General features: G+C 42.8%; 3 protein-coding genes across 4 annotated transcripts in view; 2 read left to right on the top strand and 1 right to left on the bottom strand.

Annotated features, from left to right (window-relative positions):
* The first annotated feature begins 41743 nt into the window (after positions 1 to 41743).
* rrs1 (ribosome biogenesis regulator 1 homolog) lies at positions 41744 to 42915 on the top strand. Its single transcript, XM_041189129.1, has one exon. The coding sequence runs from the start codon at positions 41780 to 41782 to the stop codon at positions 42785 to 42787; it is 1008 nt and encodes a 335-aa protein (XP_041045063.1). The 5' UTR covers positions 41744 to 41779; the 3' UTR covers positions 42788 to 42915.
* An 8706-nt stretch (positions 42916 to 51621) lies between these two features.
* adhfe1 (alcohol dehydrogenase iron containing 1) lies at positions 51622 to 118839 on the top strand. 2 transcript variants are annotated; one of them, XM_041190492.1, is made up of 14 exons: positions 51622 to 51687; positions 60334 to 60371; positions 61289 to 61332; positions 61469 to 61522; positions 69173 to 69327; positions 80679 to 80875; positions 86826 to 86903; positions 92646 to 92751; positions 95021 to 95173; positions 108877 to 108975; positions 111726 to 111804; positions 116208 to 116304; positions 117065 to 117222; positions 118151 to 118839. In XM_041190492.1, the coding sequence occupies exons 1-14, from the start codon at positions 51635 to 51637 to the stop codon at positions 118232 to 118234; spliced, it is 1395 nt and encodes a 464-aa protein (XP_041046426.1). In that variant the 5' UTR covers positions 51622 to 51634; the 3' UTR covers positions 118235 to 118839. The 2 variants fall into 2 exon arrangements, with proteins under 2 accessions (XP_041046426.1, XP_041046425.1); XM_041190491.1 differs by lacking the exon at positions 61469 to 61522 and having other exon boundaries at positions 61289 to 61395.
* A 20579-nt stretch (positions 118840 to 139418) lies between these two features.
* Positions 139419 to 144179, bottom strand: part of LOC121279101 (dolichyl-diphosphooligosaccharide--protein glycosyltransferase subunit DAD1-like) — a 5795-nt gene continuing 1034 nt past the window's right edge. The window contains exon 3 of the mRNA XM_041190031.1: positions 139419 to 139546. The gene's annotated coding sequence lies outside the window, so the exon portion shown is untranslated. The remainder of the gene's footprint in view (positions 139547 to 144179) is intronic.

Here is a 144179-nt window from a genome sequence, read left to right as displayed (position 1 = left end):
TGCAAATTAATTGCCCATTCACAACTATATTTCCAGGAGAAATGGGCCTCCTCTCAATTTGTGAATATTTAATCAGAGGCCCAAAACATTTTAGAAGTTAAAATGGATTTTTTTTATATAAAACCTTTCAAAGGTCTGCTGAATCATGTTAAAAAAATAAAATATATGATTAATTAGATTTTTTAAATACCACATTTATCTGATCAAAATTATTGTACTTTTTAAAGATGTAATAGAAAAACGGAGCAAAAAGGAGAAAGGAAGTTATTAAAACAATCCCAATTACTAGAAAAAAAATACTAGGAAAACTAATGGGGCTAAAGGCTGAAAAGTTGCCTGTACCTCATGGCCTGCATCCCAGGGTCGAAAAGGAAGTGATTGCAGAGATAATGGATACATTAGTTGTAAACTTCCAAAAGTCCCTATATTCTGGAAATGTCCCAGCAGATTGGAAAACTAAGTAACACTTCCATTCAAGAAAGGAGGGAGACAGAAAGCAGGAGCCGATAGGGCCCGCTAGTCAAATATCTGTCATTGCGAAAATGCTAGAATCCGTTATTAAGGAGGTGAAAGCAGGACATTTAGAAAATCATAATATAATCAGGCAGCATGAACATGGTTTTATGAAGGGGAAATCATGTTTTACAAACTTATTAGAGCTCTTTCCGGATGTAACAAGCAGGTTGTTTAAAAGTGAGCCAGTAGATGTAATGTATTTGGATTTCCAAAAGCCATTCAGTAAGGTGCCACATAGAAGGTTACTGTACAAGATAAGATCTCATGGTGTTGGGGGTGACAACTAACAGAAAACAGAGAGCTGAGATAAATGGGTTGTTATCAGGTTGGCAAACTATAATAGTGCTGGGCTCCTCCATCATTGAGAATGGGGATATTTGTGGATCCTCCTCCTCCAGTGAGTCTCCAGGGATATGTGCGAAGGCCTCAAAAATTTACAGTCTATATTAATGACTTGGATGAAGAGACCAATTGTATTGTAAACAAATTTGTTGATGATACAGGGTAGCATATTCTGGAGCACAAGTCTTCAGTACTGCTGCCAGAATATTGTCGGGGCCCATAGTCTTTGCAGTATCCAGTGCCTTCAGCTGTTCCTTTATATCACGTGGAGTGAATCGAATTGGCTGAAGACTGGCATCTGTGATGCTGGGGACCCCCAGAGGAACCTAAGTTGGATCATCCACTCGGCACTTCTGGCTGTAGCAAATGTTTCAGCCTTGTTTTTCCACTGATGTGCTGGGCTCCTCCATCACTGAGGATGGGGATATTTGTGGATCCTCCTCCTCCTCCTCCTTTGAGTTGTTTAATTGACCACCACCATTCACGACTGGATATGGCAGGACTGCAGAGCTTAGATCTAAGATCAGTTGGCTGTGGGATCGCTTAGCTCTGTCTATCACTTGCTGCTTATGCTGTGTGGCGCGCATGTAGTCCTGTGTTGTGGCTTCACCAGTTGACACCTCATTTTTAGGTATGCCTGGTGCTGCTTCTGGCATGCCCTCCTGCACTCTTCATTGAACCAGGGTTGATTCTCTGGTTTGATGGTAATGGTGGAGTGGGGGATATGCCAGGTCATGAGGTTACGAATTGTATTCGAGTACAATTCTGCTGCTGCTGATGACACACAGCACCTCATGGATGTCCAGTCTTGAATTGTTGGATCCACTCGGCACCTTGTAGCGGTTTGATACAACTGAATGGTTTGCTAGGCCATTTCAGAGGGCATTTAAGAGTCAACCACATTGCTGTGGGTCTGGGGTCACATGTCGGACAGACCAGGTAAGGATGGCAGATTTCCTTCCCTAAAGGACAGTAGTGAACCAGATGGGTTTTTACAACAATCGACAATGGTTTCATGGTCATCATTAGACTTTTAATTCCATTTTATTGAATCCAAATTCCACCATTGAACCCAGGCTCCCAGAGCATTACCCTGGGTCTCTGGATTACTAGTCTAGCGACAATACCACTATGCCATCGCCTCCCCTTCTAGGTCTAGGAAAGAAAAGTTGTGAGGAGGATACAAAGAGTCTGCAAATGGCATAGGTAGGTTAAATGAATGGACAAAAATTTGGCAGATGGAGTATAATGTGGAAAAATGTGAGGTTGTCCACTTTGACGAGAAGAATATAAAAAGCAGTATATTATTTAAATGAAGAGAGACCACAGACTGCTGCAGTACAGAGAAATCTAGGAGTCCTTGCACATGAATCATAAAAGGTTGGCATGTGAATACAGCAAATAATTAGGTAGGGAAATGAATGTTGGCCTTTATTGCAAAGAGGATAGAATATAAAAGTAGGGAAGTCTTGCTACAACTGTACAGGGCATTAGTAAGACCACACTCAGAGTACTGTATGCAGTTTCAGTCACCTTACTGAAGAAGGCACATACTTGCACTGGAAGCTGTTCAGAGAATGTGCACTAGGCTGATTCCTGGGATGAAGGTATGGTTGAGCAGGTTGGGCCTATGCTCATTGGAGTTTAGAAGAATGAGAGGTGATCTTATTGCAACGTATAAGATTCTGAGGGATAGGTTCAGGATAGATGCTGAGAGGATGTTTCTTCTCTTGGGGGAACTAGAACTAGAGGGGCGCAGTTTAAAAATAAGGGGTCTGCCATTTAGGGTGGAGGTGAGGAGGAATATTTTATCACAGACGGTCATTAGTCTTTGGAATTCCCTTCCACAGAGAGCAGTGGGGACTGGGCCATTGAATATATTCAAGGCTGTGTTACACAGATTTTTGATTGATGAGGGAGTTAAGAATTATGGGGGATAGATAGGAAAGTGGGGTTAGGGCATGAGCTTATTGAATGGCAGAGCAGGCTCAGTGGGCTGAATGGCCTACTCCTGTTCTTATTTCATACAATCGTATAACCTATGTTTAATTTTTTAATTTTAAAGAAATGTTTACATTTTTAATTTTATAACATTAATTATGGGCAGTATTTTCCCCCCTCTTCGGGGGGGGGGGTTCTGCGGGAGCGGGCGCAGGCGGGCGGGTTCCCAATCAGCACCCCCAGTTGGGGGCACGCCGCCACTTTACATGGGTGGGCCAATTAAGGCCCGCCCAGAGTGACATCCACCCAGAAGCGCTGTGCAGGCGGTAGGTGGGGGGGGATTCCCTGAGCCGGGAATGTGTTCTTTTGCGCATGCTGCCTCAGGGAGATCGCCTCAAGTATGAAGACATTATTAAAGGCAGAAAAAAATATTCCTGACATGTCCCCTCTTGTGATACTGTCACATGAGCTGGGACATGTCCATTACTTCTATTTAAAAATTTTCCAAACATTTTAAATCCCTCATGAAACCTCATCCCGCCCATGGATGAGGTTTCATGCCTTTTCTGGAGGCTGCCTGGGCTCTTTGCCTGCCCACCAACCTTAAGGTTGGACGGGCAGGCCCATTAATCAGGTAAATTGCTTTTTTTGAGGCCTTAAGTGGCCGCTGACAGTTCGGCAGGCACGCAGCCGAATCGGCTGCGTGCCCGCCGAACTGAGAATCTAAATGACACGGGGTGACGTCGGGACACATGCCCAATGTCACCCCATGTCATTTTACATGTTGGCGAGCAGGCCCCACCCCCGCTTTGCCAACTGGAAATTGCTGCCCTATGTCTACTAAAAATGTCTTTTTGAATATGATCTTCCAACTTCTTTTTACTGCAGCAGCCTTTCCTTTCTCAGTTTTTCTGGCGTTTCATTCAGAGACTCCCAACACTCAAGTTCATGACTCCAGGATTCCAAATGTATGAATTGAACAGAATAACCAGTGAGACAAGCTTCTTCTGATAACTCACAGTCACTTTATTGAATTATCCACAATCCTTAGAGAAGGGTTACATTTAGCAATCACAAGTTATAGTTGAAACTACAGTTTTGTTACCCAGGACCCTGTCCTGTTAGGGCCAAAACCTCCACACATCCCCACCCCCACCCCCACGCCTAACTTAATTACATTCATTCCACCATTCCCAATGTACCAGGCTCCGGATTTCTATAGCCTTTGGTTGTTTGATCTGTGCGGCACTTACTGCATACATTTTTCATTGATTATCCATTGGGGCAGCTGTACAGCATATGCCATAGGGCTAGTCATATGGTCCTTTGTATAGGAGCACAATGTGCTCCTATACAAAGGACCATATGACTAGCCCGGGTGTAGTTTCAAACCATAACTTGATCCTCAATATCCCATTCCTGAGCCCAGTGAATTCCATTCTTAACTTATTCTCTCTTTGTTTTCCTCCCATATTTTTAACAGCCTTTAACTGAATCTCACTTAATTCCTGCACATACCTACCTCTGTTAGTTTCCTGTCCTAACTTGTTCTTCCACCCTGGGACCAACACATACGTAGCAGTCCTCAGTTCTCTACCTATAAATAATTCATATGGGGAACATCCTGAAGTTTGAGATACTCCTGCCCGTATTCCCATCAGTATAAGAGATAAGGCATCATCCTATTTATTCTGTTTTACTCCCCCCAAACTCCTTCCTTAGTTTCTCCTTGAAAGTTCTATTTATCCACTCAGCAATCCCTGATGACTGGATTATTGGCCACATGCCGTTTCCAATTGATTCCCAACATAGCCAAAGTTGCTCACGTTTCTTCCCCTGTAAAATGGGAGCCTTGATCTGACTCAACTGTATCTGGTGAGCCACGTTGAGAAAACACTTCCTTCACTAAAGCCTTAGCAGTGAATAGAGCAGTAGCTGCTTTGCATGGGAAGGCCTCCGCCCACTTGAAGTTGTCCACTAATACAAAACAATACTTATTCCTTTTCTTAGTGGTGAGGAGGTGTCCAATAAAGTCTATTTGTATACTTCTCCAAGGCCCCTTTATTCTGCGGGTGTGTCCCAGTGACGTCTTCCTTCTCTGAGTGTCCGTGTTATTAACTGCGCACATACTCTTCCATGCTCCTTCTCATATCGGGCCACTAAAGCCACAGCTACAACCTTCTTCATTGTGTTTTCCATTCCCTGGGTGTCCCATTCCCAGTCCCCCATGTGCTAGCTGTATGAAATCCTCCCTGCTGCCTAATGGCACTACTCACTTATCCTCCTTAAACAATACCCAATTCCTTACCTGGACATCTTGGGCTCCATTAGGGCCTTCCACCTTCTCTCCTTGCTGTTTCACCTTTATCACTGCCCTTACAGTTACATCACTCATCTGTGCTTTCTTTAAGTTGAGGGTTCTGGTTCTGATTCTATTAGGCCTTGTTTCTTATGTGCTGTCACTACCCCCAATTCACAGGGGTGCCATGGGATCCCGTCCACTGCCCTCCTTTTGGCCAGCTTGTCTGCCCTCTTATTCCCTTCCCACCAGAGTTCTGTCTCAAATGTGTCTTACCTTGTGGATGTAATAGTCTTGGTTAGTGCCATTGGTGACCTCTAATATGGCTCTCAATAAGGGTGTGACAGTCAACCCTTCTCTAAGGATTGTCCATCTGCTGAGGTAAAGCTGCACTTGGCCCATATTGCCAAATACTCAGTGCAGAAGTTGCATGTAAACATCGAGTCCGAGCAGAGGGTGTATGTGGTTGGGAATTTTTTAGGACGTGTTACCACAGACACTACAGCCGCTAATTCAACTTGCTGAGCACTCATAGCCACAGGTAATTTTAATTTGACCTCCGCTTGCCTCTTGGGATCATATATCCCACATCCTGTCTTCCTCCCATTATTTTCCACATAACTAGACCTGTCACTATAAATGTCCTTGCCATTGGGGTGTATCTCCGCCTGGAAACCTCCCTTGGAATCCCAAACTTCATCTACAGTGCACATGCGCTGTTTCCCAGGGCACAGTAAATTTGCTGCCAATTTAGGTTCTGTCAGGAGTGCTGTGGTGATCTGATTCTGACTAAGTAATAAGGTCCACCTAGCCACCCTGGCACTACTGACGGTGCCATCCTGTATTCTCCCTTCCAATAATAACCTTGTTGGGGTGCGGCAGGTGATTGGCGTAATCAGTTGCCTTCTGATGAACACCTCAAAATGTTTAACAGCCCAGTAAGTGGCTAGCAGATGCCTCTCACAAATGGAATAGGATTTTTCCACATCAGTTAGCACCCTAGAGGCACCCCACTGGTCTCTGCCTCCCATCGCACTCCTGCAAGAGGACTGTATTTAAGCTTGCATCTAAGGTGGCTATCTTAAGTTGAAATAATAACAAGGGGTCCACTGTCCTCAGCGCAGGTGCTACCTGGAGCCTCCTTCTAATTTCTTCAAAAGCTTACTGTTGTTCTTCTCCCCATCCCCAATCGGCTCCCTTACTCAGCAAAATCTGCAAGTGCTTGGTGATTACTGCATAGTCCTCGATAAGCTCTTGGCAATACGCTGTTGAACCGATAAAGGACCGCAGCCCATGTGTGTCTTCAGGCACCAGGAGATCTTGTACCCCTTGTCATTTGGCTACTCTCTTCTCTCCAGGAGAGAGAGTAGGCCCAAAAGCTGTACCTTCTCCTGTCCTATTTGTGCCTTCCTTGGGTTTGCCTTAAGCCCTGCTTCTTCTAACAGTCCTAGTAATTCCCCTGATAACTGTTTGTGTTCCAGATCCCCTTCCATAAACAACAGTCCGTCATCTACGTACTGTATCAGCTGCTTTGGCTGACCAAAACCCTGTATGGCCCATGCCATAGGCTGGTGAAAAATGGAAGGCTATTATGCAATTGTTGCAGCAGGCAAATCCAGGTATATTGCTGCTCTTTAAATGTAAATGCAAACTTGTACTGGTCTTCCTTTCTCACTGGGATGGGCCAGAACCTGTTCAAGATATCCAGGACACCGAACACTAGAGTTGATGCTGGGATCTGGGCTCTCACAGCCGCAATGGTAGGGGAGCAAGGGGGGTGTGTGCCATCAGCACTCAGTAATCAATGGTCATCCTCTATGACCCATCGGGTTTCTTTAACGACAAATAGATGAATTAACATGGATAGCTACGGTTGTCAGGACTCCTTACTTCATCAGGGAGCTTAAGACGCCTCCTATATCTTCCTCTGCCTCCCTACCATATCAATACTGTCTCTGCAGCTTGTTCATGGGCTCTTCCTCTATGTGGACCTCCACTCCTTTTATTCTGCCACAGTCATTTTTATTGACAGCAAAAGCCTCTTGGTGTTCCTTCTACACTGACCAATAGGGAGTCTCCATTAACTATTCCATGTCATAGTTCCCTACTGCCATCTGAATACACCCCATTTCCACCTGGTATCACGATCAGTTCTTCTGTTTCTTCTCTTGCCTACAGACACATATTACACAAATCTACAGTGATGTTATTGCCGCTTAACCAATCTGTCCCCAGGATCCTCTGTCCAATTTGCATGGCATTCATCAATATTATTTTCCATTGGGTCTTAAGGAGTCCTTCCTGGAGCTCCAAAGGTTTGGATATAGTCCCAGTCTTGGATCTACCCGTGAAGCCCTCTAAACTATATGGCTCCCAACTTTACCTTGGTAATGAATAGGGCCCGTTCACATGGACCACAGTGCTAGAGGCTCCCATATCAACCAAAAATCTAAAATCAATCAGGCTAATGCTCAAGTCTACACACGGTCTACTCCATGGGTCATACCTGAGGGCACAGGTATTCAGGCTGTGTGCGGCTCCTTCAGATCGCCGGTGTGATTCCTGTTCCCAATTCCCCCTGGGGACTGGTCGCAGTATTCACTATCCCTTGGTTTTGTTGGTTAAGTTGCATGGCTGCCGTCAGCATTTTAGCCACTTCATCCTGACCCTGACTTGGTTTGTTCCCCAGTGGACACTTCCTGTTCCTCCTTAGTTTTCCAATTTGCCTGGCTTTTACCTCCCCTTTGGGGTGTTCAGCAACCTCAGGCAAAGCGTCCTGCCTTTCCACAATTATAACAGGACTCCTTGTCCTGAGGAAGCTGCCTGAGGAGAGGGAGAGTTTTACCCATACAACCACACCATCTTTTCTATCTTCTTTCGCCTTTGGGATGATTCTGTCCACCCCTCAACCCATCCTAACGAATCCTCTGATCTAGCTATCTCCTTTCACCAAGCCTTCCTTGGCTTTAACTTCGCACAGGTATGCTTCTGTAAACTCACTTCCATTGTTATGAGAAGATCACTTTTCTTCCCCCTTCCCCCCTTTGTCTGCAGTACCATCTGTTCAGCCATATCACCTACTGGTGTCCCTTCATGGTCTGTCAGAAAACTGTAGGGAATTATCTTCCTCACTCAGAGACTGTCTACACTCAAGCTCATGACACTAGAATTTCAAATGTATGACTTGAATAACTCGCGAGACAAGTTTCTTCTGATAACTCACAATCACTTTATTGAATTATCTACAGTCCTTAGAGTAGGGTTACATTCAGCAATCACAAGTTATAGTTGCAACTACAATTATGTTGCTCCGGACCCTGCCCGGTTAGAGGCTAAAGCCCCCACCCACCACTCCCCCTAAAATTCCTAACTTACTTTCCTAACTTAATACAATCGCCACTTGGTGGTCATCCAATGGTGTCTGTAGGTCTCTCAATGGAGTTGACCAAGCTCTACCACCTTCCTTTCTGTCTGCAGGAACAGCATAGTAATGTCCCCTGATTTTTGTTCATGTTTATACCATTGCTTGTTGCTGGCTTGGCCATCTCCTCTCGAATTTTGGAAATTCTCCCAACCTTTAGTTCTGATTGGCAACTTATGTCCTCATTCTTGATATCCTTTTTATAAATCCTCTGCAAAAGACACAAAATCACCTATTTCAAGAAGGCCAGTCTTTCACACTTCTTCCCCTGTGATGTACAGAGTACTTGAACAGACCTCCCTCCATCGCCTGGTTGTTAAGGCCATCAGGCCTTAATCTCTTCTTCTATTGTGTTTGCAAAACATATATGTTTATTGCACCTTTAATTCTCGACTGGGCTATGTATGACTGTCTACTTCCACTTAAGCTTGTGACTTCAGCATTTTGCCCTTCACTATAAGCCATGCCCTGCGGCCTGCCATGTTTGCCATCACTAACCTGCACAGCTGGGCCTCACTGCAACCCATGCCAGGAGGGAATCTTCTCTCAAGGCAGCCAAAATCCTGCCATTCAGTTCACAGTACGTTCAGGTGAGATTTAGTCAACGTCAGCAAAGTGTGCTGCCATTGTGCTGTTGACCACAAAATCAAGGCCAATGAGATTTCACCTCTTGGTTAAGCCTTAAACTGGAAGCAGGAAATAATGAGATGAAGGCAAGCACTGTCCCACTGCAAATAAGAAATAAAAATCTCAGGTACCTACTGTACCTTCTAATGACAAAAAAGGAAAAAACTTTGGAAATAGAACTACTGTTTATATGGAAGATAAACAACACACAGACTGATTGGGCCTATGCAATGTTTCTATGTTGTAATTTCTATTTAATTCTATGTATTTTTATGAATTATGAGTAATGGTAGAACAGTGAGAGAATTGTTTTTGATTCATTTCTCTAATCACTATTATTATTAATAAGCATTTAGTTCCTGCCTTTAACCTTTTAGTCCTGGTTGGATTGTGTTGTTAAGTTAATTTTTGTGAAATTTTGTGACACAAGATATCAGCCTTATGGTCCTTCTTTGCATTAATTCCATGCTTTGAATGTTTCCCCTATGTAGTGGTCACCAGAATTATATGAAGTATTCAAGGTTCAGTCTAGTGGCCAGTAGTCTTAGGAAAAATAACTTAATCATTATAACTGAATGATCGCTACAAGTGGTATCACTAAAACTGAGTTCACTGAACTGACCTTGCACTTAGATTAATAAGGGAAAAAAATCAGATTCCTAATCACTATTCAGTGATGCCTGCTGGAAAATGTGTGGACACACCTGAGGTCGGCAATGGTGGAATTTTAACTGTAGCCTGCAGTTTCTGACAGCGTGACAGGAAGTGGGCACCATTCCCGCTCTTTTGGTTTTTGCTGGTTCCCACATGACCACAATTAAAATTTAAAGTGCCGGCTGCATGCACAAGAGCCACATGTGATCATGAAGCGGGGGAAGCTTTTCAATGGTGAAACCTGCCTTCACCTGACAATGCTACAGCTACAGCTGGGCTATGAAAGAGCTTCCTGGACAAACAGGCTCTTCATCATGACCACAAATTCCCTGCCCAACTCCATTACCATTAGCATAAGACTTAATGAGAACACAAAGGTGTTTTTCAAATTTAAAATTCACTTGTAAATATTTCACATTGCACTGGTTTCATTTTTTTCATGTGTGCATCATCATTATTTGTCAAGGCTAGCTTAGTCAGAAAACTAAATGTACCGCCATGCCTCATGGTTGCCACACATTGATGGTTTCAGGCTTGTTAAGGGCATTTCTTTATCGTGGATGAAACAATGTTGTGTTTTTGCATTCAGTCCTCATTGAATGTTCTTGTTAGTATCCAATGTTGGACTCGCCACTCTGTGGGACATGTATTGTAAAGGACATAATGCGAGATCACTCTCAGTGGGGATAATTGAAATGTAGGTGGTCAAAACACTGTAAGGACTCTGTCAGTCAACACCCTGTGATGCACCTACATGTGGTCTGTACTGACACTGCCCTTTAGGCTCTTCATTTTCTTACCTTGACTGACTGTTCCCACTACCCATGACACCAGGCCCTTCCTATTGCGCTCCTCTGTGCTCCTGACCCCATCCTTTGTTCTCCCTTGGATCCCCCTTCCACTACTCCATGCCCCCAACCTCACGTCACACCACCCCTCACCACTGACTCAGCCTTGCCAGTCCTGAGCCACCACGCAAGCTGCCATTCTCCTGCTCCATTCCCTTATGCCGTGGAGTTCAAAAAGGAAAACTACTGCCCTGAGACACAGCTGCAGAAAAATGACTGTTGCATGCCACCTTTAAATATATGTGAACCAGATGCCATGAGATTCTCATGCACCAATGACTTTATCTTGAAGGTATGATGTAATTTTTAAAAATGTTTTATGCTAATGAGTATTCATAACATGTAAATCTATTACAAGTGGGAACACACCAGAGGACAGCGTGAGGCCCAACACACCACAAACACGCTGCTGACTTAATCTCTGCCTCTCAACCCACCTCAGGAAGTCAAAATTTCAGATCCCACATAATTCAGTCACCCTGCTGTTTCCCACTATTGTGGGAAAATCCGCCCCCCAAAACTCTGCTGCCCATGTCTTAACTCGCAGCAAGACCTGTTCACCTCTCATTCCTGTGCTTGCTTGCCTACATTAGATGCCAGTCAAACAACATCTTGATTTTAAGGTTCTCACCCTCATTTTCAAATACTTCCATGACCTTGGCCCTCCCTTTTGCTGTAATCTTTTCTAACCCCACAACCCTCCGAGATGTATGCACTCCTCTAATTTTTGTCTCTTGTGAATTCCCACCTTTGGTGGCCGCGCCTTCAGTTGCCTAGGCCCCAAACTCTGGAATTCCCTCCCTACACCTCTCCACCTTTCTACGTCACTTTCCTCCTTTAAGACGCTTCTTAGAACTTTAAAACCTACCCCTTTGATCAAGCTGTTGGTCATTTGACCTCATATCACAATAGGTGGTTTTGTGTCATGCTTTGTTTTACAACGTTCCTGTGAGGTGTTTTTGAATGTTTCATTTCATTGAAGCAGATATATAAATTATAAATTGCTGTTGTTTGACAACAATAAGGAAATGATCAGTCCTTGTTGTGGTAGCCATCCCCGTTGAGATAGTATTGCAACATTTATTGCATTGGTTCATGTGTGAAAGTCACTCTGTTGAGCCAGATATTGGAAGTTGCCAGGACTAGAACTTTACTGACTATTGTTACAGTTTACTTAATATTGCTTGATAAAACCATGCTAGCAAGACTAGAAAATTCTTTGCAACTAATTACTGTTTGTGTCAGTGGTTTCATGTAAACCAAATAGGGAAACTCATTGTTACATGATTCCATGGCACTTATAGAGTAGAATCATACCAGATTTGAGGATGAATGATCTCACATGTGCCACCAGGGTAAGGCAACCATCTCATCACTCTAAACTCACACACCCACAAAGCCATCACACCTTCACTGGCATCACCCATTGGCTGCAATGACGGGTTTTCGTGCCAAATTGCGTCATTCCCACCACATCACCTCACCACTTCCTCACACTGGGCTCCATATTTAAAGTGCAGCCATGACCACACCTCTCAGTCCTTCCAGCCAGGACTGCTGCACAGAAGACATGGCCCCAAAAGGCATGAAGACTGCACCCCCCTGATTCAGTGACACATCCCTGGGACACTTTCTAGACACTGTTGGAGCCTGCCGCGATGTCCTCTAACCCCACTAAGGCTGCAGGAGGCAGATCAATGTCACCATTCCAGCTTGGCAGGCAGTGGTAATGGTGGTCAGTGCCGACACCGCACAGAAGTGGTTCGCCATCCAGTGCAGAAAGAGATGATCTCATCTGTGCCACCAGGGTAAGGCAACCATCTCATCACTCTAAATTCACACACGCACAGGGCCATCACATATTCACTGGCATCTCACTCACTGCCAGCTCAAGGGACATCACCACTCATTCTCTCACACATACCTTTACATCTCCATCTGGCCTCATCTCCTCTGGAGACTGCCTCCTCAGCACTCACCCAATTGAGGCCACGTGCGCAGATCAATAAGTGCCCCCACACACACCCTGGGATACCCCCCTTCCAAGTAATGCCCTAGCCCTGCAGCCTCTTCCCTTGCCTGAGGCCACTTCTCCCCCTTCCCCAAGCAAGCCATAGCCCTGCAGCCGTTGAAAAGCTGTATCCCCCTACGGCTGGTCTCATAAGTAGAGACCTGACCATTAGCTCCCCTAAAAGTGATGTGCTGCTGCCTGCGAAGCTGATGACCATGAGTGCTGCCCAAAGCAAGGTAAGCAAACAAGCCTCAAAGTCCCGAGTGAAGAGCAACTCACCAGGTGCGCATCCCTTATGTTCATTTGTGAAACACATCAGGATGCAATTACACCAACATGCCCGGAGGATCCAGCATGGGGGGATGATTCCAGCTACTAGGGCTTATAATGATATGCAGATGTATTAAAATGAAGCTCCTGGCATCCAGCAGCGGGATACACCACCCCACCATTAATGGGTGGAGCAGACAATCGCAAACTGGTTTCATGATGGCATGAAACCAATTTTTGGCCTTCCTGCCATATTGTCCGCTCACACCCACATGACGCCCAACACCAACAGGGACAGAAAATTCCACCCATAGTTTATTGAAGTATATAGGAACAGAGGACTTAGGATTAGCCTCTGAAAGAAAAAAATTTCTCCTCATATCCTTCTTAAAAGGGGGAACTCTTATTTTTAAACTTTGCCCCCTAATTTTACTCTCCCCCAAAAGAGGAAACATCCACCCAGTATCCACCATATCAAGTCCCCTCAGGATCTTATGTGTTTCAATAAGATCACCTCTCATTCTTCTAAACTCCAATGGGTATAGGCTCAACCTGTTCAAACTTTCTTCATATGATAAGCCCTTGATCCTGGGAATGAGTGGAGTTCTCTAAACTGCTTATACTGCAATTATATGCTTTTTTTTCAAATAAGGAGACCAAAACTGTACACAGTACTCCAGATGCACCAAGGCCCTGTGCAGATGCAGTAAAACTTCTAATTTTTATATTCCATTCTCCTTGCAGTTAATGCCAACATTCCATTTGTCTTCTTAATCACTTGCTGCACCTGAATGCTAACTTTTTGCACCAAGTTCTGCAATCTCTCTCCATTTAAATAATATACAGCTTTTCTATTCTTCCTTCCAAAGCAGACAAGTTCACATTTTCCCACATTATATTCCATCTTCCAAATTTTTGCCCATTCACTTAACCTACCTAACTCTCTTTGTAGACTCTATGTACTCATTACAATTTACTTCCCTATCTATCTTCATGTCACCAGCAAATTTAGCAACCATACCCTCGGTCCTTTCATCCAAAGCATTGATATAGATTGTAAATAGTTGAGGACCCAGCACTGATCCCTGTAATATTCCACTGGTTTCAGCTTGCCAACCCAAAAAAGATCTATTTATCCCTAGCTTTTTGTTAGCTAATCAATCCTCCATCCATGATAATATGTTACCTCCTACACCATGAACACTTATTTTGTGTAGTAATCTTTGATGTGGCACCTTATCAAGCGCCTTTTAGGAAATCCAGTACACCACATCGACAGGTTTCCCCTTATCCAGGTTCCTTGTTACTTCCTCAAAGGACTCTAATAAATTAGTGTTTCTCACGTGTTGGTGCAGACTCGATGGGCCAAAAGGCCTCTTCTGCACTGTGATTCTGTGATTATGATTCTGTGATTAGTCAAACATGATTTCCCTTTCACGAAACCATGTTGACACTGCCTGATTGCATTAAGGTTTTAAAAATTGAGTGGGGATACAAGATACACCAGTGTATATAAAATACAATATGGCCTGATGTGCTTTTGAAATCTATCATGAAGAAAGCAGATTGGAAATGTTGATATGCTAAAATAATTTGAATTAGTATATCCTACCATTATCTTAATAGGGTACACTTTAGTCCTACATTATTATTTTATGCCACCTAATCTTTCCTGTCTCTTATGACAGGTTTACAATAGAATGTCATTGGAGGCCATGCAAGATCTGTCCATTATAGTGCACTTAACATCAATTAAGTTGACACAAGCTTTCAAATGATTAATGTATTACATCTGCCACCATTCATTCAAGAATACTCGAAGCAAAAAGGTTACAAATAAGATGGTCTCCAAAGTTTATTCTATTCAACAGCCTAGATGGAAAGGCAACCTTTATTTTTTAATGATCAATTGAAGAACTTTTAAAATGAATGCATTTCACAATGATTTACTTTACTTTTTTGTATTCATTTCAATATATTTTATTAAGATAGAGAGCTAATTTAAGCCATAACTGACCCATTTTGAAACTCAGTGTTGTACATTTAGCCTTAGTTTTTAAATGAGTAAATTCCCGTTAGAGCCAATGTGCATTATTTTGACTTATAAACAAGAAGACTATTGTACCAGAGTCCTGTGTCTTCTCAGTCCGACTCTACCATAAAACCTGACCACTTTCTCAGCATCAGAGAGGGGTAGTGAGTGGGATTTTCCTGCCCAAAGTCAACAAACTTTTGGCTGCTCTCCAAATTTTCTGATCCCACCCGGGCTGATTCCTGCCACATGTGGGACTGGAAAGTCCCAGCCAGTGTTGAACAGAACTAAATAAGGTGAAACACATAACAAAGAACCAGGCCCCAACGCATGCCAAAACCCACTAAACAAAGCATGGAACTAACTTGCGTTGTCTAGCTCAATTTTGCTGAATAAAGCCAAAAAGTAAGTTTACTAAAATCAAATGCTGCATTTGTATCAGTAACATTTTCAGCAATTAACATTTACTAGCCAATTGCACATCACTGTCTCCAGAAATAATGGGCATTGCTTTATGATGTGTCATGCTCATGCAATATGGACTTCTGAAGTATAAACTTGAAATGGATACTTTACTTTGAAACAAAATGGAGCTGAGAGGTTAGGTGACCTTTTTATTTCCTGCTAATACATATGGAACAAGACCCCTGAGCTAAACCTCATGTCTGGATAAGTCATTAAAATGCAAATGACCTTTCTAGGCATATCTTTGAGAAGTCGGTAAAATACAGAAGATGTTTCCTGTGGTCAATGGCTGCCCTTCTCCAAATAATGAAAGAAACTGTTTTCACAGTACTGTTTGCAGACTTTGCAACTTCAGAGTTGAAATCCAGAGAATTGGTGTGAAAAAAACTCTATTCTATCATGAAGGTACATAAATGGGTGAAACATTGTTTAACAATGGCCTAGCCATCAGAAACCACTTGTGAGCACAATGGAAAGAAATACTCTGGTCACATAACAGAAACTAAGGGTGGGATTTTTAGGCTCCTCACACTTGTCCATTCCATATTTTATAGAACATGGTCAGTGTATTTTTCCTTCCTTTGCCGCATTCCCATTCCAAATATTTGATCAAGGATGTGACACTGGTATATTTCCCACACTGATTTGTGCAGAATCATGCAGCACATCTTTGGATTGCTTCCACCTTATTTGTATCCCTCACCATATAAGGATCCCACACATAACTTGCATACTCCAGAATTGGATGAACAAATGTGTGGTAAGCTATAACTCTGATATTTTTGTTGCAATACCAAAGATTGCTCCTCAGAAATCCAAAAACCCTGTTTGCTTTGGATGTTATCTGCTGAATGTGGAATCCCCATTGAAGATTATTTTTAAGATAAATCCCAGGTATGATTGTATACTTCCTTGTTGAAGAATTTGATTACAGACATTAAAACAATTTGTTGGTGCATCCTTTTTGTTAGTAATTCACATGGCATAGCATTTTTGGCAATGAATACCACATCCCATTGGTCCCTCCATTTTCAGCACTCAAGGATCAAAGCACTTTTTTTAATGTGTTGTCTTTGGTCATTTGAGAGGTCACAAATGTCACAAATCCCTATCATCTCTTCCCTGTCTGTAACATATGAGACAGAGGTTTCCTAACTGAAACTGACCAATAGTTTCAGCATCAGACCATGCTGTCAATCAGATGTTATTGGAACAACTAATAAGACAGTCTTCATTTGCAGTACCCTCAACAACTTTAGAAATGTCAGGTATCAACAGTAGCTCTTTAATTAGCTTCTTATCCCCATTTTAGAGGATAGATTAAAAACTTTGCTATATGATTTGCAAATATCTTTCACACCTCATCTTGTGCCATTCACCCATTCATACACAGACTGATCAATTTTAAAGGTCCATAAATTATACTTAAAATGCATATTAGTCCAAAAATCTTAATCTATCAGGATAGGCTTGGGGAACTGGGTCACTTTGTGCTAGAAAAGTGTAGACTTCACTGAGATTTTATTGAAGTATTTAAAATGATGTGGAGATTAGAAATTCCATCCAGAAAGATTATTTGAATTACAGGAGTTGAGGAGAACAAGAAGACAAGAGCACTAGCTGTGTAAGCATAGAGCCTGGTCAGATGGCTTTTCTCAGAGGTTTATTGACCTTTGGACTAGGTTAACCAATCATTCAGTGGATGTGAATTTGCTGCAAAAGTACAAAAGGCAGCAGGACAAAGTACCTGGAGGAGGCTCATATGACTACATACAAAAGGTAGGTGCATTGCCAAATAATGTAGCTCAGCAGAATTTTACAGCAGCGGGATTTTACATTCCCAGTGAAGTCAATGGGGTTTATAATGGCTCGCTTCCATTTTACGGCCCCATCCCTGCCAAAACAAGGCCATGAAATTCTGCCCATTGTTATCCCCGGAACTTGTTTTTGATTGCTTTCAGGGATCGGAGAGAAACTTCCTAGAATTCTTTTTCCTTGAATTGGTCTAGGGTTTTTTAAAAAGTTTCTTTGCTTCTTGTCAAATCCAGGGGCAGAATTGTCCCAGATTTGCAGTAAGTGCGATAGTAGGCGGGAAAAATTACATTTTACCCATTGGCCGCAATGCAGCTCTTCATCCTGTATCGTCCCAGTCCCGCCGCATTAATTATACATTCCCGGGAAACACACATTTCAATGGCAGGTGGGCTCTCTTTCACCCGCCGTGCCATAACCTCACCGCTTCCTTACACCAGGCATCACATTTAAAATGCATCCGCGCGCACACCTCTCAGTGCTTCCAGCCCAGGGCTGCTGCACAGAGGACTTGCCCCAAAAGGCAAAAAGACTGCAGCCTCCCAGGTTTAATGAAGCGTCCTTTGAGCACCTTTTGGACACAGTGGAGGCCCGCCGCAATGTCCTCTACCTCCGCTCTGACCACAGGAGAGGCAGCAACATCACTAATCCAGCATGGGAGGCGGTGGCAGTGGTGGCTAGTGCCAATGCCCTGCAAAAGAGGACAACCACCCAGTGCTGCAACAAGATGAATGGTCTCATCCATTCTGCCAGGGTAAGTCACTCTTCTCATCACTCTCAACTCACATACTCATAAACCCATAACACATACAGAGGGATCTCACACCTCAAGGGAAAACACCACTAACTCTCACACACACACTCACAACACCATCAGGCTCATATCCTGTGGAGCTCACATCCCCATCCCATTTATGCCTCCACTTGCCACACAAATAATCCTCACAGTGCTATACGTCCTGCTCACACTCTCTCCATCTGTTTTCATGCAGGAAATGCTGGCTCACATCAGCAGGGAGAGGTCCCAGACCAGGGGGTTGGAGTGGCCCACATTAGACCCCTCACTCACTTTGAGGATCGCGCCATCGCACTGACTGGTGAGGATGTGGACCGTGCCTGTGATGACGGTGAGTTCAGGGATGAACACCCTTGTGAGGATCCTGCACCACATCATCCCTCTCTCAACACAAATGTGAGTGCTCTCTCTCCTGCTTTTGACTCTGCTGCCATGCACTACTTATCTCTACTTCAATTCACAGGGAGCTCTGCCAAGTGACCGACATCCTCAGTCAGCCAGTCCCTCAGCTCCATCCCCATTCTCATCTCCAGCCAAGACGATTCCTCCTCCATTGAAGGGCTGGAAATAAGCAGCCTGGAAGACCCATCACAACACTTACCCACACCCTCCACCAGCGCAGGGACACACACTTCAGTGGGACCTAGATGTAGAGCAGGCTCAGGTTCACAATCCCCACCCCCTGGCCCACTAGCAGCTCAGCTGCGCGCAGCTGGCCCATGAGTGATTCCGGATGGGGAAGTATGTGGCCCTTTAGAAGCTTCATGCAAGCACTCTCCCACACTCGCAGATCCTTCCCACATTGTACTCATCTCAATGTCCTGGGCATTTTCAATGCTGCCTGCTGGGATTTTCTTTCAGTTGTCCATCTGAGCTGACCTGCATCTTCCCCCACCCACTGATCACACTCCCATGCAGCACTTGATCTCACCCACGACTCTTGTTTCATTTTTAATTTAGCCAGGATGGTAGCAATACAGTTTTTCTTTTGCTCCCCATCCTTTCCCCTCCCCCAGTCACCCATTTCCTTTACCCCATCATTACCCCCCTGGCATCACCTTCCACCTCTCCTTCCTGACCTACCAGCCACAGCCCTTTTCTTTTGGGGATGTCCAGGTGAACGAACACATTCCCTTCCTTCCCGAAAATCCCACCCCCATCAACATTAACTTACCCGACCTCCTCCTTTCCACCCCCAGGGTCTATGTCCCCTCCAAATCCCTACCAACCACCCACTGCTGTCCCTTGTACAGATACCATCGAACCCTCACCAATCTGCCCTACCGCCTCACTCTGTCCTCGGTCATTCTCACCATTACCTCGTACTACGCCTACCCTCAGTTCGCTCCCCAGGAGGCAGTCACGGACTCATCAGAGCCCTTCCTTGCACGTTCACCTGGACATCTCCCCTCTAGATCCTTTACTCCCTCTTGGAACTCCAGTCCCCCTGGATTACCCCCCGCCCCATCCTTCCCCCTTCCTTACTCCTTCAGACACCCTTATTTCTTCCTCCAGCCTTACTTCTTCCTCCATCTTTATTCCATCCCCCTTCCTGACTCTTTCCTCCACCCTTGCTCCCTCCCCCTCTGCAGTCCTTGCTCATCCCAGACTCCTTCCTCCCCTCGGACTCCTACCTCCCCCTGGACTCCTTCCCCTCTCCATACTCCTTTCCCCCTTTGAACTCCTTCCCTTACATCTTCCACCCACCCCTTATACCTACCTCCCCAATTGTCATCTTTGCCCCGTTACCCCTCCTCCCCCCTTAGTCCATCTCGCTTCCCAACATCCGTACCGACACTTTTGCTCTCCCCTCCCTACCTCAAATCCCCTGGCACCTTAGTTCCCTCCATCCCTACCTCACTCCCACGACACCTCTTCCTCTCCAAGTCAATCTTAGACCTTCCACTCCCACCTTGCCCTCCCCCAGTGCATCTTCCTCTCCTAAACACAGCTGGATCTCCCTCTCCACCCCCTCAACCATCATCTATTGTGAGCCAACCCTCAACGGCGGCTTTCCACTTTCCACAAGCTACTTCATGGCACAGCCATATCCATGAGAATCCACCCAGCATGCCATGGACATTCTCCAGTGTCCCATGGCTGTTGGGCTTCAGCATCTTCTGCTCTTTGGATGTCCATGATGTGAGCAAGGCCCTGGCACTATGTCCCGAATTCTGCACATAGTGCTTCTCAAGATTAGTTCTGCACCAGCATGTTTTCCTGCCGATTTGGGCGGATGATCCAGCATGGTGGGATGATTCTGGTGGGCTGACCTTATAATGATATGTAGATCTATTACAATGAGGCTCCCAACATCCGACAGCGGGAAGCGCAGCCTGCCATCGACAGGCAGAGCAGATGATTGCAAACTGGTTTCACGATGACTTGAAACCAATTTTTGGCTTTCTCACCATATTGTCCTCTCATGCCACCAAACACGCCTGACGCCAGCAGGCACGGAAAATTCCACCTCAGGAGTTTATATGGCCACTTTACTGAATAGAGAGGAATGGGGGTTAGGTCAATCTCTGAAGTTGAAGTTTGATTGTGCTGCCTTTCCTAGATTCCACTATGTACTGAGGATTTTCTTAAGCGAAGAGGCCAACCGAGGAGCAGACTTCCAAATGCTTTTCACTTGTATATCGAAGGGCCAAAAATTGGCAAATGCTTTGATGGATTTCAACTGCAACTTTAACCGCCCAGCTGAATTACCATCCCTCAATATCCATATTCAGCTTTTTAACCTTTTCCAGCTTTAATTCCCAATGGCTGGTAATTTACAATTAATTTAACACATTCACATGGATTTGTTTGTCTGCCATTTTAAAGTAGCTGTTAGTCCCTTTATTGAGAACCTGCCTTATTTTAAACCTTCACTAAAATAGCTGACAATGGGGTGTGTTACAAGTACATTAAGCATTTGTCCACTAATGATGCATACAGTAATTTATAGGAGAATAAAATATTCTTTATTGTCTATTTATATTACTGATTTTCATAATCTACACATAGCAGTTGAAATATACATCTGTTGCAGCATATGGCAATCTATCATCATCCACGGCTTTGTTGTACCAGTAACCAGGGGTGGCATTTAAATATTTTCATCCATTTAAAAACGCTCCTCAGATTAAAAGTAATGATCACCATTTTCAGCATCATGTATGCATTACTGTAGAATAGAACAACTGTGCCTGTAATAACAGTCTGTGAATTTACACATGCTGTTTCAATGGTTGAACAGCTGATGGATGGAATAATTGAGAATAGGGATGTTCATGGAACCTCCTGCTCCCATTCATCATTTAATTGTCCACCACCTTTCACATCTGGATGTGACAGGACTGCAGAGCTTTGATCTCTCTGATTGTGGGATTACCTAGCTCTGTCTATAGCATAAAAGCAAAATGCTTCAGATGCTGGAAATCTGAAACATAAGCAGAAAATGTTGGACAACTCAACAGGTCTAGCAGCATCTGTGGAGAGAGAAACAGGGTTAATGTTTCAAGTCCATATGACCCTTCAGAGCTCCGAAGGAGAGTCATATGGACTTGAAACGTCAACTCTGTTTCTCTCTCCACAGATGCTGCTAGACATGTTGAGTTTTTCCAGCACTTTCTGTTTTTGTTTCTGTCTATAGCATGCTGCTTCTGCTGTTTAGCATGCAGCTAGTCCTGTGTTGTAGCTTCACTGAGCTATCACCTCATTTTTAGGCATGCCTGATGCTGTTCTTCCACATTCCTTATTGAACCAGCATTACTTCCCTGGCTTGCTGGTAGTTGTAGAGTGAGGGATATGCCAGGCAATGACAGTGTGGTGGAGTATAATTCTGTTGCTTCTAATGGCTCACTGTACTTCATGGATGCCCATTTTTGAGCTGCTAGGACCACAAGGATTGTGCAGTAGTCATTCCTACCAATACGGTCATGGATAGATGCATCTGCAACAGGTAGATTGAGGACAAGGTCAGTAGATTTTTCCCTTACGTTGGTTCTCTCACCACACATCCAGTCGGGCAACTATGTCCTTCAGGATTCAGCCAGCTCTGTCAATAGTGGTGCTACCAAGTCTCACAATGATGGACATTGAAATCCTCCTCCCACTGTACTTCCTATTCTTTTGCTACCCTCCACTTCTCTCAAGTGGTGTTCAACATTGCTCACAGTAAATTTTAAGCTACAGAGAAAATGAAGGTATTTCCAAATGGTGCAAACTAAGTGAAAGGGGCAAAGCTATGAACTACTATTCTTTTTAACTATACGCATATATATACAAATGCGTGTTTCTATATTTAGGATATCATTTATTATTGCTGATTCATATTTTGTCATTCTGACTCACATTTAGAGAGGGTTGCGTGATGTCATTAATTTGGATAGTTAGAGAAACATGGAGAGGACATGCCCAAATGTCAGTTATGTGCCCCTGAGTTTGGAAAATTACAGTTAATGTGACCATATAGAAAATACATGATTACCACTTTAACACATTTCTCTTCTGAATTACTTTAAAATTAGGCTCATTGATTAATTTCAGCATTGTACACTGCCATCTGCTGTATTTTGGATATATTCCAGATACCATCATGCATTCTGTATCTAATGTGTAACTTCTTCATTGAAAGCAGTAAAATGAATACAAGAACATGCATTTTTAGATTTTTTGACTATAATAATTACACTAACAGAAAATAAATGCTCAATTCACATTGCTATATAATGTATTGGCATATAAACCTCTCTGTTACTTTTCCTTCCTTTCCAGAAGTTATTGACATGCTAAGATAGGCTTCCTTTGACCCCAGACTTCCTGGTACTTCATTCAATTACCTGTGATACTAGACAGAGTGGGTAGAAAGAAAGATTTGCATTTATATAGTGCCTTTCACAACCACAGGATGTCCCAAAGTACTTCATAATCAATAAAGTATTTTGAAGGATTGTAATGAAGGAAACATAGTTGCCAATTTGTGCACAGCAAGCTCCCAGAAACAGCAACGTGATGATGACCAGATAAGTTGTTTCTTGTGATATTGATTGAGGGATAAATATTGGCCAGGAAATTCAGGATAACTCCACTGCTATTGTTCAAAATAGTGTCATGCGATCTTTGACATCCACCAGAGAGGGCTGATGGAGCTTCAGTTTAATATGCCACCCAAAGACCACACCTCTGTCAGTGCTGCACTCCCTCAGCAATGTTCCCTCTAACTTTTTCCACCCATATGGAATGAATTTTGTTGTGTGCACCAATATCAAGGTAATGTGAAGATGTGCATCACCAGTAGAAACTAATAAAACTATATATAATATATATTTTTTAGAAGTTACCATAGGTATAGAAGAAGAAGGAAGAATCCACCCCCACCTCCAACCCACCCATTGGCACAGTAACATACTAGTCCACAAATTACCAGATTTACTGAACTCAATTTTAAATTTACCATGGTGGCATTTGAACTCACAACTTCTAGGTTTCAAATTCTGTACCATAACCACTATACTGCATACATTTTTTAATCATTTATGAGATGTGGGCATTGCAGGCTAGGCCAGCATTTATTGCACATCCCTGTTTGCCCTGGAGAAGGTGGTGGTGAGCTGAATTCTTGAACCGCTGCAGTCCATGTGGTGTAGGTACACCCACAGTGCTGTTAGGGAGGGAGTTCCAGGATTTTGACCCAAAAGGATCTGCAATATATTTCCAAGTCAGGATGCTGTGTAGCTTGGAGGGGAACTTCCAGGTGGGGGCATTCCCATACATCTGCTGCCCCTGTCCTTCTAGTTGGTAGAGGTTATATGTTTGGAAGGTGCTATCTAAGAAGCCTTGGTGAGTTCCTGCCGTGCACCTTGTAGATGCTACGCACTGCTGCTACTGTGCATCAGTGGCGGAGGGAGTGAATGTTTGTGGAAGGGGTGCCAATCAAGTGGGTTGCTTTGTCCTGGATGGTATCAAGCTTTTTGAGTGTTGTTGGAGTTGCACTCATCCAGGAAAGTGGAGAGCATTCCATTGCACTTCTGACTTGTGCCTTGTAGATGGTGGACAGACCTTTAGGAGTCAGGAGGTGAGTTACTCTCGGCAGGATTCCTAGCCTCTGACCTGCTCTTGAAGCCACTGTATTCATATAGCTAGTCCAGTTCAGGTTCTGGTCAATAGTAACCCCCAGGATGCTGATAGTTTGGGGATTCAGCAATGGTAATGCCATTGAATTTCAAGGGGCAATGGTTAGATTATCTCTTGTTGGAGCCTGGAAATTGTCCAGGTTTCACTGCATTTGGACATGGACTGTTTCAGTATCTGAGGAGTTGCAAATGGTGCTGAACATTGTGCAATCATCAGCGAACATCCCCATTTCTGCCCTTATGATGGAAGAAAGGTCATTGATGAAGCAGCTGAAGATGCTTGGGCCTAGGACACTACCCTGAGCAACTCCTGCAGTCATGTCCTGGAGCTGAGATGATTCACCTCCCACAACCAAAACCATCTTCCTTTATGCTAATTATTACTTCGACCAGTGAAGAGTTTTCCTGCCAATTCCCACTGACTCCAGTTTTGCTAGGGTTCCTTGATGCCACACTCAGTTAAATGCTGCCTTGATGTCAAGGGCAGACATTCTCACTTCACCGCTGGAGTTAAGTTTGTTTATCCATGATTGAACCGAGGCTGTAATGAGGTCAGGAGCTGAGTGGCCCTGGCGAAAAGCAAACTGTCATTGAGCATTGCTAAGCAAATGCCACTTAATAGCACTGTTGATGACCTCTTCCATCACTTTATTGATGATGGAGAGTAGACTGGTGGGACAGTAATTGGCCAGGTTGGATTTGTCCTGTTTTATGTGTGCAGAACATAACTGAGCAATTTTCCACATTGTCAGGTAGATGCTAGTGTTGTAGCTGTACAGGAACAACTTGGCTAAGGGCACAGCAAGTTCTGGAGCACAAGTCTTCAGTAGTATGCATGAGTGAGGCCTTTGTTAGTTTTTGTATTGTACCTTGTATTTTCGTCATTTGACAGAAGACAAGTTGAATTGGTAGCAATGGCTCAAAACAAGACAAGGATCTTTTGTTTCAATTTGACAAGCTTAAAATAGAGCTTGTCAATTCTTTTAAATTGATAAAGAATGTGGAATAGGTAACTTTTACTTTTTTCAACTTAGTGAGTGTTTTCTTTACTTACAACTGCCATAAATAGTGAGGAAAATAGCTCAGTAATTTCTTCACATCAACAAAAATAATCAGGCAGAGGTATAGTGTCTCTGTGAATTTGGAGAGAGTAGTTCTTGTGAAATGAAGGGTGAAGCTGAGAGTCAAAGGCCAAATTTTTATGTGAACTGGGGAAACTCCAACATGCACTCTTGCACAGTTTGCAAATGCACACCCGACCCATGTGTGACTTTATAAGGGATTTTCGTCTTTTCACACAGGGTGGGTTTGCAGTGCAAGCTGCAATGGACTACCTGAGGAGTATAGGTGCACAGGCAGGCTGGTTAGAAGGCCTTCCTTGGCCTTCCTGCAGCACAGCAGCCCAGCTCCCAACATCACTTAAAGGCCCCTAATCTCCCTCACCCACTCTCCATGCAACCTCACATTCCCCTATGCCACCACATCCCCCATGTCAACCCACACCCTCACAGATTCCCCCATGGTACTCCATGCCACTGCACATTCCTCATGCCACTCCATGCCACCTCACATTCCCTGTGTCACCTCATGCCACCTCAATGCCCCCCATGTATCTTTCACAGTGCTTCTTCCTCAGAGATCTGTTCTTGCTCTCACCTTTACTCTTGAGGCTGCAGTGTAGATTAATATGGAATTATGAATTCAGAAAATTCTGAGAAGCGAGGCATGAATTTTAAGTAAAGTAAGATTCCAATGTATGGGAAATAGTAGAAAGAAACTGTCACGCTGTTATAAAAGCCTGTGTCAGAAAGTATTCTGACATTTGGTTGATTGGAAGCTGGGATAAGCATTTTTGTCTGCTAATCTGTGTTATTAGACACTAGCAAAGATATCAGAAATAGAAAATGCTGGAAAACTCAGCAGGTCTGGCAGCATCTATGGAGACAGAAACAAAGTTAACATTTTGAGTCTGTATGACCCTTCTTCAGAGCTAAAGAGAGTAGAAATGTGATGAAATTTATACTGTTTAAGGGGGGTGAAGCAGGTGAAGCTGGATAGAAGGCCAGCGATAGGTGGGGACAAAAGAGAGATTGTCAAAGATGTCATGAACTAAAGAACGAAGGGAGCGGTAATGGTAGTGTTAAGGGCTAAAAAAGATGCTGATAGTGGTGTAAAGGTAAGAAAGCAGAATGTGATAATAGCAAAACAAGGGTAGCATTGTGTGAAAGAACAACATGGAACATAAACAAATGGTCCTTTGGGGGATGGGGTGGGGGGAGGGTAACTGGTGGGGAAAATAAGGATAGAAAATGAGATAGAAGGGGATTAAAAAGGGGGATAAAATGATGAACAAAAATAAATATAAGTGGATAAAAAATAAAAATAAATGTAGAAGAAGGGGATTAAAAAAGGGTGAGGATGGAGGAGAGAGTTCACGGTCTGAAATTGTTGAACTCAGTGTTAAATCCAGAAGGCTGTAAAGTGCCTAATCAGAAGATGAGGTGTTGTTCCTCCAGTTTGCATTGAGCTTCACCGGAACATTGCAGCAGGCCAAGGACGGACATGTGGACATGAGAGCAGGATGAAATGGCAAGCGACAGGGAGGTATGGGTCATGCTTGCAGACCGACCAAAGGTGCGTTTAGTCTCCCCAATGTAGAGGAGACCACATTGGGAGACTAAATTGAAGGAGGTGCAAGTGACGCACTGCTTCACCTGAAAGAGTGTTAGGGCCCTTGGATGGTGGGGAGGGAGGAGGTAAAGGGGCAGGTGTTGCATCTTCTGCAATTACATGGGAAGGTGCTGTAGGAAGGGGATGAGGTGTAGAGGGTAATGGATGAGTGAACCAGGGTGTCCAGAGGGAACAGTCCCTACAGAATGCTGACAGGGGGCAGTGGATGAGGGGAAGATGTGTTTGGCGATGGCATCATGCTGGAGTTGGAAGAAATGGCAAAGAGTGATCCTTTGAAATGCGGAGGCTGGCAGGGTGAAAAGTGAGGACAAGGGGAATCCTATCATAGTTCTTGGAGGGAGGGGAAGGTGTGAGGCCAGAGGTGCGGTAGATGGGTCGGACACGGCTGAGGGCCCTGTCAACCACAGTCGGGGGTAAACCTCTGTTAAGGAACAAGGAAGATATGTCAGAAGCACCACTTTGGAAAGTGGCATCATCAGAAAAGATACAACGGAGGCAAAGGAACTGAGAGAATGGGACGGAGTCCTTACAGGAAGTTGAGTATGAGGAGCTGTAGTCGAGGTAGCTGTGGGAGCCTATGAGCATTGGTGGACAGTCTATCACCAGAAATGGAGACAGAGAGGTCAAGGAAGGGTAGGGAAGTGTCGAAGATGGACTATGTGAAGGTGATAGAGTGGGGGACATTGGAAGCAAAATTGATAAAATTTTTCCAGGTCCAGGCGAGGGCATGAAGCAGCACCGAAACAGTCATGGATGTACCGAAGAAAGAGTTGTGGGAGGGAGCCTGAGTAGGACTGGAAGAAGGAATGTTCCACATACCCCATAAAGAGACAGGCACAAACAGGACTGTCCCAGTAGGCCGATCATGTCAGCCTCTTCCTGCCCCACGGAATTCATTTCTTCTTATCTTGATTCCATTCTCTCTCCCCTTGTCCAGTCTCTTCCTACCTACATCTGTGATTCCTCTGATGCCCTACATCATATCAACATTTTCCAGTTCCCTGGCCCTAACTGCCTCCTCTTCACCATGGATGTCCAATCCTTCTACACCTTCAACCCCCACCAGAATGGTCTGAGGGCTCTCCGCTTCTTCCTCGAGCAGAGGCCTGAACAATCACCATCCACTACCACTCTACTCCACCTGGTGGAACTTGTTCTCTCACTGAACAATTTCTCCTTAAACTTCTTTCATTTCCTTCAAATAAAAGGTATGGTTATGGGTACTTGCATGGGACCCAGTTATGCCTGTCTCTTTATGGGGTATGTGGAACATCCCTTGTCCAGTCCTACTCAGACCCCCTCCCACAACTCTTTCTTCAGTACACAAATGCCCTCTCCCTCTCCATTTCTGGTAATAGACTGTCCACCAATGTTCATTACAAGCCTACCTATTCCCACACCTACCTCGACTACAGCTCCTCACACTCTGCTTCCTGTAAGGACTCCATCCCATTCTCTCAGTTCCTTCACCTACATAGCATCTGTTCCAATGATGCCACTTTCCAAAACGGCATTTCTGACATGGCTTCCTTAGCCAAGGTTTCCCCCCCACTGTGGTTGACAGGGTCCTCAACCATGTCCGACCAATCTACCACACCTCTGCCCTCACACCTTCCCCTCCCTCCCAGAACCATGATAGTGTTGCCCTTGTCCTCACTTTTCACCCCACCAGCCTCCACATTCAAAGGATCATCCTCCGCCATTTCCGCCAACTCCAGCATGATGCCACCATCAAATATATCTTCCCTTCATCCCCCCGTCAGCATTCTGTAGGGACCATTCCCTCCAGGACAGCCTGGTCCACTAATCCATCACCCCCAACACCTCATCCCCTTCCCACGGCACCTTCCCATGCAATTGCAGAAGGTGCAACGCCAGTCCCTTTACCTTCTCCTTCCTCACCGTCCGAGGGCCCAAACACTCCTTTCAGGTGAAGCAGCTGACTGGGTGACCACTTTGCGGAACACCTTTGGTCTGTCCTCAAGCACGGCCCACGCCTTCCTGTCACTTGCCCTTTCAACACCCCCTCCTGCTCTCATGTCCACATGTCCGTCCTTGGCTTGCTGCAATGTTCCAGTGAAGCCCAACACAAACTGGAGGAACAGCATCTCATCTTCCAATTAGGCACATTACAGCCTTCCAGACTTAACACTGACTTCAACAACTTCAGACCATGAACTTTCTCCCCTATCTCACCCTTTTTTAATCCTCTTTTTTCTACATTCATTTTTACTTTTTATCCACTTATTTTTCTTTGCTTATTCATCGTTTTATCCTCTTTTTTATCCTTCCTTCTATCACATTTTCTATCCTTTCTATCCTTCATTCCCGAAAGGGTCATTTGTTACTTGTTCCACGTTGTTCTTTCACACAATGCTACCCTCGTTCTGCTATTATCACATTCTCTTTTCTTAGCTTTATGCCTCTATCAGCACCGTTTTTAGCCCTTACCACTACTGTTAACACTCCCTTTGTTTTTTTGTCCATGACATCTTTGTCAATCTCTCCTTTGTCCTCACCTATCACTAGCCTTCTATCCAGCTTCACCTGCTCCACCTCCCTTAAACAGTGTAAATTTCATCACATTTCTACTTCTCTTTAGCTCTGAAGAAGGGTCGTACAGACTTGAAACATTAACTCTTTTCTCTCTCCAAGATGCTGCCAGACCTTCTGAGATTTTTCAGCATTTTCTGTTTTTGTTTCAGATTTCCAGCATCGGCAGTATTTTGCTTTTAGCAAAGATCAGGAACTGTGCTATGTTAAACATGTTAGCTAAAGGCTCTTCTGTTTAATAACCAAAAATGTCATGCATGAAGGACATGTAACTCTTTCGAGTACAAACCCGTTTCCATCTGTTTCAGATGAAGTTACATAGTTTGCCATTGTGAGATTTGAACTCTTGACCTTGGGGTTATAAACCCAGTACCATAACCACTTGGCTATTTAGGCCAAGCATTAAACAATTGATGGCAATGAAGAACATGTAAAATTAACAATACGGTGATGGACAATAATGAAATAATGGTAAACTAATCAGGTCAGTTATGAAATAACAGTGAACTAATCATTGGCTAAAATAAGGTTTCAATCTCCTCAAGGGTAAACTAATCAGTCAATTAATAAGGCACAAGGCTAGACCCAAGAAGGGTAAAAGAAGAAGTCTTGAGACCCTCGACGCACCAACAAGAGAAGAGGAGACAAACTATGGTCAATAAAAACACAGCAAGAGCCAGCATCCCAATCAACCAGCGAGCCTGGAGCCAGTGTTCGTAAGAACAAATTGTGACTACTGCCTTGTTAAGTACCATTTTATTTTACTACTTGTGATTCTGCTTATAAACTTACAACTGCTTATACCAAATGCCTTACACCCAAAGTAGTCAGCGACTGGTCACAACTAAAGGTCCCAAACATTGACTCAAAGTTAGAGCAGTGGCTGATCAGGTGGCAATTCATAACTATCTGAAAGCACAAAACCATGAAGGAAGATTAAGGGTGGGGTGGAAAGCAGGAGACCCACAGTCACTCCATCTGCAGTTTCTATTTCATGGCACCTTTCAGGATGAGGGTGAGGGGTGAGTAGAGAAGGTTCGTAAGGCAACAACTTCCAATCATGATCAATGGCCTTGCCAATACCTCGTGCCACTGGCTCTCTGGCATTGATGCCGATAATCCTAAGCAACATCTCTTCCAGGGCACTGAGGGGGTGGATCCATGCTGGTCTTCTGCTGGTCCTCCGCTATTCCTGTGGATCTCCCTCTTATTGAGGGCTGCCTTCTGCAAGAGAGAGGGCACAAAGTCAGTGATTTGCATGTCAGTGTATTGGGCGATGTGCTTGCATAGCGAATAGCTGTAGCTTTGTGGAGCTATGTAGAGATGTCTGTGTGGCTGTCATGATTGGAAGTGTGTGGATGAAGTATAGGTTAAGGGTGTTCAGGGTGAATCCTGAGTGTCAGAGAATGTTGCTTAGGTAGTGATGGGAGTGTGCTGCATTGAGCAGTGTGAGAGGTGGATGGTGTGCAGATCCATTTACTCATCCCGAATACCCAAGTGAGGTCATTAAACTTTTTCCTGCGCTGCTGCCATGCCTTGGGAGCTACACTCTGAGCATTGATAGCCTTACTATTCCCTGTGGAGGCTCAGTCTTGACAACTTCCTGCCTCCCTGGCCTCTTTCCTGGCCAAACGTCTCTAATTAGTGCAACCAGGTCGGTGTCACTAAAATGGGAAACTTTCCGTTACACAGTGTGCCATCCTCTTTCTGGCTCAGTGTAAGAATCCAGCAGTCTACAGTGCATTGCTGCAATTTCCTTTTTAGAAGGACTGGGCATTTGAAAGCTGAAGGCTGCCTGGAGCATATGGTTTCCTCATAATGCTATACAGACCCCTCTGGTGCACAGAGGACATTGACAGCACAGTGGAGTCCATGGTAAACAGTAGAAACATTTTTAATAATGTCAGGGCATTTCTGCTCCATTTTAGATGTTCTTTGCCCCTACAGGTACTGCAGCAGTATTGCATTACCATCTGATTTCCCTTTTCCACAGCATTGGCCTTCCACATGTTGGTGGATATCACGCTGGAAACATGCTGTGCATCATTAAAGCATCCTCAAAGCATCCTCAGGAGAATACGTGAAGATCATGACAGGTTCAGGCAGGAGATGGGAATCCCACCCGATTGCAATACTGCCAATGAAAGGGAAATCCAGCCCTAAATGTTTCTACTTCCAAAATATTTCCCTATTTTTGACAACATGTTCTCAGTTTTTAATTTAAAATATGACACAGCACATTTCATGGGTCAAACAATTTATATATGTGGTTTGAAAACCTTTATTCTAAATACGGTGGGGAGAATTTAACCCCACTCCCCATGTCAGGTGAGACAGCGTCGTGCAAGGGTTAAATTGGCAAATTTGGGAAACTCAGCCCCAACCCATGTCAAACGTGCCTGCTTCTGATTTGGCAGCGGCAGGTTTGAGGTCATCCAAGTAGCCCTTTATCAAGGAATCTTGGAATTGGTTAATGAATAGAAAGCAGAGGGTGGGCATAAACAAGGCTTTTTCAAGTTTTTCAAGGCAGGCAGCAAATAGTGGAGTGCCGCAACGATCAGTGCTGCGGCTTCAGCTATTTACAATCTATATTAACGACTTAGATGAAAAGACAGAGAGTAATGTATCAAAGTCTGCTGATGATACCAAGATAGGTGGGAAGCTAACCTGTGGGGAGGATACAGAGAGGCTGGAAAGAGATATAGACAGGTTAAGTGAGTGGGCAAGGTGGTGGATGGAGTATAATGCAGGGAAGTGTGAAGTTCTTCACTTTTGTTGTAAGAATAGAAAAGCAGAATTTTTTTAAAAGGTGTGAAACTTGTAAGTATTGATGTTCAGAGAGACTTGGGTGTGCTTGTAAAGGAATGCAGAAAGTTAGCATGCAGGTGCAGCAAGCTATGAGGAAGGCATATGGCATTTTGGCCTTTAATGCAAAGGGATTGAAGTACAAGAATAAAGAAGTCTTGCTACAGTGGTACAAGGTTTTGGTGCGACTACATCTGGAATACTGTGTGCAGTTTTGGTATCCACTTTTGAGGAAGGATATACTTGCATTGGAGGTAGTACAGCAAAGGTTTACTAGATTGGTCCCTGGGATGGGGTGATTGTACTATAATGAGAGGCTAAGAAAATTTTGTTTATATTCTCTGGAGTTTAGAAGAATGAGAGGCGATCTCATTGAAACCTATAAAATTCTGAGGGGGTTTGATGGGGAAGACGCTGAGAGATTGTTTCTGCCGGTCGTGAAGTCTAAAACATAGAGGCACAGTCTCAAGTCAAGGGGACATTTATTTAGGACTGAGATAAGGAGAAATTACTTCACTCAAAGGGTTTGAATCTTTGGAATTTTCTACCTTGAGGGTTGTGAATGCTCCATCATTGAATATATTTAAGGCAGGGATAGTCGGATCTCTCAGGGAATTAAAGTAAATGGGGAGCGGATGGGGGAAAATGGAGCTGAAGCCAAAGAACAGCCATGATTGTATTGAATGGCAGAGCAGGCGCAACGGGCCATATGGTCTACTCCTGCTCCTATTTCTTGTGTTCTTGTGTTCTGCAATTCTAAAATGGAAATGAGGCTTCATTCTGGATATTTTGGCAGCTAATTGAATCTAACACTGGCTGGCCGAGCTTCCCAGGGCTCGGAGCTCAGGAACCTGTCAGCTAAAGGTTGATGGGAGCAGCCAGATCCAGCAGCTAACAGCTTTAAAGCACTGCCTGTGTACCAGAGAAGCAGAACTGCTTTCCCCACCCCCAGTCCATCAAGCAAACCTTCTGTCCTGATGAACAAACCACCACCCCCTCAAAACCTAAATGTCTCCCAGTCACCCCTCCCTCCAAATTACAGTGCCGACACCCTACCACCCCACCACCCCACAAACCCATAAAGTTTCCCAGTTGCTAATGACCATCCCCAAAAGTCCCAGCTGCAGCTGTCTACTTCTGGCTTTACTGCCTGGCAGCCGCCCAGCCTGTTAATCTGGCCAGCTGCTAGGCAGGAAACAGAATACAAAAATGATGATGTATTGATGCTATTAAATTTGGCAGGACTTTCATGTTCGCAACATTTCCAGGCCTCCCCTATGCACTCCCCACATCACCCATAAACTGGTGCCCACACTCCCTTCCTGTAGCTGATCCTGAATGATTCTGAAAGGCATGATTTTATTGCCACCAATTGTTGGCCAAGTGCAACTGCATCATAGGCACCAAAACCATTGAGATAAACATTGGCTGGAACACAGCATTTCCCTTGTGTTTCAAAGGTGGATTACTGTTTTAAAACTGACTTTGTTTAACCATTGATCGCCAATGTTTCTCATTCAATTCCTGCTGCCAACTTTTTGGATTTTAAAAACATTCTCGTTAGAGACAATCTTGAAACAAACATTTTGTGCAATCTCCACATTGCTTTTTATCCCAATAAAGTAACCAATGGGGATTATTGCCTGGAGTGCACTGATCATATCTGTGATGGTACAACTCTAAGAAAAAAAAGTCCCTCACTTTAATAGCAGCATTAATTTGACAAGCTCCTCAGAAAGACCAACATTGAAAATATCAAAATACTGATAGTCTTATCATTCTAAAAATGTGAGGGCTTGGCAAAAGCCCATTGATGGGTGAGGAACTTTTCTCATATCCCATTCCTTTACTCATACCTTATTACTTTCTTCAAAACTTTTCATAATCCTTACATATTTCCAGTAGCTTTGTTTTATTCATTCATGGGATGTGGGCTTCACTGGCTAGGACAGGATTTAATGCCAATCCCTAATTGCCCTTGAGAAGGTGGTAGTGTGCTGCCTTCTTGAACCGCTGCAGTCCATGTGGTATACGTACATCCACGATGCTTTTAGGAAAGGATTTCCAGGATTTTGACCCAGCGACAGTGAAGAAACGGCTCCCATCTCCCTTGGTACTACAGAAGTTGAATATTCCTAAACAGAGGGACATGTTGCTGAAGCTTTTCATCAGGACAAACAAAATTTCAAATGGTCACAACAATTTATACTACAGGAGAAAAGGGTGCTGATTGGTTGCCAAGTCAACTTTGATTAGCTGAGGTATTGCCATGGAGAAAGCAAGGGGAACTGTAGGCTCCACAAGCTCGGCTTTTTTTTAAAAGTGCAAAGTTTGAACATATTCCTTTTGTTTGCAGAGAACAGGTCTCTGCATATGAATGTATGTCACTTCTAACAAGCATAAATGGGCCACATCACGAGTTTGACTGATTACCTTAAATTGGTTGTTAGTGTAGCTTTAATGCACTCAGGGTTGTTCAGCAAGTGCTGCCCGAGTGTGGAATCACATCTAACAGTGTATGTTTTGTTTAGGGTTTTGCAAGCATTGGCTGTGACAATTTCCTGTTTAACAGAGACCTTGGGGAGGGTTTTCTGCATGTCAGGCAGGCTGGTCGGGAGCAGGCGCAGGTAGATGTGGAGCTGATTGCCGCCCATGATCGGCTCTGCGCCATCGTTTTATGTGGGCAGGCTAATTAAGGCCCACCCAGCGTGAATCGCAGCTCCCAAGGACAGCGGGAGTGGGCTGGCGGCGGCGGGACTCCAATGACCGCTGGGTCCAATGGCGACCCGGCAACCTGTTTAAAAACCATGCAGGCAGCCTTCCAAAGACTGGCAACAATGGCGACCAGAAGGGTTCCCGAGAGCGCTCTTGGAGGGCAGGTCAGGCAGGAGGGCAGGTCGGCGGGGCACTGTGCCCCTTTATTCTCGGATGAGTGCCTTGCTGCCCTCCCCGAGGAGGTGGCAGCACGGCGTGAAATCATCATGCCAAGGGACAGGAGGAGGAGAGCCCCCCCACATGACGGAACATGCCTGAGAGGAAGTGTCAATGCACACAGTGTGGTAAGGCGCACCCTGGGTGCAGTGCCACAAATGCTTCAACGACCTCTTGCGATTGGGAAGGTTGAGTATCGTGTTGGCATGGGTCACTTAACAGAGCAGTTAGGTTGTCCCCACCTGGCCTCCACCTCCCCCAGCTCCGAATGTAGTCACTGCATTGAATCATTCACGGCATGTGGCTTTCGCTGGGTGGGCCAACATTTATTGCCCATGCCTAATTCACCCTGAGGGCATGGTGCTGAGCTGGCTGCTGCATGTGGTACACTTACACCCACAGTACTGTTTTGGAGGCGACCTCAAGGATCTGTACTTAGGCGCAGTGGTGGAGTGCCGAAACATTTCAAAGTCAGGCTGCTGATTGACTGGGAGAGGAACTTCCAGGTGGTGGGGCAGCCATCCATCAGCTTCTCTTGGCGTTCCAGGCGGTAGTGCTTACTTGCTTTGGAAGGTAATACAGTGTGGGTGGCAAATGTGATGGAGGCAGCATCTGGGCAAGGGGGTCAGCCCTGGCTGCTTGGATTGAGTGTATGGTGGCTCCAGGGTCACGATTCACATGAGCCCTGCAATATTTCACTCAGGTGGGGTTGGCCAGCCTGCCATGGCAATCCAGGTACAGGGTGGACTAATCAATGCTCCTCACTCCTTTTCAGGAGAAGACCACACACAATAACACTGTGCGGATACAGACTTCGGAGTCCAGGCAGGCAGGGCCATCAAATGCTCCACGGGCCAAAGGACGCCCCCCAACATCATCAAAGCCAACAGGACAGCAGAGTGAGCAGGCTGGGTGCCAAGGCTCTTCAGTGCTCCAATCCGGCTGGATGGATGGCTGCTGGGTGACAAGGATTATCCCCTCAAAAGGTGATTCATGAAGCCTCTCCGCCATCCAAGAACTGAGGCTGAGCAGCGGCACAATTGGAGCCACGCCTCCACAAGGGCTGCGGTAGAAAGAACCATCGGTCTTCTCAAGATGCACTTCTGATGCCTGGACCGCTCGGGGGCGCACTGAGGATGTATGCGTCATGCCTGGGTACCTTGCACAGACTTGCAGAATCTGCATCCTATGGTCACACACTATCTGAACATTCATGCAGTGGAATCTCTTCCACTTGACAAAGGCACCCGGCTCACCCGCTGGCGCCTTGATAGCCACACGTGTTCAGTTGATTGCACTCTGGATGCGAGGGAACCCAGCAATCGCGGCAAAGCCTCTGGCTCACTCCGCCTGGCTGGCCTTGTCCCAACACTAATGAATGAAGGTCAATGCACACCTGAACAGAGTGTCTGTCACCTGCTTAGCACAACTGTGGACAGCTGACTGGGAGACTCACAAAGATCATCCACCCACCCCTAGAAAGAGGCGGAGGCATAGAAGTTGAGGGCAGCCATGACCTTCAATGCCACTGGCATAGGGTGCCCATCCATACAGTTGGCGCTGATCTCAGGGCCTATCACCTGACAAATGGAGGTCACTGTCTCACTTGAGAAACGGACCCTCCTTCAGCATTGCACCTCAGACATATTGAGGTGGCTGCATCACTGCCTGTAAACCCTGCAGTCCCTTCTGCCTTGCACTTCCTGTTGGCCCTGCGCCCCTTGTGCCTGCTCCTGTTCTTCCAAAGGTGGCTCCCTTGGAGGCTCAATATGGACTCCTGGCTTCCTCCCCCTTCTGGCCCTCTCGTCCTCTTCAGAGGAGATGCCTCCAGTTCAACTCCCATTCCCAGGGTAAGGGAAGGCTGCCTGAAACCTGCAAGGCCCCAAGAATGATGTTTACTCCAGAGTCCTGACATGAAGCCTGTTATTCCTGTCCCAGCAGCTCTGAAGAGATTTGAAGTTTTCCTGTTCACACAAGCAAGTAGCAGTAAGTTTAAAAAGTTAACGTTTAACAGATAGCACTCATGAGCCCAGTCACCCCTTTTATCCTGCCTGTGGATGAGGTTTTTAAAAATGTGGCCTACTCGCCTGCCCATTGTGCCTGTGCAATGCTCTGAAGATCACACGGGCTCCGAAAAATCTCAGTCTATTAATGCCTCCAGGGCCTTAATTGGCTGTTAATTAATGGCAGGCGCGCATCAGAGCTCATACCACATCCGCCCACCGAAATATCACGATGGCGCGCAGTGACGTCGGGACGCACACCTAACGTCACCGTGCATCAATTTACACATCAGCATGTCGGGCCCGCCCCCCCACACCGACGTCAAAATTCTGGCCCTTATGTTTTTTAAAATAATACTATGGAACTACTCAACCATGATAAGTGCCATACTATAGCAATTAATAGGACTCTATAATTGCCATCCGAAAGTATTGTTTCTATACAAAATCTGGTAGCACTATTTTAAAATCTGTCAAAGGAGGCACTCATTTCCTCTCAGTGCAGTCTATTTATCAGTGTATCTCAGCATGTATTTTTCTGACTAATGGAAGATGGATCGTTTATAAGAAGGACAATTCAAGATTAAAAGAAAAAACAGTGTCTATGCTCCAGTGGTTGCAGTGAGTCAGACTACAGGGAAGCTTTTTTTATACTTTCATGGAATATGAGCATCACTGGCCTAAGGCCAGCAATGTTGCTCATCCCTAATTACCCTTGAGCAGGTGGTGCCTTCCTGAATTGTTGCAGTCCATGTGGTGTAGGTACACCCATGGTGCTGTTAGGGAGGAAGTTCCAGATGTTTGACCCAGAGACAATGAAGGAATGCTGATATAGTTCCAAGGTAGAATTGTGTGTGATTTAGAGATGGTGGTGTTACTCTTTTGCTGCCCTTGTCCTTCGAGGAGTTAGAGGTTGGAAGGTGCTTTGGAAGAAGGCTTGAAGTGTTGCTGCAGTACATCTTGTAGAGGTTACAGACCACTGCCACTGTATTGGTGGTGGAGAGAGTGAATGTTTAAGGTGGATGGGGCGCAGAGCTGTCAGCCGCACACTGCAATCTCTTTCGTGCCTAGATTGCCAACCCTCCAGCATTGGCCTGGGGTCTCCAAGAAATAAGGATCAGTCTCCAAAATACTCCTATGTGCAACCCCAGAGAAATATCATTGGGGCATTAAAAGATAGTTTTTTTGTCACTTTCTTTGAACATTTCTCTTTATCACATATAAAATATTGAAAATGAGAATATATTAATTATAGTTTTGGGAAAAGTTGAACTGTAGCTTTAAAAATAATCCTGTGCTGTATGATCACATGATCTGTGTAAACCAATGTATGAGCAGCGCAGAGAACCTCTATAAGAGAGTACTCTTTCAGTTATGGAGTTTGATGAACATGTAGTTGCTATTGCTGTCTTTTAAATAAAGTCAAATGTTTCCACTAAGTTGTCTGTAGATCAACTCTACAGGCCAATGCTGGAGGGTTGGCAATCTAGGCACCAAAGAGATTGCAGTGTGCGGCTGACAGCTCTGCGCCCCATCCACCTTAAACATTCACTCTCTCCACCACCAATACAGTGGCAGTGGTCTGTAACCTCTACAAGATGTACTGCAGAGATGGAAAAACTGGCGACAAGGGTAAATCAGAATCGATGCTGTACCTCACCCAGCGATTGCGAGTATCTAAGTTTGTTAAAAATTAACAGAAGAAATACTCATCCAAAATGCCACAGTTTGGCAGAATCGATCTCTTTCAGCAGCCACAGATGATGGGTCTCAGTAAATAGATCGTCGTGCGTTCTTCTTTCAAGCCAATGAAATCACGGGGGAAGAGAATAGGACAGTGATCCTCCTGAGGACTTGTGGGAGCAAAACCTACAGTTTGATTGAAAGCTTGATGGCCCCTAGTGCTCCAGATTCAAAGACTTTCAGTGAGTTAGTAAACCTGGTTAAGGGGCATTTTCAACCTAAGCCTTCAGTCACAATGCAGAGATTTAGGTTCAATTCACTAAGCAGGGCCTCAATGAGACTATTGCTACCTACATGGTGAAATTAAAGCAACCAACAAAATATTCTGATTTTGGTGAAACCCTGAATGACATGCTCAGGGATTTAGTATGTGGTGTGCACAAAGACACTATTCAACAAAGATTGCTAGCTGAAGTGAATCTTGATTTTAAGAAAATGTTAGAAATAGCGCTGGTGATGGAAAGTGCTGTAAGGGATTCACAAGCAATTCAAGGGGCGCAAAATGACACCATTCTCCAAATCGGGCGGAAGTCAGCCACAAGCGGCCTGAAAAGGTGGGACTCCACCATGATGCGGGAAACAGCCCCCACTAACTGAAAAATGAGAGGAAACAGCTTAGCAACTAAATCAAAAAATAACTTTCAGCGATGTGGAAACAAGCATTCTTCTAGCTATTGGCAATTCTTAAAAGTAGAATGTTATTTTTGTCACAGAAGTGGACACATAATGAGACAGTGCAAAGCAAGATTTAAACAGGCTTCCAAACAACAAACAAAGTCCAATGAAGTCTATAGTGTAGAAGAGCCTGAAGCAACCAATTCTGACATTTATTCATTATTCAACATGAAAGTCGGGAAGACAGAGCCAAAATTTGTTAAAGAGCAAGTGAATGGTAAACCATTGAAAATTGAAGTAGACACAGGAGCTTCCACCACTGTAATAGGAGAACACACTTTCAGATATTTAAATAAACCAAATTTGGAACAAATGTCTGCCAAGTTGAAATTGTACACAGGCGAAGAAATCCAAGTAAAAGGTATCACCAGAGCAACTGTTCATTATTGACACCAATCAGTACAGCTACCAGTGATGGTATTGAAAGGCAGAGGACCAAGCCTTCTAGGGCAACCTTGATTGGCCAGTGAGATTTCAAAAGGAAGCTGGAAGAATTCCTGTCTTGAAAAAGGAACAAGGCAAGATACTTCAGGAAGAGCCTGGAGAGCCCGAGAGCCACAACAAGATGAAAAAGGAGTGTAAGGATTCAACAACCTGAAGAAATTATGACTATCTTAAACAATGACATGGAAGAACAGCAGAAGGAACTCAAGGAGACCCTGCTGAATGACAAGAGTTCAAGTGAAGTGAGTAACCTTTGTAAAGAAAAGGAAAACCTGTTAAAAGACCTTCACACACTACAGGATTCCCTCAGGTCAAAGCTTGTGCCTCTGGAAAAGTACAAAGGAAAACAGGAAGAATTTGACACCACTCTGAACAAACTGAAGAACCAGCTGGCAGAGAAGGTGCAGCAAAGTTCAGGCTTTCAGGAGGTAACCAACAGATACAAGAAAGAGACATAAGAGTTGAAGAATCAGCTAAAAAGAGCTAAAGAGGCTTTGAAAGAACTTTCCAAGAGGCAGGCAGATAAGGAAGTCTTTGGTGATGTAGCTACTGAACTAAGACAAGTTGAGCTTGCATCTGAGAGAAGTCTGGCCAACTGTGAAGTTAAACAAAAAAGGCCGAGACTAAATTCTGTGGTAAAAAGACACATGCAGAGAAGATGCAGAATTATTGCTGTCTTCTAACAAGACTGAGCCGAATACTTCCCAATTTGGAGGGGAAGGTAGAGAAAAGTCAATGGAACCAAAAAGCGATTCATGATTTGCATAGTCATGAGAGACAATTTACTGTTGGAGAAGCAGTATATGTAAAGAATTTAGGTGGAGGATCAAAGTGATTGCCTGGTAAAATAAATTCAGTGACCGGACCATTGTGGAAATAGATGGCTGGATCATCCGTAAACATGTGGATCATTTAAGAGAGATACCACAAGATATTATTCCAGCTGTAACCATTGCTGAACCAGTGATTCCTGTTGAAGATGCTCAACCAAAGACAGACAGGCTTGCCTGATGTATCTGCCAGAGTGGAAGACACTGAACTGCAAGTGCCTAATGAGGTACCTGATATTAATGCGGTTCCAGAGAATGTGTTTGCTACAAAAAAAATTGGAAGTCGTGAAGCTACGATGTTCCATATGGATCAGGAAGCCACCTGAAAGACTGAACTTGTAATTTCATGACCTTCGTAAATATTGTAGTGTCATGAGATGTAAATACATCCTTGTAAATACAAAATATCAGAAGTGTTAAAGGGGGAGGAGTGTAGCAATTATAGTTTTGGGACATGTAGGACTGTAGCTTTAAGAATAATCCTGTGCTGTACGATCACATGATCTGTGTAAACCAATGTGTTAATATCATGGGAACCTCTACAAGAGAGTACTTCTTTACTTATAGAATTTGATGAATATGTGTAGTTGCTGCTGGTGTCTTGTAAATAAAGTCAAATGTTTCCACTAAGTTGTCTGAAGATCAACTCTATGACAGGAAAGGAAAAAGGTTATTTGACTCAGTACTAACTTGGACGATGCTTGACCAAGTCTTTTTGCTTTCTAGTTGACATGTTATGGTTGACCAATGGCTGGAGAACCGGGGGTAAATCGTGTGATGAAGCCTCTAGAAATACACTTAATCAGAGTTGGTAATCCTCCTGCGGTCCGTGGAATTTAAACTCTGAACTGAACATGGGGCTCGAGACAGATGGCGTCTCTGATTGGTCAATCGGAGGAGGAAATGAGGCAAGCGGAAATGATTCTTTAACCTTGCGGCCTCTGCAATATGGCAACTCTGATAGAAGATGTCCTGGCTGAGGCTGAGCGCTCCGGGCTCAGGGGTTTGCGCTCTATCCATGTGGAGAAGCAGCTGGAGGTGCAGTTGGACTTGGGCAACCTGACGGCGCTGGATACCAACCCCCTGAACCTCGGGCCTTTCCGACAAGATCCCGAGGAGTTCCTGCGCTCACTGGCCCGGGACAACACGCAGCTGCTGGTTAACGCTGTCTGGCAGCTGCCGAGTGAGCGGCTACACGAGAGCATCGTGGCCAAACTCCCCCAGCCCAGCACCCCCATCCCCCGAGAAAAAGCGCTGCCCAAACCCCGGCCGCCCACCCGCTGGGAAGAGTTCGCCAAACTCAAGGGGATCCAGAAGAAAAAGAAAAGCAACTTGGTCTGGGACAAGGAGAAGAAAGAATGGCGGCGCCGCTGGGGCTACAAGAGAGCCAACGACGAGACCAAACAGTGGGTTATTGAAGTGCCTGAGACAGCAGATCCCAACGAGGATCAGTTTACAAAACGTGTTACCGCCAAAAAAGAAAGGGTGGCGAAGAATGAGCTGAACAGGCTGCGCAATATCGCCAGAGCTCAGAAGAGTAAAGTGCCAGGCATGGGACTCGCCCCCACCGATCAGCCAAGCAAAACCGAGCTGAGCAAAGCTATCCATGTGGCTAAGACCTCCACAGCTTCAGTTGGCAAATTTCAGGATAAGTTACCCAAAGAAAAGGAGCAGAGGAGTGCTGGCAAGAAGAGGAAGTTCCAGCCCCTGATTGGAGATTTTTCAGCAGAGCGGCAGAAACAGCTAGAACTTTTAAAAATTATGTCCAGCAAGAAGCCAAAACTGGATCTCACGAAAGCTGTAAATCGACAACTTCGTGAAGATGAACAGGAGCAGGCGACGAAACGAAAGAAAATGCAGCCAAAAGGCAGGAAAGGAGGAAAAAATCATAATCGAAATAGAGGGAATGGGCAGGATCGGAAATCAGCCATGAAACAGCGAGGGAAGAGAAAATGAGCTACATAGAACTGTTTAAACACTGTGTACTTTTGGCTTCAAAAAACATTATAGTTTTGAGAGGAAAGTATTTAGTATTTTGAAATATGACTTTTTCATGAACTTAAAATAAACGATTTTGTATTTCATGTGGTACGTGTATCTGTGTAATTATATAAGTGGAGGATTATACTTGTGCGAAAGATGACTTCATTTGTACCTCAACCAATCTTTTGTGTGGCTGAAGACTTGTTACTGTAATCCTATTTGTAGTTGGCTGCTGCCAAAAGGGCCACATTGTAATTATTTTACCTTGTGGGTCACTCAGTTACAGTAACAAACAACTCTGCTAAAGATTGTTTGCCTTTGAAACAAAGAGTTTGTAGAACAAGAGAGCAGGATCACTTTCCATGTGAACTGGCAGCTCTGTTTTGGTGAGGAGTAGCCATTTATCCTCAGGATAGTTGTATATATGTATAAAAACATCAGTATTTTAAAAAATACTCTGTTCTAAAGATGAAAGGATTGAGTGCACCAAGTGTGGGGTTTGAGCCCACAACCAGACAGGTTAGAATGCTACCACTGAGTGACAGCTCACAACGTAATTCAACTATTTTGAGTCTGCTTCCTTGGAAATCCACTCTTAAAATACTGAAAAGGATTGCTATCTTAGACAAATGGAAAGGATAAACTTAAATTTCTATAGTGCCTCATGATATCTTCAGGACATCACAGCCAATGTATTTAATTTAGAAATTGCTTTCACTACCTGCAATGGCTGTAAGCGGTCTACTGTGAAATGACTGATTACTAAGCTGACCATAATTCAATTCATCTATGACTTTCACATCCTGTACTATATTCTTTGGCTTTTCACCCATATTTCTTAATTTTATTAACCAAGCCACAGCCGCATCTCATTTGGAGTTTGTAAGGTTTTGTTTTATGCAAATTGCCTATGTAGCCAATATATTGGCTGTGATGTCCCTAAAAAGTCATATTTTTCAAGGGGAGAGAGGAAGAATGTTAAAATTGCTTCAGTTCAGTTTTCAATTCAACTACTCCTGAATTCTGTGCCTTTGCAGGTCACCAAAGGACACTTTTAAAGTATGGAGAGAATTTACAGCCAGAGTAAAACATTGTCGCTTGAAGCATTAAAAGGTTTTTTTTTAATTGTAAGTTGTACCATATGGAAAATTAAAAGCAATGTTTGGATAATGTAAAGTGATGAAGCACCAGCATGCTGTTTCAAAAGTAACAAGATGTCAACAGGGAGATAGGGTTGTCCACCTAAGAGCCACAAAAATGTTCAATTTTGTTCCAAGATACTTTACAGAGAAAATAAGGAGCTTGGGGAGAGGTGCTGGATGAGATGGCTGAAGGCTAGGTTTAAAAATTGGGTTTGAGATGTTAATGGGCAATAAAATAGAGGCAGAGGGGATTAGAGTTGTAGTCATTATGCCACAGTAGGAGGCCATTTGATCCATCAAATCCTCTATAGAACAATTCAGCCAGTACCATCCCCCGGCCTACTGCATCCCTAGTGGTGTCATAAAATAGATTAGAAAATAAATTCTGTAGAGTAGGACTGAGGCAACTGAAAACAATGTCATGATGGTGTAGCAAAGTGGGAGAATGCCCAGAAGGCAATAGAAAGAATGAGTGGTGGAGGGGATGTAAGGTTTTAGGAGGTTGCAAAACTAAGGAGTAGTGAGTTGTAGAGAGATTTGAAAATGAGGACAATGGTCCAGACCTTGGAGTCAGTAGAGACAGTTCTTGCTGTTGACATCGAAGAAAGCTACCCACAAAGCTATAGTGAACTCTGGTGTGGATTTTCCCTTTCCCAACCTTAATTTGAATCTGATGCCAGGTCAGAGACCGTGAGGTGTGCAGCAACATTGATGTCATCAAGCAAGGCAAGCAGCCCCTCAAATTGAAGAATCCTCTCAAAGCACCAAACCAAGAAGTTAAAAGCACTCATTATCCTTCACTTTTTAATATTCAACAGAAAGCAAATAAAGTTTGGATCATGCATATGAGGTTCAGGTAGAAACTGAAGTATAAAGCAATGTATTTTTAAAAACATTTTAAAAATATTTAAGTTTGTTTTATAATGGAGAAATTAGATGTTCCACAATATGAAATTAGTTTTCAGGGTCAGAGCTTTTTCAACAATAATTATGAATTTAGTGTACAATTAAAAGACAGTTACACCTCATTCAACAACCCTTCAGTGACACTCCTCTGAACTGCTAATGCAATTAATCCTTTATTAAGTAAGGAGACCGGCCCTGTGCAGCTGTAGCAATCCTTCCCTAATTTTATACTCTATTCCCCTAGCAATAAATGCCAAAATTCCATTTGCCTTCTCATCACCTACTGTCCCTGCATACTAACCTCTTGTGATTCATGTACCAGGAGACCCAGATCGTCTATACCATAGAGTTCTGCAGTCTCTTCCCCTTAAATTAAATACTACTTTTCTATCCTTGCCAAAGCAAGAGAGAATCCAGTTATTGTGGTCCGCGTGAATACCATTGACATTGGTAACACTAAGAAGGACGTTCTGCTGAGGTAGTATGAACATCTAGGGATTAAATTTAAAAGCAGAATCACAAAAGTTAACAATCTCTACATTACTACGTGAGCCATGAGCAAATTGGCATAGAGTAAATAAGATCAGGAAGTTGAACACGTGCCTGAAAGTTTTGTGTGGGAGAAATGAGTTTCAATTCATGGGGCACTGGTACCAGTAATGGTGAAAAAGGAAGTGTACCTTGACCTGAACCATGCTGAGACCAGTGTTCTGGCAAGTCGTAGAACTAGGGCTGTAGACATGGCTTTAAGTTAAATACTAGGGGAAGGGTTTAAGTGAGGGGAAATTTGAAAAAATAGAAAGGACAAGGCAATAGTGGAAGGTAGTGATACAAGTAATGGTAACCCAGAGTGTGACAGGAAGGAACAGAGCATGCAAACTTAAGAATGCACCAGCAAATATAGTGAGGGAAAAATGGCCTTAAATTGACAGGAGCAAGGACATTTAAGGCAAAGGGAGATTTAGAAAATCAAAGATAAAAGTTGAGGCAATAGAAAAGTGTATCAATGTGAGTAAAGACAAGCTGAATGGGACAGGAAGGGACGGAGAATTTAATGGTAATAGTGCAGCAGAGAGTAAAGTCCATTCGGGGAATAGTAGTAAAAAAATAAAATTAAAGTCACTTTATCTGTATGCATGGAGCATCCATAATAAGATTGATGAGCTCATGGTACAAATAGAGATCAATGGTTTACATTTAACTGCCATGACAGAGACATGGTTATACCGTGACCAAGGTTGAGAAATAATTATTCTACGGTACACATTTCAAAAATACAGGCAGAATGGAAAAGGAACAGTGATAGCCCTGATAATAAAGGATGACATCATGTTATGATCTCCAGCTGAGATTACTCTTGGACAAGCCTGATCCCAGGATGGAACCCAGCTTTATAGATCCTAACTTTTATTTGCTTGTTTAAATACGTGGAGAGGGATAACTGAACAGAGTCACGGAAGTAAGCTGATGAACTTTAACAAAAGAATAAAGCATTTATTAAACAAGAAAAGATGAACTATTTTACAATACTCCTTCACCCACAACTATACCTTTACAGATATATACAGATTTGTAAGGATAACACAAGTTTCAAAAGCTGTCTTATACTCTAATGTTCACAGTCGCAGTCTATGTACACCTATGGCACCCTGTGGTTAGACACACCACACTCTGAAACCAAGTAACAGATGTCACCTCAAACAGATGCTATGGATCTCTCCTCAACTCCCCCCCAGATGCTTCTCATTCTGTGAGCCAACCAGTCTCACTGAATTCTGTCTCTCACACGAGGGTTTCCAATCTCCACTCTCCAAAACCTCGCCTTGAAACCTTCTCCCAAACCGATGCTTTCTCTCAGATGCCTTCTGCAAGTGTTTACCTCCAGGGTTTCGAACTCTCCTGATGTCCCTCTCCCTGGGTTACCACATGCATTCAAGCTGTCTTCCACACACTGTCACAGACTCAGCTGTGAACAGTACACCACTGCTTCACATGCCCATAGCAAAGAGTTACAGACGTTCGGTTGTCTCTTTGGACCCACTTGCCTCTTCCAAGCTGTTCTTGCTTTAAATCTGCTTTCTGCAGCTTTTGTCTCTTTAATAAAATCTGAAGGTTGGAGTCTTTCTCTTCTGTCTCAATCTTAACTTCATTAACAGGACCTTTTCCAGGTCCTGTCCTTCCTTTAACTAGAAGGCCTTCTTGGGACTTTCTCTTCTTCCACTCCCCTGGATTTTGGGGTATCTTCTTTAGCTTGGGACTTGCTATCTGTTCCTTCTAAGCTCCAGTCTCTCTCAGGCAGCTACTTTAAATTAACTAGCTTGCAGCTGGCTATCTGCCCCCTCTAGGCTGCTGCTGCCAGGCAGCTATCTTCAATACAGGCTGAACTTCAACAGCTTCAAAAATAAACTGCTGTTTCTAGTTTTTCTATGTGTCTGTGAGAGGGACCTGTCTGGACCCCTGTAGCTAGGCAACAGCCCAATTCTTCTACCCTTGCATGTGCATAACTTCTTAAGTCATAAACTCTCATTAGAAATGCAAGCACCTTTTAAAAGTGATTTTAAAACTCCATTTGACCTTTATTAACACACAGATACAGAAATACAAATCAAACTTAAACTTTAAAGCTAAAACTGATTCCTAACACCTACAAATACCAATATAACTTACTCTAACTATCTCTATTTCCTAACAATAAGGACATTAGTGAGAAAGGATTTTGGTTCAGAAAATCAGAAAGTATAATCTGTATGGGTGGAGGTTAGGAATAGCAAAGGTCAGAAAACTCTGGTGGGAGTACTTTATACTGAATAGTAGTTATGCAATTGGACAGAGCACTAAACAAGTAATTATACGATCTTGTAACAAAGGCAATATTGAGCATGACTTTAGTCTTCACATAGACTAGACCAATCAAATTTGCAAAAGTGATGTGGAATGTCGTAGAATGTTGTCATGATCGTTTCCTGGAGCAATATTTTGTGGAAGCAATGAGGGATAAAGCTATCTTAGATCCAGTATTGTGCAATAAGGCAGGGTTAATTAGTAATGTCATAGTAAAAGAGCCACTGAGAAATAGTAATCATGGTACAACTGAATTCCACATTAAGTTTGAAAACAACATATTCCAATCACAAACAAAAATTTTAAACAAAGCCAATAACATGGGTATGAAGGGAGAACTGCTAAAGTTAATTCATAAATAGACTAAAATGTATGGCGATAAATAAACAGTGGGAAACATTTAAAGAAACAATTCAAAATGTTCAACAAAAAATAAATTCCATTGAAAGATAAAAAGTGCTGGAAGCTATTAAGGAAATCTTAACAATGCACTTAGAAAAGCACGGTATCACTGGAACGAGTCAACATGGTTTTATGAAAAGGAAACCCTGTTTGACAAATTTATTAAAGTTTTTTTGAGGATGTAACTCATAGAATAGATAAAAGGGAACCAGTAGAGAAAGATCCATCTGTGGCTTACCAAAGAGGTTAAAGATAGTATTACATTAAAAGAAGAGGCTTATAATGTTGCAAAGAATAGTAGTAAGTCTGAACATTGAGAGTGTTTTGGAAACCAGCAAAGGGCCACCAAATAAAGCTGATAAGAAGGGAAGAAATAGAATATGAGAACAAACTAGCCAGGAATATAAAAACACATTATAAGAGCATTTACAAGTATATATACAGGAAGAGAGTAGCTAAAGTTAATGTTGGTTCCTTAGAAGCAGGGGCAGGAAAAATTTTCATTGGAAATAAGGAAATGGCAAAGACGTTGAATAGATATTGTGTGTCTGTCTTCACAGTAGAAGACACAAGTTACATACCAGAAATAAAGGGTAACCTAGAGGCTAAGAAGAGTGAGGAAATTAACATAATTAAGATTAGCAAAGAGAAAGTATGGAAGAAACTCAAGGGACTAAAACCTGACAAACTCTCAGGACCTGCTGGCTTATATCCTGGGGTTCCAAAAGAAGTAACTGCAGAAATTGTGGATGCACAGTCTGCAATTTTCCAAAATTCCCTAGATTCTAAAACTGGCCCAGCAGATTGAAAATTAGCAAATGTAAGACTGCTTTTTTAAAATTCATTTGTGGGGTGTGGGTACCTCTGGCTAGGTCAGTGTTTATTACCCATCCCTTGAGAAGGTGGTGGTGAACTACCTTCTTGAACCGCTGCAGTCCGTGTGCTTTAGGTACACCCACAGTACTGTTAGGGAGGGAGTTCCAGGATTTTGACCCAGCAACAGTGAAAGAACGGTGATATATTTCCAAGTGGAAGTATTTCCAAGGATGGTGAGTGGCTTGGAGGGAAACTTCCAGGTGATCATGTTTCCATGCGTCTACTGCCCTTGTCCTTATAGATTTATGCTATTCAAGAAAGGAGCGAGAGAGAAAACAGGAAACTGCAGGCCAGTTAGCCTGATATCAGTCATCAGGAAAGTGCTGGAAGCTATTAAGGAAATCTTAACAATGCACTTAGAAAAGCACGGTATCACTGGAACGAGTCAACATGGTTTTATGAAAAGGAAACCCTGTTTGACAAATTTATTAAAGTTTTTTTGAGGATGTAACTCATAGAATAGATAAAAGGGAACCAGTAGATGTAGTTTACTTAGATTTCCAAAAGGAATTTAACAAAGTGCTATACAAAAGGTTGATACAAAAGATTAAGGCTCATGGATGGGGGTGTTATAATAGCATGAATAGAGGATTGGTTCACAGGCAAGAAGCTGAGAGCAAGGACAAATGGAGCATTTTCAAGTTGGCAGGCTGTGACTAGTGCTGCAAGGATCAGTGATGGGGCCTCAGCTATTTACAATCTATATTGATGACTAAGACGAAGAGACAGAGAATAATGTATCCAAGTTTGCTGACGATACAAAGTTAGATAGGAATGCAAGTTGAGAGAAGAAGACAGAGGCTGCAAAGAGATATAGATAGGTTAAGTGAGTGGGCAACTTGGTGACAGATGGAGTTTAATGTGGGGAAGTGTGAGGCTATTCAATTTGGTTGTAAGAACAGAAAAGCAGAATATTTTTTAAAAGGTGTGAAGCTTGTAATTGTTGATGATCAGAGAGACTTGCGTACTCATACAAGGAACACAAAAAGTTAGCATGCAGGTACAACAAGCAATTAAGAAAGCAAATGGCATGTTGGTTTTTATTGCAAGGGGCTTATTATGATCTGGAATACACAGTCTGAAAAAGTGGTGGAAGCAGATTCAATAGTAACTTTCGAAAGGAAATTGGACATTGTGCTGGAGTTTCAAAGCTTTTACTTATGAGACAGATTCTAATTGAAAATGAAAACTGACTCTTCCAGTTTCTGAGGAAAGTAAGAATGAAAATGAGATTGGAAACCAAAACTTCTGGGAAGACTAAAACAGGTTGAAACTATATAAAAAGGACACAGCCATCACAGCTCAGATGAAGATAATGATCCCAGAAGTGCAGCCCAGGCAGGTTGAGAAGCTAGATCAAGAAGCTGAGAATAGGCAAATATAGCATTGCTGCACTGTTTCTGTACTTGAAGATAATAATGAATGGATCCATGCAATCCAGGCTGTCGTAAATAGAGTTGATGAGGTTCTGCGGACATGTATCAATTTTGGCGAAGATGTGCCCATGGAACTCAAGTTGGTTGTGCCCTGCTGTTGGCCAAGGATCAGGCTAAATCCTACAAAAAGAGGACTGAAATTCTTCGTGAGGAAGACAGAGTTTCGAAAGATTTTGTGACTGAGACTGATGACATATATACTGAGTGGACTACCAAGCCAATTCATAGGATCTGTCTTGATTGTCTCTGCCATTTAATGTGTAGTTTATAGTTTATAATCAACTGCAATTTGCCTGTTAACTCATGTTGAACTTATGTTGATTCTAGGTTTTAGAGTATAGGTGATTACTCAAGATAGTATTTAGTTATTTCACCCCACCCCCACTAGAGCTGTACCTTGCCTGTCCTGCCATCCATTCTTAATTAGCACATTCTTTTAGATAATATCACCACCTTCAACACCTCTTTGTTCCTTTGTGACATCTTTTGATTATCTGCTCCTATCACTGCTTGCTTGTCCCTACAACCACCCCCCCCCCACTTCTCTCCCCCAACCCTCCCCCACCTTAAACCAGCTTATATTTCACCCCTCTCCTATTTTTACTCAGTTCTGTTGAAGGGTCACGAGGACTCGAAACGTCAATTTTGTTCTTCTCCGCCGATGCTGCCAGACCTGCTGAGTTTTTCCAGGTAATTCTGTTTTTGTTTTGGATTTCCAGCATCCGCAGTTTTTTGTTTTTATCATACTATTTAGTTTGTTTTGTTTGATTCTTGTATAGTAAAAGTTATTTTGTTTAAACTGTGGAATTTTGGTTTCATTCTTTCAGGTTTCCTTTTTTTAAATAAAAAGTTATAGGTCTCAACTGAGGTCACAATAATATATATATTTGAAAAGAAAATGTTTGAAGGGCTACAGGGAAAGAACAGATGAGTAGTACTAATTGGAAAATTCTCAAGAGCTGGCACAGGACAGATGGGCTGAGTGGCCTTCTGTGCTGTCAGATTCCATGTTTTTGCTTTGGTTCGTAGTAGTATAAGTGCTGCTGAAAGTTTTGAAATACTACAATAAGGTTGAGCATATATAAAAACAAAAAAACTGCGGATGCTGGAAATCCAAAACAAAAACAGAATTACCTGGAAAAACTCAGCAGCATATGTTTAGTTTGTGCAGGGGTGTTATTCCCCACTATCCCATAGTTCTTCGCTGTCTAAAAGCCATGGCTGGTCGGGAAAGAGTTGTTCACTTGTTGAAGCAGCTGCAACAGGCATCGTAAGTGACCAAGATCAAAGCAATTGCTTTTAATGGATGATCGTGGAATCGATCTCTCCCGTAGTCATATCGCCGTTGCTAATACTGTTGAGTTGATAGCCGATCAATGTCCTTTGAATGTCAGTGTTGCTGGGATCAGCAGGGTAGTCAGTGTTTGTTCCCTGTGAGTTTTCGTAGCGAGCAAGCCACCTCCATGTTTCCCTTTACAAGGAGTCAATCCGGAACACCCAGACCCCCAACCCGCAGCGCTGCTGTCAGCACGATAGGAGATTTCGGCAAATGTAGGCACAGATGTCAGTCCTCAAGGACAGCAGCTTTTGACTCTTGTACTGTGATTTCGCTGCGGCTGGACGTGACCGCGCACCTGCAGCGTGTATGCAGTAGCCCCTGATGTAGAAAGAAAGCGAAGCTGCATAACGATTCGGGCCTTGTTTATGTTCAAGAATTTGGCCAGTGTCAAGTGAACCTACAGTACGTGTACTGCATATGTATTTTATAACTGTTAAAATCAACAATAGATTATCTTACCAGAAAATTAAACAGCAATTTTAAATCTTTAATTGGTAATTGTGCTTTCATTCAGATACCATTGGTGAAAAGTCATCTCCTAGGAGGGATTTTTTTTTATTCGTTCGTGGCACGTGAGCAGCACTAGCTAGGCCAGCATTTATTGTCACCCTACTTGCCCTTGAGATGGTGGTGCTGAGCTCCCTTGAAGTGCTGAAGTCCATTTGGTGTGGGTACATATGCTGTTAGGAAGGGAGTTTGATCCAGTGAGGGTGAAGGGACAGCAATATAGTTCCATGTTAGGATGGTGTGTGGCTTGGAGGGTTTTTTCCAGATGGCAGTATTCACATGCATCTGCTGCCCTTGTTCTTCTAGGTGGTAGAGGTCACAGGTTTGGAAGATGCTGTCAAAAGAGCCTTGCCGAGTTCCTGCAGTGCATCTTGGAGAATTGGTACACAGTTGCTTGCTGGTGATGAATGGGGTGCCAATCAAGTGGGCTGCTTTGTCTTGGGTAGTATCAATCTTCTTGAGTGTTGTTGGAGCTGCACTCATCTGGCAAATGGAAAGTATTCCATCACGCTCCAGACTTGTGTATTGTAGTTGGTGGACAGACTTTGGGGAGTCAACAGGTGAGTTACCAGCCACAGAATTCCCAGCCTTTGGCCTGCCCTTATAGCCACAGTATTTATATGGCTGGTTGAGCTCAGTTTCTGGTCAATGGAAACCCCCCAGGATGTTGATGGTGTGGGATTCAGCAATGTTATTGCCATTGAATGTCAAGAAGGGATGGTTAGATTCTCTCTTGTTGGAGATGGTCATTGTCTGGCACTTGTGCGGTGAGAATATTACTTGCCACTTCTCAGCCCAAGCCTGGATATTGTCCAAGTCTTTTTGTATGCCAGCATGGACTGTACCACATTTGAGGAGTAGCTAATGATACTAAAAACTGCTTAATCATTGGCAAACATTCCTGCATCTGACCTTGTCATATGCCGGAAGGATCATCAAATGAGGCCTGCTGGACTGAACTTAGGACAAACAAATGACGCAGTCATACTGCTGGGAGTATACTCTGGATCCCCAAACAGTCAGAGGAAGATAGCAAAGCAAATATATAGGCAAATTGCTGAGAAGTACAGAAACAATAGGACAGTAATAGGGCATTTCAACTAACTTAATATTGGCTAAGACAAAATCATTGTAAAAGATATAGAGGGCGCAGACTTCTTAAAATGGATTCAGGCAAACTGTTTTTTGCCAATACATAGCAATCCCAACAAGACAGAAGGGACAGTTCTGGATTTAGTTTTAGGAAATTAAGCTGGGCAAGCGGAAGGGATATCAGTGAGAGAACATTTCGTGATAGTGATCATAATTCAGTTAGATTTAGCATAGTAATTTAGCGTAGTTATGGAAAAGAAGAAAGATAGACCAAGAGTGAAAGTTCTGAACAGGAATAAGACCAATTTTGCTAAGGTAAGATGTAATTTAGCAAAAGTGGACTGGAAGCAGCTACTTGAAGGCAAATTAGTGTCAGAGGAGTGGGGGGCATTCAAGTAGAAGATAGAGAGGGTTCAGAACAAATATGTCCCTGGAAAGGAAAAGAGGAGACATCCAAATCTAGATCCATATTGGGGATCCCCAATGGATGTCAAAGGAACAGACAGAGTGGAAAAAGACAAAAAAAGGGGAACTTATTGCAAATACCAAGAGCTCAATATTGCAGAAAGCCAAGAGGAATACAGAAAGTGCAGGGGTGAAATTAAAAAGGAAATTAGGAAAACACAGACAGGGTATGAAAAATATTGGCAAGTAAAATCAAAGAAAACCCAAAGACTTTTTATAAATACACAAAGAACAAAAGGATGGTGGAGGAATATGATAATGAATAGGACCAAAAAGGTAATTTGTGTGTGGAGGAAGAAGACATGGGAAAGGTTCTTAAGTGTACCAACTCTTAAGGGACACTTTGCATCTGTCTTCACAAAAGAGGGGATCATGAAGACATTATAGTTAAGGAGGAGTGTAAAATATTAACGGGATAAACAGAATGAGAAAGAAAATATTAAGGGGTTTAGTATCTGTTAAAGTAGCTGAACTGCCAGTGAAATGTATCTCAGGCTTCTAAGAGAATAAGGGAGGTAATAGCAGAGGCTCTAAACATAATTTTCCAATCTCCCCTGGTTGCAGAAATGGTGCTGGAGGACATTGTTTGAAAAGGGAGGAAGGGATAAACAGAGTAATTCCAAACCAATCAGCCTAATCTTGATAGTGAGCAAGTTAATGGAAAACAAAACTGAAGGCTTGCATTGAATCATCATTTAGAAAAGCATGGGTTAATCAGTGTAGATTTCTTAAGGGAAGGTTAATTTGACTCACATGATTTTAGTTTTTGAGGAGGTAACTAGGAGGGTCAATGAGAATAGCATATTTGATGTAATTGACATGGATCCTAACAAGGCTTTTGGCAAGGTACCACCTGGTAGACTGGTCAGAAAAGTAAGTGCCAATGGGATCCAAATTCGCTCAGTGGCAGGAAGCAAAGGGTAATGGTTAATGGTTGTTTTTTGACTGGAAAGCTGTTTCCAGTGGAGTTCCGCAGGGCACAGTTCTACGTCCCTTGATTTTCGTGGCATGTATCAATCATTTAGACTTAAATGTCAATGCATGATTAAGAAGTTTGCAGATGATACAAAAATTGGACATGTGGTTGATGGTGAGGAAGAAAGCTATAGATTGCAGAAAGATATCAATGTGGTCAGGTTGGCAGAAAAGTGGCAAATGGAATTCAATCCAGAGAAATGTGATGTAATGCATTTGGGGAGGAAAAAAAATACACGATAAATGGTAGGAGTCTGAGAAGTGTAGAAGAACAAAAGTGCTTAGGAACCTTGGAGTGCATGTCCACAGATTTCTCGTAGGAACAAAAGTAGGTAAGATGACATGCAGAATAAATTTATTAGCTAAAGCATAGAATATAAGAGGGGAGGCTATGCTAGAGCTGTATACAACACTAGTTAGGTCACAACTAGAATACTGAGTACAATTCTGGTTATCACATTACAGAAAGGATGTGATCACAGTAGAGTTTGGTGGAGGTCAAGAACTCACTGCCTGATAGGGTGGCAGAGACAGAAACCTCATTGCATTTAAAATATAATTGGATTTGCACTTGAAGAGCTGTAACCTACAGGACCAACAGCAAAAGAATGGTATTAGGCTTTTTCCATGTTTCAATGTGTTAATTTTGTAAGTAATGAAAAGTCATTCACACTGCAACTGCAGTGCCAGTGCATAGCAATTTCACTTAATAATGATTCTGCAGCTATAATGTGGACATAGGCATAGGCGGGGGTGGTGGGGAGCATTGGTGTTCAGGATGTTCAAATATCACTTCACCTCCACACCACTTCTGAAATTTTTGAGATAAGGTGCCTTTACATAGAATTACTTAGAATGTAAAGCATAGAAATAAGTAATTGGACCTAGTGAGGCCATGAAGGTAGGAGGTTTTGTGGGACAATGGATAGCATCCCTGGCTCTGAGACAGAATCTCAGGCTCAAGTGCCATTCCAGGACTTGATGGCCAGGTAATGTGCATTCATAACTTGGCTGAACAGGTTGATTATCGACCTGTAAATCTTCCAATGCACCAATGGCAGTCACTAAGAGCCAGAGAGTCTCCAGGTCAGCCATGCTTGATGTGGAGCGGGGCCCTTCAAGCTATAGCCTCGAGGGACATGTTCCAGGTAAAACTAGCTACAGAAACAGACATAAGCATATGCTTCGTCTGCTTTATGCACCTCTGGGCGTGAGAAGAGAATCAAGATGACCATGCTGATGTTTATCTTCCACACGAGCCTCTTCTACCCATCTTCAGCTAGTTCCATCAGCATAACCCTCAATTCCTTATTCTTTGAAATGGTTATCTAGCTTACCCTTAAATGCATCTATGCTATTCCTCTCACCTACTCCTTATAGTAGCGAATTCCACATTATAGCCACTCTTTGGATAAAGAAGTTTCTCCTGAATTCCCTATTTAATATATTAATGACTACCATATATATGACCTCTAATTTTGGACTTCTCCACAGGTTTGAGCATATTCTCTACACCTATCCTATCAAACCCTTTCATAATCTTAAACCCCTCTACCAGGTCACTGATCGATCTGATCTTTTCCAGAGAAAAGAGATCCAGCCTGTTGAATCTTTCCTGATAGGTATCATCTCTGAGTTCTGGTATCGGTCTTGTAAATCCTTTTGCACCTTCTTCAATGCTACCATATCCTTTTTATAATACGGAGTTTGGAGCTACTTTAAGCATGATCTAACCAGGTTTCTATACAAGTTTAACATAACTTTTCTGCCTATCAATTCTATCCTTGTGGAAATGAGTCCCAATATTTGGTTTGCTTTTTAATAGGCTCATTAACCAGCATTGCTACTTTTAGTGATTGTGTATCCGTACCCCTAGATCTCTTTATTCCTCTAGCCCATTTAGACTCATATTTTCCAAGAGGTTTGTGGCCTCCTTATTCTTCTTACCAAAATGCGTCACACTTATTTATATCAAAACTCTTTTGCCTATTATGGTCCCATTGTGCAAGTTTAATAATGTCTTATTTAATTTTGTCTTGGTCTTTTTGAGTATTAACCACACCTCCCAATTTGGGGCTGAATTTTATGGGGGGAGCGGGAGAGTTGGCGGGGGGGTGGCATATTGTTCACCCACCCCACTGGAAGAAAGGTCAGTCAGAAATTGACCAGCTTTAAGTAAGACTGTACTGTAGCGATACCAGGTTGCAGGTAGACTTAACAAGCTGAGACATCCACCCATAAGTCCCACCCTCGAGAGCTGCCAGCCAGGCTGATTGGGTGGCAGCTCTTGCAACCCCAGCAGCATCAGAAGAGAGTAGTGGGTGCTGCTGGAACGGCAAGGAACCCACGAAAAGGTGTAAGGATGACAGACAAGATGCGTCCGGGTTTTTTGGGTGGGAAAGGATCAGGCACCCTAGGGTTGGGGGTGAGTTTTGGAGGCCAGGTGGGGAGGCACAAAAGTGGGGGGGTGGGGGGGTATGATCTTAGGGCTGGTTCCGTAAGTGTGCACAGGACACCCCTGAAGTAGGTACCCTCTTCCTTCCTGCCCTTTCACCAACTTTGATGAATAAACAGTTGTCCTATTCTCGCCCACCTTTCACTGCCCAACATATTATGGCAATGGAGGCAAATTGAGACCTTTAATTGCCACTTATTGGGTGGGCGGCCTGGTGGGTGCCTTACCCACTCATGATATTACGGGGAACGGGTCAGGGATTGGGCAGAAAAGGGGTGGGCTAGCTACTTGTCATATTTTATGTGTACCCCCCACAACCCCACCAAAAACACACCCAGCAGAGAGCCATAAAATGCAGTTATTGGTGTCATTAGAAAATTTTGAAATTATACTTCCGATTCCTAAGTCTAAATCGTTTATGTGAATGGTGGGCAAAAGTGTTCCTTGTGGAACATTACTTCCCACCTTTGCCTGTTTGAGTAACCACCCTTAACCTCTACTTTCTGTTTTCTGTTTTGTAGCTGGCTTGCTATCAATTTTGCTACTTACCTCCTGACTTCATATGCCTAGTGATGATTCCTTACCTTAATGATGAGTCTACAATGTGGTACCATATTGAAAAATCCAAATATATTGCCTCTATTGTATTTCCCTTGTCTATTCTTTCTGTTACTTCTTCAAAGAATTCAATAAAGTTTGTCAAGTGTGATCTTCCATTTTGAAATTCTTAGATCTTTGAACACAAACAATGGATGATCTTCCACAACTAGTCAATTGCTCCAGTGAAATTCAACCAATAAAAACTAATTAGCTGGGCTTCTGTTTTTAATTCTTCATATTTTAATTGTCCACGGGGATATTGTATAGTAGCCATGTTATTTAGAGACTAGCAACACGATTCTGTATTTTAAAGTTTTTGTCCGACAAACCTCTTTTTCTTTGCTTTATTTGAATCCTCACCTTAATAGAAGTAATAATGTTTCCATTTGAACTTTATTAATAATTTTCTATTTGAAAAATAGACATTTTGAAGTAGTTTTTTGTCTTACAAACTCATATTCAAGTACCACTCCCCCGCCAACCATGCCCCCTACCCCTCACCTCAAAGACCCCACCTGCACCGCAGGATATAAATGTAGTCTGAATCTGACTGGAAAAGGGAGTGGAGTGAGACTTTTTGGAAGAACAGGTCTTGCTCCACTTCACCTTGGAGTTGTGTGGACCTTCACACCAAATTTACATGTAACCAGTTGAGTGTTAATGCAAACCAGAACGTGCTCTGCAGTAGTAGTGAATTTGTAGTGTAAATGTGCCCTGAGGGTTGGATTTTTGTCTCCCGATAGAGGTGGGAATGGATCTGGGAAAGTAAAACATTGGGATTTTTGGCTGCAAATTTCAATTTGCAGTACCTTCCCGACCCAGCGCTTTCTTTGTGTGGTCATTTCGCAGACTAGGAAGGCCTTGATTGTGAACCCCGTACGCACTCTTCTGAGGCCAGGGTTGTAATTGTGAGGACTTTGGGAAATTTGCAACCTGTGCGGCTACAGGTTTTGGAAGCCCTAAGTTATCCACCAGGTTTGAGAGTTCATGACCACTGTGGGAAGCCTGCTGAGGAGTCTGGAACATTCTGACACTAATAGTTTAATGTTTTAACACCTTCAAATGTCACTATTAAATACTGTATTGTAACGTAGATTTGTTTTAATAGAGTGATTGATCATAGGGCTCTGCTCTGCAAAGTTAAGTTGACCATTACATTGAACACTATAAATGTAAGTGTTGACATTTATTGCAATACTTCTTCTAATGGAGGAAGTGCCATAATTAATTCAAAACTGCAGGAAAATAGGCTTGGAAACTTTCCTGTTGTGTATTGGACTTTAATTAAATGTCCAGAGGGCTTCAGTTTTGAAAAAAATCGCACTGCTGCTGAGTTAAAAAAGGTCTAAGCATGTGCTCCATTCCATTGATTCAGAGGCAATCTGCTTTGAAATGAAACACCATCTGCAGCTTAAAAAAGAGCAATCTGTTTTTTCCAGTTTCAAAGGACTCCATTGTTTACATTTCCCAGGGTTTGTTATTATAGCTGAGCCTATTACGAATACTTGGTTGGGTTTCAAACAGTCCAGAATCACTTATCTGTTTTCACATTTTGATTGACAGTTTTAAGAGGTTATTAAAGGATTATCTATCCTTAAAGTGGTAGGTGGATAAGTGTTTTTATAACTGGATTGACCAGTTGAGGGGATTTACATTTTTGAAGGCTTTTGTGGATGAGAGTTTTGTCAGCATGAAATGTCTTTGAATATGACAGCCCTTTAGATTGTTAGAAGTTTAATTTTTTAATGTCCATTTCAAAGATATCCTGAGGTCTGCCCATAGTGGCTACTGGATGAGTGGCTATGGAGAATACATGGGGAGCATTGGAGGGGGTATGGGGGGCATGGGGAGTGTAAGGAGGAATGGAGTAGGTATGTGGGCATGGAGGGGCATTGGGGTATGAGGGGGGCATCAAGGAAGTGAGGCTCATGGAGAGGTATGGGAAGTGTAAAGGGGCATGGGGGCTATGAAAGGGCATGGTAACTATAAAGGGACATAGGGAATTTGAGGGGGTATGGAGGGGGCAGGGGGAGCTGGATGGGGAATGAGGGTGTGAGGGGCAAGTATTAGGGGATATAAGAGCAATGTGGAGAGCTGGCTGATGTCCCAGTGAACTGAGGCAGAGCTTCTAACCAGCCCACCTTGGCACCCATACTCCTTCAATGTTTTCTGAGGACTCAGAAAACCCGAACTCTGCCTGCCATGTCTCCAGGAGACAAAAACATGGGTATGGGTAGGGGTGATGGGCTTGGGTTTCTGAAATCTGAAAATGGGTACGATTTGCATTTCCCAAGCCCCACATGAAAGTCCAGCCCAAAGTCACTGGTGCTTACACAATAAAGCAAATGTTGAACAGTATTTGACACATTTAAGTGTCAAATGATGATTTAAAAATGATTATTAACTGCAGCAGTTTTTGTAAAAAATGTTTATGCTAAGTACAGAAAAGTAGTATGATTTAAACATTTTTGTTGTTTGCCTAGATGTCGGTGTCCTGCTCACTCTCACACTTACTCACAAGGTAATACTCCATTATGAGAACATTATCAGTTATTGTAAAAAGCAACAATAGAATACAACTTGGCGGTAAATAATCCTAATTCTAGTTAAAATGTAATTCAGCACTCAAGTAGGAGACTACTGAGCAGTTAACACACAGGCAGATCCACTAATGAATTCGAGAGTATAACATTTGAGTAAGTGGCTGTGTGCTCTGAATGACTGCAGCCATATTTTCCAAAGTAAACAGTTACAAGTATTTTTGCGTATCTGGTTCAACTGCAAGACAAACTTGATGTTTTAACTTTTGTAAAGGTTGATAAAAGTAGGCCTTTTTGCTGTCCCATGTTTTTCTCTGGTGGTGGAACATGAAACTGACCGACAGGACAGGCCACAAAGGAATAAATATCACAATCTCAGAATATAAAATTGGATTTAGGAATCAGATTTTGCAACTTTGAAGGTAACATAGCACAAGCAATTTTTCTTGTGAATTAATGACTGCTTTCTGCTGTTGAAATTTAGGAGCCTGATTTTTTTTAGGTGCAAAAACTCCATTTATGTTTAAATGCCTGCACCTGCTTTTGTGAAATCAAATTCAAGTGCTGGCCTATTTTGTAATTTGAAACTTCCCCATGTATTTGGAAAGCATGTGATATCACTGGAATTTAAAATGGGTTAACCTCTCCAAAATAATTGGACATAAGTGGGAAACATTAACTTTGTTATAACTTTATCTGCACATCTGACCAGTTAATGTCAGTAACTGTATTATAGAAATATTCCACACAGTCTGACCAGTTAGTGTTAATTACTGTACTGTAGAAACTTTCTACGCAGTCATCTTAAATTGTTTAAAACCTAGAGGTTCCCATTTTTCTGCATTATGGTGATTGGAAGCTGTGAATGTGTTTCAATATTGGTGTTTATATGTTCCAGCTCCAGGACATGTTGCAACCAGAACAACAGACTATGCTTTTGAGGTACAAACGTTTCACTTAATGGGTCATGGTCTTTCACAACTTAATCGCTTCATCAATAATAAGGTGGGAAAAATTCTAAAAACAAATGTTTTTTTTCCAAAGCTGACAATCTCTGTGGATATTGGTTCTGTTTCAGATGGCCTGTTCAAACATTCGATATGGAGAAGGGGTGACAAATGAAGTTGGTATGGTAAGATTTTACCTTTGAAATAACATTAATTAAAAGCCTTTTTTTAATAGATATGCAATACAAAAACAGACCATTTCGCCCAACCAGTCCATGCTGGTGTTTAAGCTCCACTCAAGCCTCCTTCTAGCTTTCCTCATCTAAGTCTCCATTCTGCTTTGAATAATTGTCTAATTTCCCCGTAAATGCATCTATACTATCCATTTCAACCACTCCCTGTGGCAGCAGGTTCCACAATCTCACCATTCTTTGGGTAAAAGGTTTCTACTGAATTCCCTATTGGATTTCTTAGTGAGGATCTTATATTGGTGACCTCGCCAGAAGAGGAAACATCCTCACTATCAAAACCTTTCATAATTTTAAATACCTCTATTACATCACCCCGAGCCTCCTTTTTGAAGGGAAAAGACTTCCAAAAGTCAATCCTTATTCTGTCTCACATTTATCTGTGTTGAATTTCATTTGAGCATTATTTGCCCATTCTGCAAGTTTATCAATGTCCTCTGGTAATTTGTTGCAGTCCTCCTCAGTATTGACTATTGCCCCCAATCTGGTGGCATCTTCAAATTTAGAAATCGTGTTTTTGATTCAAAGTAACTATATCATCTTTGAGTTTGTTTAGTTTATTCATATATCCCCTTTTAAATGCACTTATCCCATTGTTCTTCTCATCATTCAATGTCTTATCTACCTGTTCTATCTCCCTGGTAAATACTGAAGCAAAATAATTATTTAATATTTCTGTCATCTCCTTCTCGTTACCTGTGGTATTATCCTGCATATCCCTTGCTGGTCCTATTCCCAGCACAGCCTTCCTTCTTTTGTTGATGCACCTGTAAAATAAGTTATAATTTTGTTTTATGGTCCTTGATAATTTAATTTCATGGTTCCTTTTTCCCCTCCTAATTGTTTTTTTTTCACTTCTCCACTAATCCCTTAGTATTCTCTCTTATCCTGCACTCCTCTGCTGTCTGTGTACTTAATGTATGCCTCTTTCCAAACCCTCAGTTGTTCCCTTATGTCTTTATTCATCCATGGAGTCCTATAATGTTTAATTTGTTCTTGCCTTTTAGTGGAATATTTTTGCTGCATTCAGTTAACACCATTTTAAATGTTTTTCATTGGTGTCCTGCATCTTTGTTTGTCAATATTGTCATCCATTTTATTTTCCAGAGTTTTATTCTCAGCCCCTCAAAATCAGTTTACCTCTAATCCATTAATTTGGTTTTTGCCATAATCATCCTTAAAGCATATTATATTATGGTCACGATTGCCTAGATGTTCCCCTACTTTTACTTCTCTTATCTGCTCTGGTTCATTGCCCATTATTAGATCCAATAGCGAATTTTCCCTTGTTGAGCCTTTTGCATATTGGGTAAGAAAAGAGTCCTGTAGACATTGTAGGAACTCCAATACCTTATCTCCTTTACCTCTTCTGTCCATTTAATATCAAGGAGTTGAAATCCTCCATGTTTTTATACTCAATTCCCTAATGTGTCTGCATATTTCTTCCTCCACCTCCCTTCACTATTAAATTGTCAGTAGACTTTCATTATCTCTATCTATATGGTTTATATTTTGCTATTTTACTTTAATTTAATTCAGTGATTTTTGTACAAAAAGGCAGAGAACATCCCTAGAGCAATTTAGTGGTTTGATGCATTAAAGAACCAACAGACAAGCGTTGCACAAGACATGTTAGTGCTCTTGGTTCTTTGTCAAATTAATCACTAATCTCACCAGTGCTATCGAGTACAGGTGTCAAACAGAATGACACATGTTTTATTGTGGGATGAAAAAAATAAAGCCAGAGAGAGCTTCCCAACAAACTACTTTAGGCCACTTGTTATCTGGCCACAGAGAGGGACAAGGCACAGATAGTTAAGAATGGGGTGCATGCAGAGCAATGAAAAAATGGGGAGAGTTTTAACAAGTAAGAATGGGTGGGTTGAGATCAGACTTAATTAGATTTAGTTCCTCCGGGTCCACGGGGGCAATGAGCAATAATCACTAGACTCGATCCATCGCAATTTCTTTTGCTGCAGCTCAGGTGATGCCCTGCTCTTGAAGGCCCTCCTTAAATGTACTTCATCGGTCTTCTTTGACTGGCCCTGTCTTCTTCTTCTTCTTCTTCTGCCTGGTGGTGTCCATTCTACTGCCACACTGTACGCCTGGAAGGGGAAATGCATATCCTGTCAACCTCAGTCGTCTCTCCATCATGATGTGCCGCAGGTGCCTCTGACCAGTTCTCTGTAGCACTTCTTCATTGGCAATGCTGTCTCTCCATGTGATGCCCAAGGTCTTGCATAGGCAATGTTGGTGAAGGACGTCCAACTTACTTGACATCTTTGTTGTTTTCTTCCTAGTCTCGCAGGCATAGATTGCAGTTGATATTATTATGGACATGTAGAATCACAGCTTCACAGCTGTGATGATGGTGTTGGATGCCCAGACCATGTGGAGCCACTGGAAGACTGATGCTGCTTTGCTGATTCTTGTATGGACATGGATCTCTACATCATTCTCCCCAGAAATGTTGCTTCCTAGATGGGGAAGTGGTTAGCATCCTCGATGTTCTGTTGCCTGATGGTGATGGGAGGGCCTTGTTGCAGTCCAGTCATCATTATCTTGTAACACCATCACAACAGAGCTCATGAAATTGTTCCACAAGATCTGGGCTGAAGGGATGTCCCAGATGACTGAAGGTGAGGAGTAATTGTCAAGCTGCCAAAGGAAGGGAACTTCAGCGACTGCAACAACTGGAGGGGCTTAACACAGCTGTTAGTACTTGGCAAGGTCTTCAGCCCAGTGCTCCTCAACAGATTGAAAGCAGAAGTAGCTGGTACCCTATGTGAAGATGAGGCAGGTTTTTGGGGTGGTGAATCATACTGTGAGCAGATCCTTGCGCTCAAGAACATCATAGAACGGAACCTAGAGTATCGAAAACCACATGTTATCAACTTCATTGATCTCAAGAAGGAATTTGATTGCATCCATCAGCAGTCACTCTGGTACATCACAAGACAGTATGGCAACCTGTCACGGTATATTAACATCTTCAAAGCCTTATACTGCGACTTCAGCTGCTGTGACAAGACAAGCATGGGCAATGTGGACTCCTTCAACATCATTACAGGAGTATGGCAAGGCTGCATAATCTCTCACATCCCTTTTCCTCTCGATTACTGAGATTGGGCACATACTTAAAATCTGAGAAAAATGAAGCATGACTGCAGCCCAGCTCCAACACACTGACTTCTAGGTTTAACCAAGATGTGTTTGGATGCTGGCTAGAAATTTATTCGCTGAAGCCAGGGCTTTAATTATTGCAGACGAGTAAGTGGTTATTGGTGCAATTAACATCCATTGGAGATGTTAATGAGGTCTTTTGAAATTGATTTCAACCTCACTCTAGATTTAGCAATGTAGAGCCGGTTTCCCAGGGTGCTGGAAATTGTCCAACCAGATGGAGGAGAGATTGGAGCATAGTTCGAGTGGTATTTAAACTCGTCATTGCTCCAGCTGAATAAAAGCCCACTTATTACAGCTGGTGACTCAGTTCCCACTGGTGAAGATTGCAGAGAGTTATTTATTCAACCTTGGAGGTGTTCAAACTGACAAGATCAGCATAGAAGAGGAGGTGGATATGTTTGACAGCACATCAGAAGAGGAAGACCATCATCATCCACAACAATGATGGTACACTGAGGTGGAATCAACTCATGAATGGAAGAGGCACTGAGGCTGCAGGAGGCATTGGCTACATCACAGGATTTATGGACAGAGGCTCTGCTTCCTTGACACTTGGAAAGAGCAGTGCTTCTGGCAGGCTAAACTTTTCAAGTCAGGTGGTGGCAGAGATCTGCAGCCCCTAAGAAGACCCTAATAGAGGCCAGTGTGTGGCCACCAGGTCTAGCAGGGAGAGGGTCTTATATATGTTCCTATAAGACCCTCTCCCTGCTAGACCTGGTGGCCACACATTGGCCTCTATTATTTTACCTCCAGGATCTTTCTAGGGCACTACCAGGCATATCTAGGATTTCTCAATTGGCTACACACAAATCCATAAGGCAGGTCACTGATACATTGATTACCAAAGCCAGCAGTTATATAAATTTGCCTTGTGATGGCAAAAGCTAAAATGAGCAGGCACTCAGATTTACCTCTCTGGCTGGATTACCACAGGTACAGGATGCCAACAACTATACACAGGTGGCAATCCAAGCAGTGCCACAACAACCAAAAAATTTTCTAAAGCATGAAGAACATTCATCCATCAATGTATGTTGATTTGTAACCATAAGAAGAGATTTCTGCAGGGTTTGTGTGAGATTCCATGGGAGCTATCATGGTTTATTCATACTACAGCAGCGCAACGTTCTAAACCTCTTGGTTCCTGGAAGCAGAATTAAGGGCTAACTCCTAAGAGACAAGGAATATCCCCTTTACCCCCATGGCTCATGATAACAGTAGAGTACAGGAGTGGAACTATGAGAACCACATGACCATCTGTGTCTCACCGAGCAAACCGTTAGAATGTTGAAGATGCACTTCAAATGCCTCAGTAAGCCTGGAGGCATCCTTCAATAATCGCCAGTGAAGGTGTCCAGAATTATAGTGGTGTGCTGCATCCTTCACAACATTATGGAGCTGATGGAGGAGGGCCCATCTTTGGATGAAGAGAACATAGAGAAGGAGGAGAATGAAAATGGAGTACCTATTACCAAGGCCACCTGCTTACATTACTGTCAGGGATGCCCTAATGTCACAAAGATTGACCTAGTATAAAACATTAAAAAAAAATCTTGTAGCCTGTTTCCATCACCAGGACTATCCCTTACCCACTACAGCCCTCCACCTTCCTTTGCACTAAATAACCCTTTGACCACACATACACCCAATGTGTCCCAACATTTATTGACTGCCATCATGAGGCAAGTGAAGGGATGAGTTGGCAGTCCCAATGCAATAATAAGCAAGTCATGGAATTGAAGCTAATCTGTAAGTTTTGTGTGGCATTATTTAAAAAAGCTTAACGATACAATATTTTGTCAAACACCCATGTGCAGCCAAAAGCAGAATACTACAGATACTGGAAATCTGAAATTAAAAACAGAAAATGCTAGAAGCACTCAGCAGGTCTAACGGCATCTGTGGAGAGAGAAACAGGGTTAATGTTTCAGGTCTGTGACTTTTCATCATAAGTTCTGACGGAGGGTTACAGACCTGAAATGTTAACCCACATGCAAACTCCAACCAGGCCTTTTTTGCTGAGAGCCACAGGTTTCTTCCTCCCTTTGCTGGAAAAAGTATGTCTCGCCTGCTCCTTCCTGCACCCAGATGTAATTACAGTGCCTGATGTCCACTAGCTGTCCTGAACACCTCCAATTTCCATTTGTGCATTACCCCTTTAAATACAACTGAGGCTGCACCATGTGGATGTACAGCACATCCATTGTGCAATTTTCTTGAACTTACGCTTCCGACCACTTATACATGATGCGCCCCATGTGGCTTCAGCGGAGATAAAGACAGACGGCTCAGATCCCTGTTTGACTGTTCAGATGCTCTTGTCCTACACCCTTTGGTTTTGGAGCCCCTGAGAGAACCACCAAAGGCCTGCACCTGTGAGCCTTCGAGAGACAAGGCAGCAGGTTGGATACTGGCTGGGAGTGGGAGCACTTCTAGTGGAGTTCCCATTTCCATGTCCTCTTTTGCCATCGTCCCTCTCCTGGGCCAGCACCACATTACTCCTACCACTCGGCCTGCAGGGCAGCTTGCCGCAGATCAGTGAAGTGTTGTAAAGCCACAGATATAATATGTCATCCTGTTTAAGATGCAGATGTTCCCTGCACAGCTGTGGCCATGGCCTGCGTAGATTGATTTGAGAACTGTACTTGATGCTCCATGGAAGCAGCCACTCTCTTCATGGTAGACCTTCTTGTAATTCTTTGTGTCACCAATCCATTAGAAATCGAGTTGTTTCCTCCAACTCTCCACTATAATGGAGAGTGTGCGTGGCATGTTTGTCAATATCTGGCTAAGCTCCTTTTGCACCTGTAGCATTTTCCTTCTCAACAATAGGCCCGGGTGTTCAGCATCTGTGCCCTGCTGAGCAGAGCTCTCACCGTAAACTATCCACAGCTGTCCTTATTGCCAATGTCTGCTTGTGCTCACTTCTAAAGTGTAAATCACTGGTGAAAACCCAATGAGCTGTCTAAGTGAACCCATTGAAGTGCAAGTATCTGCACTGGTGAAAGACTGTACATTTTGCACCCTTAGAAGGAATGAGATTCTCTGAGAATTCATCTACACGGATGTCCCGCACCATATGTAAAGGCTCTGGATGACAAAAGAAAGGGGTATGATTTAGTCATGGCAGATTCACAATCTTGATGATCATCATACTCCATAGCTCAGTTGTCAATGAATAAAGCCAGCATATGCATATCCAAAACATTTGTAATTCTGTCACCAGTTATCTGCAAGCTTCCTGTGTCTTTATCTCTGACTGAGAGGGGTGTAGCTCTGCCAATTATCTCCAAGGCCCTCTCCTCGGCACCTGTTAGCTAGACTGCCTGTCCTCCAGACCTCTCCCGTTCCCTTGCATTTTCTTCTATCAGATGAAGAAACAGATTTGTGAGTGAATGAAGGTCACCCAATGGATGCAGTGCATTCGGTGTGGGGTCTGTGAGTCAGATGCATCATATTGCATAATGATTGAGGTGAATGGCAATGGTGGATGGGTGAAGGGGAGGTGATGAAGCATATCGAAGGTGATGGCTGGGTGCTGCTGAAAGTTAAGTGGTGTGAAGAGTGATGTGATGGAGAATACTTATCAAGGCAGAGTGAAAGGATGCGGTTGAATCAACAAATTGCTCACTTTTCCTGGCCTAGTTAGATTATTAAACACTTCCTATTCTGAACCCAAGACCTGGGAACAACATGCCTGCTGCTCACCTCCTTGGCAAACTCCAACCAGGTCTTTTTTGCTAAGAGCCACAGGTTTCTTCCTTCCACTGCTGGAAAAAAGTATGTCTCGCCTTCTCCTTCCTGCATCCAGATGTAATTACAGTGCTTGATGTCCACCATCCATCCTGAACACCTCCAATTTCCATTTGTGCATTGCCCCTTTAAGTACAATTGAGGCTGCACCATGTGGGTGTACATCACATCCGTTGTGCAACTTAAAGACACAAAACTCAAAGAAGTCAAAGTTAATTATTTCAATTGAATTGACATTGCAGACCTGTTGGGTTGACTTTACCCATGCTATTTCATACCTTCCCCACGTCTGAAGCCATCTTCATATTAATATCAAGGACAACATGTTAAGTACAGAAGTAAATCCTTATTTATCCAATAACATCAACATTGATTCGTCAGCCACCCATTCATTAAGGGCAGGATCATCCTGAGCAATGTATAACAAATAAAATAAGCCAAAATATGTGACTACCAGGATGGTAGAAGGTGAACTTGGAGCCTTGGTCTTTTTTCAGCTAGCAATTCCTATGCTTCTAGCAACTGAAGAAATGCAGAGTAGGATTATAGTAGAGCCGTGGCAAATGCTTGAGCTATTCACTACTAATTGGTTGTTTGCTGTTTGCATGTTTTTCATATTAAAACTTACAGCTTTTGTTATTTCTGTAGGATCTTCAGAACATTGGGGCCAGAAACGTTTGTGTGATGACTGACAAAAATGTAGCCAAGCTCCCTCCTGTTAAAGCTGTCTTGAATTCATTGGTTAAGAATGGAGTAAACTTTAAAGTGTTTGACAAGGTCAGAGTGGAACCAACAGATGGAAGGTACGCAACAACTCATTGGGAGAGCGTTTTTAAGGAACAAGGCCTTAATGGTGTTATTATTGGTGGCATCCCTAATACTGCTATTACACTACTAACAATTTGCCAATTAAAAAGTATATACTTAAAATAAATACTTTCTTAAAAAGAGTAGCTTCCATGTGACACTTCTAGGGCAGGGTGAAGAAACTGCATCTGTGCATATCTTGGCACATGTAGCCAGACTTCATAATGTAGGCAGCCCTTTATACAATGACTCATGTGATGGTTTGGATTCTCCTCCAGGCAATGGAGAATAACAGCAATTTGGGTAGTAAGGCTGATGTTTCACCATCTGGACTAGGATTTCTCTTATCGCACCCAGATGTGGATCACATCTGGCACCTCCTTCCTGCCTGCTGCTTAAAAGCAGGTGTGTAGGGCCCATGTTCTCAATAAGTTTCCCTTGGGTCCACCCAAGATACTGCAGCTTCTTTGGCTCATTGTGGGGAGGCGGCAGTGGGCTCCAATGAAGGGCCTAATCGCGACTTCTCTTCCTTCAAATCACCTCCAATGACTTACCTATGCCAAGACTAACAGAGCTGCCACACCTGCCTTTTTATTTGTTACCAATGGGATGGGCTCCACCTGAACTGAATGAGTTCAGAATCCTAGCAGAAAGCTTAAATAGGGAGATGGCAAAGGCGTTAGATTATTAAAATGGTGGCAGGGATCTACATGGAATAAAACAAGCCAAAATATAAATGGAACAGGAAAGGAGAGTGTAAGGCAGACTAAACTTAAGGAGGAATAAAAACAGTTACAGAACAGGAGTGTAAAGAGATAAAGTGAAAGGAATTGTTATCAAAAGTGAATTAAACTGGCAGTGCAGTAATGAATGTCCATATTAAAACAGGAAAGCTGGAGGCAATAATACATTGCAAGGAGCCATGTCGGGGTTACTGAGACATGGCTACAGAAAAATCAGAAGTGAGAACTAAATGTTAAAGGGTATTACATATTAGAAAATATGGAGAGGATAAAGGAAAGAGATTAAAGATAATAAAGGATCAATCACGCTAAAAGGCAGTCTGCAGATCACTTAATGGTGGAAGGGAGGTGGAGGAAGAAATATGCAAACAACTTAGGGAAATGAGTAACAAACATGGAATAATATTCATGTGGGATTTTGACTACCCCAATATTAATTGGCCTGAAGCCAAAAAATCAAGCACTAGAGTGTATTTCTAAAGGGGTAGAATTGAAAAGTGGAGAAGTTACATGTATAGACAGTATGGTTAGACCACTCTTGGGATACTGTATACAGTTCTATTCACCGTGTAATAAAAATTATATAGAGGCAAGGGAACGTGTGCAAAATCAATTTACAAAAATGATGCTAGAACTACAAGCTATACAGTTCAGCAAAGATTGAACAGGGCTGGTGTTCTTTTCTCTAGAAAATGGAGGACTGAGGGGTGACCTGATAGAGGTCTTTAGGCCTCTGAAAGGTTTGATAGACTAGATGTAGAGAAGATGTTTCCACCTTGGGGGGAGACCAAACCTTAGATCCATAAATATGAGATAGTCAGTAATAAATCCAATAGGGAATTCAGGAGAAACTTCTTTGCCAAGAGAGTGGTTAGAATGTGCATCTCGCTGCCACAGGAGTAGTTAAGGTGAATAGTATAGATACATTTAAGAAGAAGTTAGATAAGCAAATGGGGAAGAAATGAATATGTTGATGAGATTAGAGGAAGAAGAGTGAGAGGAGGCTTGTGTGGAGTATCAACATTAGCTTGGACCTGTTGGGCAGAGTGGCCTGTTTCAGTGCAATAAATACCAACATGTGTGAAACTGTTATTGGGTTAGCCTTCCACAGGCACCAGTAGCTCTCTGGTACCTGCCCAACTGGCTGTTATTTATCAGTGAGTTTAGACAATTAGTATTAAGAAGCTATTTGACTATATAGGCAATAGCAGGTAACAGCCATGTCACATGTGAGTGGGAGTCAAACAGCTGGCACAGTGGGTGAGCAGAGAACTCAGAGCAGCAAACACTGTAGATGAGGGAGTCAATGTCTTCTTTCTGCATGTTCTGAGAATGGGATGATGCTGAAGAACAAGTGCCTCTCCATTCTGACTGATTTGTCTGAGTAGCCTGTTTCTGTGCCGTATATTCAGTGTAATTCTATGTTACAGCATTTCTAGCACGTCCTGGAGATCCAATACAGGCTCCCTCTAGGCAGTGAGAATTCTTGATTAATAACAAGTCCGAACCCAGGCAAACAAATTGGGATGGAGTAGAATCAGAGGATCATACAGAGGTTAAGACCATCCAACAGATCTGTACAGCTAGTGATGAGATAGGTACTGTGGTGGAGTAGAATAATAAAAATATTCCCTGAAAGATGATGATCCTGAAAACAGTGATTCAGTCTTCTGGTAACCCAAATGCCTATTGTTCTTTGGTAAGACTTGACAGTGAGTTAACAAGCTGTTGAACTGTAGTGGGCACATGTGCAGCCTGTCCTGACACCCATGCATATACTTTACATTTGCAGTCTCCGTCCAATAACTAAAATAGAAACATTTTCTTTTCATTCATGAGATGTGGGTGTCACTGGCTGGGCCAGCATTTATTTCCCATCTCTAATTGCCCTTCAGAAGGCGGTGGTAAGCTGTCTTCTTGAACCGCTGCAATCCATGTGGTGTAGATACATCCACAGTGCTGTTATGAAGGGAGTTCCAGGATTTTGACCCAGCTATAGTGAAGGAATGGTGATATATTTCCAAGTCAGGATGGTGAGTGGTTTGGATGGGAACTTCCAGGTGGTGGTGTTCCCATCTATCTGCTGCCCTTGTCCTTCTAGATGGTAGCGGTCGTGGATTTGGAAGATGCTGTCTAAGATGGTGAGATCCTGCAGTGTATCTTACACACTGCTGCTACTGTACGTAGGTGGTGGAGGGAATGAATGTTTGTGGGTGGGGTGCCAATTAAGCGGGCTGCCTAGTCCTGGATGGCATCAAGCTTCTTGAGTGATGTTGGAGCTGCACTCATCCAGGCAAGTGGAGAGTATTCCATCACATTCTTGACTTGTGCCTTGTAGATGGTGGACAGACTTTGGGGAGTCAGGAGGTGAATCACTTGCCACAGAACTCTGAGCATCTTGCAGCCACAGTATTTATATGACTAGTCCAATTCAGTTTCTGATCAATGGTAACCCCCAGGATGTTGATAATGGGGGATTCAGTGATGGTAATGCCATTGAATGTCAAGGGATTGCAGTTAGGTTCTCTCTTGTGGGGGATGGTCATTGCCTGGCACTTGTTGGCATGAATGTTACTTGCTACTTGTCAGCCCAAGCCTGGATATTGTTCAGGTTTTGCTGGATTTGGACATGGACTGCTTCAGTATCTGAAGAGTCACGAATGGTGCTGAGCATTGTGCAATCATCAGTGCACATCCCCACTTTTGACCTTATGATGGAAGGAAGGTCATTGATGAAATATCTGAAGATGGTTGGGCCGAGGACACTACCCTGAGGAACTCCTGCAGTGATGTCCCGTAACTGAGATGATTGACCTCCAACAACCACAAGCATCTCCCTTTGTGCTAGGTATGACTCCAACCAGCAGAGAGTTGTCCCCCTCATTCCCATTGACTCCAGTTTTGCTAGGGCTTCTTGATGCCACACTCAGTCAAATGCTGCCTTGATGTCAAGGGCAGTCACTCTCGCCTTACCTCTGGAGTTCAGCTCTTTTTCCATATTTGGACCAAGACTGAGGTCAGGAGCTGAGTGACCCTGACGGAACCCAAACTGAGCATCAGTGAGCAGGTTACTGCAAAGTTAGTGCCGGATATTAGCACTATGATGATCCTTTCCATCACTTTACTGATGATTGAGAGTAGATTGATGGGGCAGTAATCGGCTGGGTGGCTTTGTCCTGCTTTTTTTTTCTGTACAGGACATACCTGGGCAATTTTCCACATTGCCGGATAGATGCCAGTGTTGTAGCTGTACTGGAACAGCTTGGCTAGGGATGCGGCAAGTTCAAACTCCTGTTAATTCTACTTAGTCTTAATCTGAATATATTTGATACAAAACAGAGAAGCAAAATTCTGCAGATGCTGGAAGTTTGAAATAAAAACAGAAAAGTCTGGAATGCTCAGTAGGCCAGGCAGCATCTGTGGGGAGAGAAAAACAGAATTAACATTTCAGATCCATGATCTTTGATCAGAACTAGGAGAAATTAAAAATGTGACAGGTTTTGGGTAAGTGAAATGGCGGGAAGGTGGGAAGAAGAACAAGAGGGAAGATCTGATTTAGACTGGAGAACAGAAGATACAAAGGTTCAAGGCCAAAGGAAGTGGTAATGTGACAAGTAAAGAAACGATAGATGTTACTAGAGGAAGTGTGAATAGCAGAATAGCTACCGTCCATACACAGATTAAAGAAAATAGGAGAGCAACATGAAAGAAGAAACAAACCAGCAACAAAACATGAAACAAAATGGGAGCAGGGAGCTTATGATCTGAAATTGTTGAATTCGATGTTGAGTCTAGAAGGATGTAAAGTGCCCAGTCAAAAGATGAGGTGCTGTTACTCGAACCTGCATTGAATTTCATTAGAACACTGTAGCAGGCCAAGGACAGAAAGGTCATTTGGGAGAAAGTGGAGAATTGAAATGACAGGCAATAGGAAGCTCGAGTTGACACTTGCAGACTGATTGGAGGTGTTCTGCAAAGCGGTTACCCAATCTGCTTTAGGCCTTTCCATTGTAGAGGTGATCCTGGAAAGTTAATAGGCAGAGTCAGAGAAAGGGAGAAAATAATAAAGTCTAAATCAGGATTATACTGCATGTGTGTGACTGCACAGAGCATAGTAAATAAGATTGGTGAGTTACAGGCACAGATTGCCATGCAGAGTTGTGATGTTATGGTGCTAACAGAGACCGGGCTCAAGGAAGGGCAGAACTGCATGTTAAGTGCTCCTGGGTACAAGGCGTTCAGGAAAGATAGGGTAGGAAGGCAAGGAGGAGGAGTGGCTATATTAGTTAAGGAGAGCATTGCAGTGCTAGAAAAAGAGGATGTCTAAGAGGGTTCAAGGACAGAATTAATTTGGTTAGAACTACGGAACAAAAAGGGTGCAATTACATTGTTTGGTGTTGTCTGTAGGTCACCAAGTAGTGGGAAGGATATAGAGGAACAAAATTGCATGGAAATTACAGAGAGGTGCAAACATTATAGAGTAGTTATAATGGGGGACTTTAATTACCCAAATGTAGGCTGGGACAGTGGTAATGTAAAGGGTAGAGAGGGGCAAGAGTTCCCAGAATTTGTTCAGGAGAATTTTCCACAGCAGTATGTAACATAGAAACATAGAAAATAGGGACAGGATTAGGTCATTTGGCCCTTTGGGTCTGCTCCACCATTCAGTATGATCATGGCTGATTCTCTATCTCAACACCGTATTCCTGCACTCTCCCCATACCCCTTGACGATTCTAGAGTCCAGAAATCGATCTATTTCCTTCTTAAATATATTCAGTGGCTTGGCCTCCACAGCCTTCTGTGGTAGAGAATTTCATAGGTTTGTGTGTCCAGTCCAACAAGAAAGGAGGCACAGCTAGACCTGGTTCTTGGAAATAAGATGGGCCAAGAAGATCAAGTGTCATTGGGGGAACATTTAGGAGACAGTGATCATTGTATCATAAGGTTTAGGATGACGGTAGAAAAGGACAATGTGCAATCCGGAAAAAGAATAATTAACCGAGGACGAGTCGACTTCAATGGGGCAAGAGTGGAGCTGGGCCAGATAGACTGGAACCAAAGCTTGGCAGGAAAAACTGGAGCTGAACAATGGGCTAGCTTCAAAGAAGAAATGGTTCGGACACAATCAAGGTATATTCCCTCAAAAGGGAAAGGTAGGACAAAAAAATCCAGAGCTCCCTGAATGAAAAAGGACATAGAAATTGAGATAAAGAGGAAAAAGTGTGCTTATGACAGATGTCAGGTAGAAAATACAGTTGAGAACCAAGCTGAATACAGAAGGTTCAGAGGAGAGGTAATCATGAGGGATTATGAGAAAAGACTAGCAGCCAACATAAAGAGGAATCCCAAAGTCTTCAATAGGCACATAAATAGTAAGAGGGTGGTAAAAGGAGGAGTAGAGCTGATTAGGGACTAAAAAGGGGATTTGCAAATGGAGGCAGAGGTGTTAAATTAATTCTTTGCATCTGTCTTTTACCAAGGAAGCAGATGCTACCTATGCCATGGTGACAGAGGAGCAAACTCTGTCACTAGAAGGGTTCAAAATTGATAAGGAGGAAGGGTTGGATAAACTGTCGGTACTTAACATTGACAAGGCACCGGAACCAGATGAGATGCATCCATGGATATTGAAGGAAGTGAAAGTGGAAATTGCAGGGGTATTGGCCATAATCTTCCAGTCTTCCCTAGACTCAGGTGAGGTGCCAGAGGACTGGAGAATTGCAAACATTACACCCTTGTTCAAAAAGGGTTGTAAGGATAAGCCCAGCAATTACAGACCAGTTTAACTTCAGTGTTGGGGAAGCTTCTGGAAACAATTATTCAGGATAGTATTAATAGACAGATGGAATAATGTGGGTTGATTAGGAGGAGCCGGCATGGATTTCTAAAGGAAAAACTGTGTTTAACTAACTTGCTGGAGTTTTTTGAAGAAGCAACAGAGAGGGTTGATGAGGGTAATGCTGTAGATGTGGTGTACATGGACTTCCAAAAGGCATTCGATACATTGCTGCACAACAGACTTGTGAGAAAAGTTATTGCTCATGGGAGAAAAGGGAGAGCAGCAACATGGATACAAAATTGGCTGAGTAACGGTTAACGGATATTTTTCGGGCTGGAGGAAGGTTTGTAGTGGAGTTCTCCAGGGGTCAGTTTGGGACATTTGCTTTTCTTGATATCTATTAATGACCAAGATCTTGGTGTGTAGGGGACAATTTCAAAGTTTACAAGCAATTCAAAACTTGGAAGCATTGTAAACTGAGGGAACAACAGTGTAGAACTTCAAAAGCACATAGACAAGTTGGTGAAGTGGGCAGATAGGTGGCAAATGAAGTTCAATGCAGAGAAGTGTGAGGTGATTCAGTTTGGTAGGAAGAACATGGAGAGACAGTCTAAAATAAGGGGTACAACTCTAAAGGGTGTGAAGGGGCAGAGGGACCTGGGTGTATATGTGCATTAGTCATTAAAGGTGGCAGGATGGTGAAGAGAGCAGTTAAATAAAGCGTACAGTATCCTAGGCTTTATTAATAAGGGCATAGAGTACGAGAGCAAGGAAGTTATGCTGAACTTGTATAAGACACTAGTTACACCTCAGCTAGATTATTGTGGACAGTTCTGGGCGCCACACTTTAGGAAGGATGTGAACGCATTGGAGAGAGTGCAGAGAGGTTTACAAAAATGGCTTCAGGGATCAGAAACTTCAGTTATGAAGATAGATTAGAGAAGTTGGGACTGTTCTCCTTGGAGAGGAGAAGGCCAATAGGAGGTTGATAGAGGTGTTTTAAATGATGTAGGGCCTAGATAGAATAGATAGGGAGAAACTGTTCCTGCTCGTAAAAGGATTGAGAATGAGAAGGCACAGATTTAAAGTGATTTGCGAAAGAAGCAAATGCGATGTGAGAAAAAACTTTTTGACACAGCGAGTGGTTCGGGTCTGGATTGCACTGCCCGGAAGTGTGGTCAAGGTAGGTTCAATCAAGGCATTCAAGAGGGCATTAGATGATTATTTTAGTAGAAACAATGCGCAGGGTTACAGGGATAAAGCAGGAGAATGGCACTGAGTCATAATGCTCATTCGGAGAGCTGATGCAGACATGGTGGCCTGAATGGTCTCCTTCTACACTGTAACAGCTCTGTGATTCTATGAATTCTGTGATTCTGAGACCACATTATGAGCAGCAAATACAGTTTACTAAATTGAAAGAAGTACAAATAAATCACTGTTTCACTCAGGAGGAGTATTTGAAGCTTTGGACAGTGAGAAGGGAAGGTGTAAAAGGGCAGGCATTGCATCTCCTACACTTGCATTAAAAGGTACCATAGGAAAAGGAGGAGGAGTTGGGGTGACTGAGGAGTGGACCTGGATGTCATGGAGGGAACAGTCCTTTTGGCAGGCTGAAAAGGGAAGAGAGGCATCATGCTGGAGGTGACAGAAATGGCAGAGAATGATCCGTTGAATAGGGAGACTGATGGGGTGGAACACAAAGACAGGGGGAACTCTACCATGTTTTTGGGAGGGCAGGAGAAGGGGTGAGAGTAAAATGTGGGAAAAAGAACATATACAGTTGAGGTCCCTGTGAACCACAGTGGGGGTAATCCTTGGTCAGGGAAAAGGTGGGCATATTGGAATGACTAGAGTATGGATGGTTAATCATCTGAATAAATGTGACAGAGATGGAGAATGGAATAGAGTCCTTATGGGAAGAGGGGTGTGAGGAAGTGTAGTCAAGGTAGGCGTGGGAGTCTGTGAGCTTATATTGAATATCGTTTGAAAGCCTAGAAATGGAGACAGAGAAGTCAAGGAAGGGAAGGGAAGAATCAGAGATGGTTCATGTGAAAGTGAGAGAAAGTGAATTTGGAAGCAAAGTTGATGAAATTTTTCAGTTCAGGGCGAGAGTAGAAAACGGCACTGATAGTCATCAATGTATTGGAAAAAGAAATGAGTGAGGGGTCTGAGTAGGACTGGAGGAAGGAATGTTCCATATATCCCGCAAAATGCCAAGCATGAGACACATGTTGGTACCGATGACAACAGCTCTTAAATGAAGAAAGCTGGAGGAGTTGAAGGAGAAATTATTCATGTGAGAACAAGTTCAGCCAGGCAGATGAGGGTGATAGTGAATGAGAACAAGTTGGGCCTCCGTTCATGGAAGAAGCAGAGAGCTCTCAGTCCATTCGGGTGGGGAATGAAGGTGTAGAGAGACTGGATGTCCATGGTGAAAAGTTGGGGCTGGGAACTGTTAAGGTGACATAGAGCATTGGAAGAGTCACAGATGCAGACGGGAAGGGACTGGACATGAAGAGAAAGCAGAGTTGAAATAGGAAAAAAAATCAGTTCAGTGGAGCAGGAGCAGGCTGAAATAATGGGTCTAGCAGGGCAATCCTGTTTTGTGGATTTTAGGAAGAATGTAGAATTGGGCTGTTCGAGGTTGGGGTCTATGAGGTTGGAGACTGTGGAGGGAAGCTCTCCAGAGGAGGTGAGGTCAATGAATATATATGAGGGGGATTGTTGTGCCCTGTTGAGATCAGCTCATTCAGCACAGATTAGGGACAAAACCTGGGTGCTTTCTGATCTCTAAGGCTCATTGCAACCTCTTCCAGCACTTACCCATAGCTCTCCTTTTTCAAGTAATTAAGAATGTTTCGAGTCCTCATGACCCTTCGACAGAACTTGAGTTCGAGTCCAAGAAAGAGTTGAAATATAAGCTGGTTTAAGGTGTGTGTGTGGGGGGCGGAGAGATAGAGAGAGAGAGAGAGGTTGGGGGGGGTGGTGTGGTTGTAGGGACAAACAAGCAGTGATGGAAGCAGATCATCAAAAGATGTCAACGACAATAGTACAATAGAACACATAGGTGTTAAAGTTAAAGTTGGTGATATTATCTAAACGAATGTGCTAATTAAGAATGGATGGTAGGGCACTCAAGGTATAGCTCTAGTGGGGTTTTTTTTTTATATAATGGAAATAGGTGGGAAAAGAAAAATCTTTATAATTTATTGGAAAAAAAAGGAAGGGGAAAACAGAAAGGTGGTGGGGATGGGGGAGGGAGCTCACGACCTAAAGTTGTTGAATTCAATATTCAGTCCGGAAGGCTGTAAAGTCCCTAGTCGGAAGATGAGGTGTTGTTCCCCCAGTTTACGTTGGGCTTCACTGGAACAATGCGGCAAGCCAAAGACAGACATGTGGGCAAGAGAGCAGGGTGGAGTGTTAAAATGGCAAGCTACAGGGAGGTTTGGGTCATTCTTGCGGACAGACCGCAGGTGTTCTGCAAAGCAGTCGCCCAGTTTACGTTTGGTCTCTCCAATGTAGAGGAGACCACATTGGGAGCAACGAATGCAATAGACAACTTAGTGGTCTCCTCTACATTGGAGAGACCAAACGTAAACTGGGCGACCGCTTTGCAGAACACCTGCGGTCTGTCCGCAAGAATGACCCAAACCTCCCTGTCGCTTGCCATTTTAACACTCCACCCTGCTCTCTTGCCCACATGTCTGTCCTTGGCTTGCCGCATTGTTCCAGTGAAGCCCAACGTAAACTGGAGGAGCAACACCTCATCTTCCGACTAGGGACTTTACAGCCTTCCGGACTGAATATTGAATTCAACAACTTTAGGTCGTGAGCTCCCTCCCCCATCCCCACCCCCTTTCTGTTTCCCCCTTCCTTTTTTTTCCAATAAATTATAAAGATTTTTCTTTTCCCACCTATTTCCATTATATAAAAAAAAACCCCACTAGAGCTATACCTTGAGTGCCCTACCATCCATTCTTAATTAGCACATTCGTTTAGATAATATCACCAACTTTAACTTTAACACCTATGTGTTCTATTGTACTATTGTCGTTGACATCTTTTGATGATCTGCTTCTATCACTGCTTGTTTGTCCCTACAACCACACCTCCCCCCACAACCTCTCTCTCTCTCTCTATCTCTCCGCCCCCCACACACACACCTTAAACCAGCTTATATTTCAACTCTTTCTTGGATTCGAACTCAAGTTCTGTCGAAGGGTCATGAGGACTCGAAACGTCAACTCTTTTCTTCTCCGCCGATGCTGCCAGACCTGCTGAGTTTTTCCAGGTAATTCTGTTTTTGTTTTGGATTTCCAGCATCCGCAGTTTTTTTGTTTTTAATTAAGGATGTATTCGTTTAGATAATATCACTAACTTTAACTTTAACACCTATGTGTTTTATTGTACTATTGTCGTTGACATCTTTTGATGATCTGCTTCTATCACTGCTTGTTTGTCCCTACAACCACACCCCCCCCCTCCACCTCTCTCTCTATCTCTCCGCCCCCCACACACACACCTTAAACCAGCTTATATTTCAACTCTTTCTTGGACTCGAACTCAAGTTCTGTCGAAGGGTCATGAGGACTCGAAACGTCAACTCTTTTCTTCTCCACCGATGCTGCCAGACCTGCTGAGTTTTTCCAGGTAATTCTGTTTTTGTTTTGGATTTCCAGCATCCGCAGTTTTTTTGTTTTTTTGTTTCTTTGTTTTTTTGTTTTTATAAGGATGTATCATTTGTTTAATCTTTCAAAATGTATTATTCTGACATATTTTGTTTGAAGTTGATAATTCTGTACTTTATGAAATATTATTAGTTTCAAGGAAGCAATAACATTTGCTCGGCAAGAACAGTTTGATGCATATGTAGCTGTTGGCGGTGGATCTGTGATCGACACGTGCAAAGTGGCTAACCTCTACACCTGCAGTCCTGATTCTGAATTCTTGGACTATGTCAATGCACCAATAGGGAAAGGAAAACCTGTTACTGTTCACCTCTGTCCTTTGATAGCAGGTGGGTCCATGCAGATGTTTTAAAAATGGAGTTGGTTTGAATTGTACCATTAGTAGCTTTCTGTGTGGCATACTAATTGTGACCACAATCTGCAAGTGGCTTTTGTGTTTGGAAAGGGATCAGTGTAAGTGAGAAATGTTGATTGGTGACAAATTCCTAGCAATACTGTACCACATGCAAACATTTAAAAAGAACAACAATGATTTAAACATTTGAGAGCACTTAAACCATTATAGAAGCACCCAGTTTATCAGCAAATACAGATGTTTGACCCTGCTGTAAATGTACCAGCCTATACTGTTGATCAAACATATATTAGACTGTGTAATCTATTTTCATTATGTATTTGAAATCTTCTTAATTGCCTATTGTTTTCCCCCTTTAATCCTTAATGAAGCTGCAAATATAAGCTTGTGACTGATGGCTGTAAGGAAGGGGATTTTAAGCAGTTTTCAGAAGATAATGCACTTTGCACTTAACATTCTGCTCTATGCCACCCTCCACAATATTAAAGAGCTACTGGTCAGATAAATGGTAGTTCACCTTTAAGAAGTGAAAGTAATTATCTTGACTATTAGAAATGAGTTCCTTGAGCTGAGCAAGTGACTTGTTTTTCCCAGAACTGGAGCTGGAAGTTAGAATTATTGCAGACATAGGGAAAATTTAAGTTTGTCTCTTCACACCTCTTCTCCCCCAATCCACTCTACATGTTTCTCTCTCTTTCATCCTTCCTCTATCTCTCCCTCTTGCCTACTTCTAACCCTCTTCCCCTATCCTTCTCCTTTCTATCTTAATCTCCCCTCTCTTTCCCTCTCCCTTATTCATTCACTTCTCTCTCCTCCACTTTCCTTTTCTCCCCTCATTACCTCCTTTTTTCCCCTTCCTCTCCCTTTCCTCCCCTCTACTCACCATTGTCCTCTGACTCCTGGCTTACTTCTCTCCTCTACTCTCCTCTTTGCCCTCTTGCCTTTCCGCTACCCCTGCTGTCCTGAAACATACTCTTGGCATTGACTACCCATGTGCAATGCCTTGGGGGATTGACTAGTAACTACAGATTGTTAAAATACATTGTCGGAACTGCTGTTCTATGTAATGTAGTAACATAATAGTACAAATGCAGCTCCCATTATAAAACTACTAACATATGAACATATGAAATAGAAGCAGAAGTAAGCCATTCGGCCCCTCGAGCCTGCTCCACCATTCAATATTATCATAGCTGATCAATTTGTGTTTTGAATTCCACATTCTCATCCACCCCCAATAACCTTTGATTCCCTTGCCTAACAAGAATCTATCTACCTCTGCCTTAAAAAGATTCAATGACCCCACCTTCACTGCCTTCTGAGGCAGAGAATTCCAAAGTCGCACAACTCTCAGAGAGGAAAAAATTCACCTTATCTCTGTCCTAAGAGGGTGACTCCTAATTTTACAACAGTGTTCCCAAGTTCTGGACTCATCCGCAAGAGGAAACATCCTTTCTATGTCCACCTTGTCAATACAGTTCAGAATCTTATTCCTTCAATCAAGTCACCCCTCACTCTTCTAAACTCCAGTGGAAACAAGCCCAATTTTTGTCTAACCTTTCTTTATAACACAACCAGGTATCAGTCTAGTTAACCTCCTCTGAACCGCCTCCAGCACATTTACATCCTACTTTAAATAAGGAGACCAAAACTGCACACAGTATTTGAGATGTGGTCTCACCAGTGCCCTGTATAATTGAAGCATAACATCCTTACTTTTATGTTCATTTCCTCTCATAATAAATGGTAGCCTTCCATTAGCCTTCTTAATTACTTGCTGTACCTGCATTGTAATTTTTTGTGGCTTGTGCACTGGAACACCTAGATCCCTCTGCACCTCTGAATTTTGCAGTCATTCTCCATTTAAGTACTCTGCATTTCAGTTATTCCTGCCAAAGTGAACAACTTCACATTTTCCCACATTATACTCCATCTACCAGATTTTTTGTCCACTCGCTCAACCTACCTATATCTATCTGCAAACTCCTTATGTCTTCTTCACGACATACTTTCCTACCTATCTTTGTGTCATCTGCAAATTTAGCTACCATGCCTTCACTCTCCTCATCTAAGTCATTGGTGTAAATTGTAAAAGTTGAGGCCCCAGTACAGATCCCTGCAGGACTCCACTCGTCATATCCTGCCAATCAGAAAAACACCCATTTATGCATACTCTCTGTTTTATGACAGCCAGCCAAACTTCTATCCATACCAATATGTTATCCCCTATACCACAAGCTTTTATTTTCCACAATAACCGTTGATATGGCACCTTATCAAATGCCTTCTGGAAATCCAAATACAGCATATCTGCAGGCTCCCCTTTATTCACAACACACGCCATTCCTTCAAAGAACTCCAATAAATTGGTTAAACATGATTTTCCTTTCACAAAACCATGCTGACACGTCCCAATTACCTTGAGTTTCTCTAAGTGGCCAGGTATAACTTCCTTAAAGATCAATCCTTATACCTTCCCCACAGCAGATGTCAAGCTAACTGGCCTATAGTTTCCTGTTTTCTGCTCCCCTCCCTTCTTGAAAGAGGGGTTATATTTACTACCTTCCAATCTGGTCGAACCTTTCCAGAATCTAGTGAATTTTGGAAAATTAATATCAATGCATCTACTACTTTATTAGCCACCTCTTTTAAAATCCCTAGGATGAGGTCCATCAGGTCCCAGAGACTTGTCAGCCCGCAGTTCCATCAGTCTGCTCAGTACCCCTTCCCTAGTGATTATAATCTCACCAAGTTCCCGTCTCCCTGCCACCTCTTGATTTACAGCTATTACTGCAGTGGGATGGATTTTGCATCCTCCATAGTGAAGACAGAAGCAAAATATTTGTTCATTCCATCTACTATGTCATTGTTATCTACTATTAATGCCCCATCGTCACTCTGTAGAAGAGCAACATTCACTTTACTTTTTTCCTTTTTAAATACCTGTAGAAACTCTTGCTACCCGTTTTTAAATTTCTAGCTAGCTTCCTCTCAAATTCAAATTTCTTTCTCCTGATTAACCTTTTGGTCATTCTCTGCCATTCTTAACTTCTGACCAATCATCTGATCTGCTATTCATCTTTGTGCAATTGTATGCTTTTTCTTTAAGTTTGATGCTTTCCTTAACTTCTTTAGTTAACCATGGACGGTGGGTTAGAATTTTTAGAATTACGACCTCAGAATTTTTCTTTATAATAGGAATATACTTATACTGAGTATTCTGAAATATCCTCTTAAATGTCTGCCACTGCTTGTCTATTGATCTATCCCCTAGCCTGGTGTCCCAGTTCGCTTCAGCTAGCTCAGCTTTCATGCCCACATAGTTGCCTTTATTTAAGTTTAAAAAACTACTCTTAGACCCACTCTTCTCCCTTTCAAACTGGATGTAAAATTCAATCATATTGTGGTCGCTGCTACCTAAGGGTGCCTTCACTCTGAGGTCATTAATTAATCCTGTTACATTATACAATACCAAGTCTAATATAACCTACTGTCTGGTTGGCTCTAAAATGTGCTGCTCTGACAAACTATCTCAAAAGCATTCTATGATCTCCTCACCCAGGCTACTACTGCCAACCTGATTTTCCCAGTTTATATGTAGATTAAAATCACCCATGGTTATTGCTGTCCCTTTATCACGAGCACCCAATATTTCTTCTTGTATTCTTTATCCTACATTGTAGTTACTGTTAGGAAGCCTGTAGACCATTGCACTAGTAACTTCTTTCCCCCACTATTCCTAATCTCCACCCAAACCGATTCTACATTCGGATCTCCTGAACCAAGGTCATCTCTAACTATTGCACCAATGCCATCCTTGATCAACAGTGTTACTCCTCCTTCTTTACCTAGCTTCCTATTCTTCTTGAATGTCATATACCCCTCAATATTCAGGCCTTTCAATCTTTACCATCTTCCAGCCACATTTCCATATTAGTTATCAGATCATATTTATTTACTTCGATGTGTGCTATCAATTCATTTACTTTGTTATGGATGCTACGTGCATTCAGATACAGTCTTTAACTGCCAAAACTGCCACTCATCATTAAATGCAAGAACTTATATTGCATATATATCTCATCACACATGATGTTATCACTAGCACAATGTACACATCTGAGGATCCACCAAACCAGAGAAATTTTCTATTTGAATGCCAGAATCAGAAAGTTTTTTTTTAAACTAATACACTAACTTAAAATTTTTGATTGTGGAATTAAGTAAAATCTGATTATAAAGGCCTTTAGTTGGAAGTATCACATCTTTCTACTTGGAGTGAATGATTTTGACTTACCAAATGAAGAGTTTTAACAATTGGTAGCAAAAGATTGAATCAGAAGGTTGTGCTTTCAAGTTCCACTGCAGATACTTGAGTGCACAATCTAGGTTGACATAGCAGTGCTATACCAAGAGAGTGCTGCACTGTTGGAAGTGCTATCTTTTGAATGAGACATTAAATCAATGTTCTCTTTGCCCTCTCAAGAGGATGTCAAACATCCCATGGTAAAATTTCAAAGAAGAGTCAGGGGATTCTTCCTGCTGTACTGGTCAATATTTATCCCTCAACTAACATCACAAAAACTCATTGTTTGGTCATTATCATTTTGTGGGAGTTTGCTTTATACAAATTGGTGTAGCGTTTCCAACATTACAAGAGCAGCTACACTTCAAAAGTACTTTGGCTATAAAGCATTTTGAGGCATCCTAAGATCATGCTTTGTATATTCAAATCTTCCTTTTTTCTTTAATTATTAACATTAAGGGAATAATTCTAACCCTCACAATAGATGGGTTTGATTCGCATGGCAAGTTGAAAATTTGACACAGGAACCAAATCTATCCACTTCTGGATTTAACAGAGGTGGGACAAGGAACAAGCGATCAATCAGCTTGCAGGTTGTCTGTTGAAATCTTTTAATGACGCTGTGTGCCTTTATTTTCACAGTGATTCTGTTTTTAATCATGATCAGTTGGTTTTCCTGGGCCTCAGGAAACCTGTCAGGTAAAACGAGATGAGGAGGCAAGGTTTTCTACAGCGCTTCCTGTGGGCTGGAAACAGCAGGCGTGTTATTGCCTGGCCCAACAAGCTTACCTGTAAACCTCACATCCCCTCCAACCCATGATCTGTTTGCTCCCCACCCACTATGATCACCTATCTCTCACCACCAACTGCTCCCCTCCAACATCATCTTCCTCTTGCCCCCTCAACTGTGATCAGACCCGCCACTGCCATCTGCTCACCTCCATCAACCACGTTCTGCCCACCCACTGATCGCTATCTTGCCCTGCACAACCCTCCAAAATCAGACCCCACTCTGGATGCCATCTGCTCCCCGCTAATGCAGCCATCTTCAATCCCCAGATTTCTCTCAGTCCCCCACTAGACCCACAACAGCAATCTCTCCCTATCAGCTCCTCCACTGTGTCCTTCGACTGCAGGCTCTCCCACCTGACATTAACATTTAAATAAACCTATTTATATTTAAATAATTACATTTTAAAAATTAAAATATATCCTGTAGTTATAAACTTCCAGGTTTCCCATCTATAACTCGTCTCTCCCACTCCACCCTCGCCTGCTAACAACACATCTTGGAGGTAATATTGGGCCTAAATGTTACAAAATTGTACATTTTGTTGATCAGACAAAATAATGTTTTATATATCATGTTTTGTAATCATTACAGATCTTAAAGGAAAAAAGAAAGATTTGCATTTCTATAGAGCCTTTAATGGCATCTGGCCCTCCCAAAGCACTTTCCAACCAATTAAGTACTTTTTGAACTGTCATAATTATTGTAATGTAGGAATTTAATCATGAAATTGAATGTTAAAAGTATATCGAAAGCCAAAAATACAGTTCCAATACAATTAGAAATACAGTTCTTAACTAATATTATATATTTTGTTTTTTTTTCCAGTTCCCACTACAGCTGGCACTGGAAGTGAGACCACAGGTGTGGCAATATTTGACTATGAAGCTATGAAAGCTAAAACAGGTACAAGTGAATAATCATAACAATGCAAATTGTGATGAGGTGGGCCTTTCCTATGTTAATATAGTAAGGGTACTTTTAAATAATTATGACACAACTCTGATCCACAGTATCCGTAGTTTGGGCATTCAAAGTACTCTCAAAAGTCCTAAGAAGCATGTGCCCACGCCATTGACGTGAGTCGCAGCAGATGCAATTATTGGTTAGGATGTTAGCACGTGCAGTGAATGTCACCCGGAATACTGATTTGTCACCGCTGCCGCCATTTTGGAGCTCAATGCTTTGGCTAATGGCCTCTCTTAATCACCCAATGCACCTGAACATACTTTCAGCAGCAAGGGAAGGACCCTCCTTTCACTATATGAAAGGATCATCAATTCCTTGTAAGTTAGTTGTTGATTGATTTCCACTGCAGTTGCAATATTGTACAAGTGTTTGGCACTTTCTAGAGTTCTTACAAGTTGCTAAAGTCTAAAGGGAGTGGTATGGCAGGTGCTGAAGGCCCTGTCCTGACTTCAAGGCTTCAATGCAAACCAGATGCTCCCAGGCATGGGTACAGTAGTTTGTAACCCCCTTGGAATATAGCTTGACTGGGATAATTAATAGGAGTGGCACAGATCAAGGCAAGCTGCTAATCGAGGGAAGAGGAGGAGGGGGTGAAGGGCTCTCAGAAGGGAAGCCATGTCTTCCCAAGATGCTCAGGGAGCAATTCTCCGACCTGAATCTTAGTGAAGAACAATGTATGAAATATCTGCATTTTACTAACGATTCAGTCCTCACTGAAATCTGCCATCTGCTGCAGCTACAACTGCAACCTCAGAGCAAGGCAAGAACCAGGGTGAGAATGGCAAGGAAGATGCCAATGGTTGTGAACTTCTATTCTATCAGGCTCCTTCTAGGTTGGAGATATTTGTGACAGCTTGTAGTTTGTCGTCACACACATCAGCGCAAACTTCCTAACCCCGAGGAGGTGGCTTTGGAGGAAGCAAGAGTGGAAATTTGAAACGCCGCACATCAGGTTGGCTTCCTGACATGTTCTCCCCTCCAGAAGATCTTTCCAGAGGTGGCCTCTCTGTGGCAGCAGCTGCACTTCCATCCATGGCAGACTTTCAATCAAGATACGTAAAGGGGCATTTAGCCCTTAATTGTATGCAGCAATGCGATCTTAGGAGAGGATCCCATGCTGTGTCAGGGGTCGCTGACAGGGCATCGGAAGAGGAGGAAGATCAGCACGATCTCAGAGGGAGGTGTCGGAGATTCCCCTCCCCACTGATGGCCATGAAAGCTCTGGACTTTCATTTTTAATAAATTCTTAGAAGCTTTCCAACACGGCTCCATTTTGAGGCACCATCACACTGATTTCCCTCTGTATTAGGAGTGCCCACCTCTCCCAGGGGGGCTGCCAGCGGCCAATCTTTTTGGCCGTCTCATTGGGCATTGCTGCCACCCTTAATTGGACGACGAGTGTGGAGGCGGCATGTTAATTGTATGACCCTTCATCAGAACTAAAAAATATAGAAATGAGATGAAATATAAGCTGGTGGAGGGAGGGGTGGGATGGCCATTGGCCTCCACCTATCACTGGCCTCCTATTGAGCTCTACCTGTCCCACCCTCCTCTACCAGCTTATATTTCATCTCATTTCTATATTTTTTAGTTCTGATGAAGGATCATACGGACTCGAAACGTCAACTGTATCCCTCTCCACAGATGCTGTCAGACCTGCTGAGTTTTTCCAGGTATTTTTGTTTTTGTTCTAGATTTCCAGCATCCGCAGTATTTTGTTTTTATGTTAATTGTCCATCTGCTTTTAGATTGTGGCTTAGGTCTGACCTCTGAACTGTGCAGGATCAGGGTCCCACAAATGGTCTTGATGCCTGAAAATGGTGATAACATTCCAGCCCATGAGAGCTAACTACATCTCTCTTGCCGGAGAGCAGCAGGTATAGTGAGCACGCGGCTCCAGGAAGGTTGCAGGCATCCCAAAGTAGAGGGTGCCATTGACTGCTCTTTTTGCAACTTTCGCTTGTCAACTGTCAGATCAACAATCAAAAGGGATTCCACTCACTCAGTGACAATTGGTGTGTGACCATAGGCAGCAGATCATGTCCAGTTTCCTGATAGGTCTTATGGTGCCTTCATTCTTCAATAATCAGCTGTGTCATCTGCAGTAAACCAGAGCTGGATGACAAGAGCTATTCACTAATGGCATGGCTTCTGACCCCGGTGCTCAACCCATGCTCACGTACACAGAATGTATACAATGGAAGCCATGCTGTTACAGGAAATGTGACAGAACAGATCGGTGGAATGCTGAAACAACACCTTTGTTTCATGGACCACTCTGGAAGAGCCCTTCAGTACTCAGCAGAACAGGTGTCAAGATGTGGTGCTCTGCTGCATGCTTCACAAACTTGTCATCGTGAGGGGAAAGCCTTTGCCACAAACTATACAGTGACCAGGTGAGGAGCAAGGGCGGAGGCAACCTAGACAGTCCCTTTCTGTCCGGGCTGTCAGTGAACAACTCACCTGACTGTGAAATCAGCAAACACAATCCCAATTCCCTATTCCCCAACCCACTTTTCCTCTGTCACTGACCATCACAGAATCTGCTTGGATACAATGCAAAAATGGAAGCCACATAATAAACATTCTAAACCAAACAATATAAATTGAATCATGCCACATTTAAAACAAGTGTAAAGTATTCACCCTTGTGTATTCCCTGTCTTCCATGTACCTTTACCAGGCCAATACTCCTATTCAGTGCAACCCCAGTGGCCACAACATGGCTGATAGAAGGCTGCTGACTTTCAGTGAGGGAGACTGTAGATAACCTTGGAGGATGATCTCAAGCAGCTCTGGGCCTAGAACGCCCCACTTTGGACTGCACTATCTTGGCAGCAGTCTGGCCTGGTTGGCTAATGAAGTGGCAGCGGTGGGAGCAAAAAATGCTGTCTTTCTGAGAGAAGATGGAGCCACTGCCACTCACCCAGGGCAGTGTCTCAGTGATCCTAGTACTGTGTTGGAGATTAGATTGCTGGGCTGCTGTGAGACCCTGCAAGCCCCTTTGCACACTGTAACCCACAGCCATTTTGGCAGCATTCTGATCTTGCATGACAGAAAGTTGGCCTTGCATGACATTAGTCTGAGCTTCCACTACAGACATTGAGTGAATTCTGCTTCTGCAGTGGAAGCTGAGACATTGGGCATCAGATGCTGCAACTTGATTTGATGCTAAGTGTGCTAATGGAGTTAGCCACACTTTCCGTGCTGGAAAAAATGGGCCCTAGGCTCTGTGCAAAATTGGTGCAGGTCTCCTCCATGCTCCTTGATAATGACCACAGACTTTCTGGCAGACCTACCAATAAACCAAACATTTAATTGTAGATACTCATTAGCCTTCTTCTGTAGGGCTGTGGCATCAAAGTCCTCTTCTGAGTCCTCTGCATCAGACTCATTTGCAATCTCACCCTCTGGCAAGCTACCTTTGCCCCTACCCTGACTGCAGGGCACCTGTGCCTTGTGTCTCACCATGTGCATTTATGCAGTGTCATTATCTAAGTTGGTGGGTGCAAGTGTGAAATTGCATGATGACATCTCTTCACCATCAATTTCTTCTTTCTCTTCCACACACTGCCTGCAAATGACAGTTCTTTGGTATCTGAAAAGGAAAAAGCACAAGGGTAGGATTGTGTGGGGAGTGGGGAGAAACAAGTGATGCATGCTTACACAATCTGCAACATGTAATTCAGAAGGGATTATTGGATGAGGGAGATGTGGGATGTGAGAAGGAGGACTAGGTATGAAGATACTACCATCTTCTAGGATTTCATATCTTTCAGTGACCATAGCCTCAACAATGATCACTCCAATGATGGCAAGTACAGTCTCCTCCAAGGACATGCAGCAATGCCTGTCCCCTGCCAGTTAGTTGCTGCTGCTGTCTATCATAGCCATCTTTTCCTGGAAGCAAGGGGGAAATGTGACAGTGAGTGTGATGCAATGTGTTTGGGTGATGTGGCTGTTATGGTTGAATAGCTGACAATGTATGCAAACTGTGAGATGAAGACATGAGGCTTTAACGAGTGCAGATTAGCTTTAACTCATGCTGGCCTGTCAAGGTTTTGGGCCCCCTGCTGAGACGTGCAACCACTCAACAGTGCATGTGACATTGGCTGCAGGCTACAACCATGGTAATGAGCAGACAGCATAAAGTTGGCATGCTGCCTGCTTTATATTGAACAGGCACAGTGTGACTGCACATTATGAGCCTCCCATCTATTTACGTCCAACTTATTGTCCTCAAAGTCTCCTTTGTTTAAGAATATAAGAAATAGAAACAGGACACAGTCATTCAGCCCTTGAGCCTGCTCTGCCATTCCATAGGTTCAAAGCTGAACTTTTACTTCAACTCCAACTTCCTCTTGAATCCCTTAGTGCCCAAAAATGTAACAATCTTTGCCTTGAATATATTCATCAACTGAGCCTCCACAGCCCTATGTGATAGAGGATTCCAAAGTTTCACAACCTTCTGAGTGAAGAAATCTCTCCTCACCTCAGTCTTAAATGGCCAACCCCTTATGTGAAACTATAATTTCCCAGATCTAGACTCGCCAACTAGGGGAAACAGCCTCACAAAGGGCTTGACAGGATAGATGCTAATAGTTTCTTCGTTTCAATGAGATCACCTCATTCTCCTAAATTTGAAAGAGTATAGGACATCATAGGACACCTTTTCATCCCAGGAATCAATCCAGTCAAACTTTGTGGCACTCCATTCTTCCCACTCTATCTTCCCAAAATTAGGGGAGGTGGTGGCATAGTGGTATTCTCACTGGACTAATATTCCAGAGACTCAGGGTAATGCTCTGGGGACTGGGGTTCAAATCCCATCATGGCGAAATTTGAATTCAATAGAAATCTGGAATTTGAAAGTTTGATGATGACCCTGAAACCATTGTTGTATAAACCCATCTGGTTCACTAATGGAAAGGAAGGAAATCTGCAATCACCTGGCCTACATGTGACTCCAGACCCACAGCAATGTGGTTGACTTTTAAATGCCCTCTGAACGAGGGCAGTTAGGGATGGGCAATAAATGCTGGCTGAGCCAGCAATGCCCACATGAATGAATTAAAAAAACGGTTTATTACTACTGTCAACCAAATCTCAATCCATGCTAATACGTTACGTAATCTTGTGCAACAACCTCTGCTGTGACTCCTTATTGAAAGCATACCAAAATATGCTGCATCCACTGGTTTTCCTGTTACCTACCCAGCTAGCCAAAAAGGCCCGAATGCTGGAAATCAACCTTCCTCCAGAGTTTGTTTCTGTCGCCTATTGATATAGTCCCAACCCCCAACACGCAACAGAAAATATCGGACTTTGACATTTCACAATGCAAGCCCCTAAAAGCAGCCCTAGTTGTGAAGGTGCGTGCCAAAGGCAGGGTCATGAGATAACCTGTCCCTGTCCCCTGAAAATACAGCAGAGATCATGGCAGAGGTTCTTAGTGGGTACTGGTCTGACGTAAATTCCATGGACTTTCAGGGTTATGATGTTAGAATTTTATCATAGTGGTGTGGCAGTTATTATTGAATTTCTTCCTGGTTCATATTACTAAATCTCAATATTAACAAAAGCAGAAATAATTTTTGCTTTTTCACCAAGGAACCATTTTTTTTACAATAGTACTAGATAGTTTTGTTTTGATACTGCCTGCTAAGTGTTCCATTTTAGGCATTGCCAGCAGGGTTCTGAAACCAACCCTTGGAATAGTGGACCCATTGCACACACTGCACATGCCTGAACGTGTGACAGCCTACAGTGGATTTGATGTACTTTGGTAAGTAGTTTTATCAAGTTAAAAATTGACGTCTCATGGTTGAGAATTTCCTGAAAGCTGCCATCTTTCTGCCATCACAACTTTGCTAGAAATGTGGTGGAAATCCTGTTTTCCAATTTACCTGTGGCAGAGCAGCTCTGAGGGAATTGTCAGCCACTGTTCCAAATGTATAAATAATAGAAGAAATAACATTCCTTGTAGAAATTTAACTATATCTGTAATTATTTAACGTAGTTGACGTTTTTCTTAATTTGATTAGCTCTGGGTTTTTTCCTCATAGCTTGAGAGATTAATTTGAAAATGCGCATCTTTGTTACCTATGTTTGAATTTTTCACAGTCATTTGTGGCATGAATACCTTTTTAGTTGGAATAGTTTCCTTCCTGTGAGAAGGTGGTCTGAGAGTGTGCTGTTGACGGATCCCAGGGCATTCAGAGAGCTGACACTTGATTGAAGTTATATTTAACCACTTCTTCGAACTTCACTGACCATGAAAACCAGATATAAACCCTTTCATTTTATATAGACTTAGTCAAGGTCTAGGAACTGAGCTGGTAAAACTTCAGACCATTAGAATTATTATAAAGTGCCTGTAGTAGAATTTTATCTCCTATCTGTTTTTGGTAAGTGACGTGAGGGTAATTCATGATTTTGACGTTTTTATTTTCACTTATCCTTTATAGAGCTATGCTGCTATTTTCAGTCTTTCTCATATAATTTTCTTCCATGTCATTGAAATTATTTAGTTATTGATCTTTCAAACTAACTTCATAATGTCTCCAACATGTGATCATGCATTACGATTGGCTCTGTATTGTTTTTGCCTAATATCTTGGTTTGTGGGACATTGCGATTGACATGAGAAAGAAAATCAAGCAATTTCCTAACCTGATCATTGAAATTTCTATTGGAAAATGTGCATGCTTGGGCATCAGGACTGGCCTTGGCTGTGATATCCCAACCCCAGTACTCTAGACTCATATGCAAAATTGAAGTATTCAAAGATCAGCAATGTCTTTGGAATGTCTTCATGAGACAAAATTAACGTATACATAAAATTTGATCTACCTGTCATGTCATGATCTACATGTAATTTTGTCATAGTGGTTAAATAAGAAAGATTTTTTTTGGTTTCTCTTAACTAGATATAATTCCCTGTTACCAAAAATAAATATATTCTTAGCATAATAAGTGCTCTTTCCAGAGAACTATTTTCAGAGAGCTATATGGCTGCTATTTTCCCTGCTGCAGAGTTAATAATTTAGGCACTAAAGAGTTTCTGAGGTGTCTAAGTTGGAGTTTTGAGTTGCAATCACTGGCCCACATTTAGTGCAAGATACCATTTTGTTAAAGGGAATTGAAGTGTGCACTAGGAACAGCCTCCCCTAGGACGATTGGTGACCAATTAAATTGTATCTAATGCTCAATAAAGAGATTGCGCATCATTTTTGACAGCAAGTGCTGCAATTAACCTCTCCTAACAATCACCAACTGAACAAGAGCAATGAAGGTGTGGATTTTGAGTACTACTTAAAGCCATTCTCAGTCTTCACTGCTTACTTGCTGCTAGAGATCAACTGACTGCACTGCATTGGATGGGGACTTCTGATAGACATTGGGAGACTTCCTGGAACACTTTGTTAAGACTTCATCAAAGACATCAACATTAATTGTGGTAATTTTCACAGTGAGTGCTGTGTTATGCTACCTTATTGGAGATCTTGTAGGAGTTATGAGGAGAAAAGGAGCTGGAACTACTGGAGGTAGTTGCCCCCTCGGTAAAGAGTGTGGCAGGCCAGACTTTGGAGTTGCCTTTAGGAGGGAGGGTCTGAGTGGGAGAGCAGTCTGACAGAACACTAAGTTGGTGCCTAGCCTCCCCTTTTGTGACTTGTACTGGACAGCAGTGAGAATAGCAAGGCCATCGAAGAAGCATCTGTGGAGCAAGGCTGCTGACAATAAACTAGATGTAGGACTGGGAAGGGGCAAAGTGTGAGAAATGTTGCCCAAAGAGTAATCTGGAAACTCACCACCCATGATTTTCACCAAATCGCATTGCTAAAAGACACATGAACCACAAACCAATCAAATTACTTGAATAATAACAGATGCAGAATTTAGAAGACAATAAACTGGCTGGAAGAAAATTTGAACTCATTGTTTTTAATAATGTGGAGTTTTTTTTAACTTTAAAAAGTAAAATTTAAATTTCCTCACTTTTCTACACAGTGAAAATGTTTAAATTTCTTGATGTTTTCTCTTCTTGTCTGTAGCCATGCACTGGAGTCCTACACAGCTCTTCCCTATAACTTACGATCAACATGCCCCACAAACCCAATCAATCGTCCAGCTTATCAAGGGAGCAACCCTATCAGTGATGTGTGGTCCAAGCACGCCTTAAGAATTGTGGCCAAGTATATGAAACGGTATTGTAAAGTCTAGCATCGCTCATATTAAAGCTGCAGCCCTTCATAATTTTGTGTTGTTTTATGTACAGGGAGGAGCACTGCTCACGAAAGAATTACTTAAGATGTCAAATTTAAATTCTTAAGAAAGAAAATATTTTCCAGAAAATTTGGGATTTGTAATGTTATTTTGTCATAGTGCAGCTTTACTGCATTCTTACTACCAGTCCCTGGCTGCTGCCAATCACAAAGGTAAACAGCAGAGGTCAGCATAGTAGTTCCAGAAACCATCATTAGCAATATGAGCCTCTGTTAGAAAAAAGTACTTAAAAATCTTTTACGAGGAGCACAATTAATCTTATTACTCAGAGTTACGTAGCTCCAACATTATTTAGGAAAAATGAAGTGTTGCGTCTTCACATGTAACCAGTATGTAATATGGTCTAATAATCTATAGTTTACAGGATGGTATTTGGTTTGACTTGTACAGCTAATTTGTATTCTTCTGAGTTTTTTCTCAGGTTTATTTTATACTGTTTATAGTTAATTTTTTTTAAAGTTATTGTTAAAGTTAAAAAGAAAATTATACATTTATTGCACTCTAGGTAAATGCTACAGGATTGAATTTAGGAGCAATTCTTTTGCAGGGCACAGTTTTAGCTCAGATATGTAACTTGATCCTACACGGGCAGAATTTAATACAACCATCCTGCCCCGGAGGTGAGTTCTAATGCGGGAGGGGCCGTTTGATGAGACAGTAGGGTGGAGACTGTGCCGCCTCCCTGTCTCCTCCTGATTCAGTCCAGGGCAGAAAAGCTTGCAGGTGACCTTCCTGCCCAGACGCCAAGTGAGGTCCTTAAGCAATTAGTGCCCATTTAATGGCCTCACCCCACCATCGTTGGTATCAGGGACAGGGACTCGCCATGTGGTGAAGCTGAAGAGAAGACGGTTTGCTTGTGGCCTGGTTGTGAGGGGGGTCTCATGCTGTTGAAGGACCTGGCATCTGGAAGGAGGGGGCTGCTGAGAGCCACCCCCTACCCTTTCCTCCAACCCCTTTCCCCACCCTCGCTGACAACCACGCCCCCACAAAACCCATCCCACCATCACTAACCTTCTCCAGGGATCCCTCGATAAACTCTGATGAAGGCCCAAGTTTATTACTGGCAACAGCCACCGCTCCTGGTTGTACTGCCAGAAATGGAGTGGTGTGAGCCTCTGATTGGCTGGAAGGTCTTGGGGGAGTGGGATCTCTGCCCGACTGGGGAAATTCCTGCAATTAGATGTCACCAATGAGCCTGGAGCCCCAGCAGTATGATTCCCACTGCCATTTAGGGGTTTCATTCCCTCAGGGCCCCCGGAGATCGGGTCAGCAGAGGTGCCGGTAGTTCCAGCCACCATCATTAGCTTCCGCCCATTAAGTTCACATCAAGAGGGAAGAATAGCTCTAAGTGGTGAGCTCCTTTGGTACATGATCAGTCTAGATGACAAATAGCTGGGATGGGGAAAGGGAGGATGACCAATCCAACCTCAGTCAGGAATTCTTAACATTTCTTAGCATGACCATTACAAGTAAGGAGACGGGGTTGGGTGGGGGGGGGCGGGATGGCAAGAAAAGTTAATGAAGTGGAACCTTTGCCCATTTGAATCTTGTACCTACTGAAGTGTATGACCTAATGTGACATAACAAGGAGCTGCACAGAAATCAGTGAACTGCAAGAGAGGAGAGAGAGACATTCTAATGAGAAGGCATTATTAGGCTGGTACATTATAACTACTGGTATTTTTTAAAATAACAGTGGGACTTTTTTCATATGTAAAGAACACAATTACTTGTATTGTAATATTGTACTAATGCCTTCTGTACTAAGGTCCAGGCCACATCATCAGTGTTTCCCAAACGTTTTTGATTGAAGGATCCATTTGCAAACAGATCCCCTGCCCCCCCATCTAAATTTGAATACTATATATTATTCATAATATGAAAGTTTTGCATTTAAGGAGTGTTTTAACAATGTTTTGAAGAAAACAGGTGTTTCTTTAAGTCTGAGTGTATAGTATTAAATAGTTTTTAATATTTGCCTCTTGAATAAGACTGAACTCACCTGGTGCACACCACCAGCCTTGGTGACTCTGGATCTACCTGATGCATTCCTGCCATTCTCAGCAATCCTCCATGTGTGCTCCCCTCCACGATGAGACAGGCAGCCCACTCTGCTGTGTATGCCTCCAAGCTCACACCAAGTCCACACCAAGCCTGCCTAGATAAGCACTTTCAGATTATTTTGCAGACTCCTCGAACGTCTCCATGGACCTCCTGGATTCGCAGACCCCAGATTGAAAACTACTGTATTAGGTTGTTTGAGTAAAATATGTGACATGAGCACATTTTATCGCTTTAATTTCTGTTAATGGAAGAACCTTGATCAATGTTTGCTACATTGATACTTTTCCCCTATCTTGACCTTATGCTTGATCAGCTGTAAAGTCCAACATTGTTATGTCTGTCCTACAACAAGCCTGAATCTTGCAACTGGGTTTAGTCAAGTTAACCTGTCATACTGATAAGTCTTTTTGGGTTTAAAGTTGTGTGTCAATTATTTTTCTTCCATGCTGGAGCAAAACATGTTTTCTGTATACAAATGAAAGGTGTTAGATGTAGATATGTTACAAAATCATATTAATTCATGGGATGTAGGTGTTGCTGGCTAGGCCAGCATTTATTGCCCATCCCTAATTGCCCTTGAGAAGGTGATGGTGAGTTGCCTTCTTGACCCGCTGCAGTCTGTGTGGTGTAGGTACACCCACATTGCTGTTAGGGAAGGAGTTCCAGGATTTTGACCCAGCGACAGTGAAGGAATGGTGATATATTTCCAAGTCAGAAATAGTTAATGGCTTCAAGGGGAACTTCCAGGTGGTGGTCCCATGTGTCTGCTCCCATGTCCTTCGAGATGGGAGGGGTCATGGGTTTGGAAGGTGCTCTCTAAGGAGCCTTGGTGAGTCGTTGCAGTGCGCTTCGCCATCTCGTAGATGCTAGACACTGCTGCTACTGTGCATCGGTGGTGGAGGGAATGAATGTTTGTCCATGAGGTGCCAATCAAGCGGGCTGCTTTGTTCTGGATGGTGTCAAGCTTCTTGGGTATTGTTGGAGCTGCATTGATCCAGGCAAGTGGAGAGTTTTCCATCACACTCCTGACCTGTGTTTTGTAAATGATGGACAGGCTTTGGGGAGTCAGGAGGTGAGTTACTCGCCACAGAATTCCCAACTTCTGACCTGCTCTTGTAGCCACAGTGTTTATATGGCCAGTCCAGTTCAGTTTCTGGTCCATGGTAACCCCCAGGATGTTGATAGTGGAGAATTCAGCAATGGTAATGCCATTGAATATGAAGGAGCAATGGTTAGATTCTCCCTTGTTGGAGATGGTCATTGCCTGACACTTGTGTGGTGTGAATGTTACTTGCCACTTGTCAGCCCAAGCCTGAATATTGTCCAGGTCTAGTTGCATTTGGAAATGGACTGCTTCAGTATCTGGGATATTGCAAATTCCTTCGTGCTAGGAATGACAACAACCAGCAGAGAGCTTTTCCCCCCGATTCCCATTGAATCCAGTTTTGCTAGAGCTCCTTGATGCCACACTCGGGTAAATGTGGCCTTGCTCTCAAGGGCAGTCACTCTCACCTCACATCACCTCAACTCACCATGTTTGAACCAAGGCTTTAATGAGGTCAGGAACGGAATGACTCTGCCGGAACCCAAACTGAGCATGAGTGAGCAGGTTATTGCTAAGCAAGTGGAGTAAGAGGAGTCCATGCGGAGAATCAGCACTGCATTGACCCTCATGGCCAAGCGCACTGCCTCCTCCAGTGAGAGAGTGGCAACTCTCATGGAGAGGCTGCTCCAGGAACTCAATTAGGGGTTCCTGGGGATGCGCTCGGACCTGCAAGCTGGTCAGTGTCAGTGTGGGAGAAGGATTGAGCACCCAGTATCCCAGCTAGGTGCCCAACCATCAATGGTGAGAAGGGAGATCCAAAGGCACGTCGGTGCGCAAGCTGCCTGTCGTTTCTGCGGGCTCTTCTCAGAGCGCCTCCTCCGCCCCTCTGCCAGTGACCTTGGAATCTGATGAGGCTGCAGCAACTGGGCAGATGCCAGCCGTGGCACTGGCCACGCCCTCCCAGGTGGGGCCAGCTCAGGCTCCACAGGCCAGAGGATGCCCGCCAAGGTCATCAAGACCAACAAAACAGCAGAGTGAGCAGGCTGTCTCCAATGCCATTGCCAGCGAAGGGGGAGCACCTAGACATAGCACCCAAAAGCGAAAGCTTAGAGCACCTTAAGCACAACATGGCCTGATCACGGGTGATATTTGTTTCCCCCATTTTTCTGTTATATGTTTTAATGGTGTGATGTAAAACACCAGTCAATGTTAATTTCTGCAATGTTTGTCACTCAGCAGTAAATGAGAATTTTTTTGCAACTGGCCTCTGGATACTTCATTTGCTCTGTAGGTGCAGGGTAAGCCAAGATGTTGTGGTGGACATGCGACTCCTTACACCCATGTGCCACTGCAATAAAGTTTACGTTGTTGACCAAGGAACTGGTCCTGTCAGGGATCGAATATGTGCTGGTGGTTCTTATTTGGTAGGCTAGCTGAAGGAGCGTTGGATCAAAGCTTCCTGGGTGGCCCTGCCTGCCTGGAGGTTACCCAGGTCTGTGTCTGTGCCCTCAGTGTTCTCCTGAGCGTGCTCGTCCTCAGACTCACTACTGGACTCATCATCTGTTGCCTTTGCAGCGGCGTCAAGATCTTGTTCCTCCACTGTGTCCCATCTTTCCAGTGCCAGATTGTGTAGAGCGCAGCATGCAACCACTATTATCCCCTCTCCAAAATGTGGGGGATATTGCAGTGCACCTCCTGAACAGTCCAGGCATCGGAAACTCACCTTGAGAAGGCCGATGGTTCTCTCTACCACAGCCTTGTGGAAGCATGGCTCTTGTTATACCGCTGCTCGGCCTCTGTTCTTAGGTGGCGGAGGGGTGTCATGAGCCACCTTTTGAGTGGATAGCCCTTGTCACCCAGCAACCATCCATCCAGCCAGGCTGGAGCACTGGAGAGCCACAACACCTGGGAGTGTCTGAGGATGTAAGCGTCATGGGCGCTGCCTGGGTACCTTACACAGACTTGTAGAATCAGCATCCTGTGATCACACACTATCTGCACGTTCATGGAGTGGAAGCCCTTCCTGTTGACGAAGGCTCCCTGCTCACCCACTGGTGCTTTCACGGCCACATGTGTGCAGTTGATTGCACCCTGGTTACGAGGGAACCCAGCAATCACTGCAAAGCTTGTGGTTCATTCTGCCTGTCTGGCCTTTTATACAATATTGAATGAAAGTCAGTGCACGCCTGAACAGAGCTTATGTCACCAGTTTGACGCAACTGTGGACAGCTGATTGGGAGACACCACACAGATTCCCCCACCAAGCCCTGGAAAGAGCCGGAGGCATAGAAGTTGAGGGCTACTGTGACCTTCAGGGCCACTGGCATGGGCTGTCTACCCACACATTTGGAGCTGATCTCAGGCCCAATCATCTGACAAATAGAGGCCACTGTCTCCCTTGAGAGGTGGAGCCTCCTTCAGCATTGCACCTCGGACATATTGAGGTAACTGCTTCACCACCTGTAAACCCTGGCAGTAGGATAGTGGCGTCTTCTGCAGCCCCATCCGTTTTGGACTTCTTGCTGGCCCTGTGCCCCTTGTGCCTGCGCCTCTCCTCCCACAGGTCGCTCCCCTGGAAGCTGAATTGGGACACCTGGCCTCCTCCCCCTTCTGGCCCTCTTGTCTTCCTCAGAGGAGGTGCCTCCAGCAGAGACCACAATTCCCATTACTAGGGTAAGGGAAGGCTCTCTGATACCTGGAAGGTCCCACGTGGTGTGAAACCCCTGGGGGCCTGGAAGACAACACTGAGTCCTGAACTGAAGCCTCTAAATGCGGCACTAAAGCAAAATGAAGCTGTCCTGTGCACAGAAGCAAGCAGCAGCAAATGATATCCTAAACTCACTATTTGCTTTGTGAAGCCCACTCACCCCTCTGATCCCACCCGTGGATAAGGTTTTGCAAATTGCGGCCTGCCCACCTGCCCGTTTTTCCCATGCGACGGCTTGAAAATCGCATGGGCTGCGTAAACTCGGAGTCAGTTGGTCTCTCAAGAGCCTTAACTAGCCACTTAATTAATGGTGGGCACGCCTCCATCTTCGTTTAATCCGTCTCCATCGCTTGCCTACCTAGCGAAATATCACATGAGTACACACTGACATCAGACGCGCTTTATTTCACACACGTGCCCGTACGCCAAGAGTAAAATTCTGCCCCAAGTGTGTGTACCAACGGATGGGCACGGAGCACCTCTTGGCCGTTCTTTAATCCCAGCAGCTTGATGGGATTTTCTGGAAGACCTGCTTATGTCAGTAAGCCCATGGGGGCCCCTCTATGGCCAGAATCTTTGGGTCGGCGAGTGGGGACAGGCCCTGCTTGCCGATGCATAAAATGACGCGTAGTGACGTTGGGCGTGCGTCCTGACATCACCGCACGTCATTCAGATCTTCATTTCAGTGGGCGCGCATCCAAGTCGGCTGCACACCCGCCAAACTATCAAAGGCCTATTAAGGCCATTTAAATTCCAGTTAAAATAATAAACTGAGTTGCCCATCCAACTGTAAGGTTGGCGGGCAGGCGATGAGCCCAGGCGACCTTCGCATTTATCATGAAACTTCATCCACATGCGAGATGAGGTTTCATGAAGTGTTTATAAATTGAATGAAAGTTTTTATTAAAGCTCATTGGCATGTCCCAGCTCATGTGACACTGCATGAGGGGACATGTCTTAAAAAAATTTTTTTTCTTTATTAAAATTTTTAAAAATCAAACTAATCTACGTGAGGCAGCTCTGTGCCTCAGGGAGATTTCTGCACTCTTTCACACACATACGCGAAAGAGTGCAGGCCCCAACTCAGCCTCCTCTCCCCGCTCGCACAAGGAGCGCTCAGGCCTGCCCGCATAAATGGTGGCACGCATCCGATCCCAGACGGCGATCGGCTGTGCACCCGCCCGCACCCGTTCTTGCCCAAACCTCCCCGATGGGGAGAAAATTCTCCCCTATATTTATAGTTATGCTCATTTAGGGTCACAGAGTCATTTACACTGAAAGAGAAAATTTGACACATGGAATCTTTGCTGGCCCTCTGTGGAGCCATCCAGTCAGTCCCATTCCCTCTCTGTAGCTCTGCAGGTTTATTTTCCTCAAGTGCCCATCCGGTTTCCATTTGTTATAGTCCTTGGATCTTTATGTATGGACAGCCACTGTTGATTGAAGATTGTGCTTGCTATCAATGACATCCTCAACTTTGGGAAAACCTACCAATAGAAAAAGAACTTACTGCTCTCTCATGTTTTCTATTACCCATGGGAAAAGAAGTGCAATTTTTTTGCTTTATGCAGCAATGCATTTCAAATGATACTGACATCACCATTGACCTCCCAAAAGAGCATGAGGCAATAAAGTTCATGGCAGTTGTTACTTTCACTATTGCTGGCAGCATCATGCTTGCCCTGCTATTTTTCTGTCAGTCTTCCTGCTATTTCCTGATCATAATGAAGCCATCTAGAGAAACAGATCTCTGGCCACCTGTTTCTGTTAGTGCAGTTGCCAGATGGTCTCATTATGAATGCTTTGCTGGGCTCCAAGACTCACCAATGGAATCAACTCAGCAGGGGTCTGTTTGTACAGGTTGAAGGGGAGTGGTGGCTTTGATTGACTGATATCTTTATGAGCTTATAATAAATTATTCTTTCTTGGATTTGGTTTTTCAAGATCTGCATATTTATTTGGACAAGGTTAAGAGGTGAGAAATGGGCTAAAGCTTCTGTTATAGATATTATGAATAGCTGTGTCTGATTGTCACTTTTCTAAGGTTGTAAGGGCAGCAGTATTTTTCAAAGGAGGTTTTTAAATGAGCATTTTTCCCTTGAGCATGTCAAAGATTTGCCACAATTATTATGTGGTTTATTGGTTCTGTACATAGTGCATATTGAGGGAGAATGGGGTAATGGAAAGTGTATGGAGGGGGCTTGAATGAGGGTGCATGGGAGGCATGGATGGGTCCATGGTTGCTGGGTGGTGATGTGAGTGGTGAGGGCTAGAGTGCATAACAGCCTTTAATATAGCAGGACCAAAGTCCCAGAGAAATCAGGTAGGCCTTCTAACCATCCCACTTTGGCACTCGCATGCCTCCGTGGCTGCTTCTGAACTGTCTCCGGAGGCAGCGGGCCTGACTGCACCCACCCCCGCCTCCCCAAACAAAAATATGATGGGCGGGGACACTTTCAAAGCAGACAGGTCTGCTGAATTGGGAAGTTTCCCCAACTCATCTTTCCCACCCATCTCCTCCACGAAAATCTGATTAGCAGGATATCTGTAATTAGAAACCCACCTCCTACTATGTTGCCTCCCTTTTCTTTCATCCTACAGTTTCTGCTCATCCTCATTTTCTTCCTCTCTCTTGCTCCAAGTAACATGAGTCCAATAGGATCTTGAATGAGATACCCATTGTATAAGAGAGAGAATGGTGAAAGGAATTAATAGCTCGCATACATTGAAGGATAAACTTACAATCAATAACTATTACATTAATTGGCAGCTCCAATAACAGTAGCAGTGGTAAAATTAAGATATCGCATTCAGCCCATCCAAAAGAATTCTGTTTGAAACATCCCATTTAACTTTAATTCCTTGTTTATGTCAAATTGGAGAAAGGATTTTGGAGTGTTGGATGGTATAGGCTGGCAGAACTGGAGTGTTACGATGATCTGGCAGTATTGGTGGAAGCAGTCCTGCAAGGAATGAGTCCAGGAAAATTGAAGTCACACTACCCTTGGATCCTTTCGATCCATCAGACCCCAATCCCTTTGCTATTCCTTCTCAACAGCCTCGTCCCCGAAACCATCTGCAGCTTTTCTGGGCAGTCAAGATTCCTGTTCCCCCTCCCCACAACCTCATCCCTCCCCCCACTGCTGCTCCCCCATTGTTTCTTCTGTTGTCAGCCATTTCTTGTCTATGGCCAGAATTTTTCCATTGCTGTGCAGGGGCGGGCCCCGCATGCCGGCACGTAAAATGAATCGCGATGACATCAGGCAAGTGTCCCAACGTCACCGCGCGCCATCACGATATTTTGTTGGGCGGGCACGCGATGACATCCAATGCACGCTCGCTATTAATTAACAGGCCACTTAAGGCCCTTGAGGCACCAATCGACAGCGATTTTTCGGAGCCTGTGCAATCTTCAGATCGGCGCACGGGCACAACGGGCAGGAGGGTAGGTCACATTTGTATAAACCTCATCCATGGGTGGGATAGGAGGGCTCAGTGGGGTCGCAGGTGCACTCTGTCAAATATTGATTTTTTAAAGTTACTGATACTTGCCTATGTGATCTGTAATACTTCAAAACGCATTCCAGCTGCTTGATCTGGACTCAACCTTCAGGTCAGCACTCTGCAGTGAGGAATCTTTTTTGGGCCTGCAGGTTTCAGGAAACCTTCCCTCAGCCTAGGAATGGGAGCTGAACTCTCCCCTGGAGGCATGTCCTCGGAGGAGGAAGGGAGGGCTAGAAGGGGGAGGAGACCAGGAGTGCACATTCAGCCTCCAGGGGAGCCACCTTTGGGAGGACAGGCGCAGACATAAGGGGGTGCAGGTCCAAGAGGTAGTCCAAGGTGCAAGGGGCCACAGAAGATGCCACTATCCTGCTGCCAGGGTATACAGGCAGCGAAGCAGCTACCTCAGTATGTTGGAGGTGCTGTGCCAAAGGAGGCTCCGTCTCTCCAGGGAGACAGTGAACTATATCTGTCAGATGTTTGGGCCTGAGATATCCCCTAACTGTGTGGATGGACAGCCCCATGCCAGGGGCTCTGAAGGTCACAGCTGCCCTCAACTTCTATGCCTCTGGCTCCTTCCAGGGCTCGGTGGGTGATCTTTGCGGTGACTCCCAATCAGCATTCCACACTTGTGTCAAGCAGGTCACATACGCTTTGTTCAGACGGGCATTGACCTTCATCCACTACCAATGGAACCAGGCAAGCCAGACACAGCGAGCCAGAGGCTTCGCGGCCATTGCTGGCTTCCCCTGCATCCAGGGTGCAATAGACTGTACACATGTGGCCATCAAGGCACCAGCAGGTGAGCCCGGTGCCTTCATCAACATGAAGGGCTTCCACTCCATGAACGTGCAGATAGCGTGTGATCACAGGGTGCAGATTCTACAAGTCTGTGCAAGGTACCCAGGCAGTTCCCATGACACATACATCTTCAGACACCCCAAGTGCTGGGGCTCTTCAGTGCTCCAGCCCGGCTGGATGGATGGCTGCTGGGTGACAAGGGCTATCCCCTGAGAAGGTGGCTCATGACACGTCTCCGCTATCCAAGAACAGAAGCTGAGCAGCGGTACAATAGGAGCCACGCCTCCACAAGGGCTGTGGTGGAGAGAGTCATTGGTCTTCTCAAGATGTGCTTCCGATGCCGGGACCACTCAGGGGGCGCACTCCAGTACCCCCCAGATCGTGCGTCACTGATAGTGGTTGCATGCTGCGCTCTCCACAATCTTGCACTGGAAAGGGGGGACGCTGTGGACGATGAAGACATCGATGCAGTGGCTGTGGCTGCACACGAATCCAGCAGTGAGGATGAACATACACAGGGAAATGCTGAGGGTGTAGACGCTGACCCAGGCATACTCCAGGGAGGCAGGGACACTCAGGAGATTTAATCCAATGAACCTTCAGCTAGCACACCACACATGGACCTTCAGGACAAGCCTGGGCTGCAGGCTCCTTACTCGATACCTAAGTGCAAAATCTGCCAGGTTAGGAATGTTAACTAAGGGCCTTGTTAATAAAGCTGAATGTCCCACAAATCACTCATGACATTTTGGAAACCATCCACCTGCAGAAGAAAAGAGGCACCCTCAGCCATGTTGATATGTCTGAATTTAATATTACAACCAAAGGAACTTAAGAAAACAAAATGACAAAGGTGTTAAAAATCACAGCAACGCATAAAGACCTCATTGCAAGCCAACACAAAAGCACAAACGATAAACCCATGTTGTGCCTTATGTTTACGTTTGTGGGTGCTACGTCTTGGTGCTGCCCCCTCGCTGGGAGTGGCATCTGAGACCGCCTGCTGACTCTGCTGTCCTGTTGGCCTCGATGATCTTGGCAGTCATCCTCTGGCCCATGGAGCCTGTGCTGGCCCCGCCTGGGAGGGAGCTGCCAGTTCCACAGCTGCCATCTCCCCAGTCATCACAGCCTCACCAGATGCAACGGTTATTGGCAGAGGGGCAGAGGCCTTCATCCGGAGCGCCCTGAGAGGAGCGCACAGAGATGACAGGCTGCTGCTGCGCCAACGTGAGGTCACTTCGAACCTCCCTGCTCACCGTGGATGAATGGGCATCAGGCACCGACTAAGCATGTGCCTGGACCCCTGCAGTCCTCCAACTGCTGGTGCCATGGACAGACTTGGTCTCTGCCAGCTCCTCCAGCGACTGTGAAGTGCCCTCACCGCTGTGCCACGGGACACTAGCCGATGTTCTAATTCCCACCGAGGTGCTAGTATCTGCGCTGGTGCCTGCCTGGCAGAGATGGTGTGACACTGGTGAGTCCGTGACTTCAGGGCCCTCTGGTGTGAGAGGGGGCACCTGCTGCTCCTACTCCTGGCCCTGCTCCACTGATGCTGAAAGGAAAAATAAGGATATTGGATCAGTTAACATTGGAGACAATGTCAATGCGCATCCCCATCCCCCGGATCATTATGTGCTCATCCTTCCATAAGCAATGCTCAAGCCATGTTGCAAACTTCAATCCCTGAACATTCAGCACTGCCATGGCTGATGGGAGAACAATGGTAACCTCACTGCTGGGCAAATATACTTGGCCGTGGCACCCCAGCCTCACCGACACCGGTGGACCTGGGCGCATGGCGCCTCTCCAAATCTAGGGCTTCCTGCTCGAAGTGGCTGAGAATCGCCAACTGGGCCGGCCCTCCGCCAGTTGTCACCCACTCAGCAGCATTATGTGCATTCTTCTCCTGAAAAGGAGAGAAGAGCATTGATTAATGCTACTTGTACCTGGACTTTCTTTGCGGACGACCCATCCCAACCAGAGTGGGACATCGCAGGGCTCCAGTGCCTCCTCACCCCGCTGCTGCCGAACACTCACACAAAAATGCCAGGCCTGTCATCAGAAAAACCGAGGGGCACAATGCCCCGTTGCTCTACCCACCTGCCCGGCCTGCTCAGCAGCAGCGTCCTGGGGAGCCCTTCCACTGGCCATGATTCACAGCCTTCGGAAGGCTGCAGCAGCTTTTTTATACAGGCTGCCGGGTCGCCATTGGACCCAGCAGTTATTGCTGTCCCGCCACTGCCCGCCCACTCCCACTGTCCTCGGGAGCCGTCATTCACACTGAAGGCCCGCCCACATCAAATGGCAGCGCGGACCCGATTGCAGGCGGTAACAGGCAGAAAATTCTGCCCTATGTGTTTAAAAGTCAATTTTCTGTATTGTAAAATGAATGGATAAAAATGATGGCTGGGGCTGCAGTTTGCTGATATGTCTTTGTACTTACACCAATGGCACAAAAATGACTCTTTAATGCTCTATTATGAGTTTTCTAAATTATAGTTTTTAATAAACAAAAAATATTCATAAACAGATTAAGTTTCCTCATAAAATGCTCAAAAATTAATATTTATGTATTATCAAAGTTATTTTAACCCAAAAAAATGTTCAAAGAGGTTGTTTAACTGAGTTTTCAACAGCAATAAGCAAGTGAGGGACTAATAAAAAGGTCCTGCTAATAACAGGTGTTGTCCATCTGTGAACAGTTCATAATAGAAAATAGCAGTTTTAAATAAATCTCAACACTTGTCTAAAATGAAGCTCGCAGAATTTAACCTCCAGTTTATTTTAAAGTCTTAGAGAAAATAGAAACTCTCCAAACCTCACAGGATAAAGAGAACCTTCTTATCCTTCGACTCATGCTGCTGCAGATGCTGCATGAAGGATAAATGCTGTGACTGAGCTTACTCAATGCATAGATGTTGTTGAAAGCTCTATCCAATGGCTGAGATAAAATGATTAAGACAAGTCCAAGCTTTAGAGACAGACTCAGACCTTAAAGTAAAAGTTATGTATTAAAAGATAGAAAAGACAATTTAATGGGTAAATTTGATCACATTTTTCTTGAAAAATATGGTGAAAAAGGTGGAAACTTTTCAGAAAGCATGTTGAACAATTAAATTGGTTCATCAAAGAATGACAGGAAAAAGTTGGCCTGTCTATCAAAAGACTTTCCCAGTGTGAATGATTACACACGAATTTTCCATTATGATATTTTAACATACAAGATTTCCATTATAAAAGCTGGAAGTAAGGTTTATGGGCAGGAAGTGCACATCATATATAAGTACCTAGAATTTCCATTGAGTGCCTCCTAATCACCCATATAGAAACCTATATGGATATAAACTGTTATAACCACATAATAAATTGCTTTCTAACCACAAATCATCTGAAGGACTACCCTTGGCCTTAACTTCCCATATGCAATGCCATAGGAGGTTGCTCAGGTATTTTACTTTGAATGCTATACCATATGTAAAATATTAATTTCTCCTTCAAACTACTAGTGCTATCCAACGTCCTGATGACTTCGAGGCTAGGTCCAACATGCACCTTGCAAGTGTTTTTGCAGGAATTGGCTTTGGAAATGCTGGCGTTCATCTCTGGTAAGCAATGCAATACACTTATGTTATGAAGCCCCAAACTTGAATAGATAGCATGCATATATTTGTTCAAGATGGGAAGAGGCTTAATATAGAGTCTTATATACTAATTTGCCTGTTATTTTCCCTGCTGTGAATTAGTTAACACCAAGCCTTTGAAGTCCTCAGGCTGTGCAGCAGCTGTGCCAAAAGGGAATTCCCCATCTAATGGCATCAGTGTACCTGCTCCACATAATCCTGTCGAAAATAAATATGTGCTGGGGTTGATCAAGGAGCACCATAAAGGATTTTTTAAAAATCTGACAACGAATATAATACTGCTACCTGGCGAGAGATCTTTAAGGTTTAAGCACATATGTTTTATTATCCTTTGCACTTATTGCTGGAGTACAACTCCACACAGGTGCTGGCACCCCTCCAGTACCTTGTCCAGGGGGCCATTTTCAGATGCAAACCAGGAAAGTAGGTGACCACAGACTGTTCAATCTTGAGAAAATCAAGGCTAAGCCTGATCTGATGTTTATTCATTCACAGGCATTTTTTACAGAATTGCAGTCAGAAAGGGAAATATTGTTGATTTTACCCTTCCTGGTATGGGGAGCTGAGATGATTAATGATGCTCCAACTGCTGCTTTAGCTGAGATCAGTTAAGTCAGAAACTTGGAATTTACCTTAGTGCTACAAATGCAAAGTATTTCCTCAATAGTATTTTGCAGTTTCAAGCATGCAACTACTAAATATAATTTCTTATGCAAAACAAGCCATTTTAAAATGTGTGTTATAACTATTACTTCAAGTATTTTCCCTTAAAAATGCAATGGTTTCTGCAATGTAACCCTATGAGAAAGCACTTCATGCACCAACAAACTTTAATGTAAAGAAATATATCCTAACCACTTTTCTCAATCCCTTAATGACAGCTTTAAATTGGAAACTCCTTTGTCACTGACTTTCAGCCAGAGGAGATGGTCCTTCCTTATTCACTTGATCAAAACTCTTCATAGCCTGCAAAACGTCTATTAAATCTCCTTTTAACCATCTCTGCTTTAGTGTAAATAATCCTTATATCTCAAGTCTCTCTTCATCTCTCTAGTTTTCCATTCCTGATTTAGTCCTGACGCGTTCATGCTATATACCCTCCATGATTTTAATATCCTTTCTATAACTAGCTCAGTGCAAACTCTGATCCCGAAAGTGAGAACGTATGCTGGAAGGTATCTTATCAAAGGTATCTTATCTATTGTCTGAGACCATCTTTGTCCGACTTCTGATTCACATTCCATGATCTAGCTGTCCTGTGAAATTAAACCCTTCAAAGTAAGCTTCAAGCATATTTAGATCTTTTCCATAATAAGTGGTCACAATACCTAGAAACATGCCATCCTTACAACCCTACATATATTTGAACCCTTACATCTCTCAGTTTATCCATCTTTCCATTAGGCATATACTCTCACTCGTTGTTTTTCCTCCCAGATTTATCACATCACACTTGCCTGCAGTAAATTGCATCTTCGCCTGTCTGTCCATTTCGCTGATGTGTCTATGGCATCCTGAAGTATTTTGCAGTTCTCCTCACTGTTTTGTGAAAATTGATACTTTTGTTCCAATAACACAATTTGAAATCGAACTCCCTTTGCCCGAGTCCATTATCTATATGAATACCATTTCTAATCTAATCTGAGCAACATCCATTAACCCTCATATTTTCTTTTTCATCAGCCAACTTTCTATGGACACCAATGTATCTCCTTTTAAACGCCTGAATTTTTCGAATAAGCTTCTTGTGAGATTTGATGGGATTTCAGCTGGGATTTGATGTGGGCGACGGGAGTCTTTCCGGTTGGAGAAGCTCACCATTGCGTTTCTCCAGGAAACTCAACTCTAGTACATTCCAATCATGCGCTTACCTGAATAGTGTTAAGCCTCCCATCCAATTAAGCCCCCAGTAGGGTGGGAATCCCATTCCCTAAAGATGCCGACCAATCAGGCCAGCAGCTGGCCAGTACCAGCAGCACCACCAGAAATGGGGCCACTGCCAGTACTACAATGGGGTCTACCACAAGGATCACCAATGGATCCCCAGATAGAGTAAGTGTGGGAAGGAAGGGGGTCGTAAGAAAGCGGGGGTGAGGGGATGGTTTAAGAGGCAGAAGCAAGGACAGGAGGATGGTTTCCTGTGAGCACCCCATTTCTCAACACCAGGTCTCTGATCAGGCACAGAGTGCCTGTGAACGGGGGAACCCCAGGAGGCCAGTGGCAAACACGATAAGATTTTCTGGGTGGCCTCCCTGCATGGCGAGTCCCCACCTGCCACTGGTTGAATACCAGCAGCAGCAGGAATTAACCTCGGGACAGGGTGGCCACCCTCAAGCCTTCCCACAAGTTCTCCAATCCGCACCCTCCCACCCAATCAAGCAGCCCATCCCTGCCTCCAAACTCGCCCCAGGGATGCACAATAAACTCCACCCAACTTATCTAATGCCTTCTGAAAATCCCAAAAAACTACATCTATCGACTGAACTCCTTTGTCGATCCATCATTTTGTAAAAATATATTAAATTTGTCAAACACACTGTGCCTTTAAAAATCAATAACTTGTGTATTCTAAATGTTCACTAATTCCAATCTACAATTATGAATTCTGTTAGCTTTGACATGAGAATTGTCAAATTATGCTGAATTTTCACAACTCTTGAGTTACACAAGAGCAAATACAGTGACTCAAACTGTGTGGTATGTACTTTTCCTAGCCATGGAATGTCCTATCCAATAGCAGGAATGGTGAAAAGTTTTAGAGCAAAGGATTACAATGTGGATCACCCTTTGGTGGTATGTATTTTGAATTGTGTGTGCAATATAATAGTACATAAGTTGCAAGAAATTTGATAGAGACGTATTACATAGCTGTAACTTATTTTTTGATTCAAGTGATATGACAGATCACAATAGAAAATGAAATTGGAATCTGGGCTAACAAGATACATGTTTTTGTGTATGTACATAGGATGCTTCAACCCCACTGTTCTAAACTATTTCCTGACTGCCATTGATAACTTTGATCTGTAGCCTTTGGGTTGGTTGGAAAATAAAGAGTGATGGGAAAGGAAAGTGTGTACGTGGATGGCAGAAGTGTTTGCAAGAGCCTTTGATAGAAATTGAGTAGTAGTATGTGAGGTTAAGCTGAACCATTTTAAGGGATTGGAGAATTAGAAATTTTAAAAGGATAGGAATAATGTTTGAGGGAAGTGAATGGTGGATAAACAAGACAAGAAGAAAATGGATGATCAGTAGCTGTAGAGGAAATGAGTCTCCTGGACTGAAGAAGGAACATGTGCAGAAACTAAAAAGTGTATAAGATTCAGGTACTTATGTATAAGATTGGGATTGGGTTGAGAGAGGAGGCAGAGATGGCCAAACATTCAGGGCTGAATTTTCACTCCTGGGTTGGGAGCGCACTTTTTACACACATTCATGTGCACTTTTAACAATCCCAAAGAGCACCTTACCTCTCCCAAAGGACACCTGACCTCCCTCAAAGGTGTCTTGGGACCATATCTACACTGCCTCTCCAAGAGGGTACACCACCTCTCCAAAGGACTCCCCAAAGTTTAGGCCTCTTCCTACCAGGTCTGATCTGCACAAGTTTTGTTTCCCTAGTCCTGGCTAATGAACATAACTCAAATGTGAAACAGCCATATAAAATGCACATGCACAAATCCCGCCCCGCCCCCCTTCCCGTCCCTGCAAAAAATGGTAAATGGTTCGGGGTTGGGACTTCCGGATTCCAGCCTCCCCTATTGTTGCAATGACAGAGAGGTTTTCCATCGCTGCGGAAATCCAGGCCTTTGTTTCAGTTTTGGAAGAAGGCTTGACTGTCACACATTCTTATGTTGCCACTGTAGTATATTGATCAGCATTTTATTTTATTTTAAACTTATGTTTCCAAATGAATGCTTATCTGTAAAAATATGTGTTTGATGCTTGAAATTGACATTTAAACAGTGATCAGTTGTATACTTCACTTACAGAAAATGAAAGAGCTTTTGGTCAGTAGAGGGCACTATTATCTTATCCTTGCGTACAGCACTATACTTCATCAGAACTGGGCAATTTCACATCCAAAATGTAGTGTTCATTCAAATCAATGTATAAAATACTTCATTTTGTCCAATTCACTCCTGAATCAGTTTTTCCAAACTTTGTTCCAGCCCAGGTTTCTAAACCTAACTTGTTTGCTCTCAATTTCGATTTCTCAAAATACTGAACAGCATTTGAAAAAGAGCTTCGAGTTGTCCTTGTCTTGCAGGATGACCTGGAGTAGTAGAAGAGTTTGGCTGAGCAGAAGGTATGGTAGTATTTAACATGATTGAGTCAGATATGTTGAGTGAATAGCTCAGTTGTCCTCCCTTGGACTTAAAATTGTGATAGGGATTCCACTGGGGTAATGACAGGGTTGAAAGATGATAAATGATTTGGTGAGAATAAAGGCAGAGGCTAGGAGCTGCAGGTATTGTGGTGGTGTGGTGGGAGTTGCGGTAAGCAGTGAGGTTGAAGGATTTGGGGGTTGGATGATAAGGGAGACAGGAGCATGGGAAGAATAGCTTTATTAGTGATTGAGGCCTTAAGGTGGTAATATCAAGGTTGAAGGGATCCATGGGATAAGCAAATTCATAAGAAGGGTGAGACAAAGTGAACACAAGAAGGTGGAGACGTCGGAGGAGTGAGAACTGGATATGGGCTGAAATCAGCAGGGATGAGTTGCAGCTAAAGGAGGAGATCTTGGTGAACATATCAATGTGGGGATTTGGAAGGATTTTAATCATTTTCTTTCAGAGGTTTTTTGCAAATTGCAAGTCCTACTTGATTATATTAGACTTGGTATTGTGAAATGTGACAAGGTTAATTAATTACCTCAGGGTAAAGGCATCCCTAGGTATCAGTGACCAAACTATGATTGAATTTTACATCTAGAATGAAAGGGAGTAGAGCAGGTCTAAGATTAGTATTTTAAACTTAAATAAAGGCAACTATGTGAACATGAAAGCTGAGCTAGCTGAAGTTAACTGAGAGACTAGACTAGTGGATAGATCAATAGAGAAGCACTGACATATTTAAGGAGATTTTTCAGAACACTCAGAATAAGTATATTCCAATTATGAAGAAAAAGTCTAAAGGAAGGACCCACCATCCTTGGTTAACTAAAGAAGTTAGGCAAAGCATCAAATTTAAGATAAAAGCATATAACTGCGCAAAGATGAGTGGCAGGTCAGATGATTGGACAGAATATAAAGAATGGCAGAGAATAACTAAAAGGAGAAAGAAATTACAGTATGAGAGGAAGCTAGCTAGAAATGTAAAAATGGATAGTAAGAGCTTCTACAGGTATTTAAACAGGAAAAGAAGTAGGTAAGGTGAGTTTTGGTCCTCTAGAGAGTGAGAATGGGGAGTTAATAGTAGATAATAAGGAAATCGCGGATGAAATGAACAAATATAGAGGATACAAAAAACATTCCAGCAAAAGCTATAAATCAAGAGGCGGAAGGGAGGGGGGAACTTGGTGAAATTACAATCACTAGGGAAGTGGTACTGAGCAAACTGATGGAGCTGCGGGCTGACAAGTCTCCGGGTCTTGATAGACTTCATCCTACGGTCTTAAAAGAGGTGGCTAATGAGGTGGTAGATGCGTTGGTGTTAGTTTTCCAAAGTTCCCTAGATTCTGAAAAGGTTCCATCAGACTGGAAAGTAGCAAATATAACCCTGCTATTCAAGTAGGGAGGGAGGCTGAAACCGGAAACTATAGACTAGTTAGCTTGACATCTGTTGTGGGAAAGGTGTTAGAGTCAATCCTTAAAGAGGTTATAGTTGGGCACTTAGAAAAACACAAGGTAATCGGGAAGAGACAGCATGGTTTTGTGAAAGGGAAATCATGTTTAACCAACCTATTAGAGTTCTTTGAAGGAGTAACATGTGCTGTGAATAAAGGGGAGGCTGTAGACTTACTGTACTTGGATTTCCAGGAGGTATTTGATAAGCTGCCACATCAAAGGTTATTGCGGAAAATAAAAGCTCATGGTGTAGGGGGTTGCATATTAGCCTGGATAGAGAATTGGCTGGGTGTCAGAATGCAGAGAGTATGCATAAATGGGTCTTTGTCTGATTGGCAGGATGTGACTAGGAGGGTCCTCCAGAGGTCTATTCTTAGGCCTCAGCTTTTTACAATTTACATCAATGGCTTAGATGAGGGGATCGAAGGCATGGTAGCTAAATTTTTGAAAATGCAAAGGTAGGTAGGAAACTATGTTGTGAAGAAGACATAAGGAGTTTGCAGACAGATATAGATAAGTTGAGAGAGTGGGCAAAAATCTGGCAGATGGAGTATAATATGGGAAAATGTGAAGTTGTTCACTTTGGCAGGAAGAATAAAAAAGCAGAGTATTAATTAAGTAGAGAACAGTTGCAGAATTCGGAGGTGCAGAAGGATCTAGGTGTTCTCATGCATGAGTCATAAAAGTTCCTATGCAGGTACAGCATATAATCAGGAAGGCTAATGGAATGTTATCCTTTATTACGAAGGGAATTGAATATAAAAGTAAGAACCCTATTATTCAGTTATACAGGGCATTGGTGAGACCGCATCTAGAATGCTATGTGCAGTTTTGGTCTCTTTATTTAAGGAAGGATGTAAAGAGGTGGTTAAGAGGAGGTTTACTAGAATGATACCTGGATTGAATAGGTTGTTTTATGAGGATAGGTTGGACAGGCTGGGCTTGTTTCCATTGGAGTTTAGAAGAGTGAGGGGTGAATTGATTTGAATTGATTGAAGTATATAAGATCCTGAATGGTCTTGACAAGGTGGTCGTGGAAAGGATGTTTCCACTTATGGGTGAGTCCGGAACTAGGGGGCACTGCTTTAAAATTAGAAGTCGCCCTTTTAGGACAGAGGTGAGGAGAATTTTTTTCTCTCAGAGGGTTGTGCGACTTTGGAACTCTCTGCCTCAGAAGGCAGAGGAAGCAGGGTCACTGAATATTTTTAAGGCAGAGGTAGATAGACTCTTGTTAGGCAAGGGAATCAAAGGTTATCGTGAGTAGGTGGGAATGTAGAACTCGAAACACAAAGATATCAGCCACAGTCTTATTGAATGGCAGAGCAGGCTCAAGGGGCCGAATGGCCTACTTCTGCTCCTATTTTGTATGTTCGTATTTACATAATAGCTGGTGTTCTCTTTATTCAGCCCCATGGCCTTTCTGTGGTTTTGACCTCACCTGCAGTCTTCACTTTCACGGGCTCTATGTGTCCTGAACGGCACTTGGAAGCAGCTGAAATACTAGGTAGGAGATTGAATTCTCGCAGACAACTTAAACAGTATTAGAATGAGAGTTTGAAAGTGATTTTGTAAATTTGTAGAACATTTTTATGGAAATTAACCAAATAAAGTCATCAACTGATCTGAACTGCCATTAAACAGGCATCATTTGATTCATTTGTAATTATGTTTGTTCATTAACTGATCTGAATAACTAACTGAATAAAGTACAATGAATTTAATCATCTGAAATTTTACTGATCAGATTAGCAGTTCGATATAAATCCCATCTGTACAGCTTTCACTGACTATCTTTCTGATATGTATGTACTAATAAATTTACAGTTAATAACATGATAAGTCTTGATTTGGAATTAAAAACACACTAGTGAACATTGCTAAAATTCATATTAAAATATAATTAGTTATAATTCTTTTGATGACTTATATAGCCCGCAGTTAATAAATTTGATCCAACATAATGAGGAATGCATCAAATGTGTTGCATTTTACATACATTGCAGTTTAACAACAGTTGTCAAGTGACAACTTTTATTTGTTTGATTTCCATAAAGAAGTCCTTTGTAAGGACATAATCAAAACATAGCTTAGAAAGAAAACAAGAGCTTTGTTGAAGTAGTAATTCCATTCATTTTACTTGTATGTGTTTTATATATACTGGAAGCAGATGTAGAGGAGAATAAAATGAAGCTGTAATTTACTATGAATACACAGTGTGACTGCCTTCCTATCTGGTACTACAGTCTGGGCTCTGTGTCTTTCAGGAGCTGATGTGCAGACTGTGAAACGTGAAGATGCAGGATTAGCTCTGGCTGATACTCTTCGGAAATTCCTGTTTGAGCTGAATGTTGAAAACGGCCTGAGTGCAGTTGGTTACAGTAAAGAAGATATCCCAGCTCTAGTCAAAGGAACTGTGCCTCAGGTGTGTACCCGACTGATTCCTGGGATGAAGGGGTTATCATATGAGGAAAACCTGGACAGTTTGGGCCTGTATCCATTGGAGCTTAGAAAAATTAGAGGTGGTCTTATTGAAACATAAGATCCTGAGGGCACTTGACAGGCTGGATGATGAAAGGATGTTTCCCCTTGTAGGAAAGATTTGAACTAGGAAATACAGTTTAAAGATAAGGGGTCTCCCATTTAAGATGGAGATGAGGTGAAATTTTCCATCCCAGAGGGTCGTGAGTTGTGGAACCCTCTTCTCCAGAGAGTGGTTGAGGCATGAATATTTTTAAGGCTGAACTAGGCAGATTCTTGATTGACAAGGGCATCAAAGGAAAAAGGGGCAGGAAGGAAAGTGGAGTTGAGGCCACAATCAGATCAGATACACCGTAAGCTGTATAGTGCTCGGACTGCTGCTCAAATGGACTGCCTTGATGAAATTTTTGGGAGCTAGTTTTCTACCTATGCATCCAGCATGTCCTGAGGTGTGCCAGTACAATAAGCAGACATTGCATAAGCACTCTGGGAGTCAAGGGACAAGGCAAAAGGGAGTCATTTTGATAACTAACCCTAACAATGAAATCTAAGATACCCATAATGACACAGCTCTATGCCAAAGTGGAATTAGCCAGCTTTCAGATCTCTGTTGGCTACTCCGTCTCCTGTTTGAGTTACTTTAGGCTAAGCACACCTGTCTTGAGGTTTATCTTTCTGAGGACAAGAAGACGATTTCACTTTGTTCCTACATTACAAACCTGAAGGAGAGTTTGTTCTTCATGGGATATGTTTTTCTCTCAGCAACATGACCCATTGACAGCATATCCTAGGGGTATGTAGAGCATGTGTACTGAAAAGAAATTGCCTTCAACGATTTGACAACAAACAGTTTTTCTGCTGTTTTGTTTTAGGAGAGAATAACCAAACTGGCACCAAGGCCTCAGACAGAGGAAGACCTGGCAGCTTTGTTTGAGTCCTCAATGAAACTATATTAATCTTGTTACATAGGATAGAGAATTGAAAACTATATTAAGGATGAGGGAACATCACTGAATGCAAAGAAACATAAGCAACAAGTACTTGGTAACTAACTTCTCAAAGTAAGTTTTAAATATATTACTGTAAATGCTTTAAAGTTGAAAACGATAACCAGCAATTACATTAAAATTGTAGATGACTATTTTCTGACTGTCACTAATTGTCATACCAATTCACTACCATGTATTGGTTACCCAGTACTATAGCTAGGCCAATAGAAAGAAAAATCAGCCAGGATGTATAACTGTGGCTGCCAGAATTCCTGACCTGCTGAATTTGAAAAGTTCAAATCAGACTGCGAGCAAGGATGCCAAGACCTTGGAGAGGGTGCACAGAAGATTTACTAGATTGGTACCAATAATGCAGGACTTCAGCTTTACAGAGAAGGTTAAGGGGAGATTTAGTAGTGGTGTTGAAAATTGTGACAGGTTTTAATAGAGTAACAAATGACAAACTGTTTCCACTATGACGAAGGTCGGTAACCAGAGATCACAGATTTAAGATAATTGGCAAAAGGACCAGAGAGGAGATGAGAATTTTTTTACAGAGTTATAATGATCTGGAATGTATTGTCTGCAAGAGAGATGAAAGCAGATTCAGTAAAAACTTTCAATGGAGAATTGGATAATTATTCAAAAAGCACATAAAATGAGTGAAAAAGGAGTTATTTCCTGCTCTTTTCCTGACTGAAAGTTAACTAGGAGAGTAACTAAACAACTTAACCTCACTTCCCCACAGGGAGCAAGTGAGCAACAGATTTAAAGCTGCCAGGTTGTCCTGCAGATTCTTGATTATTCCTGAGTCATGCCACAGGTGATTAGTTAGTAATAATGTGCTACAGGAAATTGTATATTATTATTTGAAAAACCTTGCATAGAGAGGACATCAAGCCTTAAATGCACCATAACGCACAAAAATCTCACATTTAATCCAATTAGAAATCATTCATTACTAAAATAGTTAAATGTCGCTCATCACATCTTATACAATGTCTACCTTAAATTCACATTGATCAACCCCATAGAAAATCCAATATTCCTTAAACAGAATATATTCCTTTACTGTCTTCTTTTATAATACTTCAGTAAATAACACTGAGATTACATAGAACTTACAGCACAGAAACAAGCCATTCAGCCCAATCAGTTTATACTGGTGTTCAAGCTTCACATGAGTTTTCCTCGCACTCTATTTACTTCATCTCACCCTATCGACACATCCATCTACTCCTTTCTCTCTTATATACCAATCTAGATTCCCTTTAAATGCAACTTTTGTTTTTGTCTCAACTGCTCCACATGATAGTGAGTTCCACATTTTCATCACCCGTTGAGTAGAGAAGTTTCTCCTGATAATTTATTTATTCAAGACCATTTTATATTTGTGGCCCCTAGTTTTAGGCCTTCCCAGAAGTGGAAACATATTCTCTACGTCTGCCCCACAAAACCCCTTCATAATTTGAAACACCTCTATTAGGTCACCTATATTTTCTAAAGAACATGATCCAGCCTGTTCAAGTTGTCCTGATAGTTATATTCTATCAAATCAATTGGCTATCATACTTTTAAACCTTTTTTGCACTTCTCCAGTGCTTCTATCCTTTTTTAACCTGGAGCCCAGAATTGGGCATGGTTTTCTTAAGTGTGATCTAACCAAAGCTCTATAATAGTACTAAGGCAATTAAAGGATATGGTGGAAGATAGAGCTGAGGCAGAATATCAATCATGATCTTATTGAATGGCATAGGAGGCTCAAAGGGCCAAATGGCCTACACCAAGCTACTTTTTCTTACGTTCTTAACATAAATTCTCTACTTTTGAATTCTATTCTCCTAGAAATGAACCCCAATGCTTTGTTTGCACTTTTTATGCTTTGATAACTCATGTTCCTATTTTTCTGAACTATGAAAGTATATTAGCAGATTATAATGAAAATTACCATTAAAACTATAAAACCCAAGTCCAAAGAGAACTTGAGCACTATTTCCATCTCTGGGAAGTTTTATAACATTTCTCCAACACTCCTGTACATGATATAAGAAAAGGATTCAGCCCAACTGGCCTGTGCTAGTTTTTATACTCCACACGAGTCTCCTCCCATTCCACCTACCTTATCACAGTCTTTTAGCCTATCTTTCTATTCTTTTTTCTCTCATGTGCTCATGTAGATATTCAAAGTATCTAAGCCATTTCCTGTGATAATGAGTTCCACATTCTAATCACTCTCTAAGTAAATAAATTTCTCCTTATTTCCCCATTGAATTTATTAACAAATATCCTACAATTATGGTCTCAAGTTTTGCATTTTCCTACAGTTGGAAACATGCTTTCAACATCTACCCCATCCAACTCATTAATAATACAAATTTAATTTTAAATATCACCTCAAAATTTTCTTTTCTAAAGAGCAAGTTCCAACCTGTTCAATCTTTATGAGTAGCTGTAATCTTCCTCCTGTGCATCTTCTATATTGTGGAAAGCGGAGCAGTGCACGGTATTCTAAGTGCATCCTGACTATGCTTTTATACAAACTTAACATATCTTCACTATTTTTGAATTCTGTACCCCTAGGAATAAATCCCAGTGCATTTTTAGCATTTTAATTGTCTTGCTGAGCTGTGACGCTGCATTTAATGACCTGTTCACCTGTATCACTAGCACCCTTTGCTCTTCTACCTCATTCAGATTTCTAATTCCTAAGGTGTGGTGATGTTTTTATTTTTCCTACCAAAGTGCATCACCTCACATTTATCTATGTTAAAGTTCACTTGTTGCTTAACTGCCCAGCCTGAAGTTTCCTAATGTCTTCTTGAATTATGTTGCATTTCTCCTCAGTGTTAGCTGTGTGCCTCCAGTTTGGTATCATTTGAAAATTTTGATTTTGAGTTACCTACTCCCAAGTCTAAATCATTAATGTAAATTATGAATAACCATGGCCCATCACTGATCCTTGTGAAATACCACTTTCTATCTTACTCCAGTTTGAATAAATCTATTCTTTATTCCTACTCTCTGCTTTCTAGTTTTTAGCTAATCTTCTACTGTATCTATTCAGTTATTTGTCTCTGACTGTACATGCTGTAGCCTTTATCATCAGCCTAGTATGTTGTACCTTATCAAAGGCTCTTTCACCTCTCTCCCACATCCTTTCTCGTTTCTCTAATTTATTGGTATTACCACCCTCTCTTGTTCTCTGTAAGCTCTAGATACAATGTCCTACATGTGGTTCCTCTTCATAACATCTGCACTGTTTTGAAATCAAAACTCTATATAATCTTCTACTCTAACTCACTCTTTGCCACAATTTCAAAAACAGTAAAACTCGTTACCTCCCCCTGCTATCCTTTCATTTTTATAACTAAAGCTTGACATCACCCACTGTATTTTATTTTGCTTTTACATTTTATTCAAAATTGTTGTCCCTGTACAATGGGCTTTGACCCCTTTACCTCAGTTTAGCAATAGCAAAATTTAAATCACAAATTCAGTGCAATCCATTTAATTTACCAGGCCAGAAGGAGCTGTGTAATGTAATGTAGTAAGACACTGGCCTTTCACCTCTGTGATCCAAACTGATTGGATTCAAAATGTATGCAAAATTGATACTAATTGGCACTAAATTAGAAAACTCATGGAGTTCACAGAATAGCTGGTGTGGGAAATAGAAAAATACCTCACTACAGTAAGGTGCTGGGCTGGTTTTGAGGCAAAGTAGTGGAATCTTTACTGGGAATCTAACTGGGCAACGCTTGGCCTTGAACTGCTGAAATGAACATTGTGCACAAAACAGAAATCTTGTGCTTCAGTGAGTACACAAAAAAGTTGTTAAACAATTCCTAAGAGCTAGAATGGAATGACTGTGACCCTGAGCACTCTGTCTTTCTACTCGATGGATAATAGATTATATTTTCCTCCAGTTGTAATGTGAATAAAAAGTGCACAGCAATCAAAGGAAAATATACACATGTGTGACAAGAAAAATATGTATTTTTGTATGTTTTTAATGGAGAGCTGTATAAAACTGAAAACCATTGTACATTTTAAGATCTCTGACATTATGGCCTAGTGAATGACTGAAAGCTGTATTATATATTAGAGTGCCTTGTCTTAGGGTTTCTGTAGTAAAGAAAACAGTTGAAGTCTTTAACAGTAACTGACAAGCTGTAAAATAAACTCTCACAAATGGAAATTTTGCTGTAAGATTTTAGTTATAGCAATGTGTGGCTTTGAGATACATTTGACTGCAGATTCATTATCATTGCGTTAGAGAGGGCTTCATCACATTTCTGTAATAAACAGAAGCTTTTGTTCTAAAAGTGATCTCATGCCTGGAATAAATTACTGTATCTTGGTCTTGTCATCTGTAAGGCAATGAACTAACAGCATTACCCTCCCAAACAATATTGCATTATTTTACTATCATAGGGTTTCCATTGTGTAAAATATCAAATGCCATAATTCCTGCTAATTTTCATTTCTTTGTGATTTTAAAATGGAAAATACCAGAAATAAATTTAGTTTAGTATGAATTCATTGGTTAAGATTTTATATATTGCTCAACTGCAGATCAACAAATTACACTAATGTGTGTAAAACACATTTGTAATCAGATTTCTGAAAAGTGCAATATTCTAGGAATAATAGTGGTGAAGATGTAGTTGTACCACTGTATCGAAGAAAACACATCGATGACTTTAAAATGGATTTTGTTTTTTATCTCTATTGGTTCACTATCTATAGCATTATTATTTAAATTGTTATGCCTGTGTGAATGTGATATTGTAGAGCTCATTCAACTAGTCAGTTTACAGAACAAGAGAGCCAATCTAGAGATTGTTGCCCCAAATCCCATTATCATCTTTACTGTGTTTTTTCTGATTTCCTGACCAATTGATTCAGTCACAACCATCACCAATTAGTATTGCTGAAGAAGGAGACATTTTTGGTCGAAGCTTTTCACCCTGCTCTCATCAGGACAATTTGCAAGAAAAGGCCAATGTCAAGGGAAACAACAAATTTGTACTGTATGAGAAGAGAGTGCTGATCAGTTGGCAAGTAGACTCTGATTGGTAGAGGCATTGCCATGGAGAATGCACCAGTTGATGGTGACTGACAGTTAATTACCAAGCATTGTTTGAAATTTAAAACAGCATGACTCAGATTAGTCAAGACATTGCCCTAGGGATTGAACAAGCTGTCACTTATTTTGTTTAGCTGAAACAAGTGCAATGTGTGTATATGTCCTTTATGTCTCCAAAGAACAAGGCCCTATCTATTAATATATGTAGCCTCCAGTACATGCCCAAGGCTACTTTTGGCTCTGAAAAGTGCCCAGTCTACCTCAGATTACCCTGGAAGGGCAAGGTATCTCAAAAAATTGAACAACAGGGGAAGCTAGCTGTTTCATGCTGTTACTATACAGTAGCCATTATCCTGCAGGATGTCTTTGATGTGCCCTTTCCAGCATCAAGCTTGCATGGTGAGTGATTGGCTTGGGCCTAGAGGGGAATCCCATGGCAACACAATCTATTTGGGCATACATGGTGTCATTAAAACTGAACGCAATGCATGAGTTGCCGAGTTCATAAGTTCAGTGAATACTGATTCACGCAATTGTGGTGGGTCTAGATCACCATGGTTTCGTGCTGCAGCTCAAATATCTATGGCTTCCTTAAGTGGAACATTGGTGAATAGGTTAGCAATGTCAAATGAGCACATGGACACAGCATTGCTACCGATATGCAAGTGCTGTATGGCCTTCACAAATTGTGTAGGAGTCCTTCACCCTGTAACTGGAAAGCTTGTTTAAAACTGGTTGTAACAATTTACCCAGCCATTTGGCCAATTCATGCTGTGCAGAACCGGTCATAGATAAGATAGGGCGTAAAGGGACATCACTTTTGTGTGTTTTGGACAGCCTATGCATACGCAGGAGCAGTGAGCCATGGGGCAACATTTTCCCCCCATTGGGGGGGAAATGTGGGAGCAGGCGCGCTTCTGATCGGCGCCCCCAATCGGCAGCACACCACCATTTTACATGGGCGGGCCAATTAAGGCCCAACCAACATGACGTACACCAGGAAGCGCAATGTGTTCTCGGTGCGGGCTGGGGGGATTCCCTCAGCTGGGAGTGCGCACTTTTGCGCATGCACGTGAAAGTGTGCACAGATCTCCCTGAGGCAGAGAGCTGCCTCAGGGAGATCAACACTGATTTAAAACTTTCAATAAAGATTAGAGAAAAATTTCCCTGCCATGTCCCCTCATGTGACACTGTCACATGAGCTGGGCCATGTCCATAACTTTTATTGTAAAATATTCTGCATTTTTTAAATCGCTCATGAAACCTTCTCCCACCTGTGGATGAAGTTTCATGTTTTTTCACAAACCCGCCTGGGCTCCCAGCCTGCCCGCCAACCTTAAGGTTGGACGGACAGGTCCATTTATGAGTTCAATTGGTTTTTTAAAGGCCTTAATAGGCCGTTGACAGATCGGCAGGAGCACATTTGACTCAGGTGCGCACCCACCAAACTGACAATTTAAATAATGCGGGATGACATCAGGACGCACCCCCGACATCACCCCACATCATTTTACATGTCGGCGAACGGGCCTCGCCCCTACGCCGACCAGAAGATGCTGGCCACGAGGACAAACCCTATCAGATGTATCACACGGCAGCTCATCACTCTTACACAAGTCCAGCAAGCATTTTTTTTAAAGCTTACTTTCGAACAAGATTGTCTGGTCATGTTGAGCAGCAGGTCCAAAGGATGAGTTTGGACTCCCATTAAGAATAGCATGCATTTTGCTGATATGGTCACGCTTGTAAGGATGACTATTCCCATCCCTTTGCCAGGTTTACTAATGTGTATGTCTGGGTTGGCCTTAAGGCCTCGCAACGCTGTAAGACACTCGTGTTGCATGTGAAAATCAGACAGGTCATTCAGAATCTCATGATATGCGCACACTAGATCAGTTAGGCACGCTTTCAAGGATTCAGCGTCTTCAGTGGACGTTGGTTAGTGGCGGGGTATTTGGGAGTAGAGGAGTTCAAGCTCAGTAAATACCTCTTCCCATTTGCTTTGGGATGAAGGCACACCAAAAATCACCAATGATGTTATATCTTCAACAGTTCTGTTGCATGTAAATCCATAAGAGCTCTTCATGTCCCTACTATGGGCAGAATTTTCTCCCCCAATCAGGGGGGATGTTGAAGACCGGGCGCACAGAGGCGTGCCTCCAATCAGCGCCACTGATCGGGGGCATGCCACCATTTTACGTGGGCGGGCCAATTAAAGCCCACCCAGTGTGACGTTCTGCCTCAGGGAGATCGGCTGCACATTGAAAAATATTAAAAATAGAAAAAAAAATTCTCTGACGTCCCCTCATGTGACACTGTCACATGAGTTGGGACATGTCCATAACTTTTAAAAATACTTTAATTAAGTTTTTTAAAACTTTCATGAAACCTCATCCCGCCCGTGGAGGTTTCATGCTTTTTCTAATGCCCGCCAGGTCTCCCGGCCTGCCCACCAACCTTAAGGCTGGATAAGCAGGTCCATTAGTTTGTTTAATGACTCTGTCAATGGCCTCAATTGGCCCACTGGCAGGTCAGCGGGCACATAGCTGATTTTGCTGAGCCTCCGCCTACCTGAAAATTTAAATGGGGCGCGGTGACGTCGGGAGTTCTGCCTGATGTCATCCCACGTCGGCAACCGGGCCCCACCCCCCGACAGGAAAATTATGGCCTATGTGTTCCTAAATAAAAAATTTTATAACCTAATAAACACATTAAAAATTTCAATAATTAAGAAAGAAAACTCACTAATTTTATCATCCCATTTTTCAATTATTCCATCACCAATTCCCTGTGTGACTGACACATGCCCCCACCAATCCTCACACATTACAACAGTGACTACACTTCAAAAATACTTCATAGACTGTTAAGCGTAATGGTATTCTTGAAAGGTGCTAAGTAAATATGAACCTTTCTTTTTTAAATATCCTTGACTTCAGGTACTTATTTCCCATTATGTCCTCACCCGTCAGCTGTGACCTTAGGTAATAAATGCATATGAATTGGCAGCAAATTTGCCTCTGTTCCCTTTGTTCCTCTGCTCTTTTGTCTGGCTTTTACTGCTCACTTCCCATCCTCCTTTTCTATGTGTCTCAGCCCAATACAAGAATCGAACTTTCCCATTTACTTTCTTCCCTTTCTCTCACTACAGGCAATAGTCAGGTTTCAAAGTTGAAAACAAAGGCAGTTGGCTGCTCCCAGTGTGAGTTCTTCCCCGTGTGGATCCTGGCTGACAGGTTGGGATCCATTTACTAATACCCTGAAAGTTAATGGGTGAGAAAGGTTTGACCAAAGCTTATAGTCTCAGCCTATTGGATCTCACCTTTAATAGGGGTCTGACTACTAGGCTGAGAACTAAACAATAGACCAATCATGACAGGCATTTCCTCCAATGTACCAATTCTTTATTTTAATGAGAGCAAACATTCCCCCGGTTTATTTTTAAATAGTCCTTCATGGGTTGCTATAAGAAAGAATATACTGGAAACTATTTGTGCCTGAGTACATGTGCTCTTATATACTTAACCAACTGAGTGATCTAATCCTTAATTACATTTTAATAGAATGTAGTAAGTAACTCCAAGCTCATCATACAATGAGTTCCTTTCATAAATAAGGATAAGGAAAATTCTACATTTTTGTTTAGTAAAAACTAGCAGCTAACCAATACTTAAATCCTAAACAAATCTCCAAAGTGACTGAGTCATGTTAGATATCCCATTCCTAAATCTAGTCTGTCAGGCGCATTAAACTGTAACGTGTTACATTTGTCAGAATTAGATTTCAAGTAAAACACGTTTCTGCCCAGTCACAGAACCTCTTATTTCAATTTTATTCCACACAAGGGAACTATTTATCTACAACATTGTGCTTCAAGGCTACATTTGACTATTCATACAAAATGATTATTAAACATACAAATTTCTTGCATAAGTTGAATAAACTGTATGCACATTCCAACACAGGCATGCTCAATGTAATCTTATAGTTGTCATGATTGAGAGCGTAGTGAAGGATCTGCTAAATTCATGAGCCATCCACAACACAGTTCTAACACTGGCTAAAATTCAGCTAAAATCCCAAAATGTCATTTGCCCCCCTGATTTTATTTTGCTGTAGCTTTCACTGGGGGAGAAGGGGGGGGTTATCTTCCCACAGGCTCCTTCCTTACTGCCATAGTTCTGAATGCTTGCAGCCTAGGGCTACTCCAGTGAAGACATGGCCCTGAAAGCCAAGAAGAGTTAGGTGACCAGTCACTGGAATGCCTTTTGGAGGCCTGCCGTGATGTCCTCCACCTCCGCTCTGGCCACAGGAGGCCCATCAATCTCACTACTCTGGCATCGGAGGCGATGGCAGAGGTGGTCAGTGCCAATGCTGTACACAAGAGGTCAACCATCCAGTGCATAAAATAGATGAATGATCTCATCCGTGCTGTCAGGGTAAGGCAACCATTTCATCACTCTAAACTCACACACTCACAAACCCATCACACATTCACTGGCATCTCACCCACTGCCAGCTCAAGGGGCATCACCACTCGCTCTCTCACACACACCCTCACATCTCCATCTGGTATCATCTCCTCTGGAGACTGCCTCCTTAGCCATCACCATATTGAGGCTATTTGCACAGATCAACATGTGCCCCCACACACACCCTGGGATATCCCTCTTCACCAGTACAGCCCTTGCCCTGCACCCTCTGCCCTTGCCTGAGGCCACTTCTACCCCTTCCCCAAGTAAGCCTTGGACCTGCAATTGTTGAAAAGGCTTATGTCTGGTCGGTAGAGACTTGCCCGTAAGCCCCCCTAAAAGTGATGTGGTGCTGCCTGTGAAACCTGGCACTGATGACCATGAGTGCTGCCCAAAGCAAGCAGTGCAAACAAACCTTGAAGTCCCAAGCTAAGTGCAGCCTGCCAAATGCACGTCGCTTAAGCACAGTTGTGAAATACGCTGATGTGCCCGGGTGATCCAGCATTGGTGGGGTGGGGGGGGGAGGGGGGGTGATTCTGGCAGGCAGGAATTATAATTATCTGCAGATGTATTAAAATGATGTTCCCGACATCCGGTGGTGGGAAACACGGCAACATCATGAAACCAATCTTTGGCCTTCCTGCCATATTGTCCGCTCACGCCCACCATGATGCCCGACGCCAATGAGGACAGAAAATTCCAGCCAGTATTTTAGCACAGGATCTCACATGCCTTATTAACTGTTTTCTCAACTTGCCCTGACATCTTGAACAATTTGTACACAAATACCCCCAGGTCCCCTTTAAGTAGCAGTCAACTAGTTAATTTGTTTTATTGGTGTACTCAAAAGAGTATATTCCCAGGTGTCTCTATTCCTGGACCCCTTTAGAATTGTATCCTTTGGTTTATAATGCCTGTCCTCATTTTTCTTACCAAAAACTCAACTTCTGTACATTAAATTTCACCTGCCACAAGTCTGCCCATTCCATCAGCCTAAGTCCTCTTGAAGTCTAACACTATCCACCACACAGTTCACACTTACAACCTTGGTGCATCATACACTGCATACCTAAATCTACATCATTAATATCTATCAAGAAAAGCCATGGTCCTATTACCAACCCCTACCAACTCCACTATATCCTCTAATCTGAAAATCAACCATTCACCACTACTTGTTTTTTGTCACTCAGCCAACTTTGTATCCATGCTGCCATTGTCCGTTCAATTTTGCTGACAAGCCTATTATCTGACATTTTTTGGATATCCATGCACACCACATCAACTGCATTACCCTCATCAACTCTCACATCAGAAAACTCAATCAAATTAGTTAAACATGATTTGCCATTAATAAGTCTGCGCTGACTTTCCTTAATTAAGCTACACATGTCCAAGTGTCTGTTAATTAAATACAGTGCAGGCCAACAGCCCCCATTGTAACACCAGTGGAATTGCTGCTGAAGGCCAGACTGAAGGGTGGCAGGGGCACACTCTAGCCATCATTAGCATCAGTGGAGTGACTGAAAAGTTGCATGCATCTGGTCATTGGAAATATCCTTCTCAACTACTTAAGAACTCACTGATATGGCTGTGATATGGGTAAAACGTAACCGCTGAGTTCATCTCCAGCCTTACAGGTTCCAAGGCACCAACAATCAGCAGTGAATCTGCAATCTCTGTCATGCACAGGGGAGCAAAAACAGCAAGGGGCCCATGTGCCACTTGCAACATCTACAATTTATTGAAAAATAGGGTTTAATTGCCTTAATTGGCTAGCCGGTCTCTTTTCTGTCTCTATAATTTCCCTGTAAATTTGCTCCTCTGTATCTTTCAATGTGTTAAACCACTGAGACTGGGTTTTAAATCCAGCTGATTGTGATGAAAGTCTCCTGAGCTGTAAGAGTCCATAAAGTTCCAGTGACACCCACAGCAAGAAACTGTCTCTAATCTGAAACTTGAAAGTTTACCTCTACCTGTTGAAACTGTTATCTTGCCTCCCGAATGCCAGGTAAACTTCTGCAGCTGATACAGGGAACTGACAACCTTCTTCTTGGCTTCCACCAATACCACTATATATTCAGCTGCTGGGATATGTACCCAAGAACCCCATCTCTTCCAACCTCCCCGACTGCACACAAAACCCTTCCCAATGACCTGGCTGAGATTAGTTCATTGTTTGGGAGATCAAGGGGCAGGAGCCTGCATTGTCTGATTTTCCTGCATTTATATTGAAGCATAAATACATGACCAATATATTCACCTCAAACAAAAATCATTATAGTTAATTATTCTACTAAAGAAAAATCATATTCCAGGAAATGTTCAAGTGTTTTTACATTTAAAAAATGATGTCTAACTTAGAAACTAAATAATGCTGTAAATCCAATATGACTGAAATTTAAAAACTACTGAAAAAAATGTTTTGGTGACACTGTTACATATTGCTTCAGTTTGGGAAGGTTTAAATACTATGCTTGTCTCATGAGTGTGTGATACTTGTTGTTAGTTACCAACTGTATCACCAACTTGTTGTGGACAGTGGAGAGATGTGGGATAATTTCATCCTTTTCTCACATTTAAAATGACACAGCAATAGGTATTTTAGAGAATTAGTATTTTAACTCCTTGAGTGCTGTGATTCTCAAGAACAGATGCAAGACAGGCTTTCTTGTAAAAAGTTTATTTCTCAATGCCTGAAATGCATTGAGAACCCATTCTTCATTCACATAAGACATATGCAAGAAAAGGGATTACAAAAAAAAAAGTTAGCATGCACAGATTGCTTCAAAAGAGCTTAAAAAGTCACTATTAGTCTGGTTCTTCAAGATAGCAGTTCGAAATATTGCAGGTCTGAGGATTTTCCTTTGGTTCACTGAAGAAAATGGACATTAGAAGTTTCTGGTGATGAATTCGCAAAAGTTTACTCCAAGCAAAAGCAGGTTTCTGGCTTTTCTCCAGTCGAAGTTGCTGTTGAGCCCCTATAGTAAAGTTATAATCTGCAGGTAAAGGACATAGCCCCAGTTTTCTGTCTAAGAATAACTTCTAGACAGGGTGATTCATTTTCTAGGTTAGGATTTCCTCCCTCTGTGGTCTTTGCCCCAGGCTGATTGACTGCCCAGATCTGCCAAGATCTCAGTTAATTGTGTGTTTAATGCCATAAGCTAGTTTCTGTCATGAAACCATAGTGTCAGTGTTCCCACTGTCCACACAGATGGTTTGATAGACTAAGCAATTGTCAAACACTGGGGAATGTTTGTTATCCCCATCAACGTTCCAGTTATGAGTGGCCTCCGAATATCTTTATTTTCATTTCCACCTTCATGAGGCCTGCAAGTCTATCATTTATTGTTACTCTGAGTCTCTTTAATTGAAATGGAGAAGGTCAGTCATCAACACCTAGGACAGTTGTTTGCATTTTAGGTAACTTCTCAGAGTCATGCCCAGACATGTCAGTCCCTGTGTCTGTACAGAAAACAAAAGAAGATCACTTGACCCCCTGGACTCCTCCTTGTGTTAAGATAAATTGTCCTTTTATATTCCACTTTCTAAAACTAGTATTCATCTTCTTCATAACTTCATGGGCATATTACATGTGCGTAACAAACTACAGTAACTTAAGCAGTGCAGAGACAGGCATAACCTGAACCACCCACCCTTCCAGCTAATGGGGAATATGAAGGTAAGTGAAACCTGAAAACTAAAATAAAATTGTCACTTAGTGGTACGGAACTTGAATATTGCTGAAAAGAGAGACATGTTGCTGAAGCTTTTTGTCTTGCTCTTATCAGGATAAATACAAGAATGCCAAATTTTACATAATCACAACAATTTATACTATAGGAGGAAAGGGATGCTGATTGGTTGGCAAGTCAACTCTGGTTGGTTGAGGCATTGTCACAGAGAAAGCAACAGGGAACTATAAGCTCCCAGTGCTTTTGGGCAATTAAAAAAAAGGCACAAGGCTTGAACATATTCCTTTTGTTTGCTTTCAGACCTGAAAAGTGCCCGGTCTACCTTGGATTACTATGTAAAGGCCAAGTATTTCAAAAATTTGAACAACAGGTTAAGCAAACCAATTCACGCTGCTACTATGCACTGGCAATGTGGATTATATTTTCCACTAATAGAATGCTGCTGTCACTCCAACAAGAAGTACCGCCTACCTCGCAAGCAAGCAACTTAGTCTATGAATTTCAGTGCTGGTGCAAATCAGGTACATAGTCCACACCTCCCAATGATTGGCTGAACAAATCAAAAAACTTGTCCCTCCAGCTGCTAATAATAGGCAGAGTACAGACCATGTTCAACCAGCCCATGCTTGCAAAACCCAAAACTTCTACTGTTAGGCATGATTCTGCAATTGGGCAGCACTTGTTGAACAATCCTGAGTGCACTAATAGGTACACTAACAACCAACTTAAGGTAATCAGTCAAGGTTGTAATTTGGCTCATTTAGACTAGCTCGAAGTGACATACATTCATACACAAGGACTTGTTCTGTGCAAACAAAAGGAATATGTTCAAGCTTTGCACTTTTTTGAAGAACCTGGAAGCATGGAGCCTATAGTTCCCCATTGTTTTCTCCATGGCAATGCCTCAGTCAATCAGATCACTTGCCAATCAACACCCCCTTTCTCCATAGTATGAATTTTTTTTGCCCAACTGAAATTTGGCATTCTTATGTTTGCCCTGAGTGCAAAATAAACAGCTTAGGAACCATGTCTCTTTTCAGCAATATTAAAATAAAATTGGCAAATCAGAAGGAAAGAAATTCCAAAGGTGTCTGAAATACTATTTCTGTTGCTACGCCAAAATTCTTATTTTGTTTTTACATTTTTATTAAATTTTAAAACATCTCTAGCAGTTTGATTAAGCTCCCATATGATTGGGCTAAGTACTGATTCTTTTCATGCCCTAATGAACCACTCAGAGAAGTTTTCCCCCTCTGAAATTTTCAGGCGCTGACATCGTGTGATATTTGCAGTTAATATTGCAGGAAAAATGTCCCATAAATTGCCTGAAATATGTCCCCCAAGATGGAGTTTTGGCTTAAAGATGTCCATGCAATATGTAATCAGTAGATAAACTGAATGCTGTTAAAGGACTGGGGAAATTGAAACTAATTAAAGTTGTTAGAATCATTTCTTTCAAGACTGAATATTTATTTTAAAATATGGAAGGACATGGCATCATCTGGAAATTTGGATGCTGACCTGGAATTACTTTAAAGAAGTTCACAAGTTTACCTTGGAACTGTCAACAAATGGGCCTCTTCAAAGAAATCACCCGACCTGTATGATACTTGAGGAAGATCTGTTTGTTTGTTTTGAACTGCAATCACTTTAATTAATGGAGGAAAAAATCTGAAGAAAGACAAAGGCCGGTAACTTTCTGGAAATTACATGGCATAGAGGAAAAAAGACTTCAGTTTGAACCTGTTGGTTTTAAAATCAGTCTTATTGGGGACTAAACTGATAACAGAAGGCTAACCTAACTGGCTCTCTCTCTCTCTGCCTGGCCTGAAATTGTGTGTGTCCATCAACATGTGGCCAGAGAACCCTCATCTGACTGTAACTTGTCTGCATTTTGGACCTGCAAATCTGGGGCAGGAAGAATTGATCCAGCCAAACCTATATATATATATATATATATTCTCCTCCACACCAAAGTTCTGTTGGCAAGACCTTCCAGACGTGCACCGGGTCCTGCAGCCCATCCTCACACAAGGGAACCGCAGATCGACAGGCATTGAGACCCTGCATGTAGGTACCAACAACATAGACAGGATGAGGAAGGAGGCTTTGCATAGTCAATATGACGAGCTAGACACCAAATTAAGAAGCAGATCCTTAAAGGTAATAATTTCTGGATTATTACCTGAGGCACGTGCAAATTGGCATAGGACAAATAAGATTAGAGAAATGAATGCGTGGCTCAAAAACTGGTGTGGGAGAAGCGGGTTCCAGTTTGTGAGGCACTGGCACCAGTATTGGGGAAAATGGGATCTGTACGATTGGGATGGTCTACACCTGAACCATGCTGGGGCTGGCGTCCTCACAAGCCACCTAACCAGAGAAGTAGAAAAGGTCTTAAACTGAATAGTGGGGGCAAGGAATCAAATTTGGAAAGATGTGGTGAACCAAAGAGCAGAGACAAGGCAAGAGAGACAGGTATTAATATGGGAAATGATAAACAGGCTGTGACAGGGAGAGTACGATTCTAAGAGTAAATCAGCAGATAAGGCTAGACGCTACAAAAATAATAAGAGGACAAAACTAAAGGCTCTGTATCTAAACGCACATAGCATTAAAAAAAACATGAACTGCTAGCGCAAATAGAATTAAATAAGTACGATCTGATAACCATTACAGACTACAGGGTGACATAGATTGGGACCTGAATATTGAAGGGTATGTGACCTTTAGGAAGGACAAGAAGTTAAGAAAAGGTGGAGGGGTGGCTCTGTTAATTAATGATGGCATCAGCAAATTAGAGGGGGTGATCGTTAAGGGAGGAAGGAATAAACCAGGGAACTACAGGCCACTCAGTCTAACCTCAGTGGTGGGGAAACTATTGGTAGCAATTCTGAGGGACAGAATTAATGTACACTTGGAGAGGCAGGGATTAATCAAGGACAGTCAGCATAGTTTTGTTAAGGGGAGGTTATGTCTGACCAATTTGATTGAATTTTTTGAAGAAGAGGTGACCAGGTGTGTAGATGAGGGCAATGCATTTGACGTAGGCTACTTGGACTGCAGCAAGGCTTTTGATAAGTTCCCACATGGGACACTGATAACGAAGGTAAGAGCCCATGGGATCCAAGGCAATTTGGCAAATTGGATCCAGAATTGGCTGGGTGGCAGGAAGCAGAGGGTGATGGTTGAGGGGTGTTTTTGTGACTGGATGCCTGTGTCCAGTGGGGTTCCACAGGGATCAATGTTGGGTACCTTGCTGTTTGTGGTATATATAAACGATTTAGACTTGAATGTAGGAAGGTTGATCAGTAAGTTTGCGGATGACACAAAAATTGGTGGGGTGGTAAATAAGGAGGAGGATAGCCTTAAATTACAGGAGGATATAGACGGGCTGGTCAGATGGGCTGATCAATGGCAAATGGAATTTAATCCGGATAAGTATGAGGTGATGCACTTGGGCAGGACAAACAAGGCACAGGAATACATGATGAATGGTAGGTCTCCGGGAAGTTCGGAGGATCAGAGGGACCTTGGTGTACATATTCACCGGTCCCTTAAGGTAACAGGACAGGTAGATAAGATGATTAAGAAGGCATATGGAATACTTGCCTTTATTAGCCAAGGCATAGAATATAAGAGTAGGGAGGTTATGCTGGAACTGTATAAAACACTGGTTAGGCCACAGCTGGTGTATTGTGTGCAGTTCTGGAATCCATATTATAGGAAGGATGTGATTGCACCAGAGAGAGCGCAGAAGAGATTTACCAGGACGTTGCCTGGGCTGGAGAGTTTTAGTTATGACGAGAGATTGGATAGACTGGGGTTATTTTCCCTGGAGCAGAGGAGACTGAGGGGGATCATGATTGAGGTCTATAAAATTATGAGGGGCATAGATAAGGTAGACAGGAAGGAACTTTTCCCCTTGGTGGAGGGACCAATAATCAAGGGGCAAATATTTAAAGTAAGGGGCAGGAGGTCTAGCGGGGATGTGAGGAAGAATTTGTTCACCCAGAGGGTGGTGAGAATCTGGAACTCACTGCCTGAAAGGGTGGTCGGGTTAGAAACCCTTATAACATTTAAGATGTATTTGGATGTGCACTTGTGATGCCATGGCATACAAGGCAATGGGCCTGGTGCTGGAAAACGGGATTAGAATAGTTAGGTACTTGTTTGACCAGCGCAGACTCTATGACCTTAGTTCAGGAAACCAGGATGTAGAAGCAGTTTGGGTTGAGATGAGGAATGATGAAGGCAAGAAATGACTTGTGGGAGTGGAGTGCGAGACTTCCTAATTGTAACTACACAGTGGTACAGAGTATAAAAGAGATAATGGAAGCTTGCCAGATACAGCAATAATCATGGGGGATTTGAGTCTACATATAGACTGGAAAAATCAGATGGGCAAAGGTAACGTAGATGAGTTCATGGAATTCTTTCGGGATAGTCTGGAGCCAGCCAGAGAGCAGGCTATACTGGACCAGGTATTGAGCAATGAGACAGGATTAATTGATAACCTCCTAGTGAAGGCATCCCTAAGTAGCAGTGATCATAATATGATTGATTTTTCATTCATTTTGAGGGAGAAATGAGTGTGTCCAAGACTAATATTTTAAACTTATATGAGAACATGAAAGCAGAGCTAGCTAAAGTGTACTGACAATTTAGGTTAAGGGATATGTCAATAGAGGTTCAGTGGCAGACATTTAAAGGGATATTTCAGAATACACAGAATATATACATTCCAATGAGAATGAAAAATTCCAAGAGGAGGGCCCACCATTTGTGGTTAACTAAAAAAGTTATAGACAATATCAAACTTAAAGAAAAAGCATATAATTATGCAAAGATGGGTGGCAGGTCAGAAGATTGGAAAGAATATAAAGAACAAAGATTATTGAGGGAAAAATTACAGTATGAAAGCTAGCTAGTAATATGAAGACGGATAGTAAGAGTTTCTACTGATGTTTAAGTAAGCAGAGTTAACAAAGTGAGTGTTGGTCCTACAAAGAGTGCATCTGGGGAATTGATATTGGAAAGTAGGAAGATGGCAGATGAATTAAACAGGTATTTTGCTTCAGTCTTCACTCTCGAGGGCACAAGTAGCATCCCGGAAATAGCTGTAAATCAGGAAATGGGAGGAACTTGGGAAAATTACATCACAAAGGAAATGGTATTGAGAAAATTGTTGGGGCTGCGGGCTGACAAACCCCCAGGTGCAGATGGGCTTCATCCTAAGGTCTTGAAAGAAGTGGCTAGTGAGATAGTTGATGCACTGGTTTTAATTTTCCAAAATTCCCTAGGTTTGGGAAGGTGCCAATAGATTAGAAAATAGCAAATATAACTCCTTCATTTAAAAAGGGAGGGAAACAGAATGCAGGAAACTAATGGCCAGTTAGCCTAACATCTGTCATAGGGAAAATGTTAGAAGCTATTATTAAAAATGTTATAGTTGGGCACAGAAAAATTCAAGGCAATCTGGCAACATGGTTTTGTGAAAGGGAAATCATGTTCAACTAATTTATTGGAGCTCTCTGAATGAGTTACATGTGCTATGGATAAAGTGGAACCAGTGGATGTACTGTACTTAGATTTCCAGAAGGCATTTGATGAAGTGCCACATCAAAAGTTATTGCAGAAAATAAAAGCTCATGGTGTAGGGGTAACATATTTGCAATGATAGAAAGTTGGCTAGCTAACAGCATGCAGACAGTTGGCATAAATGGAATTTTTTTCTGGTTGGCAGAATGTGACGAATGGTGTGTCACAGGGATCTGTGCTGGGGCCTCAACTTTTTACAATTTATATAAATGACCTGGATGAAGGGAGGAATGGTGGCTAAATTTGCTAACAACAAAGATAGATAGGCAAGTAAATTGTGAAGAGGATGTAAGGAGGCTACAAAGTGACAAAGATAGGTTATGTGAATGGGCAAAGATCTGGCAAATGAGAGTGTAAAGTGGGCAAATGTGAAATCATTCATTTTGGCAGGAAGAGTAAAAAGCTTATTACCTAAATGGTGAGAGATTGCAGAGCTCTGAGATTGAGGGATCTGGGTGGCCTAGTACATGAAATCACAAAAGGTTAGTATGCAGGTACAGCAGGTAATTAGGAAAGCTAATAGAATGTTATCATTTATTGTGAGGGGCATGGATTACAAAAGTAGGGAGGTTATGCTTCAGTTGTACAGGCCATTGGTGAGACCACATCTGGAGTATTGTGTACAGTACTGGTCTCCTTATTTAAAGAAAAATGTAAATGCGTTAACAGTTCAGAGAAAGTTTACTAGACTAATACCAAGAATGGACGGGTTGTCTTATGAGGAAAGACTGGACAGATTAGGCTTGTATCCACTGGAGTAAGAAGTGACTTAATTGAAACCTTTAAGATCCTGAGGGGCCTTGACAGGATGGATGGGGAGAGGATGTTTCCTCTTGTGGGAGAACCTAGAACTCAGGGTCAGTTTAAAACGAGGTGGCTCATTTAAGACGGAGAAGAGGGGAAATTTTTTTTGAAGGTTGAGTCATTGGAACTCTCTTCCTCAAATGGTGGTGGAAGCAGAGTCTTTGAATATTTTTTAAGGCAGAGCTAGATAGATTCTTGACTAACCGGGAGTGAAAGATTATCAGGGGTAGGCAGGAATGTGGGGTTGAGGTTACATACAGATCAGCCAAGATCTTATTAAATGGTGGAGCAGGCTTGAGGGGCCAAGTGGCCTACTCCTAATTTGTATGTTTGTATGCAAGTCTCTTTTATTCTGGGTACCAGCCATGAAGGTAAACAATTGGCCATTTTGGTGAGAAAACTAAACTTTTAAATTAATGGTACGGCCTGCAGTGTAGTGGGGCTAGATAATACGTGCACTCCTCCCGTCCCGGCTGTAACAGAACCATGAAGATATTTATTTAAACAGAACAGTCTTTATAGTGACAGAGGATTAACATTAAGAACTAAACTCTGGATAGCTTGCTAGTGAGACAAATATATAACCATTCATTCTCTGATCCCAGTTAGAACTTTGTTAAAAGAAAGCTGAAGTTAACAGTGTAAGCACAGAAATTGGTATGGCTAGGTATCTGTTTTTCATTAAGTTTAGTATCTTCAAAGACAGTAAGAAGTGATTGACATCAAAAGTAATTGGTGCACACGGCACCCAAAGTGGTCAATTGCATGAAATGGGTTCTTTGAATTAAGGATATATCAAAAGTATTTGGCACATGACCCTGCAAACTGTTTTATCTTCATTAGATGAAGATTCCCTTTCTCTCCTGCTGTAGTAGGCATTACCTAGTACCAATAGGAACGTACCTTTACAAATACCACGTATATCCAGAACAAGTACATTAGCTGCAAAGCCCTTTGGGATGATCTGAAGTCATGAAAGATACTGTATAAATCTAAGTCTTTCTATTTTTATAACAGCTTTAAGACACATTGGACATTTCCTAAGTTCTGCCAACCAGCACCTATGCTTTCTGGATAGCTAAGTGGAATAGGTATATTACAGGAAGTGCAATGGGCATGCAACTTAGTTTCAGAAAGTTTTAAACAAGTTTCCATCTACATCAGACCCCCTATAATGCTCTTGTGAACAGTTTTGGATAAAGAACTGCAGCATGTGTTTGTTCTGAATGTCTAGCTATGTATTAATCTGTTGCTGTTTAGTGAGTGAAATTTAAGTCTACAGAGATGGAGCATTTTATTACCTCATTAAAACTGCATGGTACCTAAAGTATTGGCATGCTACCCTATCTCAGGTAGTAAAAAATTGGAAAAACTGGCTCACTAGTCTAGGAAAGGAACAAGTTCAAACCTTAACTGATTTCAATTGAGGCAGCTGTCTATATCCTCTGAACCCTTCCTTTGTTCTCAATGTTAATTAAGATAATTAGCCATTTTGTAAAAGATGTTTTATTTTTTATATGTATATACGGAACAAAACAAAATGTGTAAACAAAGTTCAAACAGATCCATTGCAGCGGCAATACGAGCTTCGGTTCCTCTCATTATTTCTGCTGCATGACTACAAGAGAAGAGAAAAAGTTTAAAGGTAGACTGATGTCATCAATAATAACCAATGTCCTGTCACAATGCTTTAACATACTTTAAACTCTCTCTCAACAAGACTGTTAAGCAGCATTGGAAACACAGTTCCCTGTCCCCTTCAATGAAGAAGAGCTTCCCCTCCCCCAAAACACACTTCTATCATACATGAACTCCCACCGTCTCTCAAAAATCACACTACACGGAACTTAATATAAAATCCCATTCCATGACAGACAGACTCTTCCATAGAGGGGCCTCAATGCATGATATTTGGCACCAGGGTGGCAACCATGTTTCACGATCATGTTTTAGATCTCATCGATGCAAGATTGAAAATTAATTCTTAAAACCTGGTATTTCATGGGCTGGCAACAAAAAACTCAATTGGAACACTGTCATCCTTCAGAAAAAGGGACCAGGCCTGCCTGTGACTCCAGTTTTACATTCCAAATGAGAAGATAAACAAATATCTGGTCATCCCTCTCAGATGGACATAAAAGATCCTATGGCACTATTTGAAGAGTAGCAGGGGAGTTCTCCCAGTGTGCTAACCAATGTTCACCTTTTAGCTATCATGAATCAACAGATTATCTGGTTTTTATTGCCATGTTATTTGTGGGACATTGCTATGTGCAAATTGGTTGCCATTTTTACAATATTGCAAGAGTGACCACAATTCACAAAAGTACTCAGTTGGATATAAAGTGCTTTGGGACATCCTGAGGCCATAAGAGGTGCTGCATAAATGCAAAGTGTTAGTTCTTTACATGGTTGACTCTTAATGCCACACCAATGAGCAAAACTGTTTTGCTAGCACAGCCCACATTCCCCAAAAAATGCCTCTCAAACTAAGAGAGCCCCACCATAACCACTCACTCTTTTGCACACAGTCATCCCCTCGCCCCGCTCATAAAAATGCACTTCCCTGACACCAAGCTCCCCTGCACAAAATAGAGATTGCTACTATGCCAATTATAGATCCCACCTCATCAAGACACTTTTAATTAGACTATGACTGAAAGACAGCCAAGCAAGAGTCAAAACACACAGTGCACAGCATGCCTGGAAACACTTTATGCTGCAATACTCCAAACATGTTAGTCGACCAAGTTAGCAATGGGTACTTCAGCCTTAGAAAGGGGATTGACCTCTCAGCATCACAAATCATCAGCATGTAGCACAACCTGACTAGCAGTTGCAGAGGAAAGGATAGACTGCTTAAATCACCCACTCAAACCACAGATGCTGCAAACCACACATTATGACCAAGGTGGACATTATTTGCCCACACAGAAACTGGATCTCTTTCATTAACTAAAACAATTTTGCTGCATTTGCCAACAAGCTGGGTCTATGCTCAGCACTCAGCTACTGGAAGATATGCGAACATTGCCCAGGGCAACATTCATTTCTACTTTGGGAGAAAAGAGTCTAGGAAGGAAATACCACAGACTGAACTTGTTATGAGAGCTTCCTGGATGGCATCCTCCACCTCAGGATATCAGAGCGTGGTAATAATTCTTCCAACTTGACTACTCCAATGCACTCCTGGCCTGCCTCCCACATTCTACCCTCCATAAACTTGGAATTCACTCAAAATGCATGCCCTTATTCACACCAAGGTACACTTACCTATCAGCCCTATGCTCACCTATATTGTCAAGAAACACCTTGATTTTAAATTTCTCGCCTATCTATTTAATGTCTTCCAATCTCACAACCCTCCGAGATATCTACGCTGATCTTATTCTGACCTCTTGTCCATCCCTGATATTTTAATCCAACTCAGCCTCCTTGAGGCCACCAATGTCACCGGTGCTGGTGTTGAGCCAATTCTATTCACTTCACGTGATAGCAATCTCTTATTTTGTGCAGCGAATTTGGAGTCAGGGAGGTGCATTTTTATGGGCAGGGTGGGGGTGAGTGACCTGGTGTACAAAAGAGTGAGTATTTATGGTGGGGCTCTCTTAATTTGTGAGTTTGAGGGGCTTTTTTTTTGATGTGGGCTGTGCTAGCAAAACAGTGTTGTCCATTGGTAGAGCATTAACAGTCAACCATATAAAGAAGATAACACTTGGCATTTATACAGCACCTCTTAAGACCTCAGGATGTCCAAAAGCATGATATCAAGACACAATTGAAGGCACTGGATAGTACAAAGGCTATGGGCCCTGACAACATCCCGGCAAAACTACTGAAGACTTGTGCTCCAGAACTAGCCACGCCCTAGCCAAGCTGTTCTAATACAGCTACAACACTACAGCACACATCTACCTGACAATCTGGAAAATTGCCCAGTTATGTCCTGTCCACAAAAAGCAGGACAAATCCAGTCCAGCCAATTACAGCCCCACCAACCTCTCGAGTAAAGTGATGGAAAGTGATATTGATAGTGCTATCAAGCGGCACTTACTCAGCAATAGCCTGCTCACTGATGCCCAGTTTGGGTTCCGCCAGGACCACTCAGCTCTAGGCATCATTACAGTCTTGGTCCAAACATGAACAAAAGAGCTGAACTCAAGAGGTGAGGTGAGAGTGACTGCCCTTGACATCAAGGCAGTATTTGACTGAGTGTGGCATCAAAGAGCCCTGACAAAACTGAAGTCACTGGGAATCAGGGAGAAAATTCCTCACTGGTTGGAGTCATATCTAATACTAAGGAAGATGGTTGTGGTTGTTGGAAGTCAATCATCTCAGTTCCAGGACATCACTCCAGAAGTTTCTCAGGGTAGTATCCAAGACCCAACCATCTTCAACTGCTTTATTAATGACCTTGCCTCATCATAAGGTCAGAGATGAGGGTGTTCGCTAATGGTTGTGCAATGATACTGAAACAGTCCATGCCAATATGCAGCAAGACCTATCAACACTCAGGCTGATATGTGGTGCGAATATTACTTGCCACTTAAGTGCCAGGCAATGATCATCTCTACCAACAGAGAATCCAACCATCTCCCTTTGACATTCAATAGCATTAGCATCAATGAATCTCCCATTATTAACATCCTGGTGGTTACCATTAACAAAAACTAAACTGTATTTGCCATATAAAACTGTGGCAATAAGAGCGGGTCAGAGGCTGGGAATTCTGAGGTGAGTAACTCACCTGCTGTCTCCCCAAAGCCTGTCCACCATCTACAAGGCAAAAACCAGAAGTGTGAAAGAATGCTCTCCATTTGTCTAGATGAGTGTAGCTCCAGCACCACTCAAGAAGCTTGCTACCATCCAGGACAAAGAAGCCTGTTTGATCAGCATCCCATACATTCGCTCACTCCACCATCGACGCACAGTGGAAGCAGTGTGTACCATCTGCAAGATGCACTGCAGCAAGTCACCAAGGGTTCTTTCACAGCATCTTCCAAAACCGCAACCTCTACCACCTAGAAGGACAATGGCAGCAGAAGCAAGGGAACACCACCACCTGCAGGTTCCTCATCAAGCCACACACCATCCTGACTTGGAACTATATCGCCGCTCTTGCAATGTTGCTTGTCCAAAATCCTGAAACTCTGTTCTCAGCAGCACCATGAGTGTATCTACACCAGATTCACTGCAGCGCTTCAATGCAACAGTTCACCACCGCCTTTCAAAGGGAAATTAAGGACCTGCCAGTGACACCCACATCCCATGAAAAGATTTTTTAAAATGTTCCGACATTGGTGGCTGTGCCTTCAGCTGCTTAGACTCCAAGCTCTGGAATTCCCTCCTTAAACCTCTCTGACTCTCCCGCTCTTCCTTCAACATGGTCTTCAAAACCTACTTCTTTCACCAAGGGTTTGGCTATTATCACCTTATATGGCTCAGTGTCTAATTTTGCTTTATAATGCTGTGAAGCGCCTGGAGTTTTAAAAGTCCTTTATAAATATTTTGTTGTTGTGAAGTTATACTGCTACTTGATCTGAACCCTAAACCACTTTGACAGTTACGCATGTTTTAGTTACTAAAAGAATTCAGTGTATGACCCAATTGAATGAAAGAATATGCATAATCATTTAATTAATCAGGTAAGTCCAAGTACTCAGGGCAACATGTCACAATGTTTGTAAACAGTGTCAACATTGAGCTTCCTCTATGCTGCCGCAATAGCATCAGTGTTGAGACCGTTAAAAAATTACACGTAGAAAACTACATACAGTCTCGTACCACTATCAGGAAAGGGCTGAGATCAGCTCAAATTCATAGAATCTTATAGCATAGGTGGCCATTTGGTCCATCATGTCTCAGTGCTCATCCTTTGAAAAAGCAATTCAGTTACTCCCATTACCTTCCTTTATCCCTACCCCCATAACCCTGCAAATGTCTTCAAGTACATATGCAATCCTCTTTAGAAAGGTACAAATTATTTTGCTTCCAACACACTTTCAGGCAGATTTTTCCAGATTCCAACTTGCTACATAAAAAGATTATCATCTCTTTACTGCACTTTTCATTATTTACATACATTTTAAGGGGAGTTAAAAAGAACACCTTTCTCTCTTCTGTATGGACAGTACCAGAGGTGAAAGGATAGTTAATTTTCCCTCGCCCACTCTCATTACTGAGTTAGGGCAACCTAATCTCAACATGATTTTACATCTAATACATTAGATAATTTCAACCAAAGACCATTA

This window comes from Carcharodon carcharias, chromosome 6 (assembly GCF_017639515.1).
Source record: "Carcharodon carcharias isolate sCarCar2 chromosome 6, sCarCar2.pri, whole genome shotgun sequence".
NCBI lineage: Eukaryota > Metazoa > Chordata > Chondrichthyes > Lamniformes > Lamnidae > Carcharodon > Carcharodon carcharias.
This window is presented reverse-complemented; position numbering and strand designations above follow the sequence as displayed.

Coding starts and splice junctions, on each gene's coding strand:
- rrs1 (XM_041189129.1), top strand. CDS start 41,780: ATGGCAACTCTGATAGAAGATGTCCTGGCTGAGGCTGAGCGCTCCGGG.
- adhfe1 (XM_041190491.1), top strand. CDS start 51,635: ATGGCTGGTCGGGAAAGAGTTGTTCACTTGTTGAAGCAGCTGCAACAG. Junction 86,904..92,645: donor AGCTATGAAAGCTAAAACAG/GTACAAGTGAAT, acceptor GTTCCATTTTAG/GCATTGCCAGCAGGGTTCTG. Junction 111,805..116,207: donor ATGTGGATCACCCTTTGGTG/GTATGTATTTTG, acceptor CTCTTTATTCAG/CCCCATGGCCTTTCTGTGGT.